We start from the raw sequence: 133652 nt of genomic DNA on the forward strand, positions 1-133652 counted from the left end.
CAGCACCCCCTCTGAATTATATGGTGCCTTGTTGCAAAGGGATTTTAGTCCTATATTCAGCAATATAAAATTCATTCATTTCTTGACTATAATCGAGGCGATTTTGTCCATGTTTCTGCTCTATACAAGAGAACTGAGTGCACGTATGCCATTACAAAACGATAACTCAAGTTTAAGTTCAAGGTTGCGTTACATAATAGGTTTTTCACCTTTAGAAATCATGCCTAGTTGAACTTCCACTAAAACTTTGTTGATTAGGCGTTCAAGGGCTTCTGGATTGTTTGCAATAATAACCGTATCGTCTGCATGTATGTTGTTTAATCTCCTGCCGATAATTTTTATTCCATCCTCGTCATCGTCTGTTGCTTGGTTAAATATGTTCTCAGAATACATATAAAACAGTATTGGCCACAAAACACAAGCTTGTCTTCTTGGTTCCAATAAAGATTTCCAATAAAGTCGATGTTTTGTTTGTCTAACCCTATTTTCTGTATTAATGTCAGAAGAACGGTATGATTATCTCGATCGAAGGCTTTCTCGTAGTCTATAAAACATGTATAAACATATTTCTTCATTTCTCGACGTATTAAAAAGCTGGACGTGCTTCTTTTGTTCCTAGAACTTGTGTGATAGAGACGTTATCAAAATTTTACATCTTAAAAATCAATTTTTTCAGTTATGATCACACCAGATTCAAAAAACTTGATATTGCTGAACAGAGGACTAAAAGTTCGTTCTTATTTAAAATTTTGAGTTGATGTTTATAATTCAAAGGGGGTGCTTGAGGGGGATAATATTTTCGTACTATAAATTTTCAATTTAAGAATAAAAATCGACCTCAGGTTTTTTTCACGTCGCTAAAATTGAATTTATCCCATTCATATGACCTTTAAAATATCAAAATCGATCGTATAGAGCAAAAACTTTTGACTGGTAGCGTATATCGAGCAATAATATCTCAAAATGTAGCCGATGTTTGTACTATTTACATAAATATATGTTTATTTATTCATTTATAGTAATATAAATTTTTTAAATTCAAATTAATTTCAAACTGTCTGTTAATTAAACTCCAACGAAAATCCCCCGAATTAGATTGAATTGTTACCTTGTGTTTCTCGCTCTTTACCATTCGTATCGAACAAGGAAATCTTGCAAAATTCGCGTGCAGTTGCAATCGCAAAATATTCTATTTATGAATTCAAAGGCGAAGGTTAATAAAGGGTCTACAAGAACCATTTACTTAATCGTGAAAAATTAGCATTTATCGACGAAGGACAGATACGAGGTCTAATCCCTTTGCTACGTTTTTAACTCATATATAGATTTAAAAAGGTATTTGAAATATTGCCAGATGCACACAAAACAAATTCGAAAATTATCCAATAAATGAAGATGTTAAGTCATTAAAGCAAACGACGACTTTATATTTTTTACAAGCTGTAGATTATCTTCGATTAGGCATTTTTAAGACGCTTTTTACACTATACCACTACACTAACTCTAACCAAATCTTCAGAGACTGAAGGTAAACTTTTGAAGGCGATAACTTGGTTAATTTGTTAAGAATATTCCGGAGAATGGTCTCGTTTTCAATAGGAGTTGTAAATAGAAACTTGATTAAAAATTCCATCAGTTTTAAAAAGGTAATTGGAAAATCACAGAAAGATGTTGTTGAAACTAAAGAAGAAAATAACAGGATAAACTTACATCCCAGCTTCAATCGCGTTTTGTGAGAAAGTGGCTAGTTCTACGCAAAAAAGACGAAATACAACCTTTCGATTCTGAGAATTTTTTTTAATCATACATTCCAACAAATAAGATTAAAAAAGATGGGGTAGAAGATTTTATTTTTTTATTTCGTTTTAATGGGTATAAAGAGTAAAATATAAAAAAATGTGACTAAATCTAAGCTCGGCTTAACTTTTGGTAGCCGAAAAACTTATAAAGTTATAAAGCATTAAATTCTTTACAAATTTTATTATCAACTTTTTTTCTACGACCAATAGGGAGCGAGCTACAGTATCTCAAAGATGAACCATTCTTATCAAAATGGTAAAAAAGCCAAGAAACGCCTTCTTTTGTATGTGTGTGTTATTGCATTCTTTAATTCTATTTTTGACTTGGATTTTTGTCGAATAAGGTTTTCCAGACACCTCCCCCCCTTCTCCAATCCCCTCCTCAAGTCGGTAACTGACGAGGAATGTATAAGCATATCGAAGCCCTCACAGTCCAGTGCAATGTGAGAAAAAGCACTTCGCCGAGCTTTCGCATTGATCTATAACTTTTATGTAAACCCCCCATCACAAAATTAATCACCAACTAAAGGAATAAAGTAGACTTAAGTGAAATGGAATACCCAATGTCCAATTATACATTTAATTTTGAAGCTTCACAGGCACCAGTTCGTTTGCAAATGGAGTTGATAAATCTTCAATCGGACAGTATTTTGAAAGAAAAAATGAATGAGAATAACGTTCTCACATTTTATAAACAATAATTCAAGAGTTTAGATAATTACCCAGAATTAAAAATGTGCATGTTTGGTAGCACTTGTTTATGTGAGAAGATGTTTTCCGTTATGGAAATAAATAAGGACAAACATCGCACAAGACTTTAGAATGAACATCTCCAATAAATTTAAAAAAAAAAAACAACGAATCTCATCCCTGACATCAATGAGCTTGTCAAAAACAAGAGAAATCACGTATCTGGATCTTCGAGCTCAACATAATTACCTACCATCTTTTATAACTTTGATATTTATATACTTATATAATTTAATCCTTCTACAAAATTGAGTTTGACATCTCTGGCGCTTATTTGACAATTTTTCTACATGATCTTCGATAGTATGTATCACAGATGTTCATTTATTCATTCATTAGTTCTCCAAGAAATATTTTTTTATGTTTCAAGTATATTCGATGAATAATTTGAATTTATGATCATTTTCTTCAGAATGTCTCTTTATGACGAACGATTTCCTTGATATATATAATGATATAAAATTATACTTATCACATGATTTTTGCTATCTTTACATTGTACGGGTTGTCCCTATAAAAGTTACGAAATGTTAACCATTGGGTGTGAGCCGCCCCTGACCTTCAGAAAGTAGTGTAGAATTATTTATTCCGTTAATTGGACATTGGACATACTTTATCAACTATTAAAAATTCATAATTTTCGAATGTATAATCTAGAAAATATACTTAAATATAAATTATGATTTAACAACTTTACAAACCTATAACTCAGAAACGAGGTGTGGTTTTGGAAATTTTTTTATATCACAGCATGATTTTCACGTCATCTACTAACTCTAGAATTTTTTGCATCAAGTCCCGGAACATACAATTAGTTTCTCTTCGGTATTAAAACTATATTCAAAAAATGTTTTAAATTAAAATTTTTTTCTACTGTACTATAAATGAAAATTTGAGTTGGTGTATTATCTTCATTGACCCTTTACACTTCGTCGATACAAAATTAAGTTTTAAAACAAAATGAAAAAATAAAATAATAACAGGAAGATAAAAACAATAACCGAACATTCATGCTCAGAATATCGATTTAGGGTTCGTACAATGGGGTAGTTGACCAACTGAAAGAGAACGGGGAGAAATCAATGAGAGACGGCGTAAAGTTTTCTGGGAAACAGTAGAATGGGGCGTGTCGTGACGAGTACATCGCACGCCGCTGTGTTTTTACGTAAAATACCACATTCGAAAACACAATAAAGTTCTGTGCAAAAATTAGAGCTCCAAATGAGTTAAAAGTGAGCAACAGACATAAGTATACGTTGGTTAATCGAAAATGATTCAGGTGAGTACAAGATTCGATATAGAACAATCGAATATTGTCTTTTAGAATACGTACATACGTAGGATTAGAATATTATAGACATTGTTATTATTAGGAAGTTGATTTTCGAAATAATACACTATATAGTGAAGAAATAAAAACTTTTATTGTTATAGCTATAACTATAAATTAATATATATCACGATAAATAATAATTTGATTAAAAATAGAAGTTATCACTTGGACAAAGTTATAATTTATATAAATAATTAGAAAATTATTATTTCTACGTATTAAAATTGATTATAGTCCATTCACTAACGGTTTGAGCTAACAATTCTTTATAAAAAACGTCGAGAAGGGTTAAATTGTGTTGTGGAGTACTATAAACCTTCCCTTCCTCGAAAGTGGAAATTAATTAAAAAAAAACAGTTCTATGTATACTTGCAATAATTTTTTAACTATCTACAAATGAAAATATTGCTATAGCTGGTAATTTTTACTCTAACGGACGGGACGGGTTCCGCGGCCTGAGTTTTTGACAAAAATGGACGTTTTTAAGCTTTTTTTTATAAATAATTCGAAACAATTTTGCGAAAAAGTTGTTCAGAACAAATTTGAAGTATATAAATTAATATATGTATATTTTTTTTATTTCTATGGCTGTAATATTTACCCTACCGGCTAGAGCCGGTTTCAGGGCCTGAGTTTTTGACAAAAAGTAATCGTTTTTTAACTTTTTTTAAAAATAAAATGGAAACAATTTTAATAAAAAGTTGTTCAGAAAAAATTTGAAGTATATAAATCAATATATATCTTATTTTTTTATTTCTATGGCTATAATATTTACCCTACCGGACAGGACTGGTTTCAGGGCCTGAGTTTTTGACAAAAATGAACGTTTTTAAACTTTTTTATGAATAATTTGAAACAATTTTTCGAAAAAGTTGTTCAGAACAAATTTGAAGTATATAAATTAATATATGTCTATTTTTTTTATTTCTATGGCTGTAATATTTACCCTACCGGACAGAGCCGGTTTCAGGGCCTGAGTTTTTGACAAAAATGAACGTTTTTGAACTTTTTTAATGAATAATTTGAAACAATTTTTCGAAAAAGTTGTTAAGAACAAATTTGAAGCATATGAATTAATATATGTCTAATTTTTTTATTTCTATAGCTGTAATATTTACCCTACCGGATAGGGCTGATTTCAGGGCCTGAGTTTTTGACAACAAATAGACGATTTTTAACTTTTTTTATAAATAAAACGGAAACAATTTTTCAAAAAAGTTGTTCAGAATAAATTTGAAGTACATAAATTAATATATGTCTAATTTTTTTTATTTCTATGGCTGTAATATTTAGTCTACCGGACAGGACCGGTTCTGCGACCTGAGTGTTTGATAAAAAGGGACGTTTTTTAACTTTTTTTATAAATAAAACGAAAACAATTTTTCAAAAAAGTTGTTCAGAACAAATTTGAAGTATATGAATTAATATATATCTTATTTTTTTCATTTCTATAGCTGTAATATTTACTCTACCGGACAGGACCGGTTTCAGGGCCTGAGTTTTTGACAAAAAGTAGACGTTTTTTAACTTTTTTTATAAATAAAACGAAAACAATTTTTCAAAAAAGTTGTTCAGAACAAATTTGAAGTATATAACTTAATATATATCTCATTTTGTTATCTCTATAGCGGTTATATTACCCTACCGGACAGGACCGGTTTCACTGTCTATATCTTAGATAAAGAATCCCATATGATTTAATAGGATTTCTGTATGAGATCGATTTTGATCTTTATAATTGAAAGAACATATAGATAAAAATATAGTGATAATGAAATTACAATATGTAATTATAACATTATATTCTCTCTAACAATTTCGAAAAATAATCGTCGTCTATTTGGTTCTATGGGTTTTCAGGATATTCCAAACATCTGAAGTGGAACTGCACTTTGTTCCATAACAATTCCATCGGATTGAGGTCAGGTGATTGTAACGGCCAAATCATTACTTTCAGTACAGACTTCCTTTATTATTTTTTCAAGTACTCTTTGCATGGCTTCGAGAAATGCTTGGGATCGTTGTCATGCTTAAGGATGAAGGCTGGCCCAAAATCGCATTAATTTTTACCAGATCTTCAGTCGCCCTTCATCCTTAGCATCCCCAAACCATCAACGAGCTTCGAGATGTATTTTACAGACAGGATTATACATGGATCTATAAAAAAATTTTTCTGTTACCCGCTCACAAACACTCTTCTCTTCTTTAGCCTACTGCAAAGTATTTTTGATGTCTTAAAAGTGGTTTATCTATTGCCACTGTTCCAAAAGGATCAGGTTCTCTTAGTTTCCTAGAAAATTTTTAATTCGCGACTGAATATTTAAAAATAACGGGAATATGGTCAATTTTTTAATGAGGCTTTCGAAAATCTTCACAATAAACTATAGTAGAAATCTTTGACATGAAAATTAACAGATTTCCAATGGAAATTGAATATTATGGATTAATAACAACAATGTGTTTAAGAATTTTGACTTGTTTTGGAATCATAATTTTACAAATACACATAATGTTTTCAATTTTTTGTCTAATTACCACTTCGTTCTCCTGTTGGAAATATTCACTTTTTATTTTTCTACAATCAATATTAACCGAGATATAATTGTTAGAAGTTATTTTTCAAGTTTTCAAACTAGTTGTTCCGATGTCTTCTTGGTTGTGGATTCAAGCCAGAAGATAAATTATTTGGAAAAGCCTATCTTGTAACATCTTTCCAAAATTTATTTGATGTATGTCCCAATTGATCCATGTTCCATCGAAATAAAATATATTTCTTCGTGTTTTTTTTTTCAGCAAAAACTTCTTTCAAAAGCTTCCACTCAGTTCATGGTAATCCTTATAATCCTGTTGAAAATTCTTTGCCCATTTGAAATTTTTAGATTACACCTTGGGTTTTATTGACACAATCCCACAACAATCAAGTTGAATATATACATAAATGAGTTTTGGTGCTCGTTGCAACTAACTAAATCAAAATTCATCTCTTTTGCGATATATTTCAAAAAAAGAGCTATAAATTCGACTAATAAGATAGTTGATCTAACTTTAGAATATTTTTAGAAGATAAAAACCATCTTTTATCTGGCACAAATCAATTTATTATATGAAGAAAACCACACAGATATTTTACGATTATATTATAATAATTATATACCTATTCTAGTTCAGACTGTAACCATATTCAGTTATAAAACAAATTATTGCTTCTTTACAATTTTTTTTTTGGAAATTATGTCACAAGTAGACTACAATCAAACATAAATGACTATACATCATCGAATTATATCTCTACAACGCCTAAATATTTACATTTCTTGTAATAAGTGTAATAGCGTAGGACAAACATCTCAATATTTAGAAAATAGATCACAAAGTCATCAAGATCATAAAACTAAACGACCGTTCGATATTGTTATGTACATATGTTTCAGTGAATCAGCATGGAAACAACTGTGATTTTATCGAGGACTTATTCATCAAGAATCGTTCCTTACAAAACGAATTTTCGAAGTCCGAGATTCAAAACACGTCATGAAGTTAAGATGAGTGTAAGTTTAAATCACAGTATAGGAAATTTCAGCGAAATAAGAGAGAATTTCAATCATTCGAACGAAACGAACATGTCATATTGGAACCAAAGCGATTTTTTTCACAACTTGACCAATAATTCTGAATTAGAATACGATTATCAAATGGTTAATAGTACAGGTAAGAATGATTTGTGGAGTAGCTGTAAAGAATGGACACCGGCACAACATAACCTCTTCCAAACTGCTAACTTCTTCTTCGCAGCAGCGTTTCTTGTACCAGGAAGTTTTAAACAAAGTGTTCTTTTAGTTAGGTGAGTTATTTTTTATCGTATTACTTCAAATATATTGGAAGTTCTGACAGGATTACGCACTTTGGATCCCAAAACTTTGTGAACACGACCTTCTTGGTTGAAAAACGGTTTTTGATTTCTTGATAGTACGTTGCTTTGTCTGTGTTATAAAACGCTATTACCAAATGATCTAAGACCAAACAAATCTCACATTAACATGTCGAAAGTGCTTATTTTGACAGCTGCTTGACAATAAGGATTTCTTTCCATCTAGCCTATCCGTGAATCAAGTAATACATCGCGAATATCTGCGTCCAGACCTCGCGAATAATTGGATACTGCATCACTATTCTTGCGCGTTGAGCTTGACGCAGTTTTTAGCTTCCAGTTTTGAATCGGTTAAGGATACTCGAACATCTATGACGAGGGAGCTAGAACTGCTAAACGCATGGATAAATCGTACAGGCGTACATGTAATAGAGTACAAAACAACACCGAGCGTTTGCTGTGCAAGCGTTGTACCAAACTCGTAGCAGCTCTAGCGTTGTTTTCGAACCCATTTTGAAGTTAATCGCAATCAGCCAGTGTCTATTGTGAATTCAATAAAGTTGTGGATGACAAATTTTGAGTCTAACGGTGCAAAAACTTGCTAAGGAGGTGGCAGTACAAGATCCATTTGAACTCATGAGAATGTTGTTGTTCGTGCATTTTGTCTGTAACTTGAAGCCAAAATTGTACCATCACCCTTACAAAATTCAAGGGGCTCAGGCATTAAACCAAAAAGGCTTAACTGCCCAACTTCAATTCTGCGAAACCTCCGGTAGAGTGACAAAACTTCACTTACTGGAGTGATCAAAACCATCATCAACTTCTTCACCCAACCAAGGAGGATCAAGATGAATTGGTACGAATGACAAAGAAGATTGGAAAGGTTTGAGGATTGAACGAAAACGATTTTGCCGGCTAACTGCAATCCTGTGAAACGTTTTTGTGCATGGCTGAAGAAACTGAGAAGTTTGTTCACAACCTCTGGTTGAACGACAAAGCTTCACTTACTGGAGTGATCAAAACCATCATCAACTTCTTCACCCAACCAAGGAGGATCAAGATGAATTGATACGAATGACAAAGAAGATTGGAAAGGTTTGAGGATTGAACGAAAACGATTTTGCCGGCTAACTGCAATCCTGTGAAACGTTTTTGTGCATGGCTGAAGAAACTGAGAAGTTTGTTCACAACCTCTGGTTGAACGACAAAGCTTCACTTACTGGAGTGATCAAAACCATCATCAACTTCTTCACCCAACCAAGGAGGATCAAGATGAATTGATACGAATGACAAAGAAGATTGGAAAGGTTTGAGGATTGAACGAAAACGATTTTGCCGGCTAACTGCAATCCTGTGAAACGTTTTTGTGCATGGCTGAAGAAACTGAGAAGTTTGTTCACAACCTCTGGTTGAACGACAAAGCTTCACTTACTGGAGTGATCAAAACCATCATCAACTTCTTCACCCAACCAAGGAGGATCAAGATGAATTGGTACGAATGACAAAGAAGATTGGAAAGGTTTGAGGATTGAACGAAAACGATTTTGCCGGCTAACTGCAATCCTGTGAAACGTTTTTGTGCATGGCTGAAGAAACTGAGAAGTTTGTTCACAACCTCTGGTTGAACGACAAAGCTTCACTTACTGGAGTGATCAAAACCATCATCAACTTCTTCACCCAACCAAGGAGGATCAAGATGAATTGATACGAATGACAAAGAAGATTGGAAAGGTTTGAGGATTGAACGAAAACGATTTTGCCGGCTAACTGCAATCCTGTGAAACGTTTTTGTGCATGGCTGAAGAAACTGAGAAGTTTGTTCACAACCTCTGGTTGAACGACAAAGCTTCACTTACTGGAGTGATCAAAACCATCATCAACTTCTTCACCCAACCAAGGAGGATCAAGATGAATTGATACGAATGACAAAGAAGATTGGAAAGGTTTGAGGATTGAACGAAAACGATTTTGCCGGCTAACTGCAATCCTGTGAAACGTTTTTGTGCATGGCTGAAGAAACTGAGAAGTTTGTTCACAACCTCTGGTTGAACGACAAAGCTTCACTTACTGGAGTGATCAAAACCATCATCAACTTCTTCACCCAACCAAGGAGGATCAAGATGAATTGATACGAATGACAAAGAAGATTGGAAAGGTTTGAGGATTGAACGAAAACGATTTTGCCGGCTAACTGCAATCCTGTGAAACGTTTTTGTGCATGGCTGAAGAAACTGAGAAGTTTGTTCACAACCTCTGGTTGAACGACAAAGCTTCACTTACTGGAGTGATCAAAACCATCATCAACTTCTTCACCCAACCAAGGAGGATCAAGATGAATTGATACGAATGACAAAGAAGATTGGAAAGGTTTGAGGATTGAACGAAAACGATTTTGCCAACTAACTGCAATCCTGCGAAACGATTTTGTGCATGGCTGAAGAAAATGAGATGCTTGTTCACAACCTCTGGTTGAGCGACAAAACTTCACTTACTGGAGTGATCAAAACCATCATCCACTTCTTCACCCAGTCAAGGAGGATCAAGATGGATGGATACGAATGAAAACAAAGAAGATTGGAAAGGCTTGAGGTAACCTATCTCTCAAAATGATTGGTTAGGAGACTAATTAGATAAGTTTGCATACATTATCGGTAAAATAAATATTATTGGTTCTTAAGAAGGTTATCTCCGTGTCAAAGAAATAAAATTACGAGTTATCTGCCCTCATTGTTGAAAGGATTTGGTAATCTTTTTTTCGAAATAGTAGTTTTTTGTTGATTTCTAGGGCTCTATTGTCAATTGGTTACTTTTTTTTAACTATATGGGGCGGTATTGACATATGCGCTCCAGATATACTCTTATGGAATGTGATAAATGTCATATTAAATGCAGGCCACACCGCCTTACTTACGTGGAGATTTTTGCCTCCAACTCTAACTTTGGAATTGACAGAATTATATCTCAAAGTAAGTAAATTTTGTTTTTTCTTTTTAGTCATAATGAATCTGCTTCAATATATCCTACGATGTTTAACAAAATTGTAAAGTTCGAAAGTGGTAAAAAGCTATCCAAGACGTGTGAAAACAAAAATTCATAAAGAATACAGTAAAGTAAATATCAAGAAATGGAATGTAGTATATAGAGAACTTGAGGAAGATTTAATGATGAAAGAACAACGAATAGAAATCTTTTGAATATCCGATAAAAAAATCTTTGGAGAAGACTTAAAAACAAAAGTATACAAGTCGATATATGGGAGAGAAACTTGGTTAATTTGGATAGAAAAGATACGGATTAGAATAGTAAAAGCGGAGATAAAGTAACTGAGGAAAATAGCAGGGAAAACGTGGATGAGTAATGAAGTAATTAAAGGAAAGCTCAAAAAGGAATCAATTGAAACAAAAGATGTTTAAACTGGTAACAAGAAAAGCGAGAAAAGCAAAAAGACATAGGACAAAAAGGAAAAGATACCCAGTAAAACTAGGGTGAAATAAGTAACACAGGAAGAAAAAATAATTCAGAAGATGAATAAGGTAGCAAAAGATCGAAAAGAGTGGATGGATGATAATAAACAATTTTTTATATCTCGACAAAAGTTATTTAAACTTAGATCTAAAAGTTAGTAAATAAACAAAGATGTTTCGCCTTCAAATGAAGTATCTACAGAATTTTTAAAACGAATGAAAACATATCGGAAAATATATGTGGTTGAAAAATGATGAATAAAATTCACTCAGCTCCATGTTGGAATCGAATTCTTCATTCGTAGAGAATTCGAAAGATGGTAATCGCCAAAATTAAGACAAATGGACATCAAACATACAAAATAATGATAATCACCAACAAAAATATATTGTAGTAATCGCTAATTCGGATATTGGAGCCTTCATCAACATATTTATGATGAAAAAGTGAATGTATATTTTAAGAACATCAAGTAAAGATTATCCCGCGTTTACCAAACTGGTCATACTGAAATTGGAATTTATTGATTTTTATTCCATACGTATTTATACTTAAAAAACTTGAATTAATTAATTATTAACTAAAATAATGCACGAAAATTGCTCAATTGAACGAAAAGACGCTCATTTTTTCAAAATAGCCAATGAACGTCGAGTATTTCTACACATACGATAATGGTCCAAGAAATACCTAGCTTGACATAGAGATGGCGGTATTTGCTTGAAAAAAATCCCACTGTATTAGAAAGTACACAATCTATACAGCGTGTGTTTCAAGTTTGAAGATGTCACGTTGTTTGGTATTCGTTGGACAATCGTGAATTTGTAAACATGGAAAAAATTGGTCATCGTTACTTTTATTTGAAAGGCGTTAGCAAACCAATTTGTAAGCTGAGCTAGTTTCTTCTCTGGTTGAAACTTCTCCTTCGTTATTAACAGTAAAATATTAGGTAGCAGAGTTTAAACGAGGTCGTACGACCTGCAAATGAGGTGACGACTCCAGGGATAACCGGCTCCAAAGATGGCAAAAACCGTTCCATCTGCAGACGAGGTCATGGCTACGTTTTTTTGGAATACGCGTGGGATAATTTTCATTAATTATCTTGAAAAAGGAAAAACTATCAACGGCTAGTATTATGCAAACTTATTGCAACTTTTAAGCGAGGAAATCAAGCAAAAACAATCGCATTTATCCAAGAAGAAAGGTTGTTGTATAAAGACAATGCACCAGCTCACACATCCGTTATTGAAATGACCAAAATTAATGAATTATAGTTTGAATTACCACCTTATGCACTCTATTCGCCAGACTTAGCTACCTCGGATTATTTTCTGTAACAGCCAGTCTATAACGGCATCGGCTACTTTAGTTGTTTGTTACATTGAAATATATTTAATACTGTAAAAAAGTGGTTAAACTCTTATTCAATTTGTACTAAAAGAATTAAACTATAGTTCACATAAGAGTTTTTGTGAAATGCGCGAACTTTGAACTCAAATTTCTTCAGATTTTGACCGATAACACATATAAAAAATGTTACCGTTGGATTCGTCAAATTCTACACTATCAAAAAATATAAATCTTGCTCAGTGCGGGAGCGTCCTTCAGCTGATGGAGGTTCGAATAAACAATTGAATGAAGAGAAATAAGAAGATTTTCATTATTAAACATTTGAATTATAAAATAACTTTGAAAAAACAGTAAAAGGAATTCTAAAGCATGAAAAGGGAAAACCTACGATCAGATAACGTCCATCAATCATTAGTTTTTTATATTGCTGGTGTTAATTGGAAATAAATTTGATTCTGATAAATAATACAATAGAGGAAAACTGAACAAGAAGATTTATTCATATAACCTTCAATAGTACACTTCTTAGGAATAATTTTTCACTGTAATAGAATGATAAAATCTCTATTAATATCAAAATAGATTTTATCACGAACGAATTGGAATAAATGCTTAAAGTAGTGTAAGAAATTAACATTCGAGTGTGACCTTTCAACTCAGTTGTTTTCTTTTCCATCTACTATATAATGGTTTTGAAGGGTCAACAATAAAAACTATTCAAATAGTGTCGTAAGGATTTTTTCGAGGACATTGAAAATATATACGCCAAAATCAATGAAAATAATGTCAAAATTATTAAATTCCAAGTCAAAAACGTTGACTCAATCGAACTTCTAACTTATTAGCCCAGTCAAAGTGGTCTTTTAATGTACATTATTGAGTTAGTTCTAATTTTCTTGTGGGATTGCAGAAAAAATTACTTTATAATGTTTAAAGTATAAGAAGAAGGAGAAAAATCAATTATTGTAGAAAAAAATAGAAATGGAAAATGGAAAAGCAGTTTGACAAACTGTAGAATACAGAAAAACAATCGAAAAAACTACGGAAACCATAGAAAAATTGAAAGAAAATGAATCATGATCAAAAAAGGAGAAATGATTCACCAAGCTTGAGAAAATGACTTGTGAACTGGTGGAAAAAATTTGGAAAAATAAATTATTATAATATGAATGAAAAATAACGAGTCAACTATACAGGGTGTTCCAAGTGAGAGTTGTAGGCATTCAAATTTGCGAAATATCAACTTACATTTAAGTAAATTTTCAAAATTATATATTCAAACATTATGAATATTTAATATATGTTTACTAACGTCCATGTAGTGTATTTGACGGAATAAATAATTCTACACTACTATCTGAAAGCCAGTAATGGTTAACTAACAATCTGTACAATCTAAAGATAGCAAAAATGAGAAGTACTCTTTGTTTAACTCGATAAATGGATTATAAGATATTCAGATTTCTAGATCGTTGTACATACCAAGGAAACGGTTCGCCATAAAGAGACATTCTGAAAAAAATATCATAAATTGTTATTATTAATTGAAAATTCTCACCGGAGGTATTAAAACACAATAAATTATGTTTGCAATACCTTTTACAGAGAAACAAGGGGTAGTATGAAAAAAATTTTTCTGTGTCACAGCATTATTTTTACTACCAAATTTTTCGCATCAAATCCTATAACACCCTGTAGACGAATGACCCTTCGTACAATTTTGAACGACATAATGGATTTAGGAGAAGGAAGTGTACTTTGGACTGTAGAGAAAAGCTGAAAATATACAAGGGCTGTTTGAAAAGTTTGCACTTATTAATATAGAGAAACATATTTGCGCTTGCGTCGAAACTTTCTCACTAATTTTAATCCTTTTTGTATGGTTAGTTTCTCTTTGACTATCTTCAAAAATTGTAGAAAAACGAATTTGAATAAAAATCAATGGTTTTCCATCAAGAGAACGCACCCTCTAATACGAATTTGTTAACCACTCATCGTATTAATCAGATCTGGTCCCCAACGATTTTCTCCTGTTTCCCAACCTCAAATTTTTTGACGAGAAAGACTGTAACGATCATTTGGAAAGGTTAAAAAGGTTGAAGCATCGTTAAACTTAGTGTATACTAGAGGGGTGACCTTCAAAGTAAAAATTTAATGTCAAAAGGGCTAATGGCTAATCTCCTTTTGACTGTAGAAGTACTCAAAAGCAGATAGCTTGATTAATTATTAATTTGAGCTACTATCTCGGTACGGGAGTCATCGATTATGTTTACAGATCAAAACAATACGTTTAACTTCAGCGGTTGTGGTTTTTCAAGACCCCCTTAACGTTTTCTATTTTCAATTCGGCGGCCAAAGTACTAGACTATAAAGATCTGCGATTTATGTATCAGTTTCAGCCGATAGTTTCTTACAAATTTCAAAACTCGAAAGTCTCAATTTTTGAAGATTCATATACGAACTGCACAAGTCCAAAAACTATGAATCACAGCACGCTTTGGCGTTTCACAGTGCTAACTGGGGTTAAACTACCACATATAAATACCAAAGAAATAATTCACAGCTAAAAAGTGATTTCGTGATAGTATAAAATTAGAAAATTTTAAAGACCTTCATGGATTAGTTTGAAATTTTGACAAAAATTCCCGAAAATGATGCAAATAACAAAACTGATTTGGTGCCAATGAAGTGCTTCTATCCCAGGGGTGAATACCACCCTTACTCGAGGGAGGAAATTTAAAATTCCAAATTAATCTATAGATAATTGAATTTTATGAAGAAAATCTAGAATTAAGTTTTCTATTTGACTCAATCATTTCTGAGTTATTCGCGATTGAAAATTAAGAAAAAAAACCATGTTTTTCAACATTTTTTCACGAATAACTGGAAAATTACGCATTTTCTAGAAAAACTTATCCTTATCAAAATTGAAGCTTATAAAAAAACAAAGAAATTAGTCAGTTTGAATGAAATTTTTTAAATAATATTCAGTAACTTATGAATCACTGAAAGCCAATTTTTTCTTTTTTCGTAAATTTATGCAGAGGTTTGAGCGCAAATAACGGAAAAACGAACAATTTTTCATAAAAAATTGTAATAAACATTTTTAAAGTAATTTTTCAGAACTTTAAAACGAGGTTTTATAAAATCGTCTAGCATGAAAATTAAGCGAGTTATGACGAAAATAAGTTAAGTAACTCGAATTTCAAAAAAAAAATGTCGGTAAATTTGACACCATGTGCGGCAAAATTAAAATTAATCATAGCCCATGTGAAATTATCTCTGTTTAAGCCCTAACAACACGTTCCAAAAGGTTGAATTGTTTGGAAAACGTATATTTTGAAAAAAGTTGTTTAACGTGAAATTTTTTTTTCAAAATATCTCAAAAGCTATTGGATCAATGAAAGAATTTTTTTGTAACCAAAATTCAGTTTTTATTTTACTGAACATTTTGTTTTTCTCTTAAATCACATAGCTTGAAAATTAAACGAGATATAAACGTTTAAAATATTGATTTCAATGCAGAGTCTTTTTTACCTTTTAACATCAAAATTCTCTGAAGAAAAGGGCCTAGAAGGGTTGCAACTCTCATGGTTTTGTAGCTTATGAAATTCCCTACAAAAAGATGTATGGATGAATGCAAAAAGCTTAAAGGAAAGCTGAGTTATTATTAAAAAACCGAATACATTTTTCTAGAGATAATACTGGAAAAACAGAAAACGTCTAAGTTTCGATCTTTTTGGAGTATTTATTTGGTGGTTGCATTATTAAAAATATTGAGGATCAGATTTCTTATACTAGAAGAAAAAAAATTCTCCTATTACGATCCAAAATAAAAGAAATTTCATGTTTTTTACCACATTTTTTGAATAATCTATGTATGAGGGGTGGTTTTTAAGGGTAGAAGAGATGTAAAATATCAAAATATTGAAGTCATGATACAAAACAATCAACATTTATTATATTTGAACATAACTGTAGCCCATTACCGCTTTAATTCATTACTTTTTAGTTTAATTTATTGGAGTAAGATCGATGAAGGTCTCTAAAATTGCGAGGTTTCGGTCGATTTTAAGCTTGATTGACTGTACTAATTATAGAATTTGAGAATATGAAACTTAAATGAATATCTAGAAAGATCCATTTTCAAATATAAAATATTTATAATGATATTTTTTGAAAGGGCATGTCAAATTTTACATTTGAAATTCTAGGTTTTCAAACCACTTAGAGTGAGTAAAAAACATTTTAAAGAATTAGTTAAAGAAGCCAAAGTCATGAATTTAGAAGAAGGCGACATTTATGCCGTAGAAGATGTTAGCCCAGCAGACGAAAAATTATCAATTTTGCTCAAAGGAAGGTAAGTTAGAAGTCGTAACTTTGATAATTGTATACCCTTCAAATTCCCATTTTTTGATACCCCTCAATTTTTTTGTATTCACTTTAATGCAACAGGTGAACCAAATTGATATCATTGAAAAGTTATAATTTAACTTGTATCATAAGTTATTCGAATTGGCGTTTCTTAATCTATGTGGTACTTCTCTGTACGTTTTGGAGGACTTGGAGAGGAACACGGGCATTCCAAAATGTGAAAAAAAAAACAATTATTACTATTATTTCATACAGTTAATTCATAAAATAGTGATGTCAATATCCACTGTTTTCTAAAAATATTGTAAAGAGTTTTTTTCTGTTCATAATAATTTTCTAGAACACCAGGTAGTTTATTTTGTATTTCGCGCACTTAGAACGCGAAATTTCTATTTTCTTATTACAAAAAAAACATATAAGAACATTTTGGTAACTCTGTACACTTATTATATGTTTTGCAGTTGCTCCAATAAGTGCAATTGCATTAAACTCTTAATGGTAGCCTTAAGACTTCATGACGATGTCTTTTACTCAAGTGATAATTCCATATTTTGTTATTCTGCAAATGTACTATGATAAAGGGCATTGTCGTTTACTATCAAGGACGCTTCTTCTAAAATAATTAATTAAATATGTCGTAATCCACTTTGTAAATACTCGACCGTTCATTTTAACTTGGTAATTTCGTAACGATGATTTAGGGGTAAATTTGTTTTAACAATGAAAAAACGTTTACCGTCGTATCCTTCTAGTTTACGTACGTTTTTGATATTATTATCCTGCCAAGAACTTAATTTGCTTTCTTTGGCATATATCCATGTTCCATCTACAAATATAACTTGTCTTGAAAATACACCAACACGATTTTGTCTATATTTTCGAAGGAAACATTTTCTTTAGTTAGAATTATTTGTTTTTTTTTCTCTATTAATGGTCTTCTTTTGTCTTTACCTTCTTTACCAGCTCGTCATTTCTTGTCTTGAACATATTTTCCCAAAACATAAAAAAATTAAAACAACATAATCTATACAGGGTGTCCCACGACGAGTTAAAACTATCTGTATATGGCAAAATGAAAGTTTCTACGTTTGGGGTTTCAGATACGATCTGTATTTTGTTATTTTAAATAGAACACCCTGTATATTAATACATTTTTGAAATCTACATAAAATTTTAGTATACTTTTGTCAAGAAAATTTTTTTCGAAAAATTCATACTTTTCGAGTTATTGATTTTTTTGTAAAAAATTTAACCGTTGCAGACCCTTATAAATTATTTTTTTACGAGGATACCCTTAAAGGTATGAAAATGATTTCTGCTCGGTTGCTTTTAGCAAGGTCAGACGTATTTGAATCTATGTTAAATTTTTTTTGTTTATACAGGGTGTGTATAAAAATTGTGCAAAGTTTATAAATATCAAATTTCTTTTTCTTCAAATGGAACCACCCGGTTTTTTCTATTTTAATGCATTTAGGGGTAAAAAATAAGGAAAATTCACCAGATATTAAATGTTTTCTGTAAATTTTTGGAGATGCAGGGTGCTCTAAATTTTATAATTTTATAGTAAAGAAATTTGAAATTTATTAAGTCAAACTTTAAACACTTTTTATACACACCCTGTATAAAATCAAAAATTTTTCAATATAGATTTAAGTACGTCTGAACTTGCTTAAAGCAACCGAATAGAAACCATTTTCATATCTTTAAGGGTATCCTCGTAAAAAACTAATTTATAAGGGGCTGCAACGGTCAAATTTTTTACAAAAAAATTAATAACTCAAAAAGTATGCATTTCTTGGAAAAAATTTTCAGACAAAAGTAGACTAAAATTTTACGTAAATTTCGAAAATGTATTAATATATAGGTTAAGTTAGGTTAGGTTAGTTTAGGTTAGGTTAGGTTGATATATACAAATTTTTCCAAATTCAAGTATCGATATCTCGAAAACAAAGCGAGATATCGAAAAATTTCATCCTTCATTTTCGATTTATTTTGGCCTAATTAAGCCAAATTCAGCGGCACGGAAATCGCACTCTCCCCAATAGTAACAATTTTTTGACAATAAACCATGATGTGTAATTCCGATTTTCCTTAATTTCATTTAAAGTGTAAGCTGACCTTAATCTAAGGTTATTACGTCACATATTTATTTACGTATTCTGTTCATACATGTTACATAAGATGTTCCGTATTATCATCCTCTGTTCTTATACATTAGTCCAAGAGACCCAATCAAAAAAGTAGATTGTAAAATTAACAAAAACCATATTGAAAAAAGTTTGGAGCTTTATATTTAAAAACCTATGCATTGTACAAACAAAAGTTTCAAGTAAAAAAGATGGCAAATATTATTATCTACAATAATGATTTTCACAATTTTTGTCATACGATGCGCGGTTCGCGACATATTTATTAAAACGTGTTTTTCATGACGCCCAGTTGGATTTACATTCAGGGAACATATTAGTTAACTATATTACTTTGGGTCAGCTCCTAGTTTTTGATACTTAACTCATAATTTAAACAACACAATCTTCAATTATAAACGGTACACGTTGTTTTCGCATTATCTCTTTAAAATAATTTACGTTACTAAAGTAGGTATATGATGCTTATCATTCACAGCTTTCCAGTATGGTAGAAAACAACGTGAACCTGTCATATTTTATAGGTTAAGAGTGACATGTGACGATACCCATTTACATTTCATCAATGTGCATCAATTCGTGGATTCTCCTGAATGGGAAGCCAATCACGAACAATCAGATGATGTTTTCCAAGTGACAATCACAGCTGAAGAGGATAGCGTCTACCTCTGTTGGCCGAGGATGAAACTGGAAAGGGTATTGAGGCATAGACCGATGCTCAAAGTCGTCTTAGATAGCTTAATAGGTAAATTATTATAGACAATTACATTTATTTTTATACAATCATAGAAAAAGGAGACGATATATATTTCAAAAAGTATTTTGAGTGTTATAGTGTTATATAACACTACTTAAAAATGGGCGCGCTCCTGGTCCAGAGGGAATACCTGCAGAATTAATAAAAGCAGGAACAAATAGGCTGTTTAATATCCTAACAGAAATTATCAATAGACATCTAAATGGAGAACCAATACCGCAAACGTGGAAAGAAGGATGGATCACGTCCATATACAAGAAAGGAAATAAGGAAGACTGCAATAATTATAGGGGCATTACAGTGACTAGTACGCTCAGTAGGTTATACGGAAAAATAATAAAGGAGATCATTTGTGAAGAATATCACCCATACGAATCCGAGGAACAAAACGGCTTCAGAGCAGGTCGATCGACGATAGATAGTATTTTCTGTCTATCACAAATAATCGAAAAGAGAACCGTAAGATCACAAGAAGTGCACCTACTATTGGTAGACTTGAAGAAAGCGTATGACACAGTACCTGTGGGAGGTTCTGGAAAGAACGAGCATAAATACCACTCTAATAAAGGCTATAAAAGAACTATACAGAGACACAACAGCAAAAATAAAAATAGGTAACAAGGTGACAGACGGCTTCAAAACAACCAAAGGCTTGCGACAAGGGTGTTGTTTATCCCCAACTCTGTTCAACATATACATAGATGAAGCCCTAAGAGTTTGGAAAAAAAAATGTAAAGGAATGGGACTAACTATTGGGGAGAGCACCTTGTATACACTGCACTATGCCGATGACCAGGTAGTGGTAGCACAGGAAAAAGAAGATCTGGAGTACATGTCTAGAAAACTTATAGAAGAATACCAAAAGTGGGGTCTACAGGTTAACACGGAGAAGACACAATACATATGTATAGGATCAGAAGATTCACCTGGGATTTAGATCTAGAGGGAAAAATAATTAAAAACTGTAAGGAATGCATATACCTAGGTGTAAAACTAACAACAACAGGACGAAACGAGGAAACAATTAGGGACAGAATAACCAAAGGAAGAAAAGTAATAAGAGCCCTGAACTCAGTGCTGTGGCAAAAGAATATTAGACCAGAAACAAAAAAGAGAATATACAACGCCATTTTACAACCAATAATTACATATAGCTCCGAGGTTTGGCAACTTACAGAAAAGCAAAAAAATAACTTAAATGCAGTGGAAATGGATTTCTGGAGGAGAGCAGCAAGAATATCTAGAACGGAACATATAAGAAACGAGGAAATAAGAAGACAATTGAAAGTAGAAAGAACTTTAGTAGAAGATATAGAAAAGAAACAGTTGATTTGGTACGGACACGTTAAGAGAATGGGAAGAGAACGACTACCAAGAATAATATTAGAATGGACCCCCAAAGAAAAAAGAAAGAGGGGAAGACCACCTAGAACATGGCTACAAGGAATCACTAGAGCAATGTCCGAAAGGAACCTAGCAGTCGACGACTGGCAAGATAGACAGGCCTGGAGATTAGGAACCCAAAGGCGTATAACGCTATAAAAGGGGATATATATATATAGTATTTTGAGTTATTTTATGTAGAGATGTAGAGATGAAAATTCATCGCTTTCCATATTTGCATTCGATGTTGAGGTTAATTGGGGCTTGAAGTCACTCACTAAAATTAAGATACCAACTCATAATGATAAGCACAGAAATTAACAAATCTTGAGTAGCTATTTTTTAAGGTTATGTCGAGAAAAGATGAGAACTACTTTGAAGTTGACATTAATAGTATAATACGTAACAAGAGTTGTAATGGATGAAGCTCACAGTGGCAAGTGCATAATTTGCATGAGTGCGTAAAGGACTTACAACTCGTGTAACGTATTATACTTTTTCTACGTTTATTCATTTTCTTCCATTAAATAAAAAACATGCCACTTAAGAAAACGTGTCCTATTTTTAAAGAAATTGTATAATGTGTTGCCTACATTTAGGGGCATCACTCTCTCAATCCTAAATATATCTTGCTAATGCTAAAAATGCTAAAAAATAGATCAAATAGAGTCTTACGTAAATAAAAATTTGATTGTAATTTATGTAATCAAGAAGTTTAAGTTTACTTCTGAACACGCACGTGTATATTATGATATCTCATTACGCGAATGTTATTGTCAAGTGTCATTTACAACGAATGTTGACTTGACAGTGGGCCATGCACAATTTGTAAGCTAAATATTTGCAAATTGGAACTTTAAAAAAAATTTTGTTGTGCTTTCATGTGTTATAATTATGTTTTGGCTTTGATATCGAAATTTTTTCTTAGGGAAGGATATAACTCAAAAACTTTACGCATTAAACGAGCACCTAAGCGGACTGAATGACAAAAGGGAACGAGGTCAAAGGAATAAATTGTGGGCGAGGACGCATAGTCGCAGTATGTCCTTAGATGCAGTCAATACGGGAACCACTGGATTGGTTCGATCACAAGCTTATAGACTAGCAGAAAAAAATACAGAACGTGAGTAGATGTTATTGAAATTGTTAATACACATATTTTGAATCATAAAAATAAGTTTTCTCTCTCTATATGTAATACAAGGTAACGAAATAAATTTTTTCTATAAATTCTATAAATATTTCTATTTGGTGTGTTGCATAGGAAACGAGAACGAAAACTTTTCTATATTGTAGAAAAATATAAGAAAAAGTTTAAAAAAAATCTTTGGAAAATTTGTTTTACTTGATTGGGTCGCTCCAAGAATACCACAAATAATATCTTAGTGAAGAGGAGGAAAAAATTCTAGCTCAATTAGTTCTAAAATGCCTCTAACCTCCCTGAAGCCATCACATATACTGTAGTTCTTGCTGGAACGAAGGTGTAGCTATTGAAATAAATGAGGAAGTGCATAAATACTATTTCATCCTAGCTTATAATGGACCTCTATAGAGTCTAGTGCTATTTAATGCTGCTGGGATATTAATTGAGGCAAACATATTTGCTAGATAGTGGTTGCTGGTGATGTTCAGAACAGCCTCAAACTGGTTAAATCTGTCTGGCAAAAAATACTGATAGAAGATTGTTGTCTGGAAAAAGTGATGCAGATGTTTTGGGGTTTTTCACAACAAATGACAGTAGAACGTAGTCACCTGGTACACAGATGATTCCAAGTTTGACCAAAGAAGACTTCTGTGTAAGATTTAAACACTCAAGCAAGACTCTGAGTGTCCTCAGTTGTATAGATACGTTCAAGCCAAAGTGACATCGGCGTTTGGGGTAATTTTAGGATCTTTCAAAGACCTATGTGTGTTACCGTCCCAGAAACTCTCGTTTAGTATGAAAGCAACAAGGTTTAAGAAAATTTTAAAAGAACTGGGAAGCAGAACAATATTAATATTATACAATTGCAAGAATTCTTAATTAGAATGAAAGCTACAAGGCTTAAGATGAAGTTGAAATCACTAGGGAACAAATCTTAACAATTCGAGCCTTCAGGAACTTAAAGGAAAAGTCTTCAAGTACTTTGGTACTGGCAAATTAATTCCTATTGATTAGGCCGTACTAAAGGTGTTCATTTACTTTGTTGTAAAACTGAAGGACAGATGGTTGATCTGAGTACTGCGCAGTCCTCGTTCTCTATCTCAAGAACGATTGAGCTCAATGTTTCTAATGAAAATTCTCTAAAATTTTATGCTATATACTTTTTATGATAGGTGTTAACATGATTGGAGTCATAGAAATTGAGATAACATTAAATATTAAATTTTAGACTTAACTTACTTTTTATAGTGGCAAAATGATATTATATGACAAAAATCAACTCATTTCATCGCTAAATACAAAAAAATCGGGGTAGTACCCAATACCTGAATCTATTTAAGTTGAAATCGCAGCTACTACAGTTGATACTTGAAAATCTGCTGATCCAAAACCATTTAGTCCATGACTTGCTTGAGCAATTGTTTATATTGTAGTATATATGATGAACATGAATAGTCCTGGACTTCCTAGCTCTATGACCTTCTTCACGCCTGGAGATATAGTAGTGTAGGACGTAAAGATTTATTGATCCAGAGCACCCCAGCTCTAAGACTTTCTAGAACCCACTTCAGTCCATACTTAAAAATAGTGCATAATGGTGCAAAATGCTCAAAATCTTTTTGCCATTGACTTTTTAAACATACGTCATTTGATATTGCAGAATACAGCGTAAAGATTTGTTGGTTTAAAATCCTCTAGTTCTATGACCTTCAGTCCAAGTCTGTCGATACTACAATGCTTAAACATCTGTTGGTGCTACTGGAAATAAATTTTTTTCTCCCAAAATTACTTTGCTAGGAAACGCAAAAAAATGCTAAACCATACAAGAAACCATTTTTTTTGTCAACCATCATTTTATAGCAAGATAATATTTAATTTTCAATTATTTTGAATAGGTACAATTGGAAAATTGGAACAGCAAAGTTGGGTACCACTAGTTGCTAAACAATTTCCCGCCAAATCTCCATTTAATTCTCAAAGTTCATCTACAAGTCTCCGTATTCCAGAAGTTCACACCACGCCCAATAGAAGTCGTTCCTTGAAACGATCGAGAGAAGTCAAATTCGAGACGCAAAAGAAATAATTTTTTTTCTTAATATTCTAAATAACTAAACCGAAAAGAGTGTAAAGTTGTACATAACCTCCAAATAAACTACATCCTTATAAACTCCTTCTGGAATTATTGGAAAATGATCGTTATAGAAGACTATGGATCGAATAGACTCTAAGTTCATGTTAAATGGTTAGATAGACCTGTATTCTCCAACGAAATATTAAATGAAATACAATATTTGGAGTTATAGTGCTGCTATTGGTTGTTTCCTAATCCTGTAGGCGGTAACGTGTCGAATAGGTTCTGAAAAAATGGTTCTCTTTCTCAAAGAAACCATTTATTAATATCTTGATGTAAATAGGAGAGGAATTATCAAATAGTCACGAAGATTTCCAGATCTAAATCCTTTTGACTCATATACATGACTGTACATTCCCTTGGGAATTTTATTCTCATAATTTTTGAATCTAATTTGAATAATAAAAGAGAATATTCCACAAACTTGCCTTCCACTGAACATATAGGTACATTAAACTAAAAGTAAATTTTAAATCCCTTTGTAATCTATTGTTGAACTGTATTAATTTTTTTTATTGGATGTATTTATGAATTTATGAATGTTAACATTGTTTGTAGTGTGTACATAACTATATTTGTATGTTTATATTTGTCGTGTTTATATGCTGCCATATAAAAAAATAAATAAAATTTTACAAAAAATTCGTGTCTAATTTTTTTTACAAATAGTAGAACCTTAGTTTTTCTTTCCAAAATTGAACGAGTTTATTTCATTCATTTAGGATAAAATGAACAAAAGTTTAGCATTTTATTCCAGTTTCAAACCACTTTACAGCATTACCTATCTATCTATTCACTCCAAATAAAATGAAGTATTTTATTCCAGTTTCAAATAAATTTATTCCACTTTACTTCGAAACATTCAAAACATAAGAAAAAAAGAAAGTTCAGCATTTTATTTAAGTTTTAAACATGTTTACTTCACTTTACAATGTTGCCTATCTTTATATTCGTTCATAACAAAAAATAAGAAAATTTTAATATTTTATTTCAGCTTTAAACCAATTTATTTCATTTCACAACCTTTATTTATCCAAAATAAAATAAAAAAGAAGAAATTTGCACGTTATTCCAGTTTCAAACATATTTAATCTATTTTACAGCGTTGCCTAACTATTTAGCTATTCGTTCAAAACAAGAAAAGATAAGATCAGTATTTTATTCTGGTTTTAAATGAATTTATTCCACTTTACAGCCTTTATTCATTCAAAACAAAAGAAAAAAAGGAAGTTTAGTATTTAATTCCAGATTCAAACATGTTTACTGCACTCACAATGTTGCTACATTCGTTCAAAACAAAAAATAAGAAAAGTTTAGTATTTTATTTCAGCTCTAAACCAATTTATTCCAGTTTACAGCCTTTATTTATTTAAAATAAAATGAATAAAAATAAAAAATAACCATTTTATTAAAGTTTCAAACATGTTCATCTCACTTTACAGTGTTGTCTACCTCTCCGTACATTCAAAACAAAAAAATAAGAAATCAGTATTTTATTCTAGTTTTAAATAAATTTATTCCACTTTACAGCCTTTATTCGTTCAAAACAAAAGAAAAGAAGAAAGTTTAGAATTTAACCCCAGTTTCAAACATGTTTATTTCACTTTACAGCGTTGCCTACCTCTCTGTACATTCAAAACAAAAAAAGAAAGAAAAGTTTAGTATTTTATTTCAACTTTAAACCAATTTATTCCACTTTACCTCCTTTGTTTATTCAAAATAAGATAAATACAAGAAAAAATAAGCATTTTATTAAAGTTTCAAACATGTTCATCTCACTTTAGAGTGTTGTCTACTTCTCTGTACATTCAAAACAAAAAAATAAGAAATCAGTATTTTATTCTAGTTTTAAATAAATTTATTCCACTTTACAGCCTTTATTCTTTCAAAACAAAAGAAAAGAAGAAAGTTTAGAATTTAATCCCAGTTTCAAACATGTTTATTTCACTTTACAGCGTTGCCTACCTCTCTGTACATTCAAAACAAAAAAAGAAAGAAAAGTTTAATATTTTATTTCAGCTTTAAACCAATTTATTCCACTTCCAAGTTTCAAACATGTTTAATCTCTCTTACAGCGTTGCCTAATTCTAGGTAATCGTTCAAAAGAAAACCTCTTTGATATTATAAATCCTTTCAAACTCTCTTATATCTTAAACTGCATTGTTTTCTTTGTTGGTTGTTTGTTTTGTGAGCGAATCCGAAATTCTGCATCACCATTTTGAGATACCCAACACCTCAAATACTTTTAAAAACAAATTCTCAAATTAAATGGATAAACTTTTATTTCTAATATCGTCATTTTAAGAATAAAATCTTCCAACTCAAAGTTTTACTTAATTGGTGAATCTGGCAACTGAAAACAATAATATCTAAGATTTATTGTTTTTTTTTAGTAAAAAATTAGTTTTTATATCAACAAACTCTAAGATTGGGGCGCCGATTCTAAATCTTCAAAATACAAGAGGAATTCTTCAAATGTTGTAAATAAAATTTCACATTCATATATAAGTATATTTTATTATTAAAGCTGTACAAAATTAGATTTTGTGTAAATAAAGTATTATTACATTTTTCTTATATATCATAATAAATATACAAAAAGTTACAAAAATCATACTATCAACTAACTGTTTTATACATAATAATTTTCAAAATGTGTATAATAATTTTTAGGCCACGTTTACATTGTTAGATTTTCATTTTGTCATATAGAGACACCCAAATAAAATTGACAGAATCTATTTCTCAATATATGACATTTTATTTGGGTATTTAGTCCAATTTGACATTTCGTTTAGTGAGTTTGACAGTCGTGTAAAAGTACGGACTTATTTTATTGTTATAAAATAAAAAACACAATTAAAGGTAATTTTAAAGTGATTTATAACATTCAATAGATTTTGTATAGTTCATTACTATACATTTACTATCGTATCCCATGTGTTTATTAGATTTTGTGAAAGTTATTCACGTTTTTCGTGACAAACAAAAGAAATCGTTTTCATATTTTGAGGTTATGTCAATCATTCTAAGCGGGCAAAACCGGTCAGTGGCCGGTATTACCCCGTATGGAATACTAAGACATAATATCATATTATCCAGGTAAATGGACAAAAGAGGTGTTAGAAAAAGCTCTTGAAGCTGCTAGTGATGGAAATTTTCTAAGATCGATAGCAAAGAAGTACCATTCTGTAATGTAATGTGTAGTAGTAATGCATAATACAGGAAGAATCGCTTTGTTGAGATTATGAATTTGGTTATCAATATTGTTAATAGCATCTTCACTATCGTAGCCAGGTGTTGAAACGTTTTGCTTTATGCTTGAATGAAATAATTATATTCCTAAATGAAAAAGACATTAAATAACTCCCTGAATTGAATAGCGACAAACGGTTGCAAACATTTTAGTTTATTGCAAAGAATTGGAAAGCTATCAGTGGATGAATTGGTTTGTTCTGAAGATATGCAAAGCGGTATTACAATTTCAATTTTGAAAGCAATATCGCTATAGAATCAGTGCAACTGTTCATTCATCAAATAAAGATGAATTTGATGACAGATTTAAGCAAAAAAACCACTCTAGTATTCATAGTAAATTATCTGAACACAAATAGTAACGAAATCTACATTGAGCCATTTGAAATTGAAACTGGATCTCTACAAATAAATTGATCGATTTAAAAAGTAAAACTTTGTGTGGTGGAAAATTTACAGAGTTGAAAAACTATTTACAAGAGTTGGAGGTCCAGAAATGTATGTACGTAAATTTAAATTATATACAACGTATGGAATAGTCTTCCAGATTGCTACAGTAAAACAAAGAAGTTGACATTTGGAGTACTGATTATCTATATTAGAAGTAGAGTAAGAAGCTTTCTAACAAATGAAAATTTACAGTCATTTTTGAAACTTAAAACAACAAGTTACGATCCAAACTTTCTAAAACCATGGAAAGCCAACGCTCCCATTGAATTTTTGCTAAAATGTATGTTAATGAAGTAACAATTAGAGTTCTGAGTTAATTTTTACATAATTATCTAATAATTCCATGGGGTTTTCACCCCTGTTTCTAGTACATTCCTGGCTACCTCAAAACATTGTGGATACACTCCTGTCTTTCAGATCTTCATTCTAAGCACAAAGTTTCTATATATTATTTGGATTAGTATATAATTTTGAAATATAGAGTGTCTAAAATAAAATAATAGTTTTTAAGGAATCAAAACTGTCAGTGATTTAATTTTTGTTACCTACGAAGCAATTTAACCACATAATATTTGCGTTAATGTAGTGTCCCATATAAAGATTTTAGTAGAGAATTTTCCATTCATGAAACCTCTCAGGTATTTCATATTGCAGATGAATTAAAAGTCCTTTTTACCACATATTTGCGTTACTGGAAACAATTTATAAACCAAGTAACCCTTTCTACACACAAATTAACAGTTGCTGATTATTTTATTCCAAGATAGATGTAAAATTGTTCCACCAGAAGATATTCAACATATTAGTAATAAAAGAATTTGGTCTGTAGTTCTTTAGGTCATTTTTGACTGTCTTTTAAGTACTGGTGCACCTGTACACCTTCACTTTAGACACCTAACCTTATAAATATATAAATTATTCGGAATTAGGCGGAGATTAGGCGTCCCAAGCAAAATTTCTAATTATTTCCATATTATATTATATATAGTGAGTCTCAACGTTACTTAGAAAACATTTGAGTCTCATAAAATTAGCATTAGAGAAGACAATGTGACTGAATCATTGACAGAACCCGAAACTGTAATGGGAATTCTTCAGTACATCTTAAGATGTGGTAAAAGGAGAAAGAGAAAGACATAAGGCTACAGATTAGCTGAAACTTTCATACTGGAAGAAGGAAATACTGCAACTGAGTACGTCTAATCCCAGGGCACATTGGAATCGATTGAAACACAAATAAGATCGTAGATTATTATGGAATGAAAGTTGGAATTATCATACACATCCTGAACAACGATCAAGCTACAATTCTGGAAGTCCTCATGAGCTATGGATAAATCAAAGAGATTACCTAGATAATTAAGAACGACGAGGCGATAAAAATAATAAAGATTGTCCCAAATAACTTTTAACTCGGTGTATTTAGCTTTTTATTCAGTTAACTTATATACTGTAGTTAATTTTACTCTTTTCATTATCAAAGTTGATTGTTATAAGGTAGTTAACGATGAAAATCCCTCTGGAGCCCTGGACATATGAGACTAGAGGGCAATAGCAAAACTTGGAGCTTATACTGTAGGAAAGAGATGATGAGACATATAGGTACAGAAATACAACAGTCACGCTCTAATTCTGGTAGCCCCCAGGAGCTAAAGGGACCGCAAATGGATTACCCTAATAGTTAAGAACGTACAGAGTGTCCTAAATAACTTTTATGTAGCTTCCTATTGAGCCAATTTCTGTATCGCAGTCGCTTTTCATCGAATTTTGATTAACCTTACCGTTAACTTTAATTAAAAAGTTAACAGAAGTTACACGAGACCGAAATCGGTATGTACCACGTCGCAATTATTTTGTTTTTCAAGATTCGCCGCCATATTAAGTTCGACTAGCGTATCCACGCTGTTTATACTGACACCTTTCAGTATTTTCTGCGCCGTTAGACTGGTAAAATTGAAACTTAGGTCACTCAAACTGGGAAATTGATGATTGCTGTTTTCCCTTGTTAAAGTTCTTTCTTTGATACAGATATTAGGTTCGGATCCGACGACGTTTTTGTCTAATATTTTTCCTTTATCTAAACAATTGGATCCCACTTCGTTTTTCTGATATTTAATCGAAGAAAACATCGGGATTCCTTCGTAACTTTTCGTAGGACTAGGCGGCGTGCTGGTGAAGGAATTCTTAGAAAATTCTCTAAAAGAATTAGCTATCGGAGAATCCGGGTTGGAATTAACGATATTATGAGAGACGTTCTTTATAACGTTGTGGTAATTTAGTCCGTCTTTACTAGGGAGTTGTAGGGATAATTTACGGTTATTATTCATTCCTTCGAATTTGGTTTCGGTGTTATTGAAACCTTGTTGGTTCGTATTTTTCGTAGGTTTAGGTTCCTTATCTTCTTTTTCTTTATTTATAATCACCACGTTAGGATTCTTCTCGACCTGTCCGTTTTCGAAAGTTATAACCGATCTGACCGGTGAATTCTGTACAAATATTTTAGTATTCGCCCCGGGGGTACCATTAAAAGAAGTACCGCTCGTTACTTGTAAAGTGAACGAGTTACTGTGAGGCATGGAAGATTTCTGGTGGTTCGTTTTTGGACTACTTTCTTTTTTATAGTTTCTAGCGTTTCTAGAAAGTGAATCTATTGAGCTTTTATTGATGACGGTTTTGTGGGATTCCAAACTGGATGGTCCGCTCGTTATTGAGCTACCGGTTTTGCTGCTCTTATGAGACTCTATACTGCTCGGTCCGCTGTTATCAATACTCGATAAATTTTTCACCGGGGAATCTGCGATTGAGCTAGAATTATCTTCTAAGCTTAAATTCGCGGTGGAATCTAATGAAGGTGAACACAGTCTTTCATTAATAACGGTTTCGGTGAGTTCTTGTTGTTTATTTTCTTGGTTAGTTGACGGTTTATTTTTACTCGCTTTTCTCGAACTTTCCCGGCTTCTATAAGCGTGTTTTCTCGGTAAAGTACTACTAGAATAAGACGAATTTATGTATCGAGATATGGGGGAGTTTTCTCTCGATCCAGTTAAAGGAGTGGCGAATGTTAAATCAGTGGAAAGTTGTCTTCGGTGGTTTCGTGGTAAAGATGCCGATCTAGAGGAACTAATTTCGCATGTTTCTATATATGCCGCAATGTTAATACCATTTTCCTAAAATAAAAAAAATATCTAATGTAAAATATAACAATTTTAGACAATAATGTACCTTATCTGGTGTGGCTGTTTGAGTACCAACGTTATGTAAATGAACAGCTTTTGAATTGAACCATTCTGTTGGTGGAAATTGAGCTCCAAACGTTCCGATATGGCACTGAGAACGTTTCGATCTTCTAAACAGCCTTGATAGTAGTGATACTTTTTCTAAAAATAGAAATAAATCAAAATTAGACATTTATATGAAGTATATTTATACAAAACACAGTAGAGATATATGTATATTGATAGAAATAGGTTGATCAAATGAAGATAAGAATCATAATAGTGGGTACAGCATCAAATTCTTGCAGAGAGCCATGAAAGACTAGAAGATGGAATCAGTTTTGAGATATGGCAACACTGATGTGAATATGTCAAATGTGACGTTGCCAACATAAAGTTTGACATTTTTAATGGTAAACATACTTAGAACGAGTTGTCAAACGACTTTTATTTGAGTTGTTTACAGAAACTTTCTATGACTTTCGGCGTAAATTAAACCGATAGCAGTATGCCGATCAACTAGCTGGTTACCATCTCGAGCTACTAGGCCAAGTATATATAAGCGAGATCTGCATGGTGAAAGATCAGCAAATTTAAAGTAAAAAATGTTATATAAACTTTTTTCGCCAGATCGATAGTTATTGAGTTATTCGTAATTGAAAAGTACGATTTTTCGTCAAAAAACCGCATTTTTCAATAGTTTTTTACGTATAACTCTGTAATGGGACATTTTATCGAAAAAAGTGTAATGAACAAAAATGAAGCTTATAAAACAACAAAGAAATTAAGCTATGTTTTAAGATCTTAATGTTCTACCTAAAGCAAATTATAGATCAGGGGTGTCCAACTTGCAAGGCACCAAGTGCCAAAACTAAAACCTTTGATATGGTTGCTGGCCATATAATAATTTTGTTAAAGTAATAACAAAATAATGTGAGGTATAAAAATAATTAAAACAAAAAAAGAGTATTATTTCCTTTGTTGCTGATCGAGTATGTTTTTGTAAATGAATGGAAAATTTATACATATATTTTTTTGAGAGCTAAGAGAAACATTGCAATAGTAATAAGAAGTTATATCTAATGTGAAGACTGTGGTCGATCGGCTTCATCCACCAATGAGGAAATGTCCACCTCCAGTTCAGTTGTAGACAGTCTCATGAGATGACGTAAGGAAGAATCGGTGAGATTGCTTCTGTTGTGGTTTTTAATGTACTTCATGGAGGAAAAGGCACTTTCACATGCATATGTGCTTCCGAACATTGATGTAACCTTCAGTCCAAAATCTCGCAGATTTGGAAACTTCTCTTTAGACAGTAATTTGAAAAATTCAGGTCCCTTTTCTTGTTTGGTGATTAGGAAGATGTCAGCTTGAAGGTCACATAATTCAATTTGTAAGTCGGGTGGTGGTGTAAACTGCTTTTGAGATTTTCGATTTCTTCAAATCTTGTATTGAATTCATCAATAACTTGTTGAATTTTTTGAACTGCAGCATGAAAACTCAATATTTTCCTCACTGTTGAATTCTTCTGCTAGTTGCATACAGCTAGGGAAGTATGTCAGGTTGTTCTTTTCCAAAGCATGTTTAAACACGCTCAGCTTATTCCGAAATCCGTTTATTTTTCCGATTAAATCTGAAACCGTCTGGTTTCTTTCTTGAAGACACAAATATAAACTGTTAAGATGATTAGTCAGATCTGTTAAAAAAGCTAACTGTCTTAAGAATTCTGGATCCTTAAGCTTTCCAGTTCAGTTGTATCCGATGAAACGTATTCATTGAAGAATGCAGGGATTTCCTTCCTTATGGCAAAAACCGTTCCATGCACTTTCCTGCACTCAGCCACCTTACATTGTTGTACATTAGCAAGTCTCCATACTCAGCCTCTGTTTCCACTAAAAACTGCCTAAGTTGCCTGTGTAGAAGGGATCGATTTCCACCTCTAATCTTATTTATAATCTTACTCGCGGTTTGAAAAACTTGATTTTGCTTGACTGATTTTCCACATAAAGCTCCCTGATGTATAATACAATGAATTGCAGGACAAGTAACACCATTCTCTCGAAGCAGACCCCCTAATCCAGTTTTTTTACCTGTCATTGATGGGGCCCAGTCTGTTGCTATTTCTGAACATTTATTGAAACCTCCAATTCTATCAACTGCTTTCTTCATAGCCTCATAGATGTCTTTTCCTTTAGTCGTTCCATAAAGAGGGCAGATATCAAATAACTCCTCTTCACTGGTAAAATCGTGAAAAGTAATACGCACAAATATTAGGAGCTGACTAACATCTGATTGATCAGTGCTTTCATCCAGACAAAGTGAGAAATATGAACTTTTTTAACTAAGCTAAGCATAGACTTTTCTACTTGCTCACCCATAGCAACTATCTTTCTTTGTATGGTTTAATGTGGAAGTGGCACTGATTGAAATTTCTCCGCCATTTTAGAATCTTCAAAGCCTTTGGCCATTTCAACGGCACACTTTTTAATTAAATAGCTATCAGTGAAAGGTTTTTTTGCCTTTGCTAGCTCAAGCGACACGCATTTTCATGTTGTAAGGTATGTAAGGATGTAGAAAATATAATCCTCTCCGTAAAAAATTTCGCGGGCCACAACGAATGGCATCGCGGGCCGGATGTGACCCGCGGGCCGGATGCGACCCGCGGGCCGGATGCGACCCGCGGGCCGCCAGTTGGACAACGCTGTTATAGATACTTAAATAGCTTTTAGGTAATTGAGTATTTAACCTCAAATAACGGGAAAATAGTACATTTTCCAACAAAAAGTCATAGAACACTTTTTAAAAAGCTTGAAAATACCTTCCAAATGATCACTGAAAAAAGTCGTTTCTACTGAAATTTCAGTGAGATACGATGTAAAATATTTATAGGTAAAAAAATTTCACTAAAACTAATGCCATTTCATTGAAAATCAAAAGAAGACTTATTTTGGATGTTATTTACGACATCTCAACGTTTGGCTGATTGAAAATGCATAATTTTGAAAAAAATGAGCATTAAATAATACTTTTTGCTCATTTCTGCTCATTTTTTCTCCATAACTATAAGAGATACAAAAACAAATAAACAGTCAAGCTAAAGCATTTTTTATGACGATTATTTTGTTTTTTATTTCTATTTTTTTTTGTAGCATAAAAATTGACGGAGTTATAACCAAATTAATCTACTACTCTACAGTGCGAGGATTGCTTATCCACAGCCCTTTGGCCCTTTATTAATAAAATTTGGAGAGACTCAAGCCCTTTTAACATACATAGGATTGTAGCCTTGAAAATTACCTTTAAAATGGTTTTTTGTAGGATGTGATAGCTTCAAAACTAATGGAGTTCAAAGTCAAAACTTTAACAGTCATTAAATTTTTTTTTAATTTTTTTATCAAAGGGGTGGTTCTTAAGGGTTGACAGGGTATATACAATTAAAATTACTTCAAGTAGAGACAAGAAACTTTAATACCAAAAAGAATTCAAAATCTAAAAGTTAGTAGTCGTTAGATTTATTTTTATTTCATTCTCTGCAAATTTGGGTTATTTTTTAAGGGTTGTATAATAAAAATTAATAACCAATTAAATTTTATTGAAATGCTATGAATTTTTAGCAGTCAAAAATGAAATTGCAATGTTTTAAATCATCAAAAGATTTTTTCTTATATTATTTTCATCAGAAGGGTAGTTTTTAAAGGTTTTTAAGGGATTATAGTTTAAAAAAATAAAAATTTTCTATTATACAATATGCTAAGATATTTATGCCGCATAAACGAAAAACATTTCAATTGAAAAAAAAAAGTAGGAAAAACTATAATATTCGTATTTTTCGATAAGGGGTGGTTTTCACTCTTTAAAAACAATTTGCACACCTTGCGACCATGTAGATCTTGATATGGGGGGTAATATGAGCTTAATTCTAAATTTTCAGAAAAATCGGAGTTGCATTAAAGAATTCGGAGGTTTCACAACATTTTGAGCTTGAATGCCTGCACTATACCTGGTTTTTCGAGTTTCATCGTGGTCGCACTTCACTACAGGATGAATTTTGTGTAGCATGTAGTGTGTAGTTAAGATCAAAGAAGTAACAAACCATAGATCTGTACAGAGTAGTTAAGCATTACCAGTGATGGGTTACAATCGCCAATGAATAATGATAAAACTGATCAACATATAAATTAGAAGACTAACATGTGTTTCTTAACAGATACTTTCCTCTGAAACACAAGGTTTTTTCATTACCATCCAAAATTAAGTTATTAAAAGTAATAATACAGTACAGTACAACAGTAATATACGATGAATGTCGCTTTACAATCAATAACAATCCAAAATATAACCAAAACATGGGTGACTCTCAAAACAGACCACACTGTTAATTTTTAAGTATTATTCATCAAAATATACAGCTCTCATACTACGAATATTTCTACCATATTTTACTAGAAACGTTTTATATTATGTCTACGCCATAATAACTGCTAGAACAAATCCATAGATAATATGTAGCGACATCTATTGAAATTTGACATCGTATCACATCTAATGACGTATCAAGGTGTAACAAAATTATGGGAATAACGTGTTGCTTGAAAACATTCCGTTGACATATCCAGTATAATATGAATTAATTGAAGAATGTCCTTCAATATAAATATTGGTTGAAAATTTTCAACAGAAGTGTTGTGTGATGAATGAGTTATAATGTTTTAATAAATTCATTAACGATTAAATTTTCAAATATTGTCATTAGACGTAATTTAAAGTTATCTACCATATAACATGAAAACAAAATCCCATCCTTCATTTTATTATTCACCTACATGTGTCTCAGCTTGTAACGTAGACAAACAATAAACATAGAGCAAACTAAAGAGGTAACTCCGCACAGACAGATCTTGACAGACAAGTGTACCAATTTAGAAAAACTAAAATATGAAAATTTCAGTCCGGAACATAAAAATTGTCCACAATAATTTGATTCAATTTCTCGTGCTCCTAAATTCTCATGATTCCATGGAAAACACCGTGGTAACCACACTTCCACACGAAGTGTGGATTTTAAATAACGAGACTCCTGATATAAAACAGTTTATTTTCATATTATATATATTTAGGTATCACCTTCAATATATACCCATCTTCTATACCTAAATCAATCCATACGAATCTTCACACCACAGGATATATTTGTCTGCCAGTTTCTCCAGGAAGTTTCACAATTTCAGCAGACTCAAATCTTGTTCCTTTTAATTCAAATTTGATCAATACATGTTATTACTTTTCCTAGTAAGTTAGAGTCTTTCTTAATCGGATCTGAAGTATCAACACAAATATTTTTGCGAAGTTCTTTGTCAATTCCTGTAGGTTCAGAGATCCCCCAATACACAGTAAGATCGATCAAAATTACCGTAATTTTACGAAATCTATGTCAACGGCTATACTGCTTTGTCTATAGACACGGTAGTTATCGTATTCGAAAGAGTAAGCTTCAGGTTAAATGGCTGACAACTAATTTGGAATTTCTGGAACCGTTGGCGATATTTATACTGAATACACTGTTCACACCAACACTCACAATCACACTAATTGACGCGCGTTTCGATAAACAAGTTATCTTCTTCAGAAACTGAGTGCTGGTGTAGTGGTGGTATAAACAATGTGTTCAGTATAACCAGTTGACAGTTGTTAACCTTTGGCGCACACGTAGTTTTTCTCGCTAACTTACTTGGAGTGGGCGTAGATTCCCCACTATGGGGATACTCGGTACTACTGCTTGTATCCACATAATGTTTAGCGATTGTTCTAGTAGAAGCTGATCTTCGAAGTCTTCTATTGGAATTCCAAAGTCTGAACGATCCTCTTCTGTCTGGACTTCTGGGAGAAGGAAACGAAGAGGAACGTCGTTTGGTACGAGCGTACAGTATTTTATCGCTGGCATTACCTATAATTTAAAAGAATTGGATGATTTAATTCGATGAAAATTATAATTATCATACCTCCGCATATAACGTCGGCTAAATTGGTTTGTATACATTGATGTGTAACGTTGCCATCTCTAATAGTAGCTATATCACCGTGAACCATAACCACTGCTTCTTCAGTCGACATGAGCATCGTTTTATTAGCTGAGGAATCGACACCAATATCATCTTTCTTTCTTCCTCTTGATTGGCTCCTCGAACGTCTTCGCCTAAAAATTTATACAATTTAATAAAATGAATGATGATAATACGAGATAAACTCACTCTGGTGTAACTATATAATAACCGCTTGATGTATTATAGAGTTTCTTTTCTTTCGTTAATTGTACCAAGGTGTCGTAAAGAGCTTGTTCACTTGGAGGTGATACATGTGGAAAAGCCATTATTAGAGATTCTCTTATTGTTTCGAGACCGGCCGGTCTTCCTTGACTCGATAACCTCAAAACAACCGAACAAACTGCTTCCGGAAGAGGTGTCCATTGGGTTTGTGGTACTGGAGTTATCGTTGATTCTTCTATGTCTTCTACAAAAACAAAACAATCTTTAAATGTACAAATATTTGAACAACAGTTGAACTGGATAGTTGAAAGTAGTGGACAACATGTTAAAAATGCTTGTGACCACATTAGAATGGATTGAAATGAAGAAGTCATTAATACCATAAAAATTTGGAGATGTGGAATATTGTAAAATAACGAAAAAAAAAAACAGTTAAAAACCAACCATGTTAGTTATTTATGATAGATTTGATAATACAATTACAACTTATCAAATAAAGGGTACGTAGACTCCTCCATCCTGTAGTTTGCGATCTAGTCCCCTTCTGCTTTTATTATTTCCGAGCACAATTTTCATATTCCCGACAAATAATCGTCGTCTATTTGTCTTCTTCTTCCTGTCCAGTTCTCTCAAATACTGGAATGGTTAAGATCGTTGTTTTGCTGAAAGGTAAATTTTTTACCGATAAGGCGCTGACCAGAACGTACTACATTTTCCTTTGATATCTTTTTAATAGCGTTCCTTCTTCAAAAATCCTTCAATTTTCAACATATTTTCAGTCAACTTTGCTTCAAAACATCTCCAAACTATCACCGAGCTTCCACCGTGTTATACAGTTTGCATGGTCCCGTTCTTCCTTTGACCTGCACACAAATCTTTTGCTCTTAGACCCAAAAACCTCAAACCATGTACTCAGTACTCCATGAAACATTCTCTTACTCTTCATGCGTCCAATTTTTATGTTTTTCAGTTCACTGCATTCTCCTAATGTTATTTTGATATCTTGAAAGAGATTTCTTCACTGTCACAGTCCAAATTCTCGCAATATTTTAATTGTAGAAGTACTTAAGGCAGATCCTCGGATTCATTGATCTCAGCTGCTATCTCTGGGCCTGTGAGATGTCGATGGATGGTGGATGCATATTTTTCCACGTTGTAATCCACGTTATTTTTAATTCGACGGCAATTGTATAGTTACTTTTGTTTAGACTTTGAAGACTTGCGATTAATGCACGAATTTCAATCAGTAGTTACTTGGTTTTACCCATTTTAAAACTTACAAGTCTGAATTTGCGAGAACGAAAACAATCCGTAGACGAATTTCACAAAAGGATGTCTTGGTCCAAAAAGTTCACGTATCAGCGTCTAACTGGGACTAAACTACAATTATAAACACCGAAGAAAAAATTCTATTATTTTCATGACATGATACAGATCCTTACTAAAAAAGAGGAATCCTGTGGAATTTTTTTGATTTGTTTTGACTCAAAGTATCTATTGGGCCTGTTCTTAAATTTACTTGAAATTTTTTTCCAATCTCTCGATTGATATGTGTACTACATGTTAGTTTTTGACGTAAGCTCTTCAATTTTTTGTTGCGTCTTCACAAGATCATTTTTTCTCAGACATACACTTAAATGCTTTAGTTCTTTTGAGCATTTGAATCTTCAATTGATTATCTAAGAGGTTACGAACTTTGAAGTTCTATTTCTGGAAACTCCTCAATGAAACTTTTTTTTAATTTCAACTGAGATCGATATGGTATCGAAATCTCTATGTGGTTTTCTTTAATATTGGGTTGAAACATTTCTAGTTAAAGTTGAAAGATATTTTGCTGTTTTGATTCGTTTTTCTCGTAGTGTTGATAAAAAACTTACCTAAAGCTACTATTTGGTATCCTGGAGGTGGTTGCAGAACCCTTCTAGACCAAGCGTTTCTCAAAATTTCCAAGGCACAAGGTTCTGCTGCAACCAGCAGCGCACCAGGATTCACGTAACCATTATAAACTAAATTTTTAGTAGCTCCGTTTAGGCCGTTATTCCACCAACAGATTGAATTAGCAGAAAGCAATCCCTGCAAAAAATAGAAAATAAAATAAGAAAGAAAGTATCTGAAATTGTTTTTATAGAACTAATTATCTGTTTTTGAACATTTTCCATGGTATTTTATGTGATAAATCTTGATTATTGAAAATACTGATTCTCAGTCTTTCAGCCTTCAAATTTTCTTGATACTACCTCTTATAAACAGTCTTTTATTAGTTTCACCTTTATGTTTGTCACTGACTTTAAAACGGCTACCGAGATATAAGATTAAAGGCAAATAAGATATAAAAAAAGAAGATGCTAGACGTCACTTGTCTCTTGTCAGTGATGGAGGGAAGGATTAGGAAATACAACGAATTATCAAAATAAGCTGATGGTTATTTAAAAATGACCTCCGTGGGGTAAACAAATGCTTTTATCGTAAGCTTCTGCGTGCAGATTTATGTGCTTTTTAAAGTTTTTCATTGGTTTTTAGACCTCATTATTTTCAGTTTACTACGAAAGCCCTTATTAAAGAGTTACTACTTGAAGAACTATGAAATTTCCTCTTTAAAACATGTTTTTTCGTCTATGTAGTGTTGTGCTTAGTATACGAGTATGGTCCAACAAAGGCCCAACACAGAAACCACGAAAATATATTTATTTTCAACGTAATCTTTCAGCTCCATACACTTTTTCCAGCGATGTTTCTGCTAACATCACATCTTCATTGCTAGAAAAAAAATCTTTGACCACTCAACCATTTTTTCAAATCTAGGAACAGAAAATAATACGAAAGGACTAAATCTAGCGCATAGGCATGAAAAAAACCGACACCATGACCTTGCCTGCAGGTGGAGCCTTCTTTGGAGCCGATTCTCCCTTTTCAATCCACCACTTTGATTGCTTTTTTTTTGGTTGGGAAGTGATGGATCTACGTTTCATCTATAGTTATGAAACGGCGAAAAAATTCCGTTTTATTTCGGAGAAACATTGCCAAACATTCGATGGAAACATCTTCACGACGCTGTTTTTGTTGTAAGCAAACGCAGCACCCAACTTGTACACAACTTTCTCATGTCCAAATTTTTAGATAAAATGCGATGTACCGTACTTTTTAAAAAGCGGTTAATAAATTCTGAAAAACGAATTTCAACACACTATTTTGAGTTTTCTGGATGATCAGATTCAAAGAAACCGCAGCTGCTTGTTTAAACTAATGCCTGGTATAACTCTATTTCGATTGTATCGAATACATGTAGTATAAAACATCTGTAACTTCAAAAATCCAGAATGTACCAGAACGTATATTTATCGGGAATTCTTTCTTTGGAGAAGTGCAAGCCTATGAAATCATCTACCAAATAACGGCTATTCCCGAATATACATAAGTTCACGATCAATATCCACAAGCTTACGCGGCATGCATTACTCAAACTACTCGAGTGTAATGGGGTTTATCCTTTTTTTTTATTTGAGGTTAACGCGCCTCGACAGCTATGTCATTGATACACAAAAACAATAATATGATACATTATTTTTAAATAAAGAACTGTTACTAAATCTAATACAAAAATACTACGAACAAAGAAAAGATGTTTTCGTTGTTTTATAGATTACCAAAAAGCTTTTAACTCCATTCGGCATGACTTACTATTTGACATCATAAAGGATGTTGATATTGATAGTATAGACATCAGGATCATACAAAAGCTGTTGCACATCAAACAGCGGAACTACGGAACACCTTCAGATACTTAGGGGACTTAGGACTTAGGGGACTTTTCAGCTGGCATTAAAAGACCACCAAAAAGGCATTAAAGTAAATGGAACTCTCATAAATATGCCGACGATACTGCGATATAAGCCGACAACGAAGAAGACCAAAAGAGCTAGTCGATTCTATCAAAGAATATGGTACCAAATACGGACACACAATCCTTAGATTGATGGTCATATTCGGCCAATCCTTTTGTATGGTATAGAGACGTGATCCCAGAAAGTGAGATCCTTAAACAGAGAAGAAGCAATGGAAATGTGTATGTTGTGCAGACTTCTACGGATCCCATGGACCGTATATTATTTAGTACAAATCCTGCGAGGACCGTTATATTCAACTCATACTGACGGGAAAGATCGACGGAAGGAGAGGAGAAGTAACTACATTCCTGGCTACCGAATATAAGATGTGGCAACAATTTACAAGTTACACGTCGAAAATGTATGGTACTTGAAGAAGGCAAAATCTATTACAATACGTAAATTATTTATATTTTCTCATAAATCTCGGTGACTTTAAGAAACTCTGGCCAGTTAAATGTAGGTTTTCATATAAAACTGCTGGTATGCGGTATAGTTTTCTCTGCAGTCGGTGAGGATGTGTCAAACAGACACAGCAACGTGACAACTTTGGCAGACAGGACGAGTGGTTGATGCGGAGTCTTCTTATTGGCACAGCTTCTCTCCTAATCAAAAAGTTTAGGGAAAAGTGAGAAGTATATGGGGTTATCCTTCTGTGCTTGCTTTTTACATAAAAAAAATCACAGATCTAAGCGAATTGCGTATTAATAATTCATTGAAAACTTCACTTAAGTTGCGTTTCCCTTGATATCACTTCTACATTAAAGAAAATGTCCTGATGGAACCTCTCGCTTTGTTTATCATTAAAATTTTCCAGAAAGCAATCTAGATAAGAGTACAGAATATGTATTTGCAAGAATATAGCTTTATATTACATTATAATTTCATTTTTTTAAGTCTGTAATTTTTTCATTTAGGGTTTTCGTGTTTTACCATTCTTCTGGGAAGTTCTTTTTGTACTATAAACTAACTAGCTAACTAACCAATTTTTTTGAAAACTCTGCAGCAACGCAAGTAGGCGAGGAAAGCAAAAAAAAACATGTTTTATTAATGGTACCTGCGTGTGGGTTTTACGAGGGTCTTTCAACACCTGTTACGTATAATGACAAAAAATATTTGAGATTTCACTTTTATAATTCCAGAAATAATTATTTCATACACGATATCAAACGTGTATCTGTGCAATAAAAATGTTATTATCAACTTTAATACAATGTCTCGTTACGTTCTTACAATATAATTGTTTATACGGGGTGTTTGAGAAAAGTTAAAGATTTTAGATCTACATACATACAACGCACAGTTGTTAGACAAAATATGAAAATGAACAAACTTGGAATATGAACAGCTTATTACATTAATTTGTTATTTGAAATATGTTCAGATGTGTTGATTGCTTCATCTCGAATTTGTAAATCTGGTACGGCGCGCTTACGTAATTCTCCCACTAGCTTACTCTCATACAGAGGATTCAAAAAGAAATTTGTGATTCCTGGTGAATCTAATAAGGATAATGAGATATTTTCGTCGATTTATTGTATTGTCGTCAAATTTTGAAATTAAATCTGATCGCGTAGATCGAAATCGATACCAAAAAGTTGTGATTATCGGCCAAACGGCTCATTTTATCAAATTCCAGCGAGATTAAATTATCCTAAAGGTGTAGCAATCTATCATTTCGAATTTCATGATTCGAAATGATGACCTCACCGTTCCTAAGAAAACAACTACTTTCCTGGCTGATACCACGAAGAATATTGAATTACATCTTCTCCGAAGAACGTAATGTCATCGACAATCCGCCAATATTGACATTCCTAACTGCATCCCTACATGAATCAAGTACCAGCGCTCGCTGACTATCTTCGAATGAGAAACTCCGGACGTGAGGTCGTTACGCTACTCCAAAGAGACGCAATAACGTCGAAACTAGTCTCTTTGTAATCGCGAGTCATTAGCCATGTCAATTTTGGCGGATTGTCGATGATAACACGTTATTCGGAAGAGATGTAAATCGATATTCTTCGTGGTGTTAGCCAGGAAAGTAGTTGTTTGCTCCTTTGAGGAAGGGCAAGCCATCATTTCGAATCAAGAAATTAGAAATGATTGATGCAAATAGTTATTATGCCAATTAATGAAAACGTCTCATATATCACTTGATAATTTAATTCACATGTCTACTTGACTTCGCAGTTGGAAATGAAGATTTCGCTGGGTAGAGTCTACTAAGGAATGTTTAGCTACATGAATCAAGTAGCAGCGCTGGCTGGCTGTGGCTTTAGTTTGGATGAGAAACTCCGAACTAGAGGTCGTTACGCCATTCTGAAGAGACGCAACAACGTCGAAACTAGTCAGTGGTTACGACTCTCGTCTTGTAATGTATCATATTATATTAAAAATAAAATTTAATTCAATATTTTTCTTGGTGTTAGCCAGAAAAGTAGTTATTTGCTCCTTTGAGAAACGGAAAAACTTTTTAAATCATGAAATATATGAAATAACCACTACGAGTAGTCCGTTCATGGTTTCAAGGCATGCTGAAAATTTTTTAAAAAACGAAATTGAAATTTAAACTCTTGAGACCTATAATTCTAAAACGAGAAAAATCATTTTGGCTCATACAATACGTTCCCGAATTTTTGAACGTTAGTTCCGGAATATCCTTCTTATAATTCTCCCTATAAAACATTTTTTGTTAGTATAATTGTCCGTTCACTTTACATAAAGCCTTTGGCAGAAATTTTTATGCGGAACATCCTGTACGTATTTAAATAATCAATTATTTCTTGAGATATAAACGTATATTTTCTACACGGGTAAACAACATTTTAGATTCAGTTATTAATTTTATTGGTCATTATGCCCATCGACGGCGGTAAAAGTAAAAAAATAAGAAGTGTTTTTCTATAGCCTGCAAGGTTAGTTCTATAAAAATCTATCACCGTAAATTTTATCTATATTTGGGTATGTATGTAATACATTCGATTATTAATAAAAGGTCGACTTCTGTTTTTGTCACACATTTTTATTCATTAAAAATAATATAACAATTATTTGGACCGAACCCTCCAAATCGATTAAAAGGATTGTACTCCGGAACTTGTTATAAATCATTTCGATAACGTATCTGAATGTGACGTTTGTTGAAACGAGGGTCCTTAAAAACTAATAAGGGTAATAATTCTGAGCCGGATCAATCAAAAACGTGTAATTTGAGTCAATTAAAAGACACGTCCTATTATAAACGCGACGCTAATGTATAACAAACCTTAGCGTAAGTTATAGACAGAGAGTTAAGTCCTGCAAATTCTCAATCTTTGGTGTGATAACAACAAATGCGTGATTCCATAGCCAAATTTTGGGAATGGGCTATCGAATATTGGATATAAAGCATCGAAACAGGAGATTAAGGACGATGAAGAACTTTAGGAGTCAAAAATATAGTAGGAACCTTAAATTTGTACTCATAAAATCTGTTTTATGATCGAGTTTGATTGTATTAGGTTAGGTTAGGTTAGGTTAGAAATAGAGAAATAGCTGGGGAAGGAAAATATGGTGAGATACAAAGACTCAAATGATCTGGGCATATAATGAAAAGAAAACCAACTAAAATGTTCAAAAGAATAAGGTAAAATAAACCCCATTGTGGCCAAGGAGAAGAGGCAGGCCGAGAAGGACTTGGAGAAACGAAATAGAGGAAGACATAAGAGCTGGAACCGGTGAAACAGGTAAGTTCGAATCATATTTACAGACGTTTCAAATGAGTGTTTGTCCGGCGATACTCAAAATCACAATGACATTGACCTACAGCTTCTCGAGGTCTTAAGAAAAATTTATAAGCCCACAATTCTAGAGGAATTGTTAACAATTCATTGGGGAATCAATCAGTTCGAATGTAAAATGGAAAACCATGAGAAAAGATGGGATAAAATATGTAAAGAATTGTCACGAGTATCAGGTAAACAAAACTAAGCCAGATATAGAGATGCTGTAGTTAAACCATTCGACATAGACGCGTTGGGTCTATTTGTCGAAAGTAACAGTGGAAATCGTAACCCGAGTTCTGAACTGTCAATATCAAAAGAACACAAAGTGATTTAAACGATTTATTCTATTGTATAAAAGTTCAAGTTTTGATTGATCCATTAAATTTTGAGTGTGATCCAAATCACTGGGGAATATTCATTCACTCCTCAGAAACCAGACGAACGTGAAGAATACCGTACGATCCATATTTTATGACCATTTCTCTTCACAAGAGAATTCAGAAAGTAGAAACTTGAACTGCGATGTGTATGCATGTTTAATAGACTACGAGAACGCCATAGATCGAATGAAATGTGGAAAAATGATGGAGATACTTAAAGAAATAGGAATTAACACTAAGGAACTGAGAATAATTGGAAACCTCTACTGGAATCAATCCGCAAACTTTAGAATCGAAGAAGAGCACACAGAAAAAGTGAAATTTGTTGCATATTATCTCCATTCATTTTTAACTTGTATTCTGAGCGGATATTTCGTGAAGCCTTATATAAGACATGAAAAGGTATACTACCAAATGGTTACAGAATTTAACGACATCAGACATGCAGATAACATCGTTTTATTAGCTAACAGAAGTTCCTTCAGTGCTAGTTGCTTATTGTTCTGATATAAAAGATACTTACGGAAATATGAGATTTCTTCTTGGCAAAATTGCTCGGGAAAATTTTGGCAATTTCAAAGTTATTGAACTTTTGATTGGACTACAGCCTGGTTACACAAAATATTGATGTTTCATCGGCGAATGGGATAATAGAAATAACACTAAACAGAGAAAGTGTGGTCCAGGAGTCAATAATTCACTCCAAGCTATAGAAATGCTAAACATGATCCTTTAGTGAACTCTGACCATCGTTGAACACATAGTTCGGTCTAAGAAAAAAATTTGTAAAGATGGCAGTGGATTTGTATATCTGAATGAGAAATTTCAGGGTGTAATATTTCTTTATGCTGGACACTCATCTGAGTTTATTTTGGGGTGCTACAAATTCTCTTGATGGAAAAGAGCTATCAAAGGAAAGTTAGTCCAGGAATGGTGGCAGATTGTTTTTGGAGGCTTCCAAAAGCCAAATATTCACGAAAATCATAAGTAAAATTTTATATATGGAGCAATGATGTCTCTAAATGTAGCTAAAGTTTGTACTTTTTAACAAAATATGTTTTAATGTCGCTTGACGTGCCAATTTTTTCCATTGTTGGGATTATGGATTTGGTAACGGTGTATTTATGAAAATAAAAAACTAAATGCGTTATCAATTGGATAATTATTTCTATTAGAGTTTCGGAGGAATGTTCTAACAATGTAAAGGATCGGAGAGAATCAACTACCTACTATCTAAACTTTGTCCATATAAAACTTGATTATGTGATTTTCTGGTAGAAAAACGGCAACATTGGGAATTTAGGAGGATTCCCGTCTGTGTACTAGGAAAATTAATATTTCATAAAATTTCTTAACGTTAAGAGCGATCTGTGGAGACGTACCATCATGTACAATAAACAATTAGGAAAAAAATAACAAATTTCCTTTTGTTAACATAACCACGTCGACTATGCAATAAATGCATGTTTCCCCAAGGCAATTTATACACTGACTTCAATTAGGGAAAGTGCTTTCTCATAATATAATCTGAGATCTACCAGCTATATGAAATAACCTTTCATGTTTCGTTTTAACATTTGCCAACTTCACGTATTGCATCAATGACATATATAAACGAAAATTATTACAGAAAAGAAGAGAGAGGGTAAAAGTGCAAACAAATCTTTTTTATTATTAATGAAACGTATTAACAATCACGATATTTGGAAGACGGTTGTACGATCCGATGTCATGGATCTATTCATGTCTGTCTATGATGTTATAAAACGCGGGGAGAAGCTCAATTGGGTGATGGTTTGATGTTTGATCTTCATCTCCTCCCCTTATTATGTGTAATTATTGTATTTTTAAGTGAAATGTTCATTTAGGACTGTACATTTATTAAACAAAACAATATTATCAGAAATTAGGGTGGTGCGTTATTTTTGACTACGAGTGTATATACTCTGTTTTCGATATTCCGCACAATCTTCTCAAGTAGTTCTACAGCCTCTATTGTTTTTTCTTGTCTATCTGTCTCTTGTCAACAGTCACATCCATACGTCAAGATGGATTGTCATTTTTATGTATAGTTTAATTTTTTCTGACCAAAGCAATAAGTTCAGAGTTTGCGTTGTTTTTTTTCCTTTGTTGCACTCTATTTCATATTTTATTGAATTGTCTACATTGTCTAACCCTAATTATTTGCAGTTCGAGGTCTACTTGTGTGCTTTCTACCGGTAGATATTCTGTTTTTGACATATTTTCCTAGCATATAATTTGCATCGTCCTCGTCGAAAGCTACGATGATATATTGAAAAATTCTTAGCCTACTATTGAACCAAACAAAATTTCAATGTCAAAATATTTTATTATTCAACACATTCTTCTCTTAATTGGATACATTTATTACAGCTAACCTGCAACGTCTTTAGATCTTTCTAAAAAAATGTTTCTTCTTGCTCTGCAAACCAGACCTCCACAGCTTTTAACACCTCCTCGTTGGAAGAAAATTTACGACCTTTAAACTTTTTTTTTAGTTGAGGAAAGAGATGATAGTCAAACGGTGCCGACTCTGGTGAATAAGGGGGGTGTTCAAGTAATTCCAACCCTAAATAATGAATTTTTTTCCATAGTAACATGAGATTTGTGTGCAGGGGTGTTGTCCTGCAAAAACAAAACACCTTTGGATAGCTTTCCGCGTCTTTTCTCTCTAATTTTTTCCCGTAGAGTGGTCAGTAATGTCGAATAGTAATCTCCAATTATTTTTCCACCCTTATTCAAAAAATTAATCATTATTACTTCATGGCAATCCCAAAAAACTGAAGCAAGAACTTTTCCAGCAGATTTTTGGACACGAAACTTCTTAGATCTTGGAGAACCAGAGTGTCGCCATTCCATCGATAATTGCTTTGTTTGTGGATCGTAGAAATGTACCCAAATCTCATCCATGGTAACAATTCGGTTTAAGAAGTCTACATCGTTTTCAAATCGAGCACAGATCGAACGCGATGCTTCTACTTTTGCACGCTTTTGGTCAACATTCAAACATTTGGGGATCCATTTTGCAGCAATTTTTCTCATGTCAAAATTGACGTGAACTATATGATGAACGCGTTCGTATGAAACATTCAGTGCTTCAGATCAGATCCATTTAGCCCAATTCGACGGTCTGATAAAATCATATTATGAACTGCATCGATATTTTCGAAAAATGACACAGAAACTGGCCTTCCCGATCGGTCATCATCTTCAATGGAAACTTTACCTCTTTTGAAGCCAGCAGTCCAATTTTTCACGATGGACATTGATCACCAAAAGTGTTAAGCATATCTTCGTAAATCTGCTTACCTCTTAACTTTTTTAAATACAGGTACTTGATGATGATTCGATCTTCCAATTTTTCGATTTCAAAAAGTTCGATGGACATCTTTTTTCTTTTAATTTATTGCGTAACTCTGGTGGTTTACTTTTTTGACGTCAAACTTTACACTGACACTTCTAATAAGTTATTGTTCGTTGCTATGGTAACGCAATATTTTGTTTACGTGTGGAACTGGTCTAGACTAACTAGATATCAATACATCCTCGTATAACAATTTGGTCGCCTTCAAAAAATAGAATTGTTAGGCGCTTATCCTATAATCACAATCCACACTCTCGAAATTTAAGTTATCCAACGGCTCAGAGTTTCCTGGATGTTTATCTTAAATAATGTTGTTGACGCTGTATCATTTGGAGGTTATACCTGATTTTCAGCTTCATTGACTGTACTTTTAACGAAAATTTGATAAAGCAGATTGATATCTCAGTATAAACATATATTTTTCAAATAGAAATTACGTAATCTAATTTAAACGCACCTGCTTTTGTTGTAACTGCAATAGATTTATCATAAATAATAAATTTAATTCTATTAAGGTGTATTACATTGGATAAATAGCTTTGGTACAACATTCTTCGGCCTACGCTTCCTGTGGTGATATATTTTTTCAACTCCGTGTATCATGAGCAACCTTTCGAAGTATTCGAGTGCAAGTAATATGCGTTTTGTACGTGGTTGTTATTTGTAACGTTCGCCAGGATTGTATATACGAGGTATGATTGAAGGCAGCAATAAATTAAAAGAAAAAAGATGTCCATCGAACTTTTTGAAATCGAAAAATTGGAGTATCGGGTCATCATCAAGTACCTGTATTTAAAAGAGTTAAGAGGTAAGCGGATTTACGAAGATATGATTAATACCCTTGGTGATCAATGTACTTCGTATGCGACCGTGAAAAATTGGACTGCAAGCTTCAAAAGAGGTAAATTTTCTATTGAAGATGATGACCGATCGGGAAGGCAAGTTTCTGCGTCAGTTCCCGAAAATATCGATGCAGTTCATGACATGTTTTTATCAGACCATAGAATTGGGCTATAACGGATAACTCAAGCACTGAATATTTCATACGAACGCGTTCATCACATAGTTCACGTCAATTTGGACATGAGAAAAATTTCTGCAAAATGGATCCCCAAATGTTTGAATGTTGACCAAAAGGGTGCAAAAGTAGAAGCATCGCGTTCGATCTGGGCTCGATTTGAAAACGATGTAGACTTCTTAAGCCGAATTGTTACCATGGATGAGACTTGAGTACATTTCTACGATCCAGAAACAAAGCAACAATCGATGGAATGGCGACACTCTGGTTCTTCAAGACCTAAAAAGTTTCGTGTCCAAAAATCTGCTGGAAAAGTACTTGCTTCAGTTTTTTGGGATTGCCATGGAGTGATCATGATTGATTTTTTGGATAAGGGTAGAACGATATCTGGAGATTATTATTCGACATTACTGAACATTCTACTGGAAAAAATTAAAGTGAAAAGACGCGGAAAGTTATCCAAAGGTGTTTTGTTTTTGCAGGACAACGCCCCAGCACACAAATCTCAGGTTGCCATGGAAAAAATTCGTTATTTAGGATTTGAATTACTAGAACACCCCCCTTATTCACCAGATTTGGCTCCGTCCGACTATCATCTCTTTCCTCAACTAAAAAAAAGTTTAAAAGGTCGTAAATTTTCTTCCAACGAGGAGGTAATAAAAGCTGTGGTGGTCTGGTTTTACAGAGCAAGAAGAAACATTTTTTTTAAAGGTCTAGAAACGTTGCAGATTCGCTGTAATAATTGTATCCAATTAAGAGGAGAATATTTTGAGTAATAAAATATTTTGACATTGAAATATTGTTTGGTTCTATAGTAGGATAAGAATTTTTCAACATATCCTCGTATATTTCATATCTCTTTTGTAGTTTTGTATATACATATTGGTGACATACTGGGTTCCCGAAATTTAAATTATTTAATATAATTTAATTTATCTTTTTGTTGTACTATTTGAATTTAAACAAATTGAATTTTTGGTTTATTTTCTTTTGAGGTTAAGTCTTGATCTACAGGACGCAAGCATTATTCGATATTTGCCAGACGTGGTATAACTGGTTGCAGAATTATGTTGATTGTAAAAGCCCTTGGAAGGTTCGAGAAACACCTAATTAACTGTTGACGAATTAAGTTAATTCGTGCAGTGTATTTCTGTAGATTTTGCGGATATTGATTTTTGTTTCTTCAGTCCGTTGAAAGGTTGTTTTGATGAGTGATTTATTAGCTGGTGTTTTTGAATTGAGCTATTTTTACACCTGGCTAGATTGTCATTATGACGTGTGAGCCGATTTTGCTCAAAAGATTTTTGAAAAGTGGGATTTTGCCGGCCTAAAGGAGCCTTCCGCCGATTTCAAAAATTGTTAATTGACTTCTAATAAGAAGTAGATATGCTTCATCAGAAGCATATTTGCTTCATCAGAAAAGAAGGGACCTAGTTTTGGATATAGAACCTTTATTGGGGATCACCGACCTTTATTGGCGTTTAAAACTTTAATTTGGAACTAACATCAAACCTCAACTCTTGGAACCACCTAGTCCAGGACAACTAACCGAATGAACCTCTTCTTAACCGGATATGGTCCTAATAAGTAGGGGACTCTTATGTTTTGTTAAAGGTCAGATCAACTCATATTAATTTTTTTTGTCGTAAAGTTTACTTCGTTATTTTCTTTTATACTTCATAATAATTTAAAAATTTTATTTTTTTCTCACCATAATCTCTATTTGAAATAAACAATAACACATTTTGCAAATGTATTAAACTAATTTAAATTTATATCGTCCACTCATATGTTTAGCGGGTAGTTTTTTTTATAATTTCAAATACAACTAGTGTATACTTATTAATAAATTGAAACATTTTGTTTTAAATATCAAAATAATAATAATAATAATTGTTAATTTCTTGGTCAAGATTGGTTGTAATCTTTAATTTTTTTTTAATACAAATCATTGTGCTTTGTCTTAACGATTAGTTTTATTCCTAAAAATATCACTTCCTATTTCTTTACCTTTGTCCGTTTAGGTTACTAAATTGAGTGGCGCCCCATTTGAGAACTTGAAAACAAAATGTGACCTTTTAGTTTTTTGATATATTTTTATAAAAAGTAAAAAAAACTATGATTTTCGTGAATTTTTGGTTTCTGGTAACTTCCAGTAATCTTCTAGCATTCCCTGACTTTTTTTACCTTTATAGCACTTTTCTATTAAGGAAATGTCCTGATAAAATCTTTAGCTTTGTTCATCATTCACAGCACACAAAGAAATCCAGATAAGTACGCAGGATATTTATGTTTTTGAAGGCATATACAGGACCCTTCACGACGAGCTCAATCGATATGTATATGGAAAAGTTCTGGGACTAGTGTTCTGAAAATTTGCTTGTATGGGTTTTCCGAAATGCTCATTTCAGCTAAAATAATTTCAGTTTTCTGAAACTTCCGGTTATACCGAAAGTGGACCCAAACTTCGTTATTTTAAACCGAATGCTATAGTTTTTATTAGATTTTTGAAATCTACGCGAAATTTCAATATAACTTTATATAAGGCATATTATGCCTAAAGTCAACCATTTTTTAACTATTTCACATTTTCGAAATTTTTGTACACATGCAGCCCTCCACTAAAAAAATTATATTTCTAAGTTTAAGTAGGTCAGGTCTAATATTTTTGGGATTTTGACAAATAACATTTACAGCTTTTAAAATCTGTGAAAACCTAGACAAAAAATTATATAGGGTGTTCAGAAAATGGTGCCGAATTTCGCTATCTAAAAAACTTTTTTTTCAAATGGCAACCTCCAATGGATTCTACGCTCATAAACTCATATATCTCAAATTAACGGTTTTTGTAGAAACTTGAAAAAACTGAAATCTTCATGGTTCGTACATTTTTATGACAAAAATTTGAATTGTAATCTTACGATTTAAATTTGAGGGTGAATTTTACTTCGGAGCCCCACCACACGGTAGAGCGCTTGTAAATAACTTTTTGCAGACTCATTTTTAGGACCGATGAATAGCACACGATGGACCGCAGCAATGACCTCCCCGTCACAGGATATAACCCCATTAGATTTTTTTCTTTGGGGTCGTATAAAAGATATCGTGTATGCTTCGTCGCTAACTACAAAAAAATACTGCCAGGAAAGAGTTCAGAATGCATTTCGAAATTTCCCCGCAAAAAATTGGAAACGCCACTCTGCACGGGGTTTTAAAAAGAATCCATAAATGTTTGGAAGTTGGGGGCAACCATTTCGAAAATTTAATTTAGTTTAGTTTATGGCAACATTCACAAAACATTTCCAGGCGTACTAAAACTCACTTTATACCAATAAATGCGGTTCTTTTGAAGTTGACGATTTCTCTCACCCTTGAAATACCTTATCAGGTTGACTAAAAACAAATTCCGAACTAGAAACAGATTAATAACTTTCTGCTTGATTTGGAGGCTTTGGCAAAATCAGTTTGACACTATATAGGAATGGTCTATTGGTCGATGTCAAATTTGGGTATTGGACACTGTATTTGGACTTGGTTGTGACGCCTTTTGTTTGAATCAAACAAAATTTACGATCACTTACATGACCTTTTGGTTCCTTCCAAATGATTGGTATACCAAAAGGCATATGTCTAGATTCTTGTTTGGCCCAACCTAATAGGAGTCTTATGAACCTTACACAACATTTATCTGGAGCCAAGGATTTAATTTATGTCTAAATAGCAGTTTTCGATTAATATAATTAAGTTAATTCTTCACCCACATAACAAAAAAACTCCGGATAATTAGATGAGAAAAGAAACTGTCATAAAAAACTGGATTAGATTGAAGCAAAATAATAAATCATCACAAATTTCGTCCCTGTTTACCACTGGGTGCAGTGAAATCTATCTGAAACATCTTCACAATAGTTTTCTTCTGTTTCTATACAACATGCTGTAAGGAAAACTTGTAGAAAATAGTTCTTACCTGAAATAATAAATAACCGTTTTCGTACATCCAAAAATCTCCAGGATCACCTCTGCATCCTTCCTTCCTCATAACAATCGCAAGGACTCGTTTAAGTTTTATACGGCAGTTACAATCGCCATCTAACCCGTTTCTGTTCGTGTTCATCTTCAGGTTATCAATCCTGTATAATAGAAAAACATACAGTGTTGAATTAGTAAATTAGAGAAACAGATACAAATGTTTTAATACGATTTTCTTTCGAAACGTCAAACTGGTTGACTTGGACAAAAATAATTCTTTTCTTAGAACTGATTATAGTGTTGACTAAAATATGAAACCATTTTTCCTCTGTCAGCTTTACTTTTATTAGAAATACTAAAAAAAATTGAATCTCTTCTCGAGAAGACGTGATTATATGAATTTAAAAACTGCAACGCTAGAATTAAATAATTGGATTCACCAACATACTTTTCAAAAACAATTTATTTAGCAAACTGAGGATTTAATAATTTATGATTCATTACAGTCACATTAATAATCTTATACATATATTAAAAAAATTGATGATTTCCATTCCGATTCCGTTCAGGCGTTCTACTCAACCGATTATCTTAATTTTTTTTTTAATGAAAGGTATTGATGCACAGATCAGCCATCAACCATCGGATTTCATCTAATTTTCACCATTCTCAAGTTATACTCAAATGCGATTTCTCCCTGTACATTACTTATGGGAGTTTTTCACATACACACGTTCTATCCTCAATATCTCAGGTTCTATTCAACATAGAGACTTCGTTTTGGTTGAAGAATACTTGCTGAAATATCCTCTTTCTTTTGAGTTTTTGAACACTCAAATCGGTTGAGTTGAAGAGAAGCTAGGCGCGGACATTCAATGTGGAGTTATGGATTTTTGTAGGTTTTTGGCAATTTTTCTACATTCAAAGATCTATATCTCAGGTTCTAATATAGCTACAGAGTTCGTTTTGGATTAAAAACACTTACTGAAACACCTTCTTTCTTTTGAGTTTTTGAACACTCAAATCGGTTGAGTTGAAGAGAAGCTAGGCGCGGACATTCAATGTGGAGTTATGGATTTTTATAGGTTTTTGGCAATTTTTCTACATTCAAAGATCTATATCTCAGGTTCTAATATAGCTACAGAGTTCGTTTTGGATTAAAAACACTTGCTGAAACACCTTCTTTCTTTTGAGTTTTTGAACACTTGAATCAGTTATGTTGGAGAGGGGCTAGGCGCGGACATTCAATGTGGAGTTATGGATTTTTGTAGGTTTTTGGCAATTTTTCTACATTCAAAGATCTATATCTCAGGTTCTAATATAGCTACAGAGTTCGTTTTGGATTAAAAACACTTGCTGAAACACCTTCTTTCTTTTGAGTTTTTGAACACTTGAATCAGTTATGTTGGAGAGGGGCTAGGCGCGGACATTCAATGTGGAGTTATGGATTTTTGTAGGTTTTTGGCAATTTTTCTACATTCAAAGATCTATATCTCAGGTTCTAATATAGATACAGAGTTCGTTCTTTTCTGTTATAAAGCCAAATTTGGATGAAACGTGGGTCTGAAAAGGGTTCTCCAAAGAAGGCTCCATCTGCAGGTAAGGTCATGACCTCGATTTTTTGGCATACACGTGGGATGATGTTCATTGTTACCTCATGCACCCTATTCACCAGATTCAGTCCCCTCGAAATATTTTCTCTTCCCAGACTCGGAGGTAAAAGATTTTTCAAAAATGAAGAGGTGAGTGGGCTATTTTGAGGAACTTGACGATTCTTATCATAAAAGTTATTGAACATCGTTGGAAAAAGTGTATAGAACTAAAAGGAGATTATTTTGAAAAATAAATATATTTTTTTCCAAAATTTTTGTGTTTTCTTTGTTGTGCCAGTTACTTCTGTGTTGAAAATGACTTAGTTCGACAAGGAAATGTCCACCAACACCTCGGAATCTATACTTGAAATATTTTCTGATTTTTTAACAGAGAAATTGCGTTTTAAAAATGTTCCAGATTTCCCCTAACAGTGATTATTATATTTGTGAAAGTGCGACCTTATCAGAACGGTATTTCCTTTATTATCTATCTCAAGATTAGATCGAGTCTCTATTAAAGAATATTTACCGTTGTACAATGGATATTCTTTCTTTTAAACGGCTATTCTTTACATACTCAGTAACATACTCAGATATTTACGTTCACATGATCATTTTTTTATACATTTTTCATACGATTCATTACAAAAAAAACTTGTTTCTTATTTTCCAAAAAAGTAAATCCATACATTTAGTCCAAAGATGCCTTCTTAATCATTCTAAATAATAAATACCGTCTTTCTCATTATAATAAACGTTTACGTATACGGTAACGTCTTCTTTGATGGAAATTTCTCTCCTGCAAAGTGAAACTTTGAGGTTAGGAAGCAGGAAAAGTCGCTGAAGGTCAGATCTGGTCAATACGAATTTTACCATTCGAATGGCATCCGTATCCTGAGACGAAAAGCAGTGAAATTGTTTCATTTGGAAGACCAGGAAGACTTGATAATATGTTTTTTATTGGAAATTTCAATTTAGAATAATTAAGAAGCTTGATAATTATAATAGGTTACATAATAACCCAGCCCTTAACTTGGATATCCAGCCCCCTGGATAATTAGAATTATTTAGGTATTATTAACATTTAGAGTCCAATATTTGGACCGGATTTTTGGCCATTTTTTTTTGGCCCACTGTGATTACCATTACCGAAATGTGAGAGGGTTCTTTTTCTTTAAATTCTTATCAAGTTATTGTCCTGTTATTATTTCACCTTTAAAAAAAAACAGTTGCTATTCCAGCCGTCTTTTCTTATATCGAAGTACTTTCGTCCTTTGCAATCACTTTTGGCGACTTATCTCCGTTTTAGAAAAGTAATAGCGGATCCACGTTTTCATCTAAAGTCGTAATATAAAAAATCCGTTTAAAATGCGTCAATTATGTTCATTCCAATGCGCGTCTGGTTTCATTGAACAAACGCAACACCCAAAGCGTGGATAGGGTTCTTTTGGTATCCCAATAACCTCTAATCTAGTACCATTTGATAAACTTTTTTCTTTCATATCACTGATTGTGTAGAACAAGACTTTCCAATTTCAAGCACATTCGAATTCTTTTGGATATTTTTCCTTTTTTTGCATTCTTTGATTACAAAGTGGTGGTAACCTAGACAAAACGAAACTTCTACGACATAATGATGTAAATCTGTTCTATCCAAACATTTTGCTCAATCCGCGTTCATCTTCAACAGTTTACACATATGTTAATGGGGCTGGTAATAAAAGCAACCTAACTAAGAATAATCTACGAATACTAACAGGAGTTCTATCGGAGCACTTCGCTTCAACAAACACCTGAAGATTGTGTTGCACAAGAATGACACCTCTATCCAAAGAGCACTACACCAAGGAGCGTATGAAACAGGAAACGAAAAGCTTTGACAGCTAGTGGGATTGATGGCTCAGTTGTAAACACTTTCGGAGAATCGCAACAAGAAAATGGGACGCAATAGATCCTTTGGGTCGCAGTGTATATTACACCCCAATATCTACAAACAAACAATTGTTTTGTTGATATAAAATAGTCGTGAAAGCGTTGCCGACAATTTTGAATTTAGTTTGTGAACGCACCTTTTTGACTTATCATCGAACTGTCACTGTCAGTTTATTCAGTAGACATAACCTTTTCATCACGGTGAAGTACACGTACCAACAACGTCTGCAAATCTTAAAAATTTACAACAGAAATTCAGAGTCGGTGGCCGCTACTTTAAGAGCGTTAACTTCGATTTTCGGTCGTAATTCTCGACCTAGTCGACAGGCTGTAACAAGTTTAGTGAAAAAGTTTGAGTCTACATTGTGTGCCAGTGAGACTACGGGTTAGTCGAAATGTCGAAAATATCGCTGTCGTTGAAACGTCCGTAGCAAATGATCCAAATCAGTCAATTCCACGACGTTCTCAAGAGTTGGGCATCCCCAAGACCTTACTTTACACCCATACAAGATCAGGCTCACTAAAGAATTGAAGCCGAAGCGACGTACGTTCTCTGATTGGGCTTGATGAAAAACCACTTCATCCACAAAAGATAACTGTTTGGTGCTATATTTTTTCGTCAACGATAGTGGTCGCCACGTTACTGTGAATGGTGATCGTTATCGCGCCATGATTATCGATTAGTTTTGGCCCGAATTGGAATACATGGACTTGGACAACATGTGGTTTTAACAGGACGACGCCACAAGCAACACAGCACCCGTTACAATCGATTTATTGAAGAACAAGTTTGATGAGCTTGTTATCTCAAGACCAGTCGATTGGCCGTCTCGTTTGTGCGATTTAACGCAACTAGATTTTTTTCTTTGGGGCTACGTTAAGTCATTGGTCTATGCTGATAAGCCGACGACGTTGGTAGAGCTCAAAGCCAACATTGTACGCGAATTAGCAGCCGTTTCGGCCGAAATATGTGGCAGAGTCATGGAAAATTGGGTCCAACGAATCAACCGCAGCAAACGTGCCCGCGGTGGTCATATGACCGAAGTCGAGTTCCATTCATAAACGTTTTGAATGTACTTTAACACGATAATAAAGTTTATGAAATATCTCGAATGGTTTTCAGTTTATTTTGAAAAAAATTTGTCAAGTCTTTATTGGAAAACCGTTTATTATTTCTAGTTAAGAGGGCTGTCGTTGTATGTATGATTGTTCAGTTTCATCATTATTTCAGAAAACCCTCAACGTTCTTTTGTCTTATAATCCTCTCTGACTAGGTAATAACAAGTTGTCATTATTCTATTTCGCGCAAGGATCTTACTTAACGAAAAAGAAACGTTTGAATTAAAACTAATTATACTGATAAATCTCTAAATCATTTAATCACTTCATCACCAAAGCTAGTGGGCAATAATAGTTAGATGTGAGGCTGGAAACTGATATTTAATTTTGTGAAAGTGTCTGGAAAGTCTGCAAGAAGAGCTTCGGGACTTGTACCTGAAAAATCAGCTCAGCAATACTATATTACATGTACCAATATTCTCACCATCCACTCAATAAGCACATTTTCTGTTAAAAATCGATTCTATTCATGGCACAAGTACGACTTCCGTGGCGCCATTTTCAAAATCAACTTAAAATAAGTCGAAAATGAGGATTAAAATTTTTCGATATCTCGCTTTGTTATCGAGATATCGATATTTGAAGTTGGGAATATTTTTTTTATTTAATATTTGTATATATCAACCTAACCTAACCTAACCTATCCTAACCTAACCTTGTCGTGGTGAACTTTGAATGTAAAAAGTTCAAAAATCGTCTATTTTTTACAACCAAAATTGTCTAAAAAAATTTTGTTCGCGTGAGGATTATTTTAGTTTTATTATTTTTTTTTTCTTATGGGGGGCTCCGCCCCCGGACCACGGACCCTGATCTGCCCAAAAGCCAGAAATCGCGATGAACGGGTGAGTTTGGGAGGGCAGATTGGAGGCAGATAAATTCGGAGCAGGTAGATTTGGAACGATTTTTTTGGGTCATTTTTCTTATTCGGTTGATTTTGTCGTTGAAAATAGGATAAATGATGCAAAAATAATTGCTAGATAACTTTTTCAGGATAATTGTGAAATACTACAGTATTCTGGCTTTTCAATTATAAACCAAACGAAAATAAATAACTTTTGAAAGCATCCAGAACGTACATTTTGCTCGAAAGATTTTTACATTATATTACTAATTAAATCTTCAAACTATCATTAATTTTTTTTATTTTATAAATAACGAAAAACAACCGACAATTCTTTATGAAAGACATCAAATTATTCATGTATTTATCGTATGTTAAGTTATATTCATCATAGAATGATGAAAATTATCAAAAATTCTCATTTTGCTATAAAAATTTTTTTCAATATAATTTTGGAGTATCAGAGTAAATAATAAAAAATCTTTTATTGAATTACAAGATTCATATTGAATTTCAAGTTATAAAATATTCATTTAAAACGAAGTATTGAACGCCATCTGTCCAATAAAATGAATTTTGAACTAACGTTTGTATAAAATCATATTTAATCATAACTTTAAGTATCGATATCTCGAAAACGAAGCGAAATATCAAAAATTTTATTCTTCATTTTCGATTTATTTTGGCCCTTCAAGAGCAATACGTTCATTCCAACGCTTCTATAACGTCCGGCTTGTAGAAGGATTTTTCATTTGTCTCAAAATAGGCTTCAGTTTCGGCAATTGTTTCTTCATTTGAGATTAATTTTTTCACTTAAATGGCTGTCACTTGTTTCTGACTTATCAAAATGTCATGAAATTTGACTTTTGAAAGTTGGCACTTCCTAAGCGTCATATGGATTTGATAACAGCGCCATCTGCGTGTCAGTCATACATTGAGTAATGTATTGTACGACAAGCAATTTTTTTAGATTTGTACCTCCAAACCTTTTTCTACTTTTACGTATAACTAATGATTTTAAAAGACCAAAATTTGTATTAGTTCATCTACATTTATGAAAATTTCAGAAAGTATTTAAATTATATTAAAAACACGTCATGTTATTAATTTGGAATGTATAGAATCCTTTGTAACAAAACCGTCGCACAATGGGACAGAAAGGTCCTGTACCTGGCAATAAATCGAAAAAGTAATTAGCAAAGAAAGGCTACTTTTCATAATTTAAAAAAAACCAATATCCCCTTCATTATAACACAGGTAAATGTTATCATTAATCCCAAGCGTTTACTACCCTTCCCTGTACTAAAGTCAGTTTTCTACGGATTTGTACTGCTGTAGATTTGAATTTTGAATTTTTTTGTTTGTAGTTAAATCTATATTTTCTGTTTGAATTTCAACATGGAACCTTAGATTTCAGGTATGTAACAACATTTTAAGAAAATTATATCTGCAGAAAAGTTTATGTATTTAGTTAATATTATTTAAACCAGAAAACAAAATAAAACTATATTATTTTAACATTTTCTAAGCTTTTAGTTGGGTTCCAATATAGTCCAAGTTTTCAAATAATTTTTTTAATAATTGGTATTATTTTAGCTTTTCAAAATTGTTTAGTTTTCTTGCACTTTTCTTTAAAAAGAGATTATTACAAAGAGAGAACTTTTTAATATTCTCAGAATATCAAGTAAAAATGAAATTGATGAACAATTTGATTATTTAAAAGATAAAATAATGAAGCGAACGAAATGTCACTTGTCTCTGACTTATCGAAATGTCAAGTCAAGTTTGACTTTTCAGAGTTGGTACTTCATAAACGTCATATGAATTTGACAATGACAGCGCCATATGTGTCTCAGTCACACGACTTATTGAGTGATGTATTGTACGACAAGCTATTTTTTTCGATTCGCACCTCCAAACCCTTTTCTATTTTGACGTATTATTGATGCTTATGGTTTTAAAAGACAAAACACAAAACCGTCGGCGTCGTCAAGGTAATGTTTATAGGTAATACAAATCCTTACAAGGAAATACCAGTATAATTTTTCTAATTACTGCACATATTATACATAAAAACAACTCAATTTTCTCCTTTCATTTCAAACTAACGACTAGAAATTATAAGGTTTCCTTCTAATTTTCAAATTTTTAACTCATACTGTTGTAAAATGTATTATTCAAGCCTTTGAGATGATGATAATATGATATGAAAACGTATGTACAGTTAGGCATATACAGGAGTGAATGTCGAGAAACGTTCGAGAGCCACGAAGTTAAAATGAGAAAGTATTCCGATGACAAAGAGGATAATATGCGTTTGGTGAATTCTTATGTGAGTGATATCACTGCATTAAGCGAAAAAAATCGATTAAAAATCATCAAACAATCACATGTTTATAACGCGTAGATTAATCGCAAATTAATAATAAGGTTCAGCCAATCAAAACTTGTGGAACGTTTAAGTTACAAAAAATATCAATTTCGACAGTAATCATTACCTGCCCTGACCTACACAAACTTTGATTGGCTAAACCTTATTTGCGATTAATCTACGCGTTATAAACATGTGATTGTTTGATGATTTTTAATCGATTTTTTGTAGTGAACGTTTTGAAAGACCCTGTATATATTCTATCTCAGCATCCAGTAAAAAGAATGAAAGTAGGTAGTAGTCCTGTCAAATTGGACCAAAAAATAAGAGTGAAGTTACAGAAATTCCCATCTAGCTGTAAATCTGTACAATTGTTTGGAATATAATTAAAAATAAAGTTCATTCTCTGTTATTATTTTTAGTGGGATTGGGTTCTTTGTTGAGAAATGATGCTTGTTTTGATTAACAAAACTCTTGCTGAACAATCGTCGGATTGTTGCTCAATATTTAAAAATTATTAATTGGAACACGTTTGCTTGTCACAATTTTTGTGTCATACTTCACTGTCACTTGAACATATCTAAGAGTGCTTTGTGCTCTGCCTACTTAACTAAATTAAAAATTAATAAAAACATGGCTACCAACTATATAAAACAAAAGTGTGGTATAGGGATAGGTCGGGTCAGCTGTTAATTTGATCAATTATCAACATTCTTGTTTATGGAAAACATTTTATTCAAGGTCAAAGATAAAAAATGGGATTATCGCAATTTTCAGCAAAACGGTGAGTTTTATCACAAAAATACTTCAGACAAAAATTGTAGATCATAAAATTATCTACAAAAAACGTATTAATATTTTTTTCTTACAAGTCACCGTTTCTGAGATATAACGATTCAAAAAGTTGTAATCGTCATAATACATTAGAGTTGTAGTATATATTTTTTTATCGATCATTATAACTGTGGTGAATATGTAGATTTATATTGCTCGAACTGTTTTCTTCTTAAAACCAGGAAAAACTCAACATCAAAAAGTTCATCTATTTTGCAAAGTGTCAAAATCATGTACTATTTTTACACGCAATAACCAACCGGCTGTGACATTTTACAGTTTTCTAAATTTTCGAAAAACAACATTTAGTTCAATGTGATGAAATTTTTAAAAACAATAATTCAACTCGACAAGAAGTTGTTATCTACGGCATTCGCTTTCTTCATTCTATGTACGGAACTCCTAAAAAAACTACCTGCTTGGAAAACTATCGATATCCATGTTTCATTAAAAAGTAAAAAAGAAGTTTAATTGGCTTGTCTTCTTCTAACCTCAGTTGCTGCTCATCAACATCTTTTTCGGGTCTCATCTAGATCCTACAGACCGGGGTTGGAAATTGGTCAACAATACATTAGAACTTTTGCCGGTAATCGCGAAAAACTCATATTTTTGACCTTTGACCTTAAATAACATTTTTCCACGCAGCGGAATGATGAGGAACTTTCAAATGGAACTTCGAATGTCTAAATTGACCGGACTATACCCACGCAGTACTCTTCACTATCTAACTAACACAATAGAACTGACAATAGTAGTGAAGTAGGCCAGCTCGAGGGACCGTACTAATCCCTACTACCATCATCTAGTAACGCGCATTGACGGGCGTGACTTTTTAACATCCAGTCCTGTATTTGCCAAAGGGTATCTGCTTACATCTTATGATTACGTTACGAAAAATAATATATTGTAACAAATAAAAGGAATATTTCATTAAATACGGCGAAAGTGTGAGAAAATAATTCTGATACAGTTATGAGGGATCGCATTTCATTATATTTACTAACAAAAATACGAGTACAACTAAATACTTACGAGGGAGTACCCAAAAATAACCGGAATTATTTTTTTAATGCTATATATTTACAAATATTTACAAAACAACCTTATCCCCTTCAAAATACTCTCCATTACAAGTAATACATTTGTCCCACCGGTGCTTCTACTGTTCGAAACATTCTTTGAGCTCATCTTTAGAGATGGCTGCAAGCTCTTGTCGCGTTCTTTTCTCAATGTTTTCAAATCGCCGTCTTTTTATGCTCCTTTTCATGTGTGGAAACAAGAAAAAGTCGCACAGAACCAGATTAGGCGAGTAAGGTGCGTGGGGCAGCGTTATTTTTAACCAAAAACAGTCTAACAGTGATGGCTGAGTGTGCAGGTGCGTTGTCATGGTGGAAGAACTAGTCACTTATTTGCTGAACCGAGCTCCAAGATATTCCAATGATTCCAGACAGTTGATCAATTGTCTGTGCGCACAATCTCTCGAATTCTTTCAACATTTTCATCGATTCGGGCAGTTGATGGACGTCCAGAGCGAGGTTTGTCATCAATCGCCATTTTTAAATCGAGAAAATCACTCATACACTTGAGTTTTCCTAATAGCTTCATCTTTGTAAGCAGTTTTCAACATTAAAACAGTTTCGGCAGCGTTTTTACCGAGTAGAAAACAAAATTTCCCAGCGGCACGTTGTTCACTTAAATTTTCCATCACAAAAAAAAGAAACAGTACTAACAAAAAACGGTCACTAGTGACGAACAAAAAAGTGGTAGATCAACGCTCCGCGCGGCACTGAACTGGCCTTAGGCAGACCCTAGCGGCAGAAATCAGTACTACAAAAGCTCCATCCATGGCAATGCTATTCCTATTACTTTTGGGTACCTCCTCGTATATACAACGTGTTTTCGGATAAGTGAAACGACTCTTGGAAAGAATAAAACATTCTTGATTTACACTGTTAATCTAATTCACCAAAATGCAATAAATCTACTGCAAGAGAGATTTCTTCACCTAAGAGTATTATTTTCGCAAAAAAATTCAAGCTGATAAAATTTTTTAGAAGGACATCTTCCTTTTTTTCTGATAGCATCTTCCGGGCTCTCCCTCTCCCATTTCGCGATCTTCCATTGCTCCTTTTCCAATTCAATTCAGTCTCTTTACTCTCCCCCATTGTTTAGGTCCTCCTTTAACTCTTCTTATGCCTCTCCTCCATTTCTTTACACTCTACGACGTTTTTTATTTTCGTCATTTCCTGTAGCCTTCTCTCCAGTTCCTCTTTCGACGTTTCATCCCTTATTTCCTTTTTCCGTTTCGTGTTCCTCTAATAAAACTTTCCTCCCTCTCCCTCTTTTTTGTTTATGCCGAATATTATGTTCATTATTATGTTATCATCCTCTTCCTTATCTTCTTCTGCTGTTTGTTTTTTCTAACTCCCTGCTCCTGTTTAATTATTGAAGCTTCCTCTGTTTTTCTAGTAATTCCTCTTCGAATTTTCTTCTCTCCTCTTTCCTCTTTTTCTTTCTTATTACCTCCTCCACTATTCTTCTCTTCTTCTTGTCCTATTGTCGAATTAGAGTCCAGCGAGGCAGGTTACTCTGGGAGATCGCCAGGTACCCCAGAGGCACCTCAAATTCTCCTCTTTAGCTATTGTAAATCAGCGTAAAATAATGGACTCAGCAGGAATCACTATATCAAGGGCGACTATCTAAAGAGGCTAAGCATTTGCATTCTATGGGGTTCCGATGAAACTATACTACTCAGACTATGGTTGTTTTATCTATATGTACGTTTTCAAGTGTAAGACTGTATACAACACCGCTCTTCGTCTCTGTCTTGGTTGCTTCCGCTCTAGTCTTGTTATCAGTGTCATTGTTGAAGCTAATGACTACTATCATCAAGACGACAATCTCTTCTTCTGTCATTACATCTGCCTTCTTCTCCTCCTTCGACCTTCTATCTTGATGAATCATGTACATGTACATGTCTATAAATCCTTTATGAAAAATCCTCTATATTAGAGGCTTCAAAACTAACTCCAATATCGATTGTGCACTAAGACATGTAGAGTTTAAATTGTCAAATATGGCATCCTTTAGGCTTTGTACTGATTCTCTTTCGTTTATATAGTCAATTAAATTGAAATTCTTCGATCATCCAATAGTCCAAAGTATACATGACGTCTCCTAAACTCTCATTGCTTATATTAGTCTCTGACTTTTACTGGAATCAGTGGAAACAAATCTGAAGATCGTCACGACAAAGAAGTCTTCAATAAATTCTAGTTCAGCTTGATGACTTCAACATCCAAGAATCTTACAGAGCAAGAATAAGAGTGTAGCACATAAATCCATCATCAAGACCTTGTATTAACAACATAAAACTTCTTCTTATTGTGCTCTTTGACGTTGGCAATCACAATGGCGACTTGGTCTATCGAAAGACATGACCGACAGTTTTCGATATTTAACTGTTGACAACAGTGTCTATGCAAGAAACGTTCCATTTTCTTGTAATATTCGTTTATGTAACCCCCGCTTTTCAATTGCTTCTATACAATTAATTTTAGCTATCTTTGGTATCCAGACAATAGATCGAATACAACATGATCTCATCTTCTGGAAAGTTGCATGGTTAGATTTATTCCTGCTTTATCCGGGTCCAGTTACTCGTTGGAAACACTCATTAATCTGTAATGACGCATTGAGATATACTTGACAGAAATTCCCCATCCAGGATGTACCCTACAGTTCAATTTAAACATGTCGTAACTTGTTAAGATTAGTTTTTTGATCTATGAACAGTACAATTACTTTATCATTCTTCTTTTAATGATTACCCAGGTCCAGTTGCTCGTTAGAAACACTCATTAATCTGTAATGACGCATTGAGGTATACTTGACAGAAATACCCCATCCAGGATGTACCCTACAGCTCAATTTAAACATGTCGTAACTTGTTAAGATTAGTTTTTTGATCTATGAACAGTACAATTACTTTATCATTCTTCTTTTAATGATTATCCAGGTCCAGTTGCTCGTTAGAAACACTCATTAATCTGTAATGACGCATTGAGGTATACTTGACAGAAATTCTCCATCCGGGATGTACCCTACAGCTCAATTTAAACATGTCGTAACTTGTTAAGATTAGTTTTTTGATCTATGAACAGTACAATTACTTTATCATTCTTCTTTTAATGATTATCCAGGTCCAGTTGCTCGTTAGAAACACTCATTAATCTGTAATGACGCATTGAGGTATACTTGACAGAAATTCTCCATCCGGGATGTACCCTACAGCTCAATTTAAACATGTCGTAACTTGTTAAGATTAGTTTTTTGATCTATGAACAGTACAATTACTTTATCATTCTTCTTTTAATGATTATCCAGGTCCAGTTGCTCGTTAGAAACACTCATTAATCTCTAATGACGCATTGAGGTATACTTGACAGAAATTCTCCATCCGGAATGTACCCTACAGTTCAATTTAAACATGTCGTAACTTGTTAAGATTAGTTTTTTGATCTATGAACAGTACAATTACTTTATCATTCTTCTTTTAATGATTATCCAGGTCCAGTTGCTCGTTAGAAACACTCATTAATCTGTAATGACGCATTGAGGTATACTTGACAGAAATTCCCCATCCAGGATGTACCCTACAGTTCAATTTAAACATGTCGTAACTTGTTAAGATTAGTTTTTTGATCTATGAAGAGTACAATTACTTTATCATTCTTCTTTTAATCATTATCTTTTTGTTCATTGATGAGTAGGAGCAAAAAAATACGTGAAATTAAAGGAAATCGTTTCAATAGAGAAGTTTTGAGTCTTGAAGATCGTTCGCGTTCAAATTGTCTCCCTACGTTGGCTACTTAGGTTACAGAAGTAGGAAATCGAGTGAATTGATGAAGAATCTGAAGAAACCTGTTGTACAATGCAAAATTCTTCCTATCACAGTTTTTTAATTTTCCAAGAGGGGTGGTAAGGGGGTGTAAACACTGAGTATCATCAAGGCCACAGCAAAATGAGTCTATCTTCCACGATGTTGCTGACCTTTAACGGTTTTCTCAATGTCCAATCCTCTCAAATGAGTCCCGCTTCGATTTAGTACAGTTATTCAAGTTTAAAATCGACCGAAACCTAGCAATTTTAAAGACCTTCATCGATCTTCTTGCAAATTTGGAATTAAGTTCATTTTACGCTCCTCTTCAAACCTGACTGGGTCGCAAAGTATGCTTTCTATTTTTAAGGGGTGAAAATCCCCCTTTATTCCAATAAATTAAAAACTAATGAATTAAAGCGGTAATAGGCTATAATTATGTTCAAATATAATAAATGTTGATTGTTTTGTATCATGACTTTAATATTTTGATATTTTACAGATCGCCTACCCTTAAAAACAACCCTTCATACAAAGATTATTTAAAAAATGTGGTAAAAATCATGAATTTTTTCTTATTTTGGATCGTAATAGGAGAATTTTTTTCTTCAAGTATAAGCAATCTGACTCTCAATATTTTTCATAATGCAACCACCAGAAACCACCCCTCAAAATGGAAAAAATTACAAATTTTTAAATGGAAGCAGTTATAGGGCTCAGAATGTTGAAATATGTGAAATTATTGAAGTTTAATGTAAGTAATATTTCTATTTTTATATTTAACTACCCTTAAAAACTACCCTAATATAGTTATTTAAAAAACTTTTAGGCAAAATTCTTCTTCAGAGAATTTTCATGTTTAAGAATAAAAAAGACTTTGCCTTAGCATTGAAATCAATACTTTAAACGCTTATATTTCGTTTAATTTTCAAGCTACGTGATTTAAAAAAGCGAAATGTTTAGTAAAATAAAAGCTGAATTTTAATTATAAAAATTTCTTTTGTTGATCCAATAGTTTTTGAGATATTTTGAAAAAATAATGTTTTTTTTAAAAATCGAAAAAAAAAAATTTCACATTAAACAACTTTTTTCGAAATATACGTGTTGCAAACCATTCAAACTTTTTGAACGTGTTGTTAGGGCTTAAATAAAGATAATTTTACATGGGCTACGATTAATTTCAATTTTACCGCACATAGTGTCAAATTTATCGACATTTTTTTTTAAATTCGAGTTACTTAACTTATTTTCGTCATAACTCGATTAATTTTCATGCTACACGATTTTATAAAAGCTCATTTTAAAGGTCTAAAAAAGTACTTTAAGAATGTTTATTACAATTTTTTATGAAAAATTGATCGTTTTTCCGTTATTTGAGCTCAAACCTCTGCATACATTTTCGAAAATGAAAAAATTGGCTTTCAGTAATTCATAAATTACTGAATATTATTTAAAAAATTTCATTCAAACTGACTAATTTCTTTCTTTTTTATTAGCTTCAATTTTGATAAGGATAATTTTTTCCAGAAAATGCGTAATTTTCGAGTTTTTCGTGAAAAAATATTGAAAAACTTGTTTTTTTTTTAATTTTCAATCGCGAATAACTCAGAAATGATTGAGTTGAATAAAAAACTTCATTCAACATTTTCTGTACAAAATTCAATTATCTATAGATTAATTTGGAATTTTAAATTTCCACCCCCTAGTAAGGGTGGCATTCACCACTGCTGTAGAAGCATACATTGGCACCGAATCAGGTTTGTCATTGGCATCATTTTTGAACTTCTGTCAAAATTTCAAACTAATCCGTGAAGGTCTTAAAAATTGCGAGGCGATTTGCTTGATTCACTGTACTAATTCAGGTTTTGCAGTGTTGTAAGCGAGTTTCATATTGAATCAAAACATTAGTTTTTAGTTTCTTTCCGAATCATACATTTGTTGTTGTTCCATCGAAGAGAAACTCTACAATATTTGTAAACAAGCGGCAACTCGAACAAATCACTTTTTTATAATCCCGATGTATAACTTCACGTAATATAATTAGATAGTATATAAAATCTAGAAGTACGAAGCTCCAAACCATAACAAAACCTTAGATAAACCATAATGATAATCAGTTATTAAAATAAATAAGCGACAGAAGAGGAACCGTTGCGTGAAGGTAGTTTCTGTGACCCCTGTTTATCAACCATATCACTTCTGTATTTAACAAGTGAAAATTAAGTGGACCATGAAGGTCATGGTTATAAAATATAGAAAAGAAACTAGATGAAATGAAATGGATCACTTTGTCATTCTAAGAATATGAATGAAATAACTTCAACGTAATATGACTGGTAAAATTTTACGATTACTTTTATCATAAAAAGAAAATATTCATTAGATAATTATACTAAAAAAAGTGTAAATTATATAAACGAATCTTCTTAAGGGATTTACTAATTTATCGAATCGTAATCGGCCTTTTAGATTAGATTTAGATCGGCATAAGCCAGACAACATGTGAAACACGTACCAGAAATTCTTATAAACGGGCTCTGTTGCCGACGCACCGCATTCTAAATCACCGGCTCTCTACAACCAATACTGTAACGCAAGCACTATCGAGTTTACCGTCTGCGTATCCTTCACGAACTTTACCAGGATGATTTCGATTGGAATTTTGCGCTACTTTGGATACAATCAGGATGATCCGCAGCTCCAGCATTCCATATTTTGATACTGAAACGACCAGAATCCTCATGTCTTCATAAAAGAAGCATTGAACCTGCCTGGGGTGTATGTGCGAACAGGTTAGCATAGATATGCAGACGAGTATTATTGGAGTAGCCCAAACTGTTATGTGATCTGACACTCTGTGATTTCTTCCTGTAGAGACTTCTCAAGGACTGCGTTTTTGCAAGAGGTCCAAGCACCTTTCTAACTGCAGTTGCAGAAGAACTAAAAACTATTCGCGGATAGCTCGACATGCGTCGCCTGATTCTCCATTGAGAAACGTTACCGTGAATGCATTTAACAAAATGAGTATCAATTTGAACCCATTTTTGAGTCCCTTTTGTAATTTTTGATAAATAAATTTATTTTGACACTGCATTATTTTCGTTTAATCCTATGGAGTCCTTACACAAATAAATGGTCGATTATAGTGATCAGAATAGTAGTATCAGCCCCTGTCTCTTTATTTTGCATACACAAGCTAAACAACCTTATAAAAAACATCCCCAATTAAGCCACATTCCTTTATTTGTACGGTTTCTTAAAATTTTCCACGATATATTTTACTGAAACTGATTTTCTTCAGTGAGTCAATGAGATTTTCCATGATATATTTCGAACGAAAATACTATTGACTGCGCCATTTATAATCCTCCGGATCGAGAATTTATTAGATGTATAGCCCTTGGTATTCTATAGTTTTAACCTTTGAGATCTTGGTGAAATCATTTTTTGAGCTTAGATACAAAAAATTTAGCAACTTTTCTAATAACTTCGAGGGTGGTGCGTATATAAATTGGAATTTTGTTATAACAATTTTCATTATTAAGTTACGGGGCGTTAAAAAAATTCGGTTTATATATGAACTACCCTCGAACAAAACAGAATTTTTACTTAATTACTTATGACACACTCTATGTATTTTCGAAATTTGGTAACTTTGTTAGCATTTTACTTAATATAACGACGCGGTTTACATAGTTAATTTGATGATAAAATCAAATTTAAGTTAAGTAACTTTCATTTTTTTTTTTTCATAATAGCCAATTATAACAATAACCAAAATTTCTTTTTCTCAGAACGGACCACATATCGAGACAATTTTATTAAAAACCGGTCGTTTTTACAATACGAATATCACACATAAAGTTAACAATGCAAAAAAATATCATTAACCTGTCGATTTCATACTGAGCCGCCGTATTTAATAGTACAATTTTTTTTAAAGCTCACTTTCCCTTCTAACTAGTTGCTCATTAAAAGAGAAAATCAATCACAGATCACAGATGTTTGAAATTATCATTACGGCGACCCTATGGGGCGATTGAACTAAAAAAAATGAAAGAAATAAAGAATAAAAAATTACGTCTAATAAGTCTAGTTAATGATTAATTACGCCTTGGATTGTATGATGTTTAATCAAAAAATATTAGGTTAAATTAGTATTGAAGAAACTTGTTTGTTTGTATAAAAAATGCTAAAAAAATCATGGATCTATGCATATGGATCCGAAAATAAATAACAATCGACTCTACGGATCTTTCAAAACCAAAAAAAGTTGTTGACGCACGAGGTACTTCGAAGCAAATGCTTTCGAATAACTGGACATGCCACCTCGCATCTGTTCCATAAGAGCAACGTGGAATGGTGAATTCTGAATGGTGCACCAGCATTTGTTTGCCTGAAGTTTTCGACAACGCGAGCTTTTACACATCAAATCAAACAAAAACGTTTTTGAACAGTCACAACATCGAATTGATGTCGTATAGTCCTGAATATAGTTATTTTCCTAACAAGTGCGGAAAGTGATACTTTCCCGCACGCGACTGCAGTTGTCCCGAACGACGCGGAGCGGAGATCGGGCAAGCGGTCAAGTGCGGGAAAGACACTTTACGCATGAGTTAGGAACATTATTTTTTCTACGACCATATATACAAAAAAGTATACCAACCCATTTTTCAAAAGTTATTTTATTCCAACAAACATAATAATATACAAAATTTATACAAAACTACGAAAATATAACTAAAAACTACTAATTATTATAAATATTAATATTGAAAACACAATTTGTTGCATTCTGTAGACCAGTAAGAATTGCCGGCCCAGTGGAGTTATTTGGTTTCAACTGGAAGGTAGATGACGTTGGTGAGGATGGCATCGGTTGCAGGTCGTATAAAGATGTCGATGACGGTGACGGCAACGGTTTTAAGTCATTTGTAGTACAGAGAATTTTATTTGAAATTTGTTTCTTCTGATTCTCGGAGTCCTCCAAATAGCTCTCAGCGACAGTAGTAGACTTCCAGCCACCCAGGCGCTTTAGGTTGGTTATTTCTTCGCCGGAGTCTGCTAGGAACGTTGCCGAAGAACGTCTGAAACTGTGTCTTGTATAACGTTCCGGATTAGGTAGGCGTAAATATGCGGCAATCTCTGCTGGCATCTTACCAAAAGTGTTTACGCCAACACATTGAACTCAGCATTTTCCATTCTGATAATGAATAAAAAATCGGCGGTGTGGAGTGGTAGGTGGTCGTAAATCTGCGTACTTTCTGTACAGCGTCAAATAGGTTCCATCATTTATTTCTTCAGATAAAACAAATGATCTTGACGAATGATTTTTGGAATCAAAAATTTTCACAACAATTGAGTTGCCTTTATCTTGAATGTCGTCGACAGTGATATTTACAAGCTCGGATCTGCGGAGAGCGCCAGCCAGTGCAAAAATGGTACTCACTTTAATCATCAGGTATACCTCATCGGGAGCTAGCATAACCCTGGATATATCTCCTTTGGTAAAAACTTGTGCTTTCTGTGCTCGAAAACCAATATTTTTTTGTTTAAGAAACGACGTTAGCTTATGGAAGTTTCCTATATCCAAATTTTGTTTTATTTTTACTAAACTTTTTACCATCGAATAGCGGGACCATAATGTATTAGATTTCAAAACCTTACTTAGGTCTGAAAAATACGCCAGAAATACCTCTTCCTTATAAGTTTTGGCCCCTTTCTCCTTACACCATATAACAAAATGGTCGTATTGCTTCTCATACCTTAGTCTGGATTTGGCAGGTAACAGCTCGGAATTAGCTTCATTTGCAGCCTTCAAAATGGCTTCGGTAAGTTCTTCGTCGGATGAATCCATTAATATTATTGTATCGGATTTGGTTTAATGTGGTTTAATTTAGAAGAAGATTGTTCTTATTCGGTCACTTCCAAGGCGTTTTGAACAACTTTGACGTTTTAGTAACAATTACACGCTTGGGTTGTCATAGCAACTGATATCAAACCCGGGTGGTTTGATAGTTGTTTCTCCTTTGAAAAATGTCACTTTCCCGCACTAGTAGAAAAAATAAGTTTTTCTACAACTGAATAAGCAATTGATTGACCTCAATCTGGATGGACAATTTTCGACTAGAGAAAGATTAACACCAACACAAATCGAAAACAGAATGAAAGATGTTTTCGGTGACATCTGTCCATAATGTTCAATAATTGAAAATTGTCCTCGAAAATCATTAGAAGATGAGCCACGTGTGGGAGGTGCCCCGCCGTGCAAAAGCAGCGTTGAGTACAATGTTGTGAGCTTTTAGAGAGTGTAATCCAATCAGTTGTAAACAATTATGAACTTATGGTTTTCAACTATGATCCTATGTCAAAAAGACATTCAATGGAGTAGCATTTGAAAGAATAGACCATGCTAAAAGAGCAAAAGTCACTAAAAGTACAAAAAAGTGCTATTTAGAACTGCAAAGGTTTCCTATTGATCAACTGTCAGGTATCAAATACAACTGTGTATATTTCTTTGATTTACTAAGTAGTTACATCAAAAAAATGAGTAAAAAGGGCGGTAAAATCAGTCTAGATGTGCGATAGCTCACGGACAATGCTGCAGCCCACAGTGCTTCGCTTTCCAAGACTACTATGTACGAATTTAGCTTTATAGAATTGAACATTCACCATAATGCCCTGATCTGGACCCATCTATTTTTTGTTCGAAAAGCTTAATGCCGTATTAAGGGTTAAAAGATTTAATAGCGACGATGAAATCAAAGAGGCAATGTATCACAACTCCTGACCCACGAAAATTTGTCGCTGATTTTCTGTGATACAGTGAAAGTAACATCAAAATTTTGGCCGCTAAGTGATATATTTTTCCGAATTTTACAAATAACTCGAAATCTATGCCAAATTTCGGAAAAAGTAAAAGGATCAAAAATGTAGTTTAAGAAATTTTCTACAAAAAAGGTTCACAGTGATTTTTCCCTTAGAGTTGTCATTTCTTTGTAAAATGCGCTCTAGCTTCGGGGTCGAATCTTACTAAAAATTTTTTACGCCACGTATAATCTGAGGGAAATTACGTCCCCGTCTGACGAATAAACTGCTGTATCTCCTCGAAAACTGAACATTTAGGGACGAAAGAAAATGCATTTTACTAGTTGGAGTTTCTACTTTTCAATTGCATCTGCTAAAAAATTCAGACTTGTAAAATTTTCTTTGAAAACAATACGAACGTGATTGTTTTTTGCTGGTTGCCTGGATGAACTCAAAACACTTGTGTCCGTGACTCTTCTACACCCAGCAGCGAATCCTTGCTTGAGGTCGTCAATTAGATGATTACCTTTGAAATGAGACCAATTATAGCTTTGAACTCACTCTGTGATAGGAAAAAAACTACTTTTACTAATGTTAGATTTTTTCATAGTTGACAAGTTTGGTTAATTTTTTACAATTTGTTGAAAACCAGCCATTTTAGCAAAATAATGAGAAAACTAAAGCATACATCTTGTAAATGAGTTGTCGAGCTTCAATTTCCTTCCCACATAAGTTTGTAAAACCTTCGGTTTACTATCAAAAATTTGAAAACTCGCCAAGAGCTCCAAAACGACATTTTTTTCTTAAATCTTTTTGCGATTTTCGAGGGTTTAGTTTTAACGCATCACCCTCTATATAGATATCCATCACAAAAAAAACTTCTTTCTACTGGGAGAGTTTCCTCAATCCATCAGCCGAAGATTCTACGGGTATAGAGGGCGCAAAACAGACAGACGACAAAATACATTTTATTGGTGCACGTGCAAAGTTTTAACGTTAATTGTTGAATGAAAATTGTGAAAAAAATAGTGAAAATGACAGAAAAGGAACCTAATGGGAGTGCTTCAAGCTTCAAGAGTGTTTTTATTGTTTTGATCGTGATTTTCTTCGATAAATATAAGAATGAAGGAGATTTTCTTGACTTTCTGATGTAAATATTCATAGCAGAGTCTCAAGTCGTGAAATAAGGCAGTTAGTAGTTTAGTTAAGTGAAAAGGCATAAATTATACAATAATAAACCGTGTTCTTGATAAGCCAACTAAATTTGACTCTGTAGAGCATCTCTTTCACGAAATGTATCAGCAAATAGGAATTTTAGCTTTGTTCCAGTACGGTTACAGGTATTTGAATTTTTTAGCTTCTGAATCGTGGATTCTACTATGTTGAGTCATTATCTTAATAAACAAAGCTAATTTGATTTTGTAGAGCCTCTCTTTAACAAAATTGATCAGCAAATAGGCTTTGCTTGAATACGGTTTCAAGTATTTTCATCGTACCAACTTTTCAATGTGTTATTTCGATTTTTAAACTTTTAAATGGTGAAACCTAAAATTGGGAAGCTTCTTCTTGATAATCAGACCAATTTAGAGCCTGAAGAGTATTTTATTTCCAATTTTTAACATTTTTAAGCGTTTTTTAGGATTATCCCTGCCCCACAAGTTTAGAGTACTTACAACAATCAAGATTTTAAAAGAGTATTTCTGGCATTTTAGAGTTTTTTGTAGGTTAGGAAAAATCATATTTGAGCTTCTTCCTGCTCAACATTTTTTTTTTTCAGAAATTTATCTCTAAATTTCAAATCTTTTTTGAATTATCCGCAAAAAATGCACTGTTGAAAAAATCCGGTAATACGAAATTCGCTTTTTGTAAGAGTAATTTTGAGATAAGGAAAAAATCACAGGGAACCTTTTTTGTAGGAAATTTTTTGTACTACATTTTTGATCCCTTCACTTTTTTCGAAATTCGGCATAGATTCCGAGTTATTTGCAAAATTCGAAATATTTAAACAAAAATTTATTGCTTAGCGGCCAAAATTTTGATGTTAACTTTTACTGTATCGATAGAGCACCCTCAGAACTATCTGAATCCAGAAAATCATTGACATAACTAATTGGATTGTACTCACTGGACAGCACTAAATACTTTAGCCAATTCGAACCATTGGTTGTGATAAATTCAATTATTAAATATTCATATAAAAGGGAAGCGCGAAATAAAAAAAAAATTTAATATCTAGGAACATGGCTCTATGAAGAATGGTCGTCGGATGGTGAAATAAAATGCCGAATTGAACAAGCTCCAAGTACATTCATAAAATTTAAAAATGTATTTACATGTACCAACTTTGATCTTGATCTTAGACTGAGACTTGTGCGGTGCTACGTTTGGTCAGTGCTTCTTTACGGGATGAAGGGTTGGACCTTTAAGGTGAAAAACATCAACAAATTAGAGGCATTCGAAATGTGGGTATATCGTAGAATCCTGAAGATACCATGGACTGCCAAAGTGAGGAATGAGGATATTCTCAGGCGTCTCAATAAAGACAGTGATCTCTTTAACATCGTGAAGAAACGAAAGATTGCATATCTTGGCCATAAATATCAATTCCTTCAGCTGATAGTCGAGGGCAAGATTGAAGGTAAGAGAGGATTGGGACGGAAGAGGATGTCATGGTTACGGAACGTGAGGCAGTGGACGAGTGTACAAGATATTCAGACATTGATACCGCTAGAGATAGAGAAGCCATGAAAAATTTGGTCGCGAACATCCATTAATGGATAAGCATTAAAAGAAGAAGAAGGCAGTTTCTTAACATCAATATATGTTACAAATATTCTACGGCTAGTTGTAGTTTGTTCTGATAGGTCTTTATGCTTCAAATTAACATGGCGCTGCAGCGTCAAAATGATTTCAGAAGATCTAAAACATTGTGGGCGCGGCTCTTAGACAGTTAAAAAAGTGAGGTTATAAACTAACTTAAATCGATTGATTTTGTTGTAACATGTTTTAGATTTGTATAATTTGAATTATGATTATTATTTTTCGTACTAAAAGAATTTAATATTAAACCCACTCCCTTATAAACACACAATTAGATGCTAATAAAAAACTATGTCATGTTACTAAAGTAAATTTCGTTGTTTGGACGCTTGGCAATATATTATATTACAAAATTAACTCACATTCTTATAGTAAAGATAGTAACTTTTTTTCGTCTAAATAATGATTATGTTTATCTGATGGAAAGTAAGTGGTTTTTTCTTCATTCTCTAATGTGAATTTCTGTCGTCAAAAATGGTATAATAGGTAGTTGCGTACTTTCGATATTTATCAAAGTGAAACCGTTCATTACACATATTAAATTTAGTCATAGCCACTCACAAGTATTCCATTTACTACATAATCTATTTTCAAGATAACTCGCTTACAAAATTTTTGTATGTTCCATATAAAATAAAAGACAGAACAATTCTCATAAGATATTTAAAGGCAATTCATCACCGAGTGATCCTCAAATTAAATAGGAGAGTCGTCGAAAGGGTTTATATAAACTAGCTAATATACACAGACCTATGAAGGAAAGGACGACGCTTTTCACTCCATATCCAAAACTACCCTGGTACAGACATTCTTTTCACATACGGACCCTTAGTATGTCTGTTGCATACGTTGAAAGTGAAAATGGGAATTTCCTTTAGAACCTTGCATGTCATAGCGTCAATGCTACCTCAACAAGGTCCAATGGACGATTCAAAACAATAATAATGGCATATAAGTTATAAATCTTTAACTAACTGCAAATTGGAGTAACTGCTCATGCGAAAATTTAGACAAAGGCTGTAGGTGATTGTTTAGACGTGCACTGAAGAGAGCAGTGGCTTCAAGATTAATGGCTGGACATTAATAGTCTTCTATTTTGAATTGAGCGATTATTTTTTACTTGGGGAACACGCTACCATCTTTCAAGACGAAATCTCAAGTTACAGAGCTGCTTCTGTCTTTCAAAATTTAGTAATGATGCGATACACAACAGACTCTGGTAAGTTCTTCAAACTCAAGGTTATAAGTACACTAAAAAACGAAGTTACGCAGTCCAGGCTGTTCTTTTTGCTTAGTAACAGACCAATCTACCAACCAGTGCAGCCACCGCTACGACACTAAATGTTTCGCGAGATTAATCAAAAATTCCTGTTTAAAATTGCACCACCCTCGTAAGTGATGGATTGTAAAGCAGCTGTAAAAGTCATAAAGGTCCAAATGATTCGTCCTAAATGAGCTGAAGGTTCAGCTAATTCGCTTGCCACACTGAAAGCTCTAAGTAGTTTGTTATGTGGAGATGGTTACCTATAAGCCATATGCTTGTCTTATCGTTTTGCTCTACTTAAACAAATAAGAAATTCGAATGGTGGTTCTTCATCCAACCGAACACAGACTATGTTACCAGTAAGAGCTCAGCTCCAACACTCGAGTGGTCAGTGTAATCCTCAAAATTGATCCAGTGACGTTAAAAGGTTCAAAAAATGCCTCATAATCTTTTTCAAGGACAATGTCCTTTTAGGACGCTTTACTAGACCTATCAAAAGGTCTATGTATGGCGTTTTGTCGCCTACTAACTTATTTCTGGACAACAGGAAGAAAACCTTTTGTTTTAACCCCATTTCCACTGATATACATCTTTCTTTCCCATATTATTTGATTGCTTTTCTTCTATTTGAGTTGTTGAGTTATTTTAAAGCCCAATTCTTCCACAATATGTGAGTTAGCTGAAACGTATCCCCAAATCACATCAGAAGTCGTAAACTTTCTGTGTGAGACAGTGATTATGAAACACTTAATGCGTGTAAGGCTTCTCTTTAGTCCAGAAAATAAATAGTTCAGGTCTACAAGTCTTCTAGACCATTAGCTTCAATCTTCTTTGTGCGTCCTCTTCTTCTTTTTCCACCTTTTCCTCCCTCCAGCACAATTATCTGCTGTGGCGTTCCGCCAATGTGTCCCAACCATCTTGATCTTTATTTTCGATGTGTTTATCATCATTATCATCATTTATCTTTCCTATATTTCCAGTTATCATCTTTGTTTGTGCTGCTGGTCTAACAAATGTTTCATACGCTTTTAATTTGACTGATTTGGTTTTTTGATCTGAATATTTTTTATAGTGTTACCTTCCAGAATTCTATTATTTTTTCCTCAAAATACTGATTCAAGAGACAAACAAAAAAATATGAAACCTGGCATTTTGACCGTTCTGTTGCTATTGAAAATTTTTTTGTAGCTGCAGTATTTCATAATATTTTTAGTACTAATATGAATTAAAATCTCAATTATGTCCTACTTGATTATTATTATACATTTCAATTTCTTTAACAAAGCCTATCTTCACTTTATTGAATGAAGCCTTTGAACGGACCGTACAATTTAAGTTATCTTTTACATTATAATGCTACAGCATTATTAATTATTTCATAAAGAAGATCATCTCAACATAATTTTTAAAAATAGTTATCTAAAAATATTCTTGATTTTATATTAGAAAGTAAGAGTATTTTTTACTGCTTTCTATAATTATTCATCACCCGCATGGTATTAAGTTTTATCTCATTTTATAAAACATAACGAACATTTTGGAACTGGGGAAATGCCGTTAAGTCATGCGTCAGAGGTCAATGGTTCTAACCGTTCATAGATATATACAAAATAATTCTTCGAAAGAACTTGAAAGGACTTTTTTTATTGAATATCTGTTATTGGATTATTATAGCTGCAAATATTGGATTTAGAAAATTCGATTATATTTTATTATTATGTATTCCAAAAAATCTTCAATGATATACTAAGTACGTTCCAACAGAAAATATTATGCTAAGAACTCATGGAACGGACAACGTCTTCATAACCTTCTACTGCTAAAACTTCTTCTTCTTTGTGGTTATGGCCTCAATTCTTAGATTTATACACCCAGGCTAAGTTAAGGTTGCTGCAATCTGATTTAACTGTCCAGGATTGCGAATATTACCGCCCCATTCGAAATTATCAAATTTTACAGTTTGTTTTGTTTAAAACAACAAATATTATCGAAGCACTTTTAGCAGTTGGATGAATAAGCATGCATTCCAAGCTTAAAACAGAGCTGTAGCAATTAAGTTTGTGTTTCAAACTTTCCCGAACATATCCAAATTCACTTGACAAAAACACGGTTTTTGATTGATTTTGCCGTTTTATCTTGCATATTTCTGTCCATTCCTCATTCCACAGATCTTCTTTTTTGATGAAAGGTAATAAATCTTTATAATCAGTTTATTTAAAATCGATATTATCTTCATTGAGGCTCTGCTTCGCAATTTTATCTGCCTCCTCATTCCCGTGTATCCCCGTGTGGCTAGGTATCCAAACCAATTTCTATTCCCATTTGCTTGGTTTCCCATAGATGTTGTCTTGTCTATAACTCTGAGAAGTCTGTATTACTATTTATAGTTTATTTTAGAAAGGTATAGAGTAATAAAACATCATTATGTATGCAAAGGGACCACAGAGTGACCCAACGAATATTTAAGCCACTTTCATAGTTTGGCATTGATTTAATTGTGAAATTCTTTTTCTTTTTATCAAGTGCAGGTAGTACCACCCGGGTTGGGGTTAATTTATGGGTTTAGCCTATTGTTATCCATTCACAAACATTGAAAATAGTGTGCTAAAGGCGTGCCGGTAGGATACTCGTAAAAAGAAAAAGCCGAATCTGAAATAGGGTTGGAATTAAGCAGAAACACTAATAGAAGGTGAAACGGTAACTGTTAAACGCAAAACGTAACTGTATAATCTACTACCTAAGTAATCCCTACACAATATTTCGATATTGACACTTCAGGCCAGAAAACAGACTTTTCCTAATTCTCTTACGCAATTACTTGAAATTTTAATATTACAAACAATACTAATTCAAGACCTACACCTATGGCCGACACCGAACTGGACGGAATTCCCCATTTCATTACTCTATACCTTTCTGAAATAGACAATAGTCCAAATGTTTTTATTTTTTGTATCGCACTACTCGAATCCGTTAGAATTAAAACCTTGGCTACTAAAACTTAATCGAGGTATAATTGTCCCTTCTAATTCGAACCAATGAGTATCTACTTTCATGACGGCATAACTTTATATTAAGCGTCTCCGAGCCTTAATTAAGTCTTAATTGATCCATTTTTCATCTCCTGTGTATAAAATGGGTCAAATTTCGTTTCAGTAGATAATACCAAGTATAAAATATTAAAAGTCAACTCGTGTATAACCTAAACCTAACCTATACATTGACATGCACAGTGATCGATTCTGATGTGATTTAGAGTGCAATCCAAAGGGCTTGTTTACCCTAAGAATAAATCGGATGGCTTTAAGTTTCTAATGATTAACCATGATAATTAGTAAATAAACAAACAACTTTTCTACAAAAATAATAGAAGAATAATATTTTTGGAAAGTAGAATCGACAAAATGAGGCGTTTTATCGCGTGACATTAAACACCAATCAGAAAAGCGTGACGTCACACCTGTTGTAGCTGTCATTTTCGTATAAAGTAATCAGGTTATTTAGAGTTTTCAGCAGTTATTGTTAAATTAATAAAGTTTTAATCTTGAAAGACAGGTATAATTTGCTATGGAATCAGGATTTAACAAAGCTAATATGCAGTAATTTGCCCAAAATTAACTGATTTTGAGGTTAGCGAATAAAAAGTTTCAATAACTGTAAATTAATTAAGTCATAACTTTTTCTATGTTATGTGTGGTATATTATGGTAGATTTTGTACATTTATAAATAGATACATCAAGTTTTGTTTGATACATTAAAATAATTTGGGGAATTAGTTGATAAAGTATTTCTTTATTGTCTGGAACATATATGAATAATTTGTCTGGTGTTTTTATCGTTGTACTTTCAAATTGAGACACTATACAGTATTTATAATTCAGGAAATCATTATTTATTAAAAAACACAATTGACTGATATAAACAAACAGCTGCTTCGCGAGGTGTGACGTCATTCAAAACCGTCATGACACTCTTGGCCTTTTTCGCGGTCAATTTCAAATTCATTTCTAAAAACTCAAAATACTAACGTAAAAAAACTATTTTTCTTAAAATAATATATTTTTTGTGGTGAAATAGATGCTAAGCTATAGTTTTAAACTAAGTGCGACCACGACTGAATTCGGAAAAACATTTTTTTACCAAAATGAATGTTTCAAGTTTCTGTAAACACCTCAAATAGCACACGCGCTGCGTCCGTCCAGCATTAGAAATGTCAAACTTTATAATGTCAATGCCAGATTTGACATAAACACATCAGTGTTGCCATATCTCAAAACTCAAATAGCAACACTCGTATCAACTAAAACACTGTTGACAATAATAATTATAGTGGAACATTCTTAATTTTATCATCATCGTAAGCACCGAATGGAAATAATTAAGTCAATTTTTGAATTTTTTAGCCGTTGTTTGTTGAGAAGAAACGTATAATCTTAACAATCACATGGTACCGGCCTTATTGTTATATAAAACAGTTTCCCATGAAATCACAATACCATGTCTCCATTGAAGAGTTCACTACACCATTGCGTATGAATCCATGGGGTGATGGTTATTTTTTTACATTTCTTTTTCTCAAGACGGGTGTTAAATTACTATAACAATAAAAATTCAAAATAACTAAGAAATTAAAATTTTAAGTCTTCCACGTACAAAGTGGAGGAGATGAATTCTAGTGAAGGAGTCATGGAAAACGGCCTCATTTGAAAAAGAAGAAACCGCAGTTCCATCAAGACAATTTACAGTGGCTGATATAAATGAAATTTATAGAGGAGCTGTATTAATTGAACTTTTTACTGTTTTCAGATCTGAAGTGGATGCTATCCGATGAAGAGATCATAGATGATACTGAACCCTTTACAATATAAACGGTTGTATCGTCCTCAAAGGCAACTTTATTGAATAATAAAGTTAAATTTTATATAAAAAAATTGTTATTTGTATGCCAGGTACTGAAAATATGATGTACTTAATGATATTTGTTTTTTTTTATTATCAACATTCATTAATTTAGACAAAACTCCGAATAAAACAAATAATTAAAAATTTAAGGTTATGCGAAATCATCGACGTGAAACTGTCAACTGTCAACATTGAATTGGTTGGAGTGACATTTAAGGCAGTTAAAGTTGTCTACTGCAGAACGTCCCGGAAGTGTTTTGCAATACGGAACTGTCAGTTTCACTACATGGAACACTCAAAACGCAACTTTCGGTATGTAAATGAATACAGAACGAATAACTTTCAGATGGCGTGGTTTAAAAAAGTTTTTTTCTATACTAGTTTATGAATATTACAGCTGTACGATCTTTATTTTCTATCCGATCGTTTCTTTCAAATTTCCATTTCTCACAGTCGCTTTTTCGAAATTTGTGTGAACGAGACTAATTAAAATATCCATTTATAAACAAGCCTGCCGTTATTTCTTAATTGCCCTTAATAAACGTTAATCATTTCTTTTTCTATTTTTGAAATAAAGTAAGATACGCTATTTAATTTATTGACAGTTCATTCGATGGAAAGTAGGTGACCAAGGTTAACATGTACTAATCAAGGTGACTTCAACGGCACTGACGAAAACAAAAATAATGCAACAGTCTGTTCCAAAACGATGAACGTATTACAAAATTTAGAATAAACTCAAAATAACTGAAGTTGTATCGAAATCCAATTATATAGAAATGAACCTTAAAGTAGAATAGATCTTGAAAATATGATATACAGGTTGTTTTGCATAATTACCGAAAACAGAATCGACTGAAAGATAAATTTTAAGGTTATGTCACACTTAATTAACCCCTCAGAATGATTCTATTTACCATTATTGCAAGCCATTGACAGTTTTATGCAGTATTTGGTATTTTCAAACTAGAGGGTTGCAAAAAGATTAATTAGAGCTTGTTATAAAGGTAAAATTTCCTCAATTGGTTGTTATGCGGAATATCCTGTATCTTTAGTGTCAAATTTAAAAGACGTAATGTCAGTTTTGTTCACGGATCAAGTTCCGAATCAGTTTAGAATCGAACGCATGCGCATTGTCAACACTATCGTTCTCTTCTCCTAAACAATAGTCGACTGTATGAGTTTCTTAACACGAGCTAAATCCAACCAAAGTTGTTAGCGCACAAGCACTCCAGATCAAATGTTTTTAAGAATAAATAAAGAAGTTTCTACCGTTTCATTAGAGCAGTACTTCCAAATCGGTGGTTCGCAAACTCCTGGAAGTTAGCAGTATTTGTAGATGGGTTCGCGAAAATTACATAAATACCATAAAATGCCATTTAGTGTAATCAATGATGGTGGAAAAGTGTAAACTGGGTATTTGGATTCAGGTTCTACTTAACCTCCATTTTAGAATCTACACTGAGCCAAGGGTTGCTTTTTTTAGGGGTATTTGTATTAGATACGTGAACTTCCAATTTTTATTATCGTTTATCATTCATTAATCAGTTTCGGCCCTTAACAACCACCCTTTATAACAGATATCATTTAAAAATAATAATTAACATCTTATTAAACAGCTATTTAACTGATTAAGTACTTTATATAAGTGAAAGTTCAACTAGGTATTAAATATAGTCAATATCCCATGTAGGAGCCCCCCAGACTTGATCGATGGGGCTTAGATGGGTCAACGCAAGAAAACCCGGTCTTCGCAAACCAGAATGGCTCAAGCCTGGCTAATTTCTGGGTAAAGCGACCTAATAACATTCTTTTATGCATAAAAGATAATAAAAATAGAATAATCAAAAATTCATTTCTTTATATGTAGTTCCGACAAATTAAAAATTTTTCTGACATTTACATTCTATTTGTCTTATCTAACCTTTAACCTCAACTTCTTCTTTTTTAAGTTACAATAAATGACATATGACATATGATCATCGATAAATAAAAACTACTAACAACGTTTGAATATAAATAATTAGAAATCCTTAACAATATGTGTAATTATTTAACTAATATTTTTATGTGCATTAATAATTAGAGTGCATCAATAGAAATTTGTCAAAAAACCATAAATTTATTAACAATGTATTAAAAATCTATTTTTACAAGCAGCCAGCCCAAAGTTGCTGACCAGTCTTCTCACTTCAAGCTCAATTTTTTTCAAAAATAATTTTCTTCATAACTCGCTTAGTTTTAATACTAGGAACTTTATAAGAAAATAAAAATAAAGTTTTTTTGAAGGACAGTAAAAAAGTTTTTATAAGCTTTCCACGAAAAATACATTGGTTTTTGATTATTGTTGGTAGAAACTTTAAAAATACCAACCAACTTTCAACAAGCAATAATTCCGTTTGTATTGGGTCTGCATAAATCGTAGATACACGATTTTGGTTGTTTTTTCATAAACTATAACTTCGGTCTCTAGAGATTGCAAAAATATGCACTTAATCGCGAAAAACAATCTAAAAACGTGGTTTATTATTAAATAAATATTTTTCTTAACCATAAGAATATGTATCGATTTTCTACTCATTATTAGAGATCAATGAAAGTGGAGACACATTAATTAACGAAAATTGAACGAAAAAAGTGTCTACTTCAGATAACGAGAGTGTAGGAGATAATTGATTTGGAAAAAAACTAACGGAATCCGTAGCATCATCTGTCACCGACCGCAAGTTACGATCGAATTCACATCCGACCACATTTTGATTTAGTTTCATTGAATAAATATACAATAAATGGAACTTTTGATGCCGATCAAATAATGCAGAATTATATCAATTTCACACATAGTTTGTTGCTTTAATTCCAATAATTAATAATGAAATTGTATTATTAAAATAGAATTTTGTATTAGAGTAGTTTTTTAATAGTCGCGAAAAAATCCAGGTCGGATTTCGTTTACCTCCAACATGTTTTTGATGACTCAAAAAAATTTGAAGCTTCAGATGGATTCAATAATTATCTCAGCTCGATGTTATAAGAGACTCATCAAAGAGTAATTGAATGTGATACGCGTGGTGTTAATTACACAAAAATTCCGCTACTTTTTGTTAATTTTTAACCCTTGTATCCCAGCTTTGTTCTACTTTCCTTGCTTTCAATTCTCTTCAAGATTCCGAGAGAAAGAGACCTCGAAAACCCCATGAATTAAAGCAATCAACTAAAACCCCATGAATTGAATCACTTAAGTGAAATCCCATGAATTAAAGCGATTAACTAAAACCCCATAAATTGAACCACTTAAGTAAAATCCCATGAATTAAAGCAAATAACTAAAGCCCCACGATTAAACCACTTAACTAAAATCCCATGAATTAAAGCAAATAACTAAAGCCCCACGAATTAAACCACTTAACTAAAATCCCATGAATTAAAGCGATTAACTGAACACCCATGAATTGAAGCAATTAACTAAAATCCCATGAATTAAAGCGATTAGCTAAAACTCCATGAATTGAAGCAATTAACTAAAACCCCATGAATTGAACCACTTAAGTAAAATCCCATGAATTAAAGCGATTAACTAAAACACTATGAATTAAAGTAATCAACTAAAACCCCATGAATTGAACCACTTAAGTAAAATCCCATGAATAGAAGCAATCAACTAAAGCCCCATGAATTGAACCACTTAAGTAAAATCCCATGAATTGAAGCAATTAACTAAAACCCCATGAATTGAAGCAATTAACTAAAATCCCATGAATTAAAGCAAATAACTGAAGCCCCACGAATTAAACCACTTAACTAAAATCCCATGAATTAAAGCGATTAACTAAACCCCCATGAATTGAAGCAATTAACTAAAACCCTATGAATTAAAGTAATCAACTAAAACCCCATGAATTGAACCACTTAAGTAAAATCCCATGAATAGAAGCAATCAACTAAAGCCCCATGAATTGAACCACTTAAGTAAAATCCCATGAATTAAAGCGATTAACTAAAACTCCATGAATTGAAGCAATTAACTAAAACCCCATGAATTAAACCACTTAACTAAAATCCAATGAATTAAAGCGATTAACTAAAACTCCATGAATTGAAGCAATTAACTAAAACCCCATGAATTAAACCACTTAACTAAAATCCAATGAATTGAAGCGATTAACTAAAACTCCATGAATTGAAGCAATTAACTAAAACCCCATGAATTGAACCACTTAAGTAAAATCCCATGAATTAAAGCAATCAACTAAAACCCCATGAATTGAACCACTTAAGTAAAATCCCATGAATTAAAGCAAATAACTAAAGCCCAACGAATTAAACCACTTAACTAAAATCCCATGAGTTAAAGCGATTAACTAAAACCCTATGAATTAAAGTAATCAACTAAAGCCCTATGAATTGAACCACTTAAGTAAAATCCCATGAATTAAAGCGATTAACTAAAACCCCATGAATTAAACCACTTAACTAAAATCCAATGAATTGAAGCAATTAACTAAAACCCTATGAATTAAAGTAATCAACTAAAGCCCTATGAATTGAACCACTTAAGTAAAATCCCATGAATTAAAGCGATTAACTAAAACTCCATGAATTGAAGCAATTAACTAAAACCCCATGAATTAAACCACTTAACTAAAATCCAATGAATTGAAGCGATTAACTAAAACTCCATGAATTGAAGCAATTAACTAAAACCCCATGAATTGAACTACTTAAGTAAAATCCCATGAATTAAAGCAATCAACTAAAACCCCATGAATTGAACCACTTAAGTAAAATCCCATGAATTCAAGCGATTAAATAAACCCCCATGAATTGAAGCAATTAACTAAAACCCTATGAATTAAAGTAATCAACTAAAACCCCATGAATTGAAACACTTAAGTAAAATCCCATGAATTAAAGCGATTAACTAAAACCCCATGAACTGAATCACTTAAGTAAAATCCCATGAATTCAAGCGATTAAATAAACCCCCATGAATTGAAGCAATTAACTAAAACCCTATGAATTAAAGTAATCAACTAAAACCCCATGAATTGAAACACTTAAGTAAAATCCCATGAATTAAAGCGATTAACTAAAACCCCATGAACTGAATCACTTAAGAAAAATCCCATGAATTAAAGCAATTAACTAAAACCCAACGAATTAAACTACTTAACTAGAATCCCATGAATTAAAGCAAATAACTAAAGCCCCACGAATTAAACCACTTAACTAAAACTCCATGAATTAAAGCAATTAACTAAAACCCTATGAATTAGAGCAATCATCTAAAACCCCATGAATTAAAGCAATTAATAATGAACACCATAATGACTCTAGTATTTGGGAGACCGACGATAGTAGGCAATTGTATTTTAATATGATAAAAAGATGAAGAATGCTTTATTATCAATAAATTTTTAAAAATTTAAAGACAAGAGCTTGTATGTAACTACAAAACACACAAATAACTATAAATCCAGAGTATAAACACGGAAAATACAATTTCAATTAGCAAATTATTGTGCATTTTTTTCGGATTCTACAGTATTGAGCACTTAACGAATTCTGAACTTGGAGTAGGTAAATAAATTAAATATAAATAAGAAAGGATAAGTCAATATTTTAAAGAAATCCCTACTTTTAGTTTGGGTAAATATCTAACAGCTTTCTTTGGTAGCTTGAAGAATCACTCAATTTGAGTCGCACAACACGAACCCATTTCAAAGAATCATATAAAACAAGCCCTAAAAATTTTACAGATTCAACGACGTTTTTTAGAAACGTTGAGGTACAGAAAATTAGAATCGCACCATGATTTAAGGTAAATAGATATGGAAATGACATGATAATAATGTTTTTCCAAGAAAAACTAGAATCGTTTGCAAAGAAACATATTTTACTACTGATATCTAGATATAGAATGTCGTTGGTAAACAGAAGAAACATAATAGAGTACTAAACCTTGAGGCACTCCACGTTCTATTGGCTTGCAAGAAGACATCGTTGTATCAACCTTTAGAAACTAACTTCAGTTGGTAAGGTATGATTCGAACCATGAGAGAGGTGTTCCTCTGAAACCTTAGTACTGAAATTGGTTGATTTAAAATTCGAAAGGCTTAGAACAATCACAAAATTGTTGCAGTTGTATGATGGTTGTTTTAGGCTGGTAGGTGTTTGGATCGCCTGAATGCTATAAACAGAAAAACTTCTCAAATGAATTTGGTCATTGACTTACCAATGCCAAAAGAAGATGCTAAAGAAGTTGTAGAAAAAAACAAAAATGGAATTCGTTTTTCTGATTATATTGTATATAACTGTTAAATGTTTCGTTGACCAGCTCGCTTTCTTGACTTGACTCCTTTAGATTTTGATATTTGAGAGTCTTACTTGCTTTCAACTCTCTAATTTAATTAAAATGTTTAGACGTAGATTGTGCTAATTTCAATATGAATAATAATACTACAACATTGTGGATCAGAAGGTTAGTGGATTATTAAACTGGTTCACTTCACTAAATTTAGTTCTCGATGTTTTTTGAGCTCTGTAGAACTTATGCACTAACACCCCTTCCTATTACCATTACTTTGAGTTTCTCGAAATTTCTTTTCCACTTTGAAGACATTTGAATTTCTGTTTTTGGCATATATTGCAAAAAAGTATTAAATAAAAAGCGGGAATTTATATACCTGATTTTCTAACTTGTTTCATTGGAGTAATTTTATTTAAATCCTCAAGATATAACAAAGATACAATCTGATGTAATTAACCAGCTGGTTCTAGAGATACGTAGTGAGTTCATGATTATCACCCTATAGATCTACATACTTTTCAGAACGTCTGACTAAACCTTTTATGACCTTTTGGAATCAAAATGATCTTACACCAGCTGTTTAATTTCATCATCTCTGTTAAATATTTTACCACTCAACTCGGCCTTCAATTTTGCGAATAAAAAATAGTCGGACGGGGACAGATCGGGACTATATGGTGGGTGATCAATCTCTGTGATGCTACATTCGTGTGGAAAACGAAAGAGTGTGGACTGGAGCAAACACAAACCTTTTGATCTAATTTCTTTAATAAGTCAAACTAGGAATGAGTATGCCCATAAAAAACCTCATTTCATCCATAGAAACTTCTGGGTCAGAACAATCTCGGAAGTGTATTTGTCTTCTATGTCATCTATTAAAAATTTCACCATTTCCACACGAATTTTTTCGAGTCACCTTAAGGAAAAGCTCTCTGACTTGAAAATTATTCAACTCGAATGCGATGGTTTTGTTTATTGGTAGTTATTTTTGTGACGATGGACCGAGAAGCTCTGCTTAATTATTTACAAACATTTTATTGTTCACCGGAAGCTTGATTCCACCTTAATTGAACATTCTCAACTAAAACCACCTCCGAAATCGTCCCCTAAATCTTCGTCGATTAGTTGGAATTTCTAGAAACGTTATTAGTTTTTATACTGAACACACTATTGATACTACCTCTACACCAAAACAAACAATTACACTGTCTGACTTTAACTCAGTTACCTTCGGTCTCGGAAGACGATAATTTGGTTATCGAAACGTGCGTCATACAGTGTAATTGTGAGTATTGGTGTAGTGGTGATGTAAACAGTGTGTTCAGTTCGAAATTCTCGTTAAAAATGAGGAATTTTTTTAGAGTTATACCCCTTTTGAAACATAAAATACTGTTTATAAACAAATAGCCCATAGCTTTATCTAGCATTACGAATAATATATTTTAAATCTTTGGTTATAACCTAACAACTTAATATCGTAATATTTTCAAAATAAAAAGGTATAAACTTGAAAAAATTTTGGTACAATATCATTTCGTTGAACTAATAAAAACAATGCTGGTATTTGTTTGATACCAAGTTTATATTATAAAGTTTTGTCCTGTTTGCATTTTCCAATTGTTCAAAATAAAAAACGAGCGCCATCTCGTTAATGTGGTGTAAAATAAGATTACAGTGAGAAGATTTAGGGGGGTCCAAATGGTAAGGTAAGATTAATATTAACAAAAACTGAATTTTATTATTATTATTTTTTTGTATAAAAGATTTCTAATTCCGGAACTTATAAAAAATATATAAAAAACATACATTACGCAATAGTTTATCTTGAAAATTGTTTTGAACTTGTTTTTAATACAGTTTACGTATTTTATAATGAATCTGAAGATGATTCAAAAAACAAATATTCCTTTTATGATCACGCGATATGGTTTTAAAACATTATACCGTACTTCCTTAAAATAATGGTATTTATAATAATTAAAAAACAATTCGTCTTAGCCCACCATCGAAGAATACCTCTCTTATTTTATATACATAATTAATTTCACATCAATCAAATTATCGTACAAAAATTGTTTGTTCTACAAGGATTGTCTGATAATTTTCCTCGAATTTGATCGGGACAAACTGTAGAAGGCGCGTTTGTATGTTTTGAACATGGTGATTTGATTATGTCTTAGCTTACAACAGTGTGTAATAGTTTTCCTCGAGAATGGACTATTCAGACGTCTTCTACGACTATGAATTAAGGTCAAGTACGGACTGTCATTGGGCCACGTGTTATTATTCGTTTTTTAATGTGAAAAGGCATTAAAAATTCTTCAGCGTTTATGAAATCAATTCGGTAATAAGTACATGAGTAGATCTGCTGTAGATGAACGGGTCAAAACGTTTAAATATGGCCGTAAAATCGTCGAAACAAACCACATGATAGTAGACCGCGAACCATCATCACATCAGATAACATTCAACAGTCTTTTAAGTAAAAATAATACTACTGGATAACGTTTATTTCCTGGTCTATGTCACCAACTTATGGACTGAAGCTATACCTTCTAAATAAATTAAAATTGTACGGTTTGTCGTCCTCATTCATCGACTAGCTTAGTAGCTTTCTCAAAGACTGATTCATATCAGATTGTTATCGATGAATGAACTTTGGTGTTCCCCAAGGATGCGTCTTGTCACCTACTCTCTTTCGTATGTGCAACGACCTACTCGACAAAACTGCAAACCGAATTTTTAGCTTCACAAAAGATAGTACATTGGGATCGTCGTTCAACAGATCACTACCATCTTGAAAACATTCTGTAGTTGAGTGCAAGCAACCTGATCGAGTTTAATGCAGCAAAGATTCAGGCTAATGTTTTTATAAAGAAGGTTGACACTGGGACTGAGGATTCGGTCTTGTCAGATAGCGATTCGACTTATAGGATATCCAGAGTTGACCTGAAATCTGGATAGTCTGGAGTATAGAAGAAGATCTCTGATCTGACAGTGTTTTACCCTTATTACCACGGCTGGTGCTCTTCCGAGCTATCCATTATAATCCCATTTGAAGCAGTATCTGCAAGATCTATTCCACGAAACTGCAAACCGAATTTTTAGCTTCAACGACGATAGTACATTGGGATCGTCGTTCAACAGATCAGTATCATCTTGAAAACATTCTGTAGTTGAGTGCAAGCAACCTGATCGAGTTTAATGCAGCAAAGACTCAGACTAATGTTTTTATAAAGAAGGTTGACACTGAGACTGAGGATTCGGTCTTGTCAGATAGCAATTCGACTTATAGGATATCCAGAGTTGACCTGAAATCTGGATAGTCTGGAGTATAGAAGAAGATCTCTGATCTGACAGTGTTTTACCCTTATTACCACGGCTGGTGCTCTTCCGAGCTATCCATTATAATCCCACTTGAAGCAGTATCTATTCCACGAAATTGCAAACCGAATTTTTAGCTTCAACGACGATAGTACATTGGGATCGTCGTTCAACAGAAAACATTCTGTAGTTGAGTGTAACCAATCTGATTGGTTTTAATGCAGCAAAAACCCAGGCTATTGTTTTTACAAAGAATGTAGGCGCTGGGACAGAGAATTTGGTCTTGTCAGATAGCAATTCGACTTATAGGATATCCAGAGTTGACCTAAAATCTGGATAGTTTAGAATATAGAAGATCTCTGAGATCTGACAGTATTTTAACGTTATTACCACGACTGGTGCTCTTCCGAGCCATCCATTATAATCCCACTTGAAGCAGTATCTGCAAGATCTATTCCACGAAACTGCAAACCGAATTTTTAGCTTCACAAAAGATAGTACATTGGGATCGTCGTTCAACAGATCAGTATCATCTTGAAAACATTCTGTAGTTGAGTGCAAGCAACCTGATCGAGTTTAATGCAGCAAAGATTCAGGCTAATGTTTTTATAAAGAAGGTTGACACTGGGACTGAGGATTCGGTCTTGTCAGATAGCGATTCGACTTATAGTATATCCAGAGTTGACCTGAAATCTGGATATTTTAGAATATAGAAGAAGATCTCTGATCTGACAGTGTTTTAACGTTATTACCACGGCTGGTGCTCTTCCGAGCTATCCATTATAATCCCATTTGAAGCAGTATCTGCAAGATCTATTCCACGAAACTGCAAACCGAATTTTTAGCTTCAACGACGATAGTACATTGGGATCGTCGTTCAACAGATCAGTATCATCTTGAAAACATTCTGTAGTTGAGTGCAAGCAACCTGATCGAGTTTAATGCAGCAAAGACTCAGACTAATGTTTTTATAAAGAAGGTTGACACTGAGACTGAGGATTCGGTCTTGTCAGATAGCAATTCGACTTATAGGATATCCAGAGTTGACCTGAAATCTGGATAGTCTGGAGTATAGAAGAAGATCTCTGATCTGACAGTGTTTTAACGTTATTACCACGGCTGGTACTCTTCCGAGCTATCCATTATAATCCCATTTGAAGCAGTATCTGCAAGATCTATTCCACGAAACTGCAAACCGAATTTTTAGCTTCAACGACGATAGTACATTGGGATCGTCGTTCAACAGATCAGTATCATCTTGAAAACATTCTGTAGTTGAGTGCAAGCAACCTGATCGAGTTTAATGCAGCAAAGACTCAGACTAATGTTTTTATAAAGAAGGTTGACACTGAGACTGAGGATTCGGTCTTGTCAGATAGCAATTCGACTTATAGGATATCCAGAGTTGACCTGAAATCTGGATAGTCTGGAGTATAGAAGAAGATCTCTGATCTGACAGTGTTTTAACGTTATTACCACGGCTGGTGCTCTTCCGAGCTATCCATTATAATCCCATTTGAAGCAGTATCTGCAAGATCTATTCCACGAAACTGCAAACCGAATTTTTAGCTTCAACGACGATAGTACATTGGGATCGTCGTTCAACAGATCAGTATCATCTTGAAAACATTCTGTAGTTGAGTGCAAGCAACCTGATCGAGTTTAATGCAGCAAAGACTCAGACTAATGTTTTTATAAAGAAGGTTGACACTGAGACTGAGGATTCGGTCTTGTCAGATAGCAATTCGACTTATAGGATATCCAGAGTTGACCTGAAATCTGGATAGTCTGGAGTATAGAAGAAGATCTCTGATCTGACAGTGTTTTACCCTTATTACCACGGCTGGTGCTCTTCCGAGCTATCCATTATAATCCCATTTGAAGCAGTATCTGCAAGATCTATTCCACGAAACTGCAAACCGAATTTTTAGCTTCCACGACGATAGTACATTGGGATCGTCGTTCAACAGAAAATATTCTGTAGTTGAGTGTAACCAATCTGATTAGTTTTAATGCAGCAAAGACTCAGACTAATGTTTTTATAAAGAAGGTTGACACTGAGACTGAGGATTCGGTCTTGTCAGATAGCAATTCGATTTATAGGATATCCAGAGTTGACCTGAAATCTGGATAGTCTGGAGTATAGAAGAAGATTTCTGATCTGACAGTGTTTTACCCTTATTACCACGGCTGGTGCTCTTCCGAGCTATCCATTATAATCCCACTTGAAGCAGTATCTATTCCACGAAACTGCAAACCGAATTTTTAGCTTCAACGACGATAGTACATTGGGATCGTCGTTCAACAGAAAACATTCTGTAGTTGAGTGTAACCAATCTGATTGGTTTTAATGCAGCAAAAACCCAGGCTATTGTTTTTACAAAGAATGTAGGCACTGGGACAGAGAATTTGGTCCTGTCAGAGAGCTAATCGACTTATAGAAGTTGACCAGAAAGTTTAGAGCATAGAAGAAGATTTATCACGTTTGCTGAAGGCGTTTATCCGTTGTTTTTGCTCCTTGAAGTAAAAATAAAACGTCTGGAGATATTGATTTTATTAAATCAATAAATATTTTCGCCCACGACGTGTAGAAAATACTTTTCTTAGTGTATAACAGAAATGAGCTAATAGTTCGTAAACGAATTGATACTTTCTAATGTGTAGGAGTTCATTATCTGGTTTCACGCGTTTACATGTATATTATTCTATTTTCTCATAATTATAAATGTTGGTATGTGTTTGATCGGACAGATTTGTGATTCTTATTAATAACACGCGGCCAGCTACCTGTGAAAAAATATTTTGCTCTCTACTCATTACGATGTAAGCGAGTTAAATCATTATCTAACTTTCCGACTTTCGTGTTTAATCGTAATTTAATCAATGTCGGATGTTGTTGATTCTTACCTAAAACGGAGAGAAATTTATAATTACCGAGTTCACCTATGACTTCTGAACAAAAAAATATTTCTAAGGACGTTGAAAGCTTTATGGTGTTTCGAATCGGACGTTTCTCTCGCGAATTTGAATAAATAATCGAAACACATTGTTAAAAATGGTGTAGACTTTCACGAAATCGTGCTAAATAATCAAAACAAACTTTTGATAACAGTTAATAGGGGTTATATTTGGTTCAATTTTTTATTCAGTTACGGATTTTGGCTAGTAATTCAGCATGGGCAAATAGGTATTGAAAAACGAACTATGAGTTACGCAAAACACAAACTCTCTTTATAACCCGGTCAATTTAGACATTCAAAGTTACATAAACTCCCATCGAGCTGAAAATCAGTAAAATTGTTTAAAATACAATTAAACATAAAATTTGAGTGTTCCCCATCATTTCCATGCATAGAAAAAATGTTATTCCAAGTCAAATGTCAAAAAAATGAGCTTTTCGCGTTTTAAAGCAAAACGGTGAGTTTTATCATAAAAATACTTCAGACAAAAATTGTAGATCATAGAATTATCTACAAAAAACGTATGAATACTTTTTATCCTACAAGCCACTGTTTCTGAGATATAATGATTCAAAAAGTTGTAAAAGTTATAATCCGGTCAATTTAGACATTCGAAGTTATATAAATTTCCATCGAGCTGAAAATCAGTAAAATTGTTCAAAATACAATTAAACATGAAATTTGAGAATTCCCGATCATTTCTGTGTATAGAAAAAATTTTATTCAATGTCAAAAGGCAAAAAAATGAGTATTTTGCATTTTTCTACAAAACGGTGAGTTTAATCATAAAAATTGCAATGGAACACATTTTTCATGAAATTTTAAAATAATTATATTCAAAAAACAACTTCCAAAATAACAAAATATTTAGTATAATTAATATAATTTATGTCTTATTGTCATTTGAAATGTTATTTCTGGAAAGTAATGATTTTAAAATTTCATGAAAAATGTATTCCACCGGAATTCTCGTTCAATTAATTTCTTGATGATGGAAACGTAGTTACTAGAATGCTTGGAGTACATATTGAAAAAATAACACTTAAAAAGCAGTACACAGAATGAACGAGAGCATGACGGGCTCTAGACGTTCATAAATGTCAAAAATAGTTCAACTTGTTGAGAAACTATGATAACGCATACAATTATCGCGCTTGTACTAGTTTTTACGCGCCGAAAGTTAAAAACATAACCTCACTTTTCTATTGTTGTTTGTAGTTGCTTATACCCTGAAAAATGACTTTGTAGAGTAAAAGGCTGATAGAATTTTTGGATGCTTATGGGTGTTTATATAACAGAGTGTCGGCTGAATACAAGGAAACTAAAATTTGGCAGAATATAGGGAATCATTTTACCATTGACAATTCCATGACCTGAACTAGTGATTAACTTCATGATCTAATCGACAATCAAGTTTTCTTATTGAACGTTTTGGCTGTTCACACTTGGCTGGAGCATCAATATCGGCGGACGTGTCTACATGGCTATAGCACAACGCCGACTGACGTCTGAATGTCAACAATGGCGGAATGTATAGTACGAAAGCTTTGCAGCTATCTATAGCGATTTTGGAAATGAAAGATCCTGAAAACAAAACTGAATTGTAGAGGATTTTAGAAATTATGAATTTTGGGGGTAAATTTATTCCCAATTTATCGAAAATTTCCGCTTCTATTCCTTCTTCAAAAACAATTATTACAATGTTGCGAGTAGTTTCTGTAAAATTGCAAAATATGTTTAACACACTTTGTTTGAAACACCATGTAACCTGTGAGAATCGTTTTCTTGTACGATGTCGCCAAAGTCACCGCAAGTGACCTTTAACAATTCACACAACACTTGAAAACGTCCATTTTAAAAACGATTTGAATAATATCCAAAGTTCATTTCACTGTATTCACACAACTTCTAGGCCAGGAATCAGCGGTAAAAAACGTTAAAACTTTGTCAATCAACGTCGATTTTTATGAAAATTTTGATTTAAGCTTACCCACTCCCATATTAGAATTCTACCCTGTACACAAGGGTGCTTTTTCAATTTTTAGGGGTGAAAATTTTCGATTCTAGTATGTATTTGAGTAAAATTCATTTTAAATCAATTATTTGTAGATCTATTGATGTTCTCAAACAAGTTTATGATTAATCGGACTCATACAACCCCTCCAAAGACCATCCTTTGAGGGTAGTAATATTGAAAGTTTTTTTTTAAACACTTATTTTAATTTAGATTTTCGTAAAAATTTGAATTCAAGCTATACATACCCTCGTCTACGAAATCTTCCCTATGTTGAACCGGGCTTTTTATATCTTGGGGGTGTAAATTACCCCTTATAGTACAGTGAACCAAGCAAATCACCTCGCAATTTTTAAGACCTTCACGGATTAGTTTGAAATTTTGACAGAAAATGGTTTGGTGTCAATGTATGCTTCTACCCCAAGGGTGAATGCTACCCTTACTTGGGGGGTGCAAATTCAAAATTTCAAAAGATAACATCGGGAATCGATAAAAAATTGAATTTAATGAAGAAAATGCGGAATGAAGTTTTTTATTTAACTCAATAATTTCTGAGTTATTCGCGGTTGAAAATTGAAAAAAAAACACGTTTTTCAATATTTTTTCACAAAAATCTCGAAAATTACGCATTTTCTGGAAAAAATCATTCTTATCAAAATTGAAGCCTATAAAAAAACAAAGATATAAGTCAGTTTAAATTGAATTTTTTAAATAATATTCAGCAACTAATGAGTCACTGAAAGCCATTTTTTTCTCTTTCGTATATTTATGCAGAGTCTTGAGCTCAAATAATGGAAAAACGATCAATTTTTCATAAAAAATTGTAATGAACATTTTTAAAGTATTTTTTTTAGACCTTTAAAATGAGCTTTTATAAAATCGTGTAGCATGAAAATTAAGTGAGTTATAACGAAAATAAGTTAAGTAACTCGAAATTAAAAAAAAATTTTCGGTAAATCAGAAGAGGATATTTCGTCATTATTTTTGAGAAATATTTCAACCCTCATGAAAACCACCTTCAATGTTCAAAAATTTCAAAATTGCAGTTAAAATTGTTTTACAGAAGTATTAAAAAAATGAAAATATTTTTAGATTCAATAAACTTTTTATTTAGAATATAATATATAAAAGAATTTTGAATAATTATATTTCATCATCACTTATATCTTTTTCCTCTTCTCGATCATGCCATTTGTTTCTCTTTTCCCAAAATTCCTGGTCCAAAATTTTGAAAAAAAAATGGGGTTAGTTTTTCGACAATAACTCGCTCAATTTTCAAGCTAAAAACTATTTTAGAAAAGCATTTTGAAGAGATTTATAAGTATTTCAACGTCATATGAATTAAAACTTTTTTCAACCCCCACTTAGAAAAGGGTGCAGCTCAAAGGGGTTGCATAAACCACATTTGGTACGCGAATGCAAACTTTGAACTAATGTATCTCCTTTAATTTTTATGGTACAAAGATTTGAAAAAGTTCAAAATTTTTAGCAAGAAAAATCCTACAATTGATATTTGAGACATTTTCTGTCAACATGAATAGTTTTTGGTTTATTTGAGAGAAAAAATTTCAATTAAGCAATTATTTTTTCTAAAGTTATTTGCAAGTGGATTACGATTAATTTCAATTAGAGTGGTAATAGCGGGGTAAATAATTTTTGACATTGCTCATTTTAAATTTTTGTATGTGCTTGGAGAAATATCTCTTGAATTTTTTCGAAAAATTTCATCAATTTCAATTTATTTGAAGTTAAAGGTTTTTTAATTTCGAGTTTACCCAAAAATAGCCACCTTTCAACGAGCAAAAACTCAGTTATTATTGAATTTACAGAGATTCTTAAAAGACGAATTTCTTTGTTTTTTATTAGCTAAATATTTGTCTTCAATGATTTTGCTGATAAAATGAAAACTTTTCAAGTTATTCAATAAAAACGAAAAAATTAAAAATTAGCAATTTCAATCGTTAATAACTCTAAAAATACTAACTTTATAAAAAAACTTTGTACAACAAAAGTTGCTTAAAATTAATCAATCTATCGACCTACGAGATTATTTTATGACCCACCCAGGGAAAAACCGCCCTTCGGCACAGTGTATATTTTCAATAAAATCGACCTTGATTATCAAAATTTCACGTGAAATCGACTGGTACCTGGCCTATCGATTTTAACGGTTCTTTCAGTATAATCGCCCGTCAGATTTAAATATCATACATTGTTTTCGAATCTGTTTTGATCTGATGTTCTCACCACTTATTTATACCGTGAAATTTTCTTAATTTCGAATGTGAAATCTACAACAAAACGTATATTTAGAAAGAAATAAATCTTAACGGATTTGTATCGGATATATGTTCGTTTCCGGTTTATCCGCCGGTGGATATTAATCAAAATAAACTTCCTCCGGGGTACTAATTTATTTCAAATGGAAAGGTAACGGAAAATATGTAAATGTCCCTAACCTAAAGCGAATAAAATGTGTAGTTACTGCAATTACTTTTTATACGCATCATAATCTTAATTGGAAATCTCAAACGTTCGATAACTATCGTTCTTTTTTTGTTTTTAAATAACGAATGACAAAATTCAGCCGATGCAAAAGTGTCAACAACTTGTTAACAGTGTTCCCAACTCTTAAAAATTAATTTCCCTAAAACACTAAATGAATTGCTGTTCGTTAGTCTAGCTAAAACTCGAGAACGGCTGGACCGATTTGGCTCATTTTGGTCTTGAATTATTTGTGGAAACTTTGTGTGTCTATCAATATAAAATTGAAACTTTATAAATTGAGAATATTTCAGGAAAACTATGTTTTGTGAGTAAACAACATCTTGTGTAATTAATCGAAAATAATAATAAAACTTTTTTTTATAATAATGATTCCTTTTGTTTGTTTTAAGTGTATTTTATACAAAAGTTTAGGTCTTCTATTTATCCCAGTAGCCCCTAGAATCTCCACAATTCTTATTCCTAAAAAATTCATATTATATATCAAATAAATAATTAAATATTTTCATATAAATATTTCAAACAATGAATAAATATTCGGCAACATAATTTTTTTTTAAATTCTTTAGCGAAAAACTTCAAGTAACGAATCATTTTCTTCAGATTTCGATTTTTTAAATCATACGTATTGACTTTAAATAATGCCCCACACTATTACTTTATTTTGCTTAATTTCAAATAAAAACTAAATAGATATTTAAAGTGAAGTCAATACCTGGTAATATAACACCCCTAAAAACATCCCATCTAATATTTACCCCCTAAATTTGGGGGGGAGGAAACCCTAAGTTGGTTAACTTGCGTACAAAGATTTAAAGTGGCGCCCTCTTGAGAATGTTTTACTACTAGCAGTCCAAGAAGTGGCTGCAAACAATCTGGCCTATCGAGTTAAGGCTGATTCATAAGCTTGACTTTCCGTTGTCGCTCGCGAGTGACGTTTGACATCTATTCATAAAATTGACGTTGTTGCCGATAACCTAAAAATTTTGATGTGTGTACTGCTTTTTGATTTGAGCATTAGGCAAAACCACGCGAGAAACGCAAAATTTGACGTTTCAGCTACGTCTATCTGTCTTTCAAATATTAAAAAAAAACGAATTTTGTAACAGGAGAGACCTAAATTCGAAACGATCTAGAAATATAATCTGAAAATTTTATATCTCTATCGATTTCAAAGTTTCCATTCGGAATTTAGTAAATTTTTACGAGGGTTTTAAAGCCGGTGTTTTTTTTATCTAGCACTAAAACTTTTGAAATATTTCTCTAACTTATTATCGGTTTTACTAAATCGTTTTCTAAAAGTTTTTACTACAAAACTAATGCAATTTGATAAAGTTCAGTTAATTTGCCAATGAAGTTTTTGTTGCAATATATATTAATGCAATTTGCATGCAATTTCTTGTAAATATCGCTTGACATAATGCAATACAACGTGCAATGCAATGCAAGATGCAATATTTCTTGATCCAAAGCATGCGCAGATGAAGTTCGGCTGATTGTTTTATGCAAAATCTCGCACTTGCAATTTGGTGCCATTTTTATTGCGTGCAAGCTGTAATTCTAGATATAAGTCTAATTACTTTCGAGTTAATCAACCAAACGTCAGTTTCAAATGAGATGTCTTTCGTAAAATTAATCATTCCAACCTCATAGTAAATTTAACCTTATTTAGATTTTGTATTTGCTCATATTTCTCAACAAGGTGGAAATAATTAGTTTTTCGAAATTCGGCTGATCCAAGTAACTATATTTCTCCCTAGAATTGCAGCTTGCACGCAATTTAAATGTCACAAAACCGATAATGTTGCAAATGCGAAAACTTGCACGAAACAACAACAATATTGCATTTTGTATGCAATGCACATTGTATTGATTCATGTGAAGCGGTCTTAATGTCAAAAATGGGGAAATAATTGTCCATGCAATATTTTGTACTCGCAAGAAAAATCATGCAACATCTTACTAATAAGTACATTTGAACTAAATTTGGATAAATTATTTCAAGTTGTTGCCATATTTTAGCTATAAAGAAGCGTCGTCTGATAATATGAATAAAATTTTTTCAATAGGAACTCAATTGAATGCCAAAAAATTCATAAAACGTTCATTAACTGATTTCAAAATACTTAAACGGTCAGTTTTCTCCAACTGTCTTCATGTTTTTATACAAAATTCACTAGATTTGTTTTCCTGCATATATCCTATTAACAAATTTATAATAAAACACCCGAACGATCTTCTTGGTTCCTTTTACAGTATAAATGTAAATGTGAGGCTCATAAATTCTTCTTAAATTGAACACTCACAAAGGCATCCAGTATTACAAACTCTGCTTTTTCACCACAAACACTAAACTAACACAAAAGTCTTAAGTTTTTGGTCAACCCCTGTATTGTCAAGGACATTCCGTCTTCATGACATTCCTTGAAGGTCTGGTCAACAGGAGGTCACTCATCTACTATGCTTTGTTTTGGAATTTTTGAATGATTTCTTGAAGCTACATCCTCCAAATACAAGCTTAAGTATCTGCTTATAAAGCTAGTACATTTTTCTATGTTTCAGACCAAGTTCTTCTCTTTGGTTTTTACTACACTTTCCGTCGAAATTTGGCATCTAAGGTGATATCTGAGTATTTTGCTTTATTTTTTTCGAATCATTAATAAAAAATAACTTTTCCGAAGCAACCGGTATTAGCTTCCGTTTAGATATAAAAAAATTGTTGATATAAATGGTCTTGGAACAATACGAACCAAACAATTGACGCTATAAATATACTGGGTACCTATTGCCTACAGTTCAAACTTGAAGAAACAAGTTACGAGTTTTCCTGGTTCAATTTCCATCTGTAGTAATTTCCCGTTCCTATATCAAAACCATCCTCAATAATTTATTACAATAATCCCGGCTTTTTACAACAAAGATGGAAATTACTAAAATATAAACGAGTAGGTCGAACAGATCTGGATAAAAAGGAACTCATACCAAATTCATATTTTCTACAATAGAACTATACAGAAATCTATTCTTTTCGTTGAATTTTCCAAAATAAATAGAAAATATGAGTTCACACGGAAATACGAGTTTTAAGATACGGCAACATTTGACATTCTTAATGGTCAACGTACTCAGATACGAGTGCTGTTTGAGTTGTTAACAGATACTTGAAACATTAGATCTTGGTCAAAAAATGATATTGAAATCCACTCGCTTTGATTTTTGGTGATGAAGAACAATCTAAAGCTATCATATTTTGCTGGGTTTCCAAATTCAATCGTGGTCGCACTTCAGGATGAATTTCAAAAATATTTGTTGGATACCGTCTAATTTCCCAATAGCTCAAAAACGTTGATATTAAAGATATTAAAGAAAATACAGTTAAATCTAATTTTGATACCAACTCTTTGTTTAGAGTTTGATAACCTCACTTCTAATAGCTAATCAACCTTTTATAGAAATAAAAATCATCGAAATTTTTCATAAGTGGTTTAAATTACATAGATAATTTATGGGGAAATGGTAGTTTGTATTAAAAAGAGTCGATTGGTTTCGAAAGTTTTTTTTTAGATACTCGTTAGTAAAGAAGAAGAGAACTAGATTTAGACGGGCCAGCAAACTATTTTAATTGCATATTTAAGTGATGTTCGGATACATAATTTATTGCAGGGCATCGATACTTATTTTCGAACTAATTTCGATCATTATCAGTATTTTTTGAATGCCAATTGGTCAAGACAAGAACCAGATATCGAGTCTTTTATAAAGTCTTGTAAAACATGTAAAAACTTTTATAGAAAACAATGTAAAGAATCTTACATTTTTCATTAATATCCCGATATATTTTCATATGAAAATAAATAAAAAACAATTAAAAAGATTGACTCATATTGTAGAGCGATTTTATACAGCAATCAAACTAGACTTAAACCTGTATCAAAATTTAGTGAAAGAAGAAGAATCAAGACTGCAGTCTATTGATGACGACTTTGTCTATAAACTAAGATTGCCACATCAATTCAAAATCAAAAAAAGACAAGCAGGTTATGATTGGTTTGTGGAATCAATAAAACCAGCACCGAAAAAGGTAAACATTTATTTCATTGGGAAAAACCTCATTTTCTAGAAGATCTACCGATTGGATCAAACGTTAGAAACATCAGTTTTCATAGACAAAAAATCAAGAACATTTAGAAACATAAACTTATCAAAAGGTCTAAGAAATTAACTCAGGCTTTCTAAACATTTGACAGACGTTCTTTCAATTGATTCAAGAGTTGTACTTATCTAAAGAAGTTACCACTTGATTTATTCACAGCAAAGGAAAGTTGATACCACTTTTCAAAAATTATTAAGAATCTGCAGCTCCACCCCAACCTAACCTAACCTAACCATTGTATAGATACATCCTTTCGATCCTAATGCTATTTTTGAATAACATATTTCTGATCCATCGCTTTAGTGATGATAATTCGTAGTCAATTCGAAATATATATGTCGAGTACCTCCAGGAAATAAAACGTTTGGACATCAGCGAGTCATTTAACAACTAAACTGTTGAGAATAGATTGATTACTGTATCATCAAAAGCGTCTTCTTCTTCATCGGAATGTGGAGGGGACTTACTACTCAGAAAATCTATTGAAGAATGTTCCGATGAAATTGAATGTGCGAATGTTATGTTATGTTATGCGCAAGATTTAGTATATTTCTAAAAAACGTGCATACGATGACAAGAAAGAAAGTTTACAGCACAGCATCGATGTTTTCTGGCACAACGCTGCTGTTGGTTTAATCCGTCGAAATCATTGCAATTTAATCCCATTTTTTTTGACCAAGATGAGTGTTTGTAAACAACTCAAACACCACTCGTATAACACGTTCTGTATACGTTAATCAATTAGAGATTTCCAACTAGTGCGATATCAAAAATAAAAGGAAATGAAAAATTAGTTTTACTGTGATTAATATGTTTTCCAACCTAGATTTTATGAGATTATTGCAAAAGGCTAAAAACCAATCACTTTATTTAATTATTTATTCTAACTTTTCACGGTTACAAGTTTTATATTTGACGGAAAATCTCCAAATAGAGGTTCATTCAATTGGCCACCTAGATTCATTCCCAGTTCTAACTTTAATGGATTTTTTTATAGGTACGTGAAAAATATAGCGTACTCCCGATAATATGAAAAATCGAATTTCTGTCATTTATTCCAGATATTTGAGTATAATATTTACACGCTGTATTAGAGAAACGAAACGGTTAGAGATAGTTAGAAAAATCGTTTATCTACTAGAGACTGTTCGACTACAATTTACTCACCTTGTATAACAAACCTATAAACATAAATATCTATTTAGATACACCTTTTATCATGATCAAAACAAATCACGATTCAAATTATAGAGTTTCTACTAGAATAATCTCATGTAACTGTTAACTATTGAATAAATGGCGACATGTACAGTTTAAATTATTTATCATCTCGTGATTCTAATATTCCACCAACGAATCAATTTTTTATCCACGAATTGACCAAATCGATCCTAGATTATTATTCTTCATTACGAGATAATTTCATAAAACCTCGTTGATTTGTTGGCGTCGAACTTGTACGAGGTAAGAAAAAAAAATTGATTTTTTATAACAACTAATGCTCACGGATTCGGTCAGGTGTAATTGTATTCGAAGATGGTTCCAGAAGTACCTGGTCTGACCTAGAGATGACGGTAATTGCTGGTTTGAAGACGCCACGTTATTTAGTATTTGATGAAAGACAATTAATGATTTTTAACAGGCGTTAGCCCAACCAATATGGAAGCTAAGCTAAATTCTACTTTGGGTGAGACTGTACCTTCGTTATTAATAGTTAAATATTCGGTAGCAAGGCTTAAGCGAGGCTGTACGACCTGTGAAGACTAGCAACGCAGTGGTCGACCAAATGAGGTGACGACTCACTCATTTGGATATGAGAAAGCTGTACGCAAGATGGGTGCCGCGTTTCCTCACAATTAAACAAAGACGGTGCCGTGAAGAGGTTTCCATCGAGTATTTGCCAATGTTTTATAACCATCACTTCACACCTAAAACGACCAATCAAAACCATGGACTGAAAAGGAAGAACTGACTCCAAAGAAGACAAAGACCGTTCCATCTGGAATGAGCGTGGAATAATTTTCATTGACTACGTTGAAAATGTAAAAACTATCAAGAAGAAAATGTTGTTTCATCAAGACCTCCAGCTCAAACATCCGTTATTGAAATGGCAAAAATTAATTAATTAAAGTTTGAATTCCTACCACGGGAACCCCTATTCGCCAGATTACACTACATTGGATTATTTTCTGTACTCAAACTTGACAAAATAGCTCGCCGGTCATATTTCCAACAGAGGACAGAGAAAATAATATGAAACTTGCTTATATGAATTTATAAATCTAGTTAGTGTTTCAAGGACAAGAAGATCTTATAAATAATTTGAAGGAGTGGACTCAACGTCAATGTACTCAAGATTATTAAGTCTTATATATCTTATATATCTTTAATTCATATAATTCTATTAATATTTTTTGTTTTGTTAATTTCTTATATTATTAATTATTAATCGTTTTTTGTTCTGTTAATTTCTTTAATTAATGTAATTAATCGTTTTTTGTCTTGTTAATTTCTTTAATTAATGTAATTAATCGTTTTTTGTTTTGTTCATATCTTCAATTAATCGATTTTTGCTTTGTTCATATCTTTAATTAATCGTTTTTTGTTTTGTTAATTGCTTTAATTAATATAATTAATCGTTTTTTGTTTTGTTCATATCTTTAATTATTCGTTTTTTGTTTTGTTAATTGCTTTAATTAATATAATTAATCATTTTTTGTTTTGTTCATATCTTTAATTATTCGTTTTTTGTTTTGTCAATTTCTTTAATTAATATAATTAATCGTTTTTTGTTTTCTTCGTATCTTTAATTATTCGTTTCTTGTTTTGTTCATATCTTTAATTAATCGTTTTTTGTTCTGATAATTTCTTATATTAATATAATTAATCGTTTTTTATTTTCTTCATATCTTTAATTAATCGTTTTTTGTTTTGTTAATTTCTTTAATTAATATAATTAATCGTTTTTTGTTTTATTAAATTCTTCAATTAATATAATCTATCGTTTTTTGTTTTGTTAATTTCTTTAATTAATATAATTAATCGTTTTTTGTTTTGTTAATTGCTTTAATTAATATAATTAATCGTTTTTTGTTGTGTTATTTTCTCTAATTAATATAATTAATCGTTTTTTGTTTTCTTCGTATCTTTAATTATTCGTTTCTTGTTTTGTTCATATCTTTAATTAATCGTTTTTTGTTCTGATAATTTCTTATATTAATATAATTAATCGTTTTTTATTTTCTTCATATCATTAATTAATCGTTTTTTGTTTTGTTAAATTCTTCAATTAATATAATTAATCGTTTTTTGTTTTGTTAATTGCTTTAATTAATATAATTAATCGTTTTTCGTCGTGTTATTTTCGTATCTTTAATTATTCGTTTCTTGTTTTGTTCATATCTTTAATTAATCGTTTTTTGTTCTGATAATTTCTTATATTAATATAATTAATCGTTTTTTATTTTCTTCATATCTTTAATTAATCGTTTTTTGTTTTGTTAAATTCTTCAATTAATATAATTAATCGTTTTTTGTTTTGTTAATTGCTTTAATTAATATAATTAATCGTTTTTCGTCGTGTTATTTTCGTATCTTTAATTATTCGTTTCTTGTTTTGTTCATATCTTTAATTAATCGTTTTTTGTTCTGATAATTTCTTATATTAATATAATTAATCGTTTTTTATTTTCTTCATATCTTTAATTAATCGTTTTTTGTTTTGTTAAATTCTTCAATTAATATAATTAATCGTTTTTTGTTTTGTTAATTGCTTTAATTAATATAATTAATCGTTTTTCGTCGTGTTATTTTCGTATCTTTAATTATTCGTTTCTTGTTTTGTTCATATCTTTAATTAATCGTTTTTTGTTCTGATAATTTCTTATATTAATATAATTAATCGTTTTTTATTTTCTTCATATCTTTAATTAATCGTTTTTTGTTTTGTTAAATTCTTCAATTAATATAATTAATCGTTTTTTGTTTTGTTAATTGCTTTAATTAATATAATTAATCGTTTTTCGTCGTGTTATTTTCGTATCTTTAATTATTCGTTTCTTGTTTTGTTCATATCTTTAATTAATCGTTTTTTGTTCTGATAATTTCTTATATTAATATAATTAATCGTTTTTTATTTTCTTCATATCTTTAATTAATCGTTTTTTGTTTTGTTAAATTCTTCAATTAATATAATTAATCGTTTTTTGTTTTGTTAATTGCTTTAATTTATATAATTAATCATTTTTTGTTTTCTTCGTATCTTTAATTATTCGTTTCTTGTTTTGTTCATATCTTTAATTAATCGTTTTTTGTTCTGGTAATTTCTTATATTAATATAATTAATCGTTTTTTATTTTCTTCATATCTTTAATTAATCGTTTTTTGTTTTGTTGAATTCTTCAATTAATATAATCTATCGTTTTTTGTTTTGTTAATTTCTTTAATTAATATAATTAATCGTTTTTTGTCTTGTTAATTTCTTCAATTAATATAATTAATCGTTTTTTGTTTTGTTCATATCTTCAATTAATCAATTTTTGCTTTGTTCATATCTTTAATTATTCGTTTTTTTGTTTTGTTAATTTCTTTAATTAATGTAATTAATCGTTTTTTGTTCTGTTAATTGTTTCATTTGATATTAATTTTATTAAAAAATTTTTGAATAGACATGAAATTAATTTCAGAACCGCTGTTTGCACTCAATAATTTCTAAATGTCTCAAAAATGTGACCAGCTATGACAAGGACGCGGGAGGGGCAAAAAATCAGGAAATTCGTGTGACGTAATTTATGTCTAAGCCCTTAAATAGTTGTTCATATCATTTTTAGAGGTGCAAACGTATTAAAACTACCTCCGGTATTACCAGAAGAAGTTAATTAGAATTGCAAGAGTAAATCATAGATTTGATAACATAGAAACTACGACAATTTGACAGACCAAATGATAAAGGGTGTCTGATTTTCTTCAGCGCACTAGCTACTCCCTTTCTTTATTTTACTCAATGTACCTACCACCTGATTAACAGTATTAACTAATAAAATCCATTTCAAATCAGAAAACCGTGTTTATTTTAATAGAACGATCAAACTTATCGAAAAACCACGTAAAATTAATTCTAACAATGATTGTTTCTGTATGTTTTTAATGACCATTCGTCAATAGAGAAATCTAACAGCACAATTTTTTTCTAAATGACGATTCTATGTATTACATTTCATACATAAGTGATTGCAATTAGCTAAAACAAATTGAATAACAAAAAAAACCAAATTAAATACAACACATCTTTTGTGTTGATAAAAACTTTTATATGAAATTGAAAGTAGTAAGAGTAGAATTTAATTAAGGAAACCATCACATCTTCTTAATTCAGGACTACACAGAAGACGTTGTGAAGGTAATTAGACACGAAACGTTTCTAAAAGTGGTAATTTGATAATATTCAGTTCGTTTAGAGTTGTTTGTATGCTTTCAATCGATTCTAATTTTGATTTTTTGGAAGAGGAGGTAATTACAACACACCCTATATATTTTTAAAAACCCTGAAGGGCGTTGGTGATCTAGTAAAGGAAGGAAATTTATTTTTCAGTACGGCAACGATCACAAGCGTTTTTCGAAGCTTTGCAAAGAATATTTGAATGAATTGTGATTTTAGCCGTCACAGTTACCGGACCTCAACCCAATTGAGTTGTTGTGGAACAAATTGGAAGTCAGAAAGGAGTCCACTTTACACCTTTAGAATAATTGGAAACGAATGGAACTGAATAGACGATAATTATTCATCGAAATCGATTTTTTATGCACCATGGAGCTCTACCCTATTTTGATAGGTGTCGTAATTGAGTAACCATTTTCAGAATCGATGCAGAAGCTTCGATTCATTGGCCTCCTCGGTTATGGGTTTTTAATCCCTTGGATTATACAGTTTGGTCGAATCTTGAAGAAAATGTTTATACTACAGAAGTTAATTCACCTCAAGAGTTAAAAGACTAAATTCAACGTCAAATCAATGACCTCATAGCTGACTCCCAACCAATGGATTCTTTAAAACAAAAAGGATGAATTTGTGTATTCGGAGGATATTTTGAACACCTACTCTAATTGAATTCTATTTCATGTTATGAGCCTTTTTTTAAATTTTCATTTCGTGATTTTTTGTTCAATTAATACATTTATCAATATTACATACCAGCATCGATTATTACCTCCACAAACAGTTACCAAAATCAACCAAATTGTGCGTGCAGATTGTCGAATGAGCATCCGGATGATTGACTGACTCCTGACCAAAAACTCTTGTGTCAAATGGTCTGCTAAGACTTTCTTGAAAGGTTAGAAAAAGATCTACTTTGAAAGGGAGTAGATTTGAGTCGATGGAAGCGGTAAACCAGAGCTCATGAAGGCACTTATCAAAGAAGACTTCCAGCACTGCTTCGATCAATCAAATAAAAGTATGGAACGGAGTTTGGTGGGGGGAGGGAAGTGAATTGAAGGGGAGCATTTGAATGTAGAATAATTTTCATAACCAGTCTCGTTATTTAATAGCCAGACCTCGCATTGGGGAAACAACATTCTTCTTTCAGATCTTTGTTAACAGTGAAGGTTCTCGATGCCACTACTACTACCAACTAGTAAAATTCTTTACTTTTGTAGTGGGAATTTGTATTATAAGACCGGTGTATCAGTTTCATGAAAATATTCGAAACTTTTTACATTCCTTAAAGTAAAAACAGATGATGTATAATAAAAATAAAAACTAAATAATGAAATATTCAAAAACTTAAAGAAATTTGATGATATAGTGAAAGTAATAGAGATTATTTGAATATAATTAGGAAAGGAAAAGTGTTTAAATTTTGAAAGTTTTATTACCACAAATTATTAATACAGTAGTATAATTATTGTAGGAGATATCATCCTATTTCAATATTTACTATTGCTTCCGTTGCCCTGCCCACGTTGGGCTATCAAATATCAAGCACCAAAATACAATTAATAATAACATGCTTTTATTACCTTCACCTGTATGTATCAGCAGTTATTTGAAGGAATCTTTGAACTCAGTTCAAGAGAACCTCAAACATATAATTTGAAATTTTATATCATTGCTGGGAACAGGAATCTTTGGAGTCGATTCAGCGCATTTCAAAACGTTGGGTTGATTTGAAATTATCCTTTCCGGGATCAGTGATTTATAATATAAAAATGAAATGAGTGATTAATCAAAGTTATTGAATACTAAACGCCAATTAATACAAAAAAAAATAATAAAAACAAAGTTGAACTAGAAACCACTTTACGAGAACTGGTCTTCAACATGTTTGCATGCCGATGCGTTTACACGTACTTAACAGTTTAGTTTTAATTTGACTTTTGAAAACTAATTATTTCTTCTTGCAAGTTCGGTATAAACCAAGTGGATTAAATTCGGGATTGCGAGTAGACTAATGAAGAAATTTTCAGCAGGAAAATAAGGAGCGCGATTTTCCTACTGAAATTTGTAATTAATGTTTTTCAATTGTGTCATTTTGTGATTTTGCAATTAATTTTTCGGAGTTAGCTGATTGGAGTTTTTGGTTTTTCCAGTAGTTGCTTCTCTCTGATTACTTTTTTCCTGTTTCTTTTACCAGTTTTTCCAGTTATATATTCGATTTACCGGTTGTTTTTGGACGGTTTTAACACTTATCTTCATTTTTTACCATTTCTTGAAGGAGATTTTCTTGCACTCAATTTCTTCTGGGTTTTTAGATATTTTCAGGGGTTTTCAAGTCAATGTTTTTTTTTGATTTTCCAGTTGCATTTTCTATCAGTTTTTTCAATTTTTTTAGTGTTTATCGGTTGTCTTTTTCGGATTCCAAGCTTGTTTTTGGTTTTTCCGTTTGTTAATACTTTTGGAATTTCCTGCTATTATGTTTCAATGTTTTCGATTTTTTTTAAATAGTTTTTCGATTTTTCTGATTAATTTTTCGAGGCTTCCTGTTCTTTTTCGGTATTTATTTCGGCTTCTTTTTTCAATTGTTTATTTCGATTTACAACTAGTTGTTTTGTTTCTATTTTCACGCTTTTTTTTCGGGTTTTCCTAATTTCCTGTTGTTATTTTTTTCGGATTGTTCGATTACTTTCTTTTATGCAATTTTCCTCGGTTTCTTTTGTTTTTCCCCGGTTTTGCGCTAAATTCTTCTCTCCGTTTTTTCCGAATGTTGCTTTTTAACTATTTTTTCGTTATTTTCCGTTCACTTCTCCAGTTTTTCCATTTGTTTCTGGTTGTTTGTTTTTCTTTCCAGTTTTTTAAGTATTTCAGCTGCTAATTTTTTCGGGTTTTCCAATTACTTATCATCTGTTTCTTTTTCCAATTTTCCCAATTGTTTTTAAATTTCCCTGTTGTATGTTGAGTTTTCAGGTTCGTTTTATCAGTTACCTTGTTGTTGTTTTCAGTTTTTTTATTTTGTCGATTGATATTTTTAGGTTACTTTTTCCAGTTGTTTTTTGATTTTCCGGTTATATCTTCCAGATTTTGCTGTTTTCCAGCATTTGGCTTCCTTCGGATTGCCCAGTAACCTTATTTCGCTTTTTTTCCATTTTTTACAGGTTTCACTGGTTGTACTTTTCGGTTTTTGGGCTTGTTTTTAGCCATTACTGTTTTTCCGATTGTTAATCTTCAAGGATTTGCTGGTTTTTCGCGGTTCCAATTACATTTTACGGTTTTCTGCTTTTCTGTTTTTACGTTTCTCTGTTTTTTTAATTTTACCTACATTTAATGATTACCGGTTCATCGATTACTTTTCATTTTTTCCCTTCTCTACTTTTTCTAATTCTAGTTTTTTGGTTTCTTCTATAAAATTTCCGGCTCTTTTCTAGTTGTTGTTTCTTCAGCCTTTGCGATTGATTTTTTGGTTTGTCTAGTTCTTCTGATTGTTGCAGGTTCCTTCTTTCAATTGTTGATGTTTTAATTTTTTTTTGTTGCTTGTTTGTTATCGGTTATTTTTCTAGTTTTTTCTATAATCTGGTGATTTTTTTCTGTTTTGGCGATTACTATTTTTTAACAAATGGTCATTTTTTCGGTTCGATTTTTATTTTTTTGAAGTTTCAAGGACTATCTACTTATATTTTCAGTTTATTTCACAAATTGGCGTTTTTCGGGTTTTCCCGTTTTTCCCAGTAGTTTTTCGATTTGCCGGTTGTGTTTTTCAGTTCTTCTTCCAATTTTTCCAATTATTTCGTCAGTTTTCCGGTAGTTTTTTCGAGTTTCCGGTTCCTCTCACCAGCTTTTTCATTTTTTGCCGTATTCGGGTAGTTTTTTTTTCTCATATGTTTTTGAAATTCTCGTTTTTTGGCTTTTTTGTTTATTTTTTCAAGTTTTTCTGTTATTTCCAACAGTTTTTCGATTTTCCTATCGTGTTTTTCGTTTCCTCGTACCAGTTTTTCTATTTGTTTTTATGGTTTCGTAGTTTATTGATTTTTCGCGTTTCCCCATTTATTAATATTGATTTTGCTCTTCCCGGTTGTCCGCTTATTTTTTATCTGTTTCTTTTCCCAATTTTTCCAATTGTTTTTTCGGTTTTCCAGCTGCTTCTTCAATTTTTTCCGGTTCTCCTCACCAGCTTTTCAATTCTTTCCTTGTTCCACGAGTGTTTTTTTATTGAACTCGTTTTTTTTCGGTTTTCTGATAGTTTTTTTCCCTATATGTTTCTCAAATTTTATTATGTTTTTCAGGTTATTCACCTACTTTTATCGGTTGTTTTTCTAATAGTCCGGTTAAATTTTTTCACTCGTTTTGAGGTTTTTCCTGTTTTTTTCAGTTCACCTAATTTTTTTGCGGTTTATCGCAGCTTTTTACTTTCAGTTTTCTAGCTGTTTCTTCAATTTTTTCCGGTTCTCCTCACCAGCTTTTCAATTCTTTCCCTGTTCCACGAGTGTTTTTTTATTGAACTCGTTTTTTTTCGGTTTTCTGATAGTTTTTTTCCCTATATGTTTCTCAAATTTTATTATGTTTTTCAGGTTATTCACCTACTTTTATCGGTTGTTTTTCTAATAGTCCAGTTAAATTTTTTCACTCGTTTTGAGGTTTTTCCTGTTTTTTTAGTTCACCTAATTTTTTTGCGGTTTATCGCAGCTTTTTACTTTCAGTTTTCTAGCTGTTTCTTCAATTTTTTCCGGTTCTCCTCACCAGCTTTTCAATTCTTTCCCTGTTCCACGAGTGTTTTTTTATTGAACTCGTTTTTTTTCGGTTTTCTGATAGTTTTTTTCCCTATATGTTTCTCAAATTTTATTATGTTTTTCAGGTTATTCACCTACTTTTATCGGTTGTTTTTCTAATAGTCCGGTTAAATTTTTTCACTCGTTTTGAGGTTTTTCCTGTTTTTTTAGTTCATCTAATTTTTTTGCGGTTTATCGCAGCTTTTTACTTTCAGTTTTCTAGCTGTTTCTTCAATTTTTTCCGGTTCTCCTCACCAGCTTTTCAATTCTTTCCCTGTTCCACGAGTGTTTTTTTATTGAACTCGTTTTTTTTCGGTTTTCTGATAGTTTTTTTCCCTATATGTTTCTCAAATTTTATTATGTTTTTCAGGTTATTCACCTACTTTTATCGGTTGTTTTTCTAATAGTCCAGTTAAATTTTTTCACTCGTTTTGAGGTTTTTCCTGTTTTTTTAGTTCACCTAATTGTTTTGCGGTTTATCGCAGCTTTCTACTTTCGGTTTTCTAGCTGTTTCTTCAATTTTTTCCGGTTCTCCTCACCAGCTTTTCAATTCTTTTCCTGTTCCTACGAGTGTTTTTTTGTTGAACTCGTTTTTTTTTCGGTTTTCTGATAGTTTTTTTCCTATATGTTTCTCAAATTTTATTATGTTTTTCAGGTTATTCACTTACTTTTATCGGTTGTTTTTCTAATAGTCCGGTTAAATTTTTTCACTCGTTTTGAGGTTTTTCCCCATTTTTTGCGGATTATCGCAGCTTTTTAATTTCGATTTTTTAGCCGTGAACGACATTTTCTCTAACAGTGAACGTTGATATTTAAAAGTACATAAAGCTCCTTATAACTCACCCTGTATATAACGTGTAGTTACACATTACTTTTACATCGAGTTGTATATTTAATTTTATTGGTTCTAGATACAAATTACGGCTTTCATCATCATTATCAAAACGCTTTTTATTCCTTATGATTACTTTTATTTTCCTTTTGAGTTTGTCATTTAGTTTTCTTCTTCTTATCTCTGTATCGTCTTCAAGCTGTTTCTTCTTCTTCGTATGATCTTCTTCTGCATCTAATTCGTCTTCTTTTTATGTGATTAATTGTATGTCTTTGTTTCTTTTCGTGTGGTCATACTCGATCTAAATTTCGTATTATTTATTTCTTTTTGCATTCTACGTTTATCAAAATATATTTTATTTGTTTTATTTGTAAATAAAACTTTCTGGAGTATAAAAAATCCTTTGGAATCAAATAATTACAACATAAAATTATTATTATACTCACTTTTAAATATCTAATATATCCTTGTAAATATAATATATCCGAAACATATTTGGCTGTACAGTCAATTTTGAAAGTTTATTTGAAACGATGGGGGATTGCACTCGATATCCACATTCACATAATTTTTATACCGTGTCTCTTTTACACATGCACACACTTGCTTTCCTGCACTTCACATAGCGCGACATCAAAATTGTACAGACATCGACCAACGAACGCCAATCGACGACGACTGGCCTTCTCGCGGTGTTTTGTGTTAACATGAACTGAAACGGCGAAAACTTCACCTCCATCTACGTCCTCGCCATCGTAGCCCGAGGCTGAAACGCTGAAAAGAGATGGACCAACAACCGCTCGTATGGGGAGATCCAGTTGGGTCAAACTAAAACGACATCGGGGAGAAGAGTCGATGCCGAGAAGAATGCGTATACCTGTTATGATGTGGAATCTTCGGTCTGTTTTCAAATGGATTTTTACTTATTATTTATAAGTTTAATTCGGATTTGTATGCGAAGAAATCACTTGAAATACGCGTAAATTTACATGAATGCTTACTGAAAAAAAATCATTTTTATTATTAGATATCTACGTAATATTTATACTTATTTACAAAGAATTACCAAGTACTATTCTTTTAAACTCTATTTTAATTAATAATCGACAAAAAATAGGGAGAATTTCCAGTGAAAATCTCCCTTTTATAAATGTACTAACAAACTATGGAAACGATTAAGTGAATAGTTAAAATATTTTTCATATTTACCAGCGCTGTTACTTAAGCTGTGTGTATGTATGTAAATTAGTCTTGTTGAAGTAAAAACAACCCTTTTCCAGTTTGTATTACCAAAAATAAAAATATAAACGCAAAAAAGCAATAATCCGTATTTTGAATTATCATTTTTCCTATTATTAGAACTGCCAAAACTTTGGATGGTGACTGATTCAACAAATACAAAATCTATCCCTTGTAAGTAAGTTACCTTTCCCAAATTTAGTTAAATGATAATTTTGTATATTCAATTCGAAACAAAAATAGAATATTTCGATTTTAAAACAAGATTAGTACCAATCGTGCAATGGGCATTCATTAATCTTGTACAGGAATGGATTTTGAATTGTTTGGTGTAAAAATTTTGTTTGACGAAATTTTTTATATCGATTAACTGCTTTATAATCACAAAATATAATTTTGGACACATTTTGGCAGTATTTAGATTCTCCATGAGGTTACACGAGGGACGCTCGTTCGAGAGTGTGGATGGTGCTCTTGACGACTACAATTAACAATTTTTGTAAACTATTGTATGCATAGAGAAGTTGTCATTACAAAAAAAGTCTTGACGGCTTCAATTGAAGACGTTTCCGGTATAAACGTCACTTGATTCGTGTCCATTTTGTAGTAGACGTAGCGTGACTCATCGAAGCTATGGTTTCATATTTATATTTTGAATTTATACGTTGACCATTATCAGAATGTTTTGTCTCGACTTTGTCCAGTGAAAATCTTCCTTTTAAGAATTCACTAACTAACTATTATCTATTTTTATGAATTCGAGAGTAGAGAATACTCGTTCGAGAGTGTGGATGATGCTCTTGAAGATTACAATTAAGAATTTTTGTAAACTATAGTATGGATAGAGGAATTGTCATTACAAAAAAGTCTTGATGGCTTCAACTGAAGACGTTTCCGGTATAAACGTCACTTGATTCGTGTCCATTTTGTAGTAGACGTAGCGTGACTCATCGAAGCTATGGTTTCATATTTATATTTTGAATTTATACGTTGACCATTATCAGAATGTTTTGTCTCGACTTTGTCCAGTGAAAATCTTCCTTTTAAGAATTCACTAACTAACTATTATCTATTTTTATGAATTCGAGAGTAGAAAATACTCGTTCGAGAGTGTGGATGATGCTCTTGAAGATTACAATTAAGAATTTTTGTAAACTATAGTATGGATAGAGGAATTGTCATTACAAAAAAGTCTTGATGGCTTCAACTGAAGACGTTTCCGGTATAAACGTCACTTGATTCGTGTCCATTTTGTAGTAGACGTAGCGTGACTCATCGAAGCTATGGTTTCATATTTATATTTTGAATTTATACGTTGACCATTATCAGAATGTTTTGTCTCGACTTTGTCCAGTGAAAATCTTCCTTTTAAGAATTCACTAACTAACTATTATCTATTTTTATGAATTCGAGAGTAGAGAATACTCGTTCGAGAGTGTGGATGATGCTCTTGAAGATTACAATTAAGAATTTTTGTAAACTATAGTATGGATAGAGGAATTGTCATTACAAAAAAGTCTTGATGGCTTCAACTGAAGACGTTTCCGGTATAAACGTCACGTGATTCGTGTCCATTTTGTAGTAGACGTAGCGTGACTCATCGAAGCTATGGTTTCATATTTATATTTTGAATTTATACGTTGACCATTATCAGAATGTTTTGTCTCGACTTTGTCCAGTGAAAAACTTCCTTTTAAAAATTCACTAACTAACTATTATCTATTTTTATGAATTCGAGAGTAGAGAATACTCGTTCGAGAGTGTGGATGATGCTCTTGAAGATTACAATTAAGAATTTTTGTAAACTATAGTATGGATAGAGGAATTGTCATTACAAAAAAGTCTTGATGGCTTCAACTGAAGACGTTTCCGGTATAAACGTCACTTGATTCGTGTCCATTTTGTAGTAGACGTAGCGTGACTCATCGAAGCTATGGTTTCATATTTATATTTTGAATTTATACGTTGACCATTATCAGAATGTTTTGTCTCGACTTTGTCCAGTGAAAATCTTCCTTTTAAGAATTCACTAACTAACTATTATCTATTTTTATGAATTCGAGAGTAGAGAATACTCGTTCGAGAGTGTGGATGATGCTCTTGAAGATTACAATTAAGAATTTTTGTAAACTATAGTATGGATAGAGGAATTGTCATTACAAAAAAGTCTTGATGGCTTCAACTGAAGACGTTTCCGGTATAAACGTCACGTGATTCGTGTCCATTTTGTAGTAGACGTAGCGTGACTCATCGAAGCTATGGTTTCATATTTATATTTTGAATTTATTCGTTGACCATTATCAGAATGTTTTGTCTCGACTTTGTCCAGTGAAAATCTTCCTTTTAAGAATTCACTAACTATTATCTATTTTTATAAATTCGAGAGTAAGGAATGCTTGTTTGAGAGTGTGGATGGTGCGCTTGAAGACTACAATTAACAATTCTTGTAAACTATTCTATGCATAGAAGAGTTGACATTATAAAAAAAAGTCTTGATGGCGACTTTTAGAGGGCTTCGATTGAAGGCGTTTTTAACTTTTAGCTTTCTCAAAAATATTTTACAGTTACAGTTTCCACATTATTATTAAAGGCTACTTTCTGAAGTAAATTATCAAATTAATTGTGATTCTTTGAAGACGTGCAGCTACCCAAATCACTAGGTTCACCTTCTTAAAGAGACATAGTATAAGCATTCAGTATAAATTCTTATGGTTGAATGAGATTCTGTGTCCTGAGAAGTTATCTTCCATTTTTATCAATGTTGGAAGATTATAGTTTGTACTAAATTCCGTAAGAGTGTTTTGCAGAGACCGGAAGATTGCTTTGAAAATACATAACTAAGCTATAATTATTTGGAGGTTTATTTTCAGAAGACAGAACTAAATGTCCCAGTGGTCTTGGTCAAAGAATGGAATTGAATCACATTTTTCCACGTTCATGCTATAATCACAAATTTATTTAACCATATTTACTGAAAAAAGGTGGATCTTTATTGTACCAGTGCAATAAATATTTATTTTGTTAGGTTAGGTTAGGAAACAAACATAAAAATTTAAATGAACGAAATATTTAGTCCTTTTTCTGTGAGATTCTAATACGTTTCAAGAATTGCGGATTTTATTTCATTATTAATCACTTTTATTATGTATTGGATTACAAAATGACTAGAAAATGCATTTTTTCCTAAAATGCCATATGATTTCAAATTATAAACACAAAAGTAAATGACTATGATTTGAATAATGCAACTCCGCAGTTCTAGAAATATCAGTCAAACATTTTTTTCCTTGAACGTAGGAAAAATATGGTATGCACCTCGTGTAAAAAGTGTTAATTGCACTCGACGTGTTGTCAAACTCAGTCTAACGTCCTCGTTAGTCAAATTCACGTCGCATGCAATAAACACTTACTTTTTGCACTTGTTGCGTAAATAACTAATACGTGCGACTATTTTTTATCGTTAGACCAACAGCAGGTGGATTAGCTTCGATTTTTGGTTGTTTGACAGAATTCAATGGTGGTCGCACTTCTGTACAGGATGAAATTTCGTGAAGGTCCTCCAAAATCGGCTGTTGTGCAAGAAAACATCGATGCTGTGCTTAAACTGATATTGCAAGATCGTAATTTGACATACCGTGAGATTAAGGCATACTAGACCATCAGTTCTACTCGTATACGTCCAATATTGCATGAACATTTGGTAGTCGAAAAGATTTTTTGTATTGGATACCGCATAATTTGACAATAGTTAAAAAAATAAGCTCATGCCGATTGGTGCCAAGAAAAACTGAGAAAATTTTATCGCAGTACTTCAAAAGGTCGTGAAATTATAGATCTATGCGTATAAACCCGAAACTAAGCAACAATCGGGTCTATTGAGACGAGCTTAATCAAACAAAAGATTATTTTTTTAGAAAATTGTCAGATTCATACGTCACAGCATTCCGGAACACCCTGTAACATTGTAAATAAGAATGAGGCACTGAACTTTATAACACCCTGTATACTATGTCATATGTAGTCAGCTACAGCTAAAAGATATCCTCTAAACTAGTCGTTAACGATGTGTTTTTTAGATTTTTTACATAAAGGATTTTCCAGGGCCCTTCTACCCCTTTTTCCTCCACAACTTTTTCGAATTTCAAAGTACTAATCAAAATCTACACATCACAATCCAAGGTTTTATAGTTGAACCGTTTATTTACTGGATTATAACGAAAAACAGTACATTGAAGACATTTTATCTTAATTTTTGATAAAATGAATGATAATATTTTATGAACAAACCTCGTATAAACATGTACCTTGATTCCAGTACAAAATGACGACTTCGATAACTTGGTTAGTAAAACGTACATAAACGTGTATTTCCGGATATACAACTAAATTTAAAAGTTTCTAAAACTAGGCTATACTATAACAAACAACAATCACGGAGTTTAATAATTAATTTGTCTAGCTGGTATACGAGGTTTGATACAAAAGTATATAACCCACATTCGTATATCCGCATTGTTGTTTCCACTTCATAAATCAATCATAAGAATCGTTTTCTTCTTTTTGTTTAGATAGAATCTTATGCTGTTGGATATTCATACTCTTCTTGAAGTCTTCTTAATAAGCTGAGCTCTAATTTTGAAAACATAACCCTTTCCTAAGTTAGGCATCGATCCGGCATCAATTAACAACCGATACAGCGCTTAATATATAAAAATATGAATAAAATCAAATTTGTTATTTTCTCTCGTAATAGATCAGCCCTGAAATCAATGAAACTTTCGCCCTAAAAAACAGCTGTTAAGGTCACTGCCTGGTTTTTATCAAAAACTTAAAGTAAAGACAATCTCCGATAATAAATATTTTGAAAATCGTATACCTCAAAGGTCAATCATGAGGCCCACACTCTTTATCATCGTAATCAACCACATCCTTCGAAACTTAAAGTTTTGGATGATTTGATTGTTTACTGTAGAGGAAAAAATTTGAAAATCCCTTCAGGCTTTTATTCGTAACGTCACAAAAAACTGGTTTTTACTTTTTTAACCACAAAAATACGCTGTATTATTTCCTCAAGGCAGAAGAATATACCAGTATTGAAACTATGTTATGAAGTTACAAAATTATTATATTAGAAATCTTATCCTAGCTAGCAACAAACCACCAAACTCTTAAACAAGCTAAGGAACAAAGAATTGGGTGCAGATCGAAATCTTATTCGATCAAAATCAAATGTATATTTGACAGCTAACAAATCGCTACTCAAAAAACTCCACAGCTTGCACAATTCAGCTATTCGTTTGATAATTCTAAACAAAACAGGGGAACGATCCTTAGGAAACTGAAGAATGTATTTAATCCTTCTTATACGTTCAAAGTAAAATCCAATCCTTTTAATCCCACCCTCTAAGAAATTCCTAAATATTTTCTCACATAAACCCAAAACCGCCAAACTTTTGTATGCTAAAATTGGATCCTATATAAACGAATTAAACTTCTTCCTGAACTTCTCAGATTCCACCATGGTCAAAAAAGTACCAAATTCATTAGCCAGCAACAACTTTGTACATATTGACACAGACGCATCGAAATCTCCAGATGGTAAGGATCGAAGCTCGAAGCTCCTTCAATCCCATTCACTCTCTATGCTGAATTATATGCGATATATCGAGCTAGATTCACCCAATCACCTCATATTCACAGATTTCCTTAACTCAATCCAAACATTAAGCAGCAATATTTACAAGATAACAACAAAAATTGCGTTTTGTTGGATCCCTTTTTTTTGCCTCCAAGGTAGGGTGGAAGCTAATGCCGTCCTCACAGCGGGCGGGTGCAATGCTGTGAGTTTGTGTGGGACTCTCACCCACTAAACCACCCTCCTTGTTTACACATCCCTGGGGATTTGCGTGCGCCGGGAGGACAACAAGTTGTCATTACATCAGCGCACATCCCCTTTGAAAATCCCTTTCCTTATTCTATTGCTATCCCTGAGAGTTTCTATCCTCTTTTTCCTTTCTGTCCATTACTACGGTCATGTACGTCGTTACCGCGTTCCAGGTTGCTTTGTCCTCCAACATTTTCCCTATGATCTCGGTTGCCGTAGGCAAGTCACATCCTAATTGTTCTTTCAGTCTGGTCCTCTCCTCACCCCATCTCGCACATTCGTAGAGGACATGGGCCGGGTCGTCCCTTTGCCCACATGCTTTACATGTGTCATCCTCGGTTTTACGGATTCTTTTAGTGAAGGTTCCGAACGAACCATGCCCCGTCAGAACCTGCGTGACGTGGTAAGAAGTGGTTCTGTGTTTACACATGACCCAGCTTCTTATGTCTTTAATCAAAGTTTTTGTCCACTGGGCCTTCGTTTCCAGACTATCCCACCTCTCCTGCCACTTTTTATATGTTCTTTCTCTTGCCATTCGTCTATTGCCGGCTAACCTGCCTCCTATTTTATATAGAAAACATCTCTCTGCTATCATGAGATCAATCGGTGGGAAACCTGCTATAACCTGGACTGCCTCGGCCGATACGGTCCTATAGGCAGCGGCGACCATCAGTAAGCCTTTTCTTTGCGCGGCCATTAATCTTTCCTTGTATGCTTGTATCTTCATGGCTTCGCGCCAGGCTGGCGCCGCATACAGGAGGACGCTGTGCATTACTTGGCACAGAACCCTGCGCTTGCAATAACCAGGCCCTCCCACATTCGGTATCAGTCTCCGTAGTTGTGAGATCTTTTTATCGGCTTTTTCGACCGTGTATTTTATATGTTCCAGGAAGTTAAGGTTTTTTGTTATTATTACTCCCAGATATTTTATTTTCTTTTTGGCCTCGACTCTTTGTCTTTCCACTACCATTTTGAAGGGACCATTTGTTTTCCGTGGTCCCTTCACCGTCACTATCTCCGTTTTCTGAGGAGCAATTTTAAGTCCGTTTCTTGTGATCCTTGTTGGATCCCCTGACCTACTGGAACAAAAGGAAGCTGTAAATAGTGATAAAGCGTGAGCTTTCTAACTAGTGATGATATCGAATTGACCCTAACTAAAACCTAAAGTACTCAATGAGTGACAATACAAATCGTCAACGTCCACATACAAAATTCTCGAAGGAAAAAACTCCTTAAAACCATGGTTAGTGCTACAAAAAAAATCGTAGAGATGAAGTTTTCCGTCTTAGCCAGATGCCACTGACCAATAGAGCTACTTATTTGAGGCTAAATCTGAACCTTAGTGTGACAACTACAATTGCAAATTAACTATAAAACACATAATCGCTGAGTATCCATCTTTTAAAGCAGAAAGATCATCAAATCTACTTAGTAGTTATTGATAATGTCATCCAATTTAGTATTCAAACACTTATTACCTTACGAAAGCCTTTTATTACAGAAAAGTATTTTACATAAAGACATTTCTGTATTCTAACCTTAAAAACTGAAGCACACAGCGGAGCTCCCGCTATCTATCGCCGCGTCTTCTTCTTTTTTATTACATTATGTCATTTACATCGAACGATTTTAGAGACTTTCACAATTACATCGAACCCGTAGTTGGGGATCTAGTCGAAGATGATGAATTTCAGTATGACAAAGTCTTAATAATAATTTAATTTATCTTATATTCACTTTGAGGCGAATTCAATTTCTTAAATAGATATATTGAGGGTTAAAAATTGATTTAGGTCTCTGAGGTTGTATATGGTGTCGATCGGTGTTTGATAATAAAACTCTGAGACACGCAAAAAATCTACTTAGTAGTGAAGCCAACATTTTAACCTCACGATCGTGGATAAAGAAGAAGAATCCTGATTATTACAATTAAATTGTTGATAATGTCATCCAATTTAGTATTCAAACATTTATTACCTTACGAAAGCCTTTTATTACAGAAAAGTATTTTACATAAAGACATTTCTGTGTTCTAACCTTAAAAACTGAAGCACACGGCGGAGCTCCCGCTATTTATCGCCGCGTCTTCTTCTTTTTTATTAAATTATGTCATTTACATCGAACGATTTTAGTGATTTTCACAATAGAGCCCGTAGTTGTGGATCTAGACAAAGATAAAGAATGTACAAGGTTGCAGATGTAAATTGGCAGAGATTATCCATGATTTGAATAAAAGTAACTACTAAATTGTTTTACGCCAATGTAAATGAAGAAAATGGAGATCAATTTTTAGATGTACTGAACAGAAATAAACAGAAGAGGAAACGCTAGAGAAATAATCATATTTGACATATAAAATGGAGAAAGTCTCATTGCAATATGTAAACAAAACCAATTTGTGACGCTGTCTATATAGGGCAGACATCTCAGTGTTTAGAAATTAGACTAGAAGGTCATCAATACGTTAAAAAAAGAACAAACCGCGAAATATCGAAAAAAAAAACATAAATTCTTGGGAGAGAATCTTCACGAAAAAAAAATAACATAAAAATGAGTAACCGATAACAATCAATTGAACAATTATTCACTTGCTGATATATTCTGGCTATATAATTATTTAATAACCAACAATCGATAAATTCATTCATATTAATAAACGTCCTTGTCAAAAGGATTATAAAAATATAATATTTTTGACTTTTCCTTTCGTAAACAACTTTCTCAGAATCGTGTATCAAGATCGACTTATTTGTGTAAAGCCCCGGTCACACTAGAGTGATTTTATCGACGGCGAATTGTGAAAGCTGCTACTGTCAATTAATGATAAGGTGTTTCAGAATCGGTAAAAAGGACGTTAAAAACTTTTACTAACAAGTGTATTATATATTCATTCAAACTAACCGATATTTATACGTCTTGAGAACGTATCAATTTGAGATTGAAGCCTGCCGGTCGAGATGGTATCGCCGAAGTGGGTCATACAAATGCCTCTAGACTGATAGCAACTATGATAACGAGGATCGATATTATAGATAATGAGTCTCGGATGCATTTGGTTGTTTGGCTATGTGTATGTCAATAGTAAATACATAAACGAATAATTATATTCGTAGACAAAGAAAAAACACTTAAACACTGAATAGCATACTGATGTATATCACAGAAGTTTTCAAAAAAAAAATCATTCCCTTTAATTTAATTCTGATTAATTCGCTTAATACTCAAGTAACAGTAAATCTTATCATGGGATTTCGGTTAGGATATAAATCATTGAAGATATTACACGTTTCTTCTTAACTTCTACGCCTATCATCATATTTTATTACAATGTTTAAACCTTCCAAAAAGTGGGTGGCCTAAAGTTTTGACTAATACGCATTGAAATAGATTGGTGGAATGTAGAAAAGTCAAATTAGGAAGGTTGGCCCTCCGATTTCAAGTTTCCTACTTGACTATCAGTCAGAACTGAAAGGATATAGAAAATTGTCCCAAAATAAAATATGATGTAGTAAAAAAATGGTGAATAAATGAAAAGAACTGAACTTATCCATTCTGGGGTACGTGGGGTGTGACTCAATTTGAGAGTACATTTAAACTACAAAAGAGAGCTGCCAGAGACTTCTTTAAAAGATAAAAAATTCTGACTCTTCCTTCATTATTGATCTTTGAATCCGTTTGACTAATTCGTAAGCACGCAGACCACGACTTTTACCGACCTACTCCACGTTCAGAATTAGTTAAAAGCTCAATATTTTACAATGCAACAAAATGCACAATCACTTGCCAATTGAAATCAAATCTTTTACATATTTTTCCGCATTTCGTAATAATTTGAGGTGATATTTACTGGAAAGTACCTATTCTAATAATATTATTTAATTCCGGATATGCTGTATACTGGCTCAATTTTTGATATGGACTTATATACGATATTACTGATAAATACGAAAATGGCTACAGGAATGAAGTTTTTTTCTCTTACATTAAAAAAAATCACATACTGAACAATCGCGTTCAATATTTACTTAAAAAATTAATTTTTACACTGTGCGTGAATCGACTATACACTACCAGTCAAAAGTTTTTGCCCACCCCATAATTAATTTCTAAAATTTCAAAATAATACACTTTAACAACAAATTTCTCTTTAGTATTGTCAAGCTAAAGTCAAAACGTTGTCTTATAAATCAAAAATAATATCCGTTATTTGTTCTTTTTATACGAGGGCATGTTAAAATCTGCAAACATCTTTTTATTTGTTTATCATCAATAATATTTTGTCGATGAAGGCCACAAGCTACAAACTTACAATATTCAATGATTATTCGTCAACTGTGAATTATTTTTTTGGTATTTATGATTGTAGTTTAGTGCCAGTTAAAGTGCTATGATTCATACTTTTCGGAACAAGACGTCTTTATGTTTGTACACGAATTGTTTTCGTTCTCGCAAATTCAGAATTGTAACTTTGTAAATGGATAAAAGCAAGCAGCTATCGATTGAAACTCGTGCATGAATCGCAAGTCTTCATAGTCTAGGCGAAAGTACCGTGGAATACAACGTGAAAAAATATGCATGCACCAGAAGCTTTGGTGATAAAAAAGGTTCAGGGCGTCATCGAAAAACCACAACCGCTGAAGATAAAATTGATTAGTAAACTTAATCGGCGATTAACGGGCCCATAGTCCAGTTCCCAGAGACCAAAGAAGGGGTTTATCTTACAAAAGGTGGGGTAGAAGATTTTATTTTGTTTTAATGGGTTTAAAAAGTAAATTATAATAAATCTGGGCTCGGTACAACTTTTGGTAGCCGAAAAACCTCGAAATTTTCGGACATTTTCCGGTTTTTTCGAAATATCTCGAAAAAGAGTGGTTCTAACGAAAAATAGTCCCCATACAAAGTTGTAGAACAATAAATTCTCTATAAATTTTATAATTAACATTTTCTTCTACGACCAATAGGGAGCGAGCTACAGCATCCTAAAGATGGACCATTTTTCTCAAAATGGTAAAAGTAACGCCTTCTTTTGTGTGTGTTATTGCGACCCATGCATTCTTTGATTCTATTTTTGGTTCTCTAGACCCCCCCTCTCCAAGCTCCCTCAACCCATTAAATTAATAACTGACGAGGAATGAGTAGGCATATCGAAACCCTCACAGTTGGAGAGGGGGGGGTTAGGGGGGGGTTTGGAGAGGGGGGGCTGGAGAATCTTATTCGACAAAAATCTAAGTCAAAAATAGAATCAAAGAATACATGGGTCGCAATAACACACACAGTAGAAGGCGCTCCTTGGCTTTTTTACCATTTTGAGAAAAATGGTCCATCTTTGAGATACTGTAGCTCGCTTCCTATTGGTCATAGAAGCAAAAATTACTCATGAAACTTGTAGGGAATTTAATGTTCTATAACTTTGTATTTAAGCTGTTTTTCACTAGAACCACTTTTTTTCGAGATACTGCGAAAAAACCGAAAAATGTCCGAAAATTACGAGGTTTTTCGGCTACTAAAAGTTGTGCCGAGCCCAGATTTAGTAATATTTTTGATATTTTACTTTTTAAACCCATTTAAACAAAATTAGAAAATAAAATCTTCTACCCAACTTTTTGTAAAATGAAATCCTTTGGGAACTGGACTACTAGAGATAGTAGCTCAGGTTAATGAATCCAAGGATCTGCTTTTGAATATTTTTACAATAAAAAGGAGATTGAGAAACCAGTGAAGAAACCACTTTTTTGATGTCAAAATCAAATTAAGAGATTGCATTGGGCTAAAAAACATGACGAAAATGACGCATGAAGAGTAGTAGGAAGTGATAAGTCAATGTTTTTGGATCTAGGAAGGTTAAAATAACAACGGATGATAGATCCATGAGTTAACTCGACTGCAAAACTTGGTGGTGGTTCTATAAAGGTTTGGGGATGTTGTGGAAAAAGATTTAGTAAAAATTAAAGGGATTTTGAAGAAAAAAGTCATTAAAGGAACATGTAGTACGCTAAAGCCAACGCCTAATCGGCAAAAAATTTATCTTTCAACGTGAGAAGCATTCTTCGAAGCTGTGCAAAGATTATTTCGTCTTCAAAGTCGCCCGATCTCAACCCGATTGAGTTTCATCAAAATTTACCCATTTTAAATCCGCTCTTTAGTAATTATGATGGTTTTATTATTCGCGACAATAAATTAAAAAATTGAAGGATAAATTTTGAAATACATGCACGTTATTATCTATTTTTAGTATACCTGTTAACTACTTTTAATTCCAAAGCCGACCTTACATTCATCTTTAGAAACGATAAAGATATTCAATACAAACTGTCAACTATTGAATAAGTTTTTACGATTAGACGAGAGCTCGGAACTTGTTCATTATTCAAGGTGAATATATTAAACAGTTTAAACGTCCTCATCTTTTTAAATAATATTTCACTCAACTTATGGTAAAACGCGTGTATTTAACGTTAAAAATTATTTAATTTCGTTCTTTTTCAAACATTATTATTTATAATTAAAACCACCTTCGTCCGTATGGTACTTATCTCACCGAAGGCTGTTTTCCTTTTAAGTATGACCTTAAAATTGTGTTCTATTATGCCATCTGAAACAGTAATTAGAATTTGAATACCGAAATGCATGTACAGAACGGAATTGTAAACAAAAATATGTACCAGGTGAATCAACACTAAGAATGAACGAAGTTACTTCCTAAAATTCGGAAAAATCATTTTTATATAAGAGGATGGTTTAACAAGTACCTAACTCAATAAAGAAATCGCGAAAATTTTGGAAAAAAATATATTTATTTTCCTTTTAGTTCCACATACTATTCACAGCTATCTTCAATAAGTTAAATACTGTTTATATAATAAGAATCGTCAAGGTCCTCAAAATAGATATTAACTTTCGACATTGTTGGAAAATCTCTTACCACTGAGACATTTTTTCAAGTTTGGGAGCAGAAAATAATCCGAGGGAGCTTGATCTGGCGGATAGGATGCATGAGGTAACTATTCAAATGTTATTGTGGTTGTTTTTGCTTTATTTCTTCACTCGAACGTTGCAGCACGACCGTATAATACTAGCCGTTGATAGTTTTTCTTTTTTCAAGATAGAGAATGAGAATTATCCCACGCGCATCCCAAAAAACCGACGCCATGACCTCGTCTGCAGATGGAACGGTTTTTGTCTTCTTTGGAATCGGTTCTCCCTCTTTAGTCTATTATTTTGATTGTTTTTTTGTTTCGTATGTGAAGTAATGGATCCATGTTTCATCCGTGGTTATAAAACAGTGCAAAAATTCAGCCTTATTTCAAAACATTGTCAAAAATTCGATGCTAACATCTGCGCGACGCTGTTTTTGAACAAACGCAGCACCCATCTTGCGCAGAGCTTTCTAATATCCAAATTTTCAGTTAATATACGATGTATCACACTTTTTGAAATGCCTACTATGTCTACTAGCTCGCGCACTTTCAGTAGACAATCATCTAGTACCGCTTTGATGATTTTCTTCAACATTTCTGGAGTAGTCGCCTCATTTGGTAAACCACTGCGATTTCTGGTCTTCGCAGGTCGTTTAAACTTTGCTACCCAATATTTTACTGTTGATAACGAAGATACAGTCTCACCTAAAGTAGAATTTAGATCGGCTTCTAGATTGGTTGGGTTGTCCACTCCTGGGAGCTGTAAGACCTTGAAGTTGGTGGAGTGGCTCAGTAACTTCCTCTCTTCTCGTGCCGTCTTGACGGACTGGTGGAGAGGAGTGAAGCTAAGAAACAGCTCAAAAAATCTAAAAGAGTAAGTGTCGTACGCTGATGAAATGACAATTTGTTGTCCTCCCGGCGTACGACACTCCTAAGGATTGAGGAGGGTGGTTTAGTGGATGAGAGTCCCACACAAACTCACAGCATTTGCACCCGCCCGCTGTGAGTAAGGCATTAGCTTCCGCTCCACCTCTGGGCCAAAAAAAAAGATTGGTTGGGTAGGGATGACCAATATTTTCCATGTTCACAAAGTCACTGAAAACGTTCACTATCAATAACTGCCAAACCAAAACTAAACAACGTAGCGTCTTAAAACTAGAAACGTATGCTGTATATATTGTATACTTTCTAATCTAGTGGTATTTTTCAAGCAATTACCGCCATCTCTAGGTCATACCAGGTACTTCTGGAACCATCCTCGTATGTATTGATCTATGTGTATCAGTGACTAATCACTTTAGCAGGTTATATGACAAAATTCTGGAATATCTAATCGAAAAAGAATATCAACCTTATGAATTGGAGCAACAGGCTGGGTTTAGAGCAGGACGATCATGTATAGACCATATTTTTACATTGATTCAGTTGACTGGGTGAAAAACGGCAACAGATAGACATCCATTTGCCGTTCGTTGTTTTAACGAAATCCTACGACCTCTTGGTAAAATCTGGTGAGTCCTTTAAATGTAACTCTGATTCGAGCAGTCCAGAATCAATGTGATAACTCCTCCTCAAAAATCAAAATGAACAACCAGTTTTGGTAATGGGATAATACTACAGCCTATCGCTAACGCTATTTAAAATCTATTTAGATGAAACTTTGAGACATTGGAAGAGAACGTACCACGGAATAAGTATCCGACTCTCTTCATACTACATTTTGCAGATGACCAGATGGTCATTTCTGAAGACAACATGATTGGAACTTCATAATTCCTCGACTGATATCAGAATACGGGAGGTCAATATAAAAAAAACTGGTGGACAGTACGTCGAAGTCTGAAGAAAAATAATCTGGCCCCTAAAATAGCTGCGATTGGTACAAAACTTACTCCAGCTCATCGGCAAGCACGCCTGCGTTTTCAATAGGATCATCCATGCTCATTTGCTTTTTGGTTGACATGATGCTATCCATCTAACCTAACCAAACAATTTTTTACTTGTAAATTCTCACAAAACTACGAAAACGCATTTTTCGTGTCCGCCCAGTCATCGCCACTAATTTTCGACTGCACTATGACAACGCACGGTAAAAGGGGCGGGCAATATGAACTAAGTTGAACCTACGCAAAGGACAAGGTTATTAGAAATCAAAATTACGTTTATAATAATGTTAAACATCGAAAAGGTAGTTATTGTACATTTAGGTATTTATGTAAACGTAAATATAAAGCACAATCGGTATTATTAAACAAAACGCGAATTGTTCACTATAAATCTCAAATAAAGACCATGAAAGAAAATATATATTGATAGTTGTACGTATTTAAATATATTTAAATAGTGTAGTATACAGTAGTATATATAATTATGTATAAATGTAGATAGAAATTGTATTTAGTGTGGTTATAAACCCAGTGATCCAAAAGATGTCGATCATTTTCTAACCTGTAATACCGATTGGGTAGAGTCTTTATTTACAGTAATCACCGGAGTCGGCATAAGGCATAAGCGTTATACTTCAATGAAATCATACATCACAGTATTATAAAGGTTAAAAAATCACATTGGCATAGCTCCGTCTCTGCGCAATTTTATATTTCACCCCCACTTTATCTTATAACCAAACCTCATTATCATCCGTCACCGGCAACGTCGCCTCGTCCTCCTTACAGCCCAGACTTGGCCCTACGAGACCTGTTCCTATGAGATGCCGGTCCTGGCGTACGAGAACTGGAAAACTCGTAGGCAGTAGTGTGTGGGTGCGGATGAATAATTGTTTAATTAAAAAAAATGTGTCCCTCTACTTCAGGTTGAGGTTATAAATCCTATTTTTGGATTAAACTAAAGTAAATTATCGGTAAAATAATAAATGTGTTTCATTATTCAGCCATGTTGAACGTAACTTTACGTAAAGTTTTGTTTTAATTAATGACCAAAAAAAATAATTCCACGTTAATCATTTTGTACTGTAATCAAGATTAATTCATTGTTTTTAATAAAAGACAACAACAAATAAATTATTTCACACGTATATTTTATTTCCCGTACTTTTACGCAAATTAGAAAGTCTGCTATCTAGTTAATAAATTCTTATAATAAACATAATCTTGTGAATTGTTCACAAAGTTATTGTTTGGACGCTATTCTTCTTTTTCACAAACACATAGAAAAGATTTGATTAATTTTACTTTTGCTTACACATCAACCACATAATTATTTTTATACTCAATATCCGTTTTGTTTTACGAGGTCTGCTACTTAAGTTTTAAATATGGCAACACTGATGCGAATATGTCAAATCTGTCATTGCTGTCATAAGATTTGAAATTTTTAATAATGAACGTACCCAGAACGTGTTGTCATACGAGTGCTATTCGAAAAGTTTACAGAACATTCATCTGGGTCAAAAAATGGATTTAAATCGCGAAAATTTTCGTGTGATGATTTTCTATGATTATCGACGTGGTTTAAACCAACAGCAATGTGCACCTGTTTCTTGAAATAATAAGATTTCAAGCATTTGTTTACCAGAAGTTTTTGAAAAAAAAAAATTAAGAAACCAATCGAATCATTTTCCACTACGAAAATGCGATTTTCACACGTCAGTTCAAAAATGTTTTTGAACAATCAAAACATCGATTTGATGGGTCATCCGCCGAGGTCAACGTTTTTCTACACCTGAAGAAGCAGTTGATGCAATCGAATCACATATTTTGGAGGTAGCTCAATTGGAATCTAATGGAGAAGATTTTGAAAAGCAATAAAATATGAAAAGACAAATAAATCACTTTACCATAAACTTCAAGTAAAATATAAATACAAACTGCGTTTGTATGTGGTTCTCACAAAAATATCGTGTACAAAA

The 133652-nt window shown here is 32.8% G+C and overlaps 2 protein-coding genes across 2 annotated transcripts; one reads left to right on the forward strand and one right to left on the reverse strand.

The window, feature by feature from the left end:
• The first annotated feature begins 3662 nt into the window (after positions 1–3662).
• On the forward strand, positions 3663–25143 carry LOC130449815 (blood vessel epicardial substance-B-like). Its single transcript, XM_056787850.1, has 7 exons — positions 3663–3828; positions 7314–7723; positions 10536–10716; positions 16780–16925; positions 19611–19831; positions 22155–22349; positions 24266–25143. The coding sequence occupies exons 2-7, from the start codon at positions 7323–7325 to the stop codon at positions 24451–24453; spliced, it is 1332 nt and encodes a 443-aa protein (XP_056643828.1). The 5' UTR covers positions 3663–3828; positions 7314–7322; the 3' UTR covers positions 24454–25143.
• Positions 25144–27004: 1861 nt separating this feature from the next.
• On the reverse strand, positions 27005–116485 carry LOC130449812 (uncharacterized). Its single transcript, XM_056787832.1, has 8 exons — positions 116191–116485; positions 54086–54248; positions 39562–39757; positions 37670–37928; positions 37421–37614; positions 37150–37365; positions 31429–31583; positions 27005–31373 (listed from the first exon to the last, which is right to left on the reverse strand). Exons 2-8 carry the CDS (start codon positions 54230–54232, stop codon positions 30018–30020), a joined length of 2523 nt encoding a protein of 840 aa, XP_056643810.1. The 5' UTR covers positions 54233–54248; positions 116191–116485; the 3' UTR covers positions 27005–30017.
• Positions 116486–133652: the final 17167 nt, after the last annotated feature.

The sequence above is a fragment of the Diorhabda sublineata genome, chromosome 10, assembly GCF_026230105.1.
Source record: "Diorhabda sublineata isolate icDioSubl1.1 chromosome 10, icDioSubl1.1, whole genome shotgun sequence".
Taxonomy (NCBI): Eukaryota; Metazoa; Arthropoda; class Insecta; order Coleoptera; family Chrysomelidae; genus Diorhabda; species Diorhabda sublineata.

Bases quoted from the DNA above. Each gene is read 5' to 3' on its own strand.
- LOC130449815 (XM_056787850.1), top strand. From the start codon at position 7,323: ATGGAAACAACTGTGATTTTATCGAGGACTTATTCATCAAGAATCGTT. The intron at 10,717-16,779 runs GTAAGTAAATTT...TTGAAATTCTAG, and splicing joins TGACAGAATTATATCTCAAA to GTTTTCAAACCACTTAGAGT. The intron at 16,926-19,610 runs GTAAGTTAGAAG...CATATTTTATAG, and splicing joins TCAATTTTGCTCAAAGGAAG to GTTAAGAGTGACATGTGACG.
- LOC130449812 (XM_056787832.1), bottom strand. From the start codon at position 54,232: ATGAACACGAACAGAAACGGGTTAGATGGCGATTGTAACTGCCGTATA. The intron at 39,758-54,085 runs GTAAGAACTATT...TATTTTTTGCAG, and splicing joins ACGGTTATTTATTATTTCAG to GGATTGCTTTCTGCTAATTC. The intron at 37,929-39,561 runs GTAAGTTTTTTA...TTGTTTTTGTAG, and splicing joins ATACCAAATAGTAGCTTTAG to AAGACATAGAAGAATCAACG.